Below are 121896 nucleotides of genomic sequence, written 5' to 3'. Positions count from 1 at the left end.
GCAAAAAAAAATTTCAAGCAAGAATTTTGCTAGGACCTTCTGGGAGTGATCTGAGTGGGATGTGAAAACTGAAAACTTGCTGTTATTGACAGAGAGATTTTGAACTGTTTTTGGTCTATAAACCAATTTACAGCATGGTGATGTCACCATGGTAAGCCGAAACTCCGGTGTAGAGTGCAACTAATATCAATCAGCAACTATCAGGAAATACCACTGATAACATTTACACTTTTTACAGTGTTAGTTTCACCAGCTGTACAATAATATACAAAACACATCAAACACAGAATTTTGACAGCATTGGGATTTTAGCAAAGGGTTCCAAACCGGCAGTGACTAAACAGCAACATACAAAAAGGACATGGCAAAATGCTCAACCATGACTTGCTGGCACTCCAATCTGTCCCCTATACATTTGAAATTGATGAGGCACTCCTATCAGTTAAACTGGTACTGCACTCTGACTAACAGATGCAACAAATATAGCCATTTTGAAGGCACGTCTCAAAATATGTAAATGAGCCAGAAACAATAATATCATGCAAAAGTATTGTATTTTGTGGGGTGGAATTACAATATTATTAAAAATACAATTATTTCCCTGTCCACAACATTTTACAGTATTGTGTGTGTGTGTGTGTGTGTGTGTGTGTGTGTGTGTGTGTGTGTGTGTGTGTATGTGTGTGTGTGTGTGTGTGTGTGTGTACCTTCAGTTATTTCCAGCACCTCAGAGAAAGAGTAATGTTGAGCTCTACAAGTAGTGGCATTCATGTCCATCAATCCATTTATGTAGATACTGTCAGTAAACAAACTACTGCTATGAATAGTGTCTGCCTTGATCTCTCCATTTGGCTCTTTCCCGCTCTATTTTTCTCTCCCTGATATAAGTGGCTCAGCGTCGGCAGTGACAGTGTGCAAGCTGATGTCAGATCAGCCTCTAATTGGCCAACTCAATCCCCCATCCCCCCTATTTTCTCCTTCCTCCATTCCTCTCTCTACCTCATCTCTCATCTTGTTCCATTTCCTCTCTCTCTCAATCTTTGTCTCCCTTTGTGTGTCTCTGCTTATATCTTCCGTTGCCTTTCGCTCTCTCTGGACTGACTGACGTGAGTATCGTCCAATCCCTGCAGGGCTGTGTGAGGCGGGGCCACAATAGTGTGGTGGGGAAGGCAGAGCTGGGTGCTGTCGGCCAGCTCCAGGCCGAGATGCTCCATTTGGATCTGATTGACGGGGCCGATGGTTACCGTGACGACAAGGAGTCATCCAAGGAGCTATCTTCCACAGCACCCTTGCCAATAACCGAGGACCCGGCTCTAGTAACCATGGATATATACCGCCCTAAGAGACCCACAACCCTTAACCTTTTCCCCATGGTGCCACACACTCAGGTGAGTCCAAATGAACCCTCCGTTATCCCTTCAGTACTCTTCCTCATCCTTTCGCTGGCTGACTGCACTCACTGTCCCCTTTTATTTCTTTGTTTTTAACCTCTGTTTGTGACAGCTGAGTGAATACTGAGAGCTGGAAGGATGGAAGAATGAAATTATAGATTTATATGTATAAGAATGTGAGGATAAAGCTGAAATTCTTTACTGTATCTAGCCTATATGTGTGTATAAAATCAGTGGGGAAAACCTGTGATGATATCACCCCCAGACACCATGTCTGTTTTTCTCTGTGAGTGTGTTATGCTGGTCAAAACAATGGCTGGGATTGTCAGGAGATAGAGTGTGTTTTTGGTACCCATCTCCTTTTGTGTGTGACAACTGTGTATATGTGTGACTGAGGCTTGTGACTGTGCATCAGTGGTGGTCGGTGCCATTCAATGTCATTCATATTCCATTCCCCCAGCTCAATGTAACATCGATAGGTTTGGCTACTATATTATACAACATTTTTCCCTATAATCTAGCCCAGTGGTTTCCAACCTTTTTTGGGTACAGGTGTGATTACTAGATTAGGTGTAAATTGGACAAAAATTTGGTTTAAAATCAATATTATTTGTCTATGTCATTTAATAGCAAATAATTATGATGTATTACTATAATAACACTCATGTACACTTAACATGCAAGCAGTAAAATTAGATAAAAAAAACAGATAAAGATACATCTAATGGAACAGCGAGTACTGTGAAGTAACAAACATAGGCAAAGACACAATAACATATGCACTATGCACACACGTAAACACAGATTTTGTGTTGTGGATATGTGGTAGTAGAGTAGGGGACTAAGGGCACACACTTAATACAGTGCCTAGAAAAAGTGGTGCGTGCATATGTATTCACCCCCTTTGCTCAAATGCCCCTGAATAAGATCTGGTGCAACCAATTACCTTCAGAAGTCACATAATTAAATTATTCAGCCCCTTTACTTTCAGTGCAGCAAACTCTCTCCAGAAGTTCAGTGAGGATCTCTGAATGGTCCAATGTTGACCTAAATGACTAATGATGATAAATACAATCCACCTGTGTGTAATCAAGTCTCCGTATAAATGCACCTGCACTGTGATAGTCTCAGAGGTCCGTTAAAAGCGCAGAGAGCATCATGAAGAACAAGGAACACACCAGGCAGGTCCGAGATACTGTTGTGAAGAAGTTTAAAGCCGAATTTGGATACAAAAAGATTTCCCAAGCTTTAAACATCCCAAGGAGCACTGTGAAAGCGATAATATTGAAATGGAAGGAGTATCAGACCACTGCAAATCTACCAAGACCTGGCCATCCCTCTAAACTTTCAGCTCATACAAGGAGAAGACTGATCAGAGATGCAGCCAAGAGGCCCATGATCACTCTGGATGAACTGCAGAGATCTACAGCTGAGGTGGGAGACTCTGTCCATAGGACAACAATCAGTCGTATATTGCACAAATCTGGCCTTTATGGAAGAGTGGCAAGAAGAAAGCCATTTCTTAAAGATAACCATAAAAAGTGTAGTTTAAAGTTTGCCACAAGCCACATGGGAGACACACCAAACATGTGGAAGAAGGTGCTCTGGTCAGATGAAACCAAAATTGAACTTTTTGGCAACAATGCAAAACGTTATGTTTGGCGTAAAAGCAACACAGCTCATCACCCTGAACACACCATCCCCACTGTCAAACATGGTGGTGGCAGCATCATGGTTTGGGCCTGCTTTTCTTCAGAAGGGACAGGGAAGATGGTTAAAATTGATGGGAAGATGGATGGAGCCAAATACAGGACCATTCTGGAAGAAAACCTGATGGAGTCTGCAAAAGACCTGAGACTGGGACGAGATTTGTCTTCCAACAAGACAATGATCCAAAACATAAAGCAAAATCTACAATGGAATGGTTCAAAAATAAACATATCCAGGTGTTAGAATGGCCAAGTCAAAGTCCAGACCTGAATCCAATCGAGAATCTGTGGAAAGAACTGAAAACTGCTGTTCACAAATGCTCTCCATCCAACCTCACTGAGCTCGAGCTGTTTTGCAAGGAGTAATGGGAAAAAATTTCAGTCTCTCGATGTGCAAAACTGATAGAGACATACCCCAAGCGACTTACAGCTGTAATCGCAGCAAAAGGCGACGCTACAAAGTATTAACCTTTTGAGGGCATGGCAGATTTACGCCCCCTTTGGAGAAATTGGGTACCCCTAGTAAACTGAAAAAAAAAATATCAAAAATTACTAATATATGCATATAATAATTATTATTGGATAGAAAACACTCTAAAGCTTCTAAAACCGTTGGAATTATGTCTGTAAGTATAGCAGAACTCACAGGGCATGCATTCTTCCAAACTAGTTTTTGTGGTCATGAAAGTTGGAGCAACTTTGACGTCATGGCCCCCACCCTTCCCGACCACTTATGGATCTGGGGACACTTTCCATCTCTTCCACTAGATGTCCTCTTTCTTTAGAGCATTCAATCGTTCAAATCGCGTGAGGATTGGCCCTATGGGAGTGATTTGAGTAAGTGTCGCGAGAAAAAAACCTGTGCGTTAGGGCGCGAATTGGTCACAGCCATTCCTTTGTTCCAGCACTCCTGGGAAGAGCAAACGATGCCCGGTTGAATTGAAATTTGTTTTGTGTGTTAAAAACATCATAAAGCTTGCTTCTGCACTTAGTTTGACCAGTTTAGTCGACATATAATATGTAATTTTGAAGTTTTGATGCGCAACGTTTCCGGACCAGAGGACGTTTTGGGTGCATTTCAGCTGATGTTATTAGCTGTAGCTAATACAAAGACGCAAGACTTGAAACCAAACGATGTATTGGGTAAGTATGAACCCTTCCAGAACATTCTGAACGAAGACCATCGAAGGTAAGGGAATATTTATGCTTAAATCTGTGTTTCTGTTGACTCCAACATTACGTGGAAATGTAGCTTGGAACTGAGCGCTGTCTCAGCATATGGAATAGTGTGCGATTTCTGTAACGTTAAAAATAAATCTAACACAGCGGTTGCATAAAGAAGCAGTGTATCTTTCTAACTATATGTAGAACATGTATATTTAGCCAAAGTTTATGATGTCTATTTACGTTATCTTGCCGAGCTACCTAGATTTCCTGCGGGCATTTTTGAGTAATTTCTGAACATGAGCACATTGTAAATGGACATTTATGGATATATATGGCATATTATTGAAAAAAAAAAAATGTACTGTGTAACATGTCCTATCACTGTCATCTGATGAAGATTTTCAAAAGGTTAGTGAGCGATTTATTTTTTAATCCTGCTTTTATAATTTTATATTTTCTGGGACAAAATGGCTGCCGCTTGTCTTGGTTTCGGTGGTGGTCTAATATAAATGTGTGGTGTGTTTTCGCTGTAAAACATTTAAAAAATCTGACATGCTGGGTAGATGAACAAGGTGTTTATCTTTCATTTGAGCTATTGGACTTGTTAATGTGTGGAGGTTAAATATTTCTAAGAATATTTTTGCGTTCCATGCGCCACGGTTTGAGCTGAACGGGGGGGGGGGGTGTTCCTCTAGAGGAACTCCTGGCATCAACAAGGGGGCTGAATAATTTTGCACGCCCAATTTTTCAGTTTTTGATTTGTTAAATAAGTTTGAAATATCCAATAAATGTCGTTCCACTTCATGATTGTGTCCCACTTGTTGTTGATTCTTCACAAAAAAATACAGTTTTATATCTTTATGTTTGAAGCCTGAAATGTGGCAAAAGGTCGCAAAGTTCAAGGTGGCCGAATACTTTCGCAAGGCACTGTACATACCTGTTCTGAAAGGCCCCAGAGTCTGCAACATCACTAAGCAAGGGGCACCACTAAGCAAGCGGCACCATGAAGAACAAGGAGCTTTCCAAACAGGTCAGGGACAAAGTTGTGGAGAAGTACCGATCAGGGTTGGGTTATAAAAAAAGATCAGAAACTTTGACCATCCCACAGAGCACCATTAAATCCATTAATAAGAAAATGGAAAGAATATGGCACCACAACAAACCTGCCAAGAGAGGGCCGCCCACCAAAACCCCAAGACCAGGCAAGGAAGGCATTAACCTCTTGAAGCTAGGGGGCACTATTTTTATGTTTGGAAAAATAACGTTCCAAATCAAATCAAATGTATTTATATAGCCATCAGCTGATATCTCAAAGTGCTGTACAGAAACCCAGCCTAAAACCCCAAACAGCAAGCAATGCAGGTGTAGAAGCACGGTGGCTAGGAAAAACTCCCTAGAAAGGCCAAAACCTAGGAAGAAACCTAGAGAGGAACCAGGCTATGTGGGGTTTCCAATGTAAATGGCCTATTTCTCTGGACCAGATGCTAGAATATGCATATAGTTGACAGATTAGGATAGAAAACCACTCTAAAGTTTCCAAAACTGTCAAAATATTGTCTGTGAGTATAACAGAACTGAAGTTGCAGGCAAAACCCTGAGAAATCAAATCAGGAATTGGCTTCTATTTTGAAAACTCCATGTTCCATAGCCTCCCATTGCTCCATTTAAAGGGATATCAACCAGATTCATTTTCCTATCGCTTCCTCAAGGTGTCAACAGTCTTCAGACATAGTTTCAGGCTTTTATTTTGAAAAATGAGTCAGAAAGATAACATCGCTTCAGGTGGTCACATGAGTTTTGCTCGCGCAACAGAGTTCGGACACCCATTTCCTTTCCCTCTCCTACTGAACAAGACCGTTGTGGTTGATAAATTATATATTTTAAAAACAACCTGAGGATTGATTATAAAAAACGTTTGACATGTTTCTGTGGACATTACGGATATTATTTGGAATTTGTCTGCGTTGTCGTGACCGCTGTTTCCTGTGGATTTCTAAACATAACGTGCCAAACAAACGGAGGTATTTTGGATATAACAAATAATCTTTATGGAACAAAAGGAAGGTACTCTGTTCAGATGAGACTACAATTGAGCTTTTTGGCCATCAAGGAAAACGCTATGTCTGGTGCAAACACAACACCTCTCATCACCCCAAGAACACCATCCCCACATTGAAGCATGATGTTGTGGGGATGTTTTCATCGGCAGGGACTGGGAAACTGGTCATAATTGAAGGAATGCTGCTAAATACAGGGAAATTCTTGAGGGAAACCTGTTTCAGTCTTCCAGAGATTTGAGACTGGGACAGAGATTCACCTTCCAGCAGGACCCTAAGCATCCTGCTGAAGCAACACTTGAGTGGTTTAAGGGAAACATTTAAATGTCTTGGAATGTCTTAATCAAAGCCCAGATCTCAATCCAATTGAGAATCTGTGGTAAGACATAAAGATTGCTGTACACCAGCGGAACCCATCCAACTTGGAGGAGCTGTAGCAGTTTTACCTTGAAGAATGGGCAAAACTCCCAGTGGCTAGATGTGCCAAGCTTATAGAGACATACCCCAAGATACATGCAAAAGTTGGCTCTACAAAGTATTGACTTTGGTGGGGTAAATAGTTATGCACGATCAAGTTCTGTTTTTGTCTTATGTAGTTTGTTTTACAATAAAAAATATTTTGCATCTTCAAAGTGGTAGGCATGTGTGGTGGTTAATTTCTGCATTACCAAATGAGGAGAAACAAACTTCATACACCGGTCAGAGTTAAGCTTCCGGGTTAGCATTATCATCTCAGTCATCGGCTTCATCAATACTGACGATGTCGTCCCCACAGTACAGTACCAGTCAAACATTTGTACTATTTTCTACATTGTAGAATAATAGTGAAGACATCAAAACTATGAAATAACACATATGGAATCATGTACTAACCAAAAAAGTGTTCAAAATCAAAATAGCCACCTTTGCCTTGATGACAGCTTTGCACACTCTTGGAATTCTCTCAATCAGCTTCACCTGGAATGCTTCTCCAACAGTCTTGAAGGAGTTCCCACATATGCTGAGCACTTGTTGGCTGCTTTTCCTTCAATCTGCGGTCCATCTCGTCCCAAACCATCTCGATTTGGTTGAGGTCGGTGGATTGTGAAGGCCAGGTCATCTGATGCAGCAGATCTCTCCTTCTTGGTAAAATAGCCCTTACAGGTTGTTGGGTCATTGTCCTGTTGAAAAACAAATGATAGTCCCACTAAGCCCAAACCAGATTGGATGGCATATCGCTGCAGAATGCTGTGGTAACCATGTTGTTTAAGTGTGCCTTGAATTCTAAATAAATCTATTAATTATTACTAAACGGCAGTACTGTAGTAGCTATTACTAATGTGTAATGTCTGCTTCCAACTCACACCCTCTGTCACGGTCGTCCTCCTCTTCATCTGAAGAGGAGAGGCGAGATGGATCGGAAGACCAAAATGCGGCGTGGTAAGTGTCCATGGTAAATCTTTAATAAAGAAAATACTGACACTGCATACAAAACAATAAACAAATGACGACCGTGAAGCTAACAAAATAGACCTGTGCTGACACAAGCCACTGACATAGACAATCACCCACAAACAAACAGTGCAACCCAGGCTACCTAAGTATGATTCTCAATCAGAAACAACTAATGACACCTGCCTCTGATTGAGAACCATACTAGGCCGAAAACATAGAAATGCCCCAAAACATAGAAAAACAAACAGACTGCCCACCCAACTCACGCCCTGACCATACTAAATAAATACAAAACAATGGAAATAAAGGTCAGAACGTGACAGTACCCCCCCCCCAAAGGTGCGGACTCCGGCCGCAAAACCTTGACCTATAGGGGAGGGTCTGGGTGGGCGTCTGTCCGCGGTGGCGGCTCTGGCGCGGGACGCGGACTCCACTTCATCATTGTCTTAGTCCGCCTTATTGTCCGCCTCCGTGGCTTCCTCACCATGGCCACCCTACTCAATGACCCCACTGGACAGAGGGGCAGCTCGGGACAGAGGTGGGGCAGCTGCTCGGGACAGCTCGGGACAGAGGTGGGGCAGCTGCTCGGGACAGAGGGACAGCTGCTCGGGACAGAGGGACAGCTGCTCGGGACAGAGGGACAGCTGCTCGGGACAGAGGGGCAGCTGCTCGGAACAGAGGGGCGGCAGCGGCTCTGGGCAGAGGGGCTCCGGCAGCGGCGCCGGACAGGCGGGGGGCTCCGGCAGCGGCGCCTGACAGGCGGGGGGCTCCGGCAGCGGCGCCGGGCAGGCGGGGGGCTCCGGCAGCGGCGCCGGGCAGGCGGGGGGCTCCGGCAGCGGCGCCGGACAGGCGGGAGGCTCCGGCAGCGGCGCCGGACAGGCGGGAGGCTCCGGCAGCGGCGCCGGACAGGCGGGACCACCTGCAGGGAGGAGACAGAGAGACAGCCTGGTGCGTGGGGCTGCCACAGGAACCACCAGGCTGGGGAGACCTTCAGGAGGCTTGGGGTTAAGAGGAGGCACCTGAAAGACCGGGCTGTGGGGGAGCACTGGAGCTCTGGTGCGCAACCTTTGCACCACTTTCCCAGGCTGGATAACCACTCTAGCCCGGACCCTCCGGAGTGCAGGCACAGGTTGAACCGGGCTGTGGGTAAGCACGGGAGATCTAGTGCTTACTACACGCACCTCTCCCTTAGGCTCCATTCCCACCTTCGACCGGCACAAGCGGAGCGCAGGCAGAGGACGCACTGCACCCTCCCAGCGCCCCGGAGACACAGCACGCAGAGCCGGCGCAGGATACCCTGGACCAAAACTGCGTACCGGCGACCAGACCCGCAGAGCAGGCACCATACGCCCTGGCTCGATGCCCGCACTCGCATGACACTCTCGGGGGGCTGTCCTATAGCGCACCGGGCTATGGACACGTACTGGCGACACTGTGCGCTTAACCGCATAACACGGTGCCTGCCCAGTATCGCGCTGCTTATAATAAGCACGAGGAGTGAGCGCAGGTCTGCTACCTGGCTTAGCTCCACCCCTCGTGTGCCCCCCCCCCAAAAAAAAATTTGGGGGCTGTCTCTCGTACCTGTCGCACTGCCGTGCTGCCTCCTCATATCGCCGCCGCTCAGCTTTCGCTGCCTCCAGCTCTGCTTTGGGGCGGCGATATTCCCCAGCCTGTGCCCAGGGTCCCTCTCCGTTCAGTATCTCCTCCCATGTCCAGGAGTCCTGTGATACCGTCCGCTGTTGTTGCTGCTGCTGCTGCTGCTGTCGTCGCTGTTTTCTACCACGCCGCTTGGTCCTTGGTTGGTGGGTGATTCTGTCACGGTCGTCCTCCTCTTCATCTGAAGAGGAGAGGCGAGATGGATCGGAAGACCAAAATGCGGCGTGGTAAGTGTCGATGGTAAATCTTTAATAAAGAAAATACTGACACTGCATACAAAACAATAAACAAATGACGACCGTGAAGCTAACAAAATAGACCTGTGCTGACACAAGCCACTGACATAGACAATCACCCACAAACAAACAGTGCAACCCAGGCTACCTAAGTATGATTCTCAATCAGAAACAACTAATGACACCTGCCTCTGATTGAGAACCATACTAGGCCGAAAACATAGAAATGCCCCAAAACATAGAAAAACAAACATAGACTGCCCACCCAACTCACGCCCTGACCATACTAAATAAATACAAAACAACGGAAATAAAGGTCAGAACGTGACACCCTCAAACACCTAGATCCCCTAAACGCAGCTCACTCTCCAGATCCCAATCACCTGTATTCTAATCACCTGTTCACACACCTGTATGTCATTATCACACACTATTTAGTTCTGTTCTTTGCACCCCATCACTGTGAGGTATTGTTTGCTTTGTGACACACGTCTTTCGGAGCTCTGTTTTTCTCTGTGATGTACTCCTCCTGCGTGTGATAGTTTTTGCCTATTCCCTGCCTGTACTTTAGCCTATTGGATTTCCTGTTATCTACCTGCCTGATCTCCCGGATTACGTTATTAGCCATTTCCCTGCCTGTACTGTTGCCCTTTTGGACCCCCTCTGTATGACCTTCTGCCTGCCCCTGGACGCAGCTACAGTGCCTTGCGAAAGTATTCGGCCCCCTTGAACTTTGCGACCTTTTGCCACATTTCAGCCTTCAAACATAAAGATATAAAACTGTATTTTTTTGTGAAGAATCAACAACAAGTGGGACACAATCATGAAGTGGAACGACATTTATTGGATATTTCAAACTTTTTTAACAAATCAAAAACGTAAAAATTGGGCGTGGAAAATTATTCAGCCCCCTTAAGTTAATACTTTGTAGCGCCACCTTTTGCTGCGATTACAGCTGTAAGTCGCTTGGGGTATGTCTCTATCAGTTTTGCACATCGAGAGACTGAAATTTTTTCCCATTCCTCCTTGCAAAATAGCTCGAGCTCAGTGAGGTTGGATGGAGAGCATTTGTGAACAGCAGTTTTCAGTTCTTTCCACAGATTCTCGATTGGATTCAGTTATGGACTTTGACTTGGCCATTCTAACACCTGGATATGTTTATTTTTGAACCATTCCATTGTAGATTTTGCTTTATGTTTTGGATCATTGTCTTGTTGGAAGACAAATCTCCGTCCCAGTCTCAGGTCTTTTGCAGACGCCATCAGGTTTTCTTCCAGAATGGTCCTGTATTTGGCTCCATCCATCTTCCCATCAATTTTAACCATCTTCCCTGTCCCTGCTGAAGAAAAGCAGGCCCAAACCATGATGCTGCCACCACCATGTTTGACAGTGGGGATGGTGTGTTAAGCTGTGTTGCTTTTACACCAAACATAACGTTTTGCATTGTTGCCAAAAGGTTCCATTTTGGTTTCATCTGAGCAGAGCACCTTCTTCCACATGTTTGGTGTGTCTCCCAGGTGGCTTGTGGCAAACTTTAAACAACACTTTTTATGGATATCTTTAAGAAATGGCTTTCTTCTTGCCACTCTTCCATAAAGGCCAGATTTGTGCAATATACGACTGATTGTTGTCCTATGGACAGAGTCTCCCACCTCAGCTGTAGATCTCTGCAGTTCATCCAGAGTGATCATGGGCCTCTTGGCTGCATCTCTGATCAGTCTTCTCCTTGTATGAGCTGAAAGTTTAGAGGGACGGCCAGGTCTTGGTAGATTTGCAGTGGTCTGATACTCCTTCCATTTCAATATTATCGCTTGCACAGTGCTCCTTGGGATGTTTAAAGCTTGGGAAATCTTTTTGTATCCAAATCCGGCTTTAAACTTTTTAACAACAGTATCTCGGACCTGCCTGGTGTGTTCCTTGTTCTTCATGATGCTCTCTACGCTTTTAACGGACCTCTGAGACTATCACAGTGCAGGTGCATTTATACGGAGACTTGATTACACACAGGTGGATTGTATTTATCATCATTAGTCATTTAGGTCAACATTGGATCATTCAGAGATCCTCAATGAACTTCTGGAGAGAGTTTGCTGCACTGAAAGTAAAGGGGCTGAATAATTTTGCACGCCCAATTTTTCAGTTTTTGATTTGTTAAAAAAGTTTGAAATATCCAATAAATGTCGTTCCACTTCATGATTGTGTCCCACTTGTTGTTGATTCTTCACAAAAAAATACAGTTTATATCTTTATGTTTGAAGCCTGAAATGTGGCAAAAGGTCACAAAGTTCAAGGGGGCCGAATACTTTCGCAAGGCACTGTACCTGCTCCTCCTGTGGTCCTTTGCAATAAACACCTGCTGCGCCCTGAAACCAGCTTTCTGTCGCCCCTCATGTTCAATAGAGGAAGTCAGTTTAGAACAAATTATTATTTACAACAAGATGGAGCTAAAACTGTCCAGTTTAAGTGTTTTTTGCTGCTCATTCTAGTCGCTAGCTGCAGCAAACTGAAAAGAGGAGCAACCCAGGGATTTGTGTGCTTCGGGGACCTTTGACCTCTGATGGCCGAATGATAAAGGACATCTAGCCGCTCGATAGCACCCTTACCTCCCGATCTATAAATTACGTCTCTGTAGTCTAGTATGGGTAGGATGGTCATCTGAACCAGGGTTAGTTTGGCAGCTGGGGTGAAAGTTGAGCGATTACGATAGATGTAACCTTAGCCTGCGGCTTTGATATGTGCGGAGAGAAGGATAGTATACCATCTAGCCATACTCCCAAGTACTTGTATGAGGTGACAACCTCAAGCTCTAAACCCTCAGAAGTAGTAGGGGCATTCTTCTTACCAAACCACATTACCTTTGTTTTGGAGCTATTCAGAACAAGGTTAAGGGCAGAGAAAGCTTGTTGGGACACTAAGAAAGCTTTGTATTGAAATCTAAGAAAGATTAACTATCTTAAATCAAGGCAATATGTGCTTGTTTTTTGTCTGACAAGATAGATATTCTAACCAGACAGTTTTTATGTTGGAGCATTTAACTTGTTTCAAGCTTTTTTGTACTTAATATTCTTAATAAAATAATATAACTTGTTACTGAGATTGTATTACTGGTTCTGAGTAACTTAATGCTCAAAACTAGAATTATCAGAATTATAAAGCTGATCAACACGGACAAGTACAAAACTGCTTTGTCAGAATTTCTTATTTCAAGCATCTTAACCTTTTCATCTCTTCACATATTAAGAACAGATAATGACCAAATGGAATTCACTGTTTTATTGTCAATCTTACACACAGCACAGAAATCATGTAGACAAAATACAGTACAGAACAAAGACAGTACCCTTTTCATATCTGGGGAACACACTATGAGTCATTTGATGGCAGACATACGCCCCCTTTGGAGAGATTGGGTACCCCTAGTAAACTGGAAAAAAAATATGTCAAAAATTGCTAATATATGCAAATAAAAATTATTATTGGATAGAAAACACTCTAAAGATTCTAAAACCGTTGGAATTATGTCTGTAAGTATAGCAGAACTCACAGGGCAGGCATTCTTCCAAACTAGTTTTTGTGGCCATGAAAGTTGGAGCAACTTTGACGTCATGGCCCCCACCCTTCCCAACCAGTTATGATTCTGGGGACACTTTCCATCTCTTCCGCTAGATGTCCTCTTTCATTAGAGCTTTGAATCGTTCAAATCCCGTGAGAATTGACCCTATGGGAGTGAAATTAGTGCGTGCCACGAGAGAATAGGCTGTGCGTATGGGCACGAATTGGTCCCAGCCATTCCTTTGTTCCAGCACTCAAGAGAAGAGCAGACGATGGCCGATTGAATTGAAGTTTGTTTTGCGTGTCTAAAACATCATAAAGCTTGCTTCTGCACTTAGTTTGACCTGTTTAGTCGACATATAATATGTAATTTTGAAGTTTTGATGCGCAACTTTACCGGACCAGAGGACGTTTTTGGTGCATTTCAGCTGATGTTATTAGCAGTAGCTAATACAAAGACGCAAGACTTGAAACCAAACGATGTATTGGGTAAGTATGAAGCCTTCCAGAACATTCTGAACGAAGACCATCGAAGGTAAGGGAATATTTATGCTTAAATCTGTGTTTCTGTTGACTCCAACATTACGTGGAAATGTAGCTTGGAACTGAGCGCTGTCTCAGCATATGGAATAGTGTGCGATTTCTGTAACGTTAAAAATAAATCTAACACAGCGGTTGCATAAAGAAGCAGTGTATCTTTCTAACTATATGTAGAACATGTATATTTAGTCAAAGTTTATGATGTCTATTTACGTTATCTTGCCGCGCTACATAGATTTCCTGCGGGCATTTTTGAGTAATTTCTGAAGGTGAACTCACTGTAAATGGACATTTATGGATATAAATGGCATATTATTGAAAAAAAAAAATATGTACTGTGTAATATGTCATATTACTGTCATCTGATGAAGATTTTCAAAAGGTTAGTGAGCGATTTATTTTTTAATCCTGCGTTTGTTGATTGCATGTTTTGGCTATTGAAATGAGCTGTGTCTGGTGGTGGTTTTACATATATATGTGCTATGTTTTCGCCGTAAAACATTTTAGAAATCTGACTTGCTGGCTAGATGAACAAGGTGTTTATCTTTCATTTGAGCTATTGGACTTGTTAATGTGTGGAGGTTAAATATTTTTAAGAATATTTTTGCGTTCCATGCGCCACCGTTTCAGCTGAACGTGGGAGGGTTGATTCCCAATTGGGAACCAGTATCGTAGACAGGTTAAGGGCAGAGAAAGCTTGTTGGGACACTAAGAAAGCTTTGTATTGAAATCTAAGAAAGATTAACTATCTTAAATCAAGGCAATATGTGCTTGTTTTTTGTCTGACAAGATAGATATTCTAACCAGACAGTTTTTATGTTGGAGCATTTAACTTGTTTCAAGCTTTTTTGTACTTAATATTCTTAATAAAATAATATAACTTGTTACTGAGATTGTATTACTGGTTCTGAGTAACTTAATGCTCAAAACTAGAATTATCAGAATTATAAAGCTGATCAACACGGACAAGTACAAAACTGCTTTGTCAGAATTTCTTATTTCAAGCATCTTAACCTTTTCATCTCTTCACATATTGAGAACAGATAATGACCAAATGGAATTCACTGTTTTATTGTCAATCTTACACACAGCACAGAAATCATGTAGACAAAATACAGTACAGAACAAAGACAGTACCCTTTTCATATCTGGGGAACACACTATGAGTCATTTGAACTGTTGTACAAATACTATTACATCCCCAAGATGGTATTTGACCTATATATAAGTTTGGCTCTTGTTGCTAATTGTGTAGTAATACGCATCCACGAACTCAGTGGCCTGTACAAGGTGTGGGACCTCAACTTGATAAGCAATGACGTATTCAATCAAAGCGTATAGTTTGAAATGGTTGATAATTCCAAACAATAAAGCCTAGAATTATCAAGAAATATGTTTTTGACCAGTCCAAATTCTGGCATATCACCATTCAGTACTTTGGCAAAGTTCATGGACTTCTGAGTTATGTATTTTATTAGACCCAGCCACGTTTCATCTTCTATGCCCTTGCTGATGGAAGGAGGTTTTCACTCAAAATCTCACGATACATGGCCCCATTCATTCTTTCCTTTACATGGATCAGTCGTCCTGGTCCCTTTGCAGAAAAACAGCCCCAAAGCATGATGTTTCCAGCTCCATGCTTCACAGTAGGTATGGTGTTCTTTGGATGCAACTCAGCATTCTTTGTCCTCCAAACACGACGAGCTGAGTTTTTACCAAAAAGTTATATTTTGGTTTCATCTGACCATATGACATTCTCCCAATCTTCTTCTGGATCATCCAAATGCTCTCTAGCAAACTTCAGACGGGCCTGGACATGTACTGGCTTAAGCAGGGGGACACGTCTGGCACTGCAGGATTTGAGTCCCTGGCAGCGTAGTGTGTTACTGATGGTAGGCTTTGTTACTTTGGTCCCAGCTCTCTGCAGGTCAATCACTAGGTCCCCCGATGTGGTTCGGGGATTTTTGCTCACCATTCTTGTGATCATTTTGACCCCACGGGGTGAGATCTTGCGTGGAGCCCCAGATTGAGGGAGATTATCAGTGGTCTTGTATGTCTTCCATTTCCTAATAATTGCTCCCACAGTTGATTTCTTCAAACCAAGCTGCTTACCTATTGCAGATTCAGTCTTCCTAGCCTGGTGCAGTTCTACAATTTTGTTTCTGTTGTCCTTTGACAGCTCTTTGGTCTTGGCCATAGTGGAGTTTCGAGTGTGACTGTTTGAGGTTGTGGACAGGTGTCTTTCATACTGATAACAAGTTCAACCCGGTGCCATTAATACAGGTAACGAGTGGAGGACAGAGGAGCCTCTTAAAGAAGAACTTACAGGTCTGTGAGAGCCAGCAATCTTGCTTGTTTGTAGGTGACCAAATACTTATTTTCCACCATAATTTGCAAATACATTCATAAAAAATCCTACAATGTGATTTTCTGGATTTTTTCTTTCACTTTGTCTGTCATATTTGAAGTCTACCTATGATGAAAATTTTACAGGCCTCTCTCATATTTTTAAGTGGAAGAACTTGCACAATTGGTGGCTGACTAAATTATTTTTTGCCCCACTGCAGGCAGGAGCTGCTTTCAGGAACTAAACTGGCTGCCTGTTGAGGCTAGGGTGTCCCAGATTAGACTAGGTTTGGTTTACAGGAGTATTTATGGTCCTGTGCCCAGATATCTAAGTGATTACTTTCCTCGTGTTAGGGATGCACACAATCACAGCACCAGATCAGGTGTTGCTGATGTGTGTGCTTATACAGGATTAGAAACAATGCTGGGAAAGGTACTTTCCTGTATACTGGAGCCTCATAATGGAATGAGTTGCCTCTGCCAATAAAAACAACGTCCTCTCTGGACATCTTTAAAAAGAAAGTAAAAATATGTTTGATGTCTGCTGTGCCCATATGAATAACCCCTATGATGTAACAGGAATTATTAGATAGATGTTCTTCTTCTATGTTTTTGTTTAATTATTTCACTGCCATACTGTGTTCCATCTTGTCTCAAGAGGACCACAATGGAAATCAGTCCCAGACCTTTTTATGTGTTATCCTCAATGATTTTATGCATGTGCATGTATGGCTTTTCAGTTTTATGTGTGCTTGTTTTTTAAAATGGTCAAATTAATAAACTAAACTAAACAATGCTCTAACCACTAGGCTACCTGCCACCCCACTTGTACTATGTACTTTTATTGTAATTTCAACTGCAATCGAGGTAATTTGGCTATGCTATTTGATCAGTGATAACACAGTAAGCCCTTTCCACTCACAGCCCGTTATCCAGTATCCCGATTGAAAATGGCAGATTTTGTTATTGATAAGGGCATGAATTGGAATGCAGTTAACATGCTATCAAAGCTCAGGTTCTCCGCTTCACAGCGCTGTATAGGTTTTGACTGACAGGCGTTTAAAAATTGAGCAGCGTGCACAAAAAGATGTTCGCTAATTGGGCTACTTTTGCACAGTTGTGGTTGTATGAGTGAGGGGAATGCTGTAAAGCAAGAGGAGTGGATGTGTTCTGAAAGATGAGGATTTTAATAAATAATTTAATAAAAACCACAAACCTGTGAGTCCAAATGTGCACTTCACTTGAATGTACTCATGACTCCATTATATGCGCACCAAAATGACAATATGTTTACCTTTTGAAAGCTTAACTTTATAAAATCTTATTTTCTATCTTGTTGGCAATATAATAACCTGTCAAATGATGCCCACCTGACCCAGACTACAATTTACAAAGGAACGTTTTTGGAATGTATGATAGTGGGAATGCGGGACTGTGTTCCAAACAAAAAAAAATACAAGTGTACTTGCTTCAGATCCTCAATGGTAAAGCTAGGAGAGCAAAAAAAAAGTATATTTCTTTGTTATAAAAGTGCATTTAAATTACTTAGGAACTGTGCACGTTTTGGAGGGGTGTGTAGACCACAGTTAGACCTCCAACTCAAACTGTACATTTTTTATCTTGCACCAACTCCAAAATGTAAATGTATATTCTTATTATGTTACTGAATGTATCCAGAGTATTTTTAGATTTCATTGATTTAGCGTATATGCTTGGAGTCAGGAAGCAGGTGCAGAAGGTGAGTTTAATAAACATGAACAAGTTAGATAAAACAGGAGAAGCGTACTGAATATGAACACCACCAATACTGCCTGATGACTGAGGCTACTGAGGGCTAAATAAAGGGAGAGTAATCAAGGTGATGATGATGAGGACCAGGTGCACATAATGATGGTGCCCGGACCAGTAGTTAGTAGACCGGCCATTTTGAGCGCCTCAGATGGGGAGCGGGAGTACGTTTGACAGTACCCACCCATCCTGACTCGCGGCTCCAGCTGCAGGACGACGCCGGCCAGGAGTACGGCCCTGAGGGCGAGGAGATGGAAATCCCGGAAGATGTTGGGGTCCAAGTCGTCGGTCACCGGGACACAACAGTGCTCCTCTGGACCGTGCCCCTCCCAGTCCACCAGGTACTGAAGCCGACCCCCAGGACCTTGGGAGTCCAATAGTGACCTAGGAGGGAAACATGAAAAGAAGGTGAGATCCAGTAGTTGGTGGGGAGTTGTAACATATATGTTACTTTGTTGACCCTCCAGAGGACCTTGAAGGGCCCCACAAACTGGGGGCTCAGCTTCCAGCAAGACAGGCGGAGCAGGAGGTTCCTTGGTGCAGAGCCAGACACGATCACCAGGGAGGAACATGGGAGCCTCACTGCGGTGGCAATCCACTCATTAATCACCAGCTGGGTATTCTGTGTGCAAGGAGTTTTAAATATTTGTTTTATTTCTGCTGGAGCATCATGTGGGCAGCATTCAAAATTTCCTCTGTGCCAGAACCACTCGTTCCCCTGCAGGGGCTTTGGTCAGGCTCGGGGTCCACGGGGCCAGGACCAGCTAATATCCCAGGACGCACTGGAAGGGAGTGTTTTTTTATTTTTGTTTTGGAGGTGATGTTTGGTCTGGGTGTCAGAACCAGAGCTACCTGGGAGGCCTTAGTCGGTTTGTCAGATTCCCATGCCTCTGCGGGTTCGATGGGTTCCCCTGCCTAAGCTGGCTCGACAGGTTTCCATAGGCTTCCATGCCTCAGCTGGGTTTGATAGGCTCCCATGCCTCAGCAGGGTTCGATATGCTCCCATGCTTCAGCTAGGTGAACAGGTGCCTGAACCTGGGAGGTCTCATCAGGCTCTCACACCTCAGCCGGTTTGTCAGGTTTCTGTGCCTTAGCGGAGGCAACCGGTCTGCTCCTGATCCCTGGGAAGCCAAACGCACGGGGGGGGGGGGGGGGGGTATTGTCACGTGTGCTCTCTCTCCGGCGCTCTAGGCCCCCATGCTCCTGCACCTCAGCTAGATTGACAGGTTCCCGCACCTTAGCATAGGTGACGGTCTGCTCCTGATCATCATCTTGGTCGGCGTCCTGCGGCTCGAGCCACATGTCGGGGAGGGGGTACTGTCACTTGTGCTCCCTCTCTGGCCTCTAGGTCACCAGACTGCTCGTTATGACGCACACCGGTCACCATCGTTACGCGCATTATGACACTCACCAGGACTCCAACACCTCCTTGATTACCTACCCTATATATATATATATATATATATATATATATATATATATACTGCTCAAAAAAATAAAGGGAACACTAAAATAACACATCCTAGATCTGAATGAATGAAATATTCTTATTAAATACTTTTTTCTTTACATAGTTGAATGTGCCGACAACAAAATCACACAAAAATGATCAATGGAAATCAAATTTATCAAAAGGTCTTGATTTGGAGTTACACTCAAAATTAAAGTGGAAAACCACACTACAGGCTGATCCAACTTTGATGTAATGTCCTTAAAACAAGTCCAAATGAGGCTCAGTAGTGTGTGTGGCCTCCATGTGCCTGTATGAGTGCCCTACAACGCCTGGGCATGCTCCTGATGAGGTGGCGGATGGTCTCCTGAGGGATCTCCTCCCAGACCTGGACTAAAGCTTCTGCCAACTCCTGGACAGTCTGTGGTGCAACGTTGGTGGATGGAGCGAGACATGATGTCCCAGATGTGCTCAATTGGATTCAGGTCTGGGGAACGGGCGGACCAGTCCATAGCATCAATGCCTTTCTCTTGCAGGAACTGCTGACTCACTCCAGCCACATGAGGTCTAGCATTGTCTTGCATTAGGAGGAACCCAGGGCCAACCACACCAGCATATGGTCTCACAAGGGGTCTGAGGATCTCATCTCGGTACCTAATGGCAGTCAGGCTACCTCTGGTGAGCACATGGAGGGCTGTGCGGCCCCCCAAAGAAATGCCACCCCACACCATGACTGACCCACCGCCAAACTGGTCATGCTGGAGGATGTTGCAGGCAGCAGAACGTTCTCCATGGCGTCTCCAGACTGTCACGTCTATCACGTGCTCAGTGTGAACCTGCTTTCATCTGTGAAGAGCACAGGGTGCCAGTGGCCAATTTGCCAATCTTGGTGTTCTCTGGCAAATGCCAAACGTCCTGCACGGTGTTGGGCTGTAAGCACAACCCCCACCTGTGGACGTCGGGCCCTCATACCACCCTCATGGAGTCTGTTTCTGACCATTTGAGCAGACACATGCACATTTGTGGCCTGCTGGAGGTCATTTTGCAGGGCTCTGGCAGTGCTCCTCCTGCTCCTCCTTGCACAAAGGCGGAGGTAGCGGTCCTGCTGCTGGGTTGTTGCCCTCCTACGGCCTCCTCCACGTCTCCTAATGTACTGGCCTGTCTCCTGGTAGCGCCTCCATGCTCTGGACACTACGCTGACAGACACAGCAAACCTTCTTGCCACAGCTCGCATTGATGTGCCATCCTGGATGAGCTGCACAGCTGAGCAACTTGTGTGGGTTGTAGACTCCATCTCATGCTACCACTAGAGTGAAAGCACCGCCAGCATTCAAAAGTGACCAAAACATCAGCCAGGAAGCATAGGAACTGAGAAGTGGTCTGTGGTCCCCACCTGCAGAACCACTCCTTTATTGGGGGTGTCTTGCTAAATGCCTATAATTTCCACCTGTTGTCTATTCCATTTGCACAACAGCATGTGAAATGTATTGTCAATCAGTGTTGCTTCCTAAGTGGACAGTTTGATTTCACAGAAGTGTGATTGACTTGGAGTTACATTGTGTTGTTTAAGTGTTCCCTTTATTTTTTGAGCAGTGTATATCTCACTCCCTTTGGTTCCTTACCCAGGCGTCATTGTTTCTGTTTCATGTCTGTGCGTTGTTCATTTTTGTATTGTTTTCATTTATTCCCCCCCTGGACTTGCTTCCCGTTGTTACACGCAGTCTCCTCCATTCCTCTCAATCACCTGACCCATGCCCACACCTGTTCACCTTCACTATTGCCAGGCATCCTACATGTCCGGCTACACACAGATTCCAATAATCTTTCAATATATAGCCATAATGTGACATTTGAAATGTCTATTCCTTTGGAACTTTTGTGAGTAATGTTTATTTTTGTTAATCTATTTCACTGGCTTTGGCAATGTAAACATTATCAAGGCACAAGGTGAGACCCAAATGCAGACACAGGAGGCAGATGGTTGGAGTCTTACAATGTTTATTAAAAACCAGATCAGAGTCCAGGAGGAACAGAGTGGCAGACAGGCTCATGGTCAAGGCAGGCAAAATGGTCAGGCAGGCACATAGTCCAGAAATAGGCAAGGGTCAAAACCAGGAGGACTAGAAAAAGAAGAATGCAAACGGCAGGAGAACTGGGAAAACGCTGGTCGACATGGAAACATACAAGACGAACTGGCACAGAGAGACAGGGATAAATACACTGGGGAAAACAAGTGACACCTGGAGCGGGTGGAGACAATAACGAGGAAAGGTGAAACTGATCAGGGTGTGACAAACATGTTTTCCATGGCAATAAAACCCTTTGAATTGAATTGAGAAAGAGACAAAGTCAGAGACAGAGACATAGACATTCAGAACATTCTACCCCAAACCAGAGAAGTGAGATGAGTGGGGGTTCTGCCTGTATGACAGGGGAGCTGTTGGCCCCCATCCTACAGTATCAGCCCCCAGGCTTCTGAAAACAATCCCCCTCTGTGAATGTGGGTGTGTTTCACAAGCTTGGAAAAGGGACCTACGGGTCCCTTTAAATGCACACCATGGAGCGCAGACAAAATAATCCCTGGTCATTCAACATAATAAAAGCTTTGTGTGTATGAAAGAAAGTGAGTGAGAGAGAGAGAAAGAGATTGTGCACATTGACTTTGTGCATTCAAATCTCACATTTTTCCGTGTCATTCTCTCTCGCGTCATCTCTCCATCTTTTTTTTACCATTCTCTCTTGAATTGTATCTCTTTTTCCAACTCTCAGGACACATTAAACAACAACTCATTTGGTAAGAAGTACAGCTGGCAGGAGAAGGTCTCGCGCACATCCTCCCCCCTCAAAACAGGTGAGCTGCTTACAGGAGACTGCTGGCTCATACCACCAGTTTAATCTTTTAGGGGGTTGCTGATTTAGTAGATATAATTAGGCAACACAGCAATGACTGCAGAATCAACTACTGCCACTAAAACTATATACATATTTCCTATTATCCATTGTAACATTGTCCAACATTTTTTGTGATGACTTTCAGTGGCTCATTAGCGTCAGTGACAGTGACAATGCCAGTGTAGCCTAGGCTAGCCATATTGAACAGTCTGCTGTGGCTAGCAGCCCAGAGCTACTACAGGTCATACATAAAATGGCCTCTATGAACTATATTTAAAACTAGCAGAGTGTGTTGAGTTACAGACTAGCACCGCAGATTCAGATGTTAAAAAGATGAACGATGCTGCACAACTTTTAAGCCTCTATTAGCCTAGCTGTCACTAAATGTATATGGAAAGAAAGGATAACAGAATGAAATAAAAAATGGGTTACTTTTTATTCTTGGAACACATAGGGCTAGTACACACAAACCACTATTTTGAAGTTACATCTGTCTCTCTAATATATAACCGTATCTGCTTTAGGTCCACTAGTCTCAATATGATTGTGTGCTTTATATTGCAGTTTTCTTGATCAGATATCTCTTGAAAATATATTTCTCCATTCCAATGGCACTTCCTGGTAAAATAATGTATATTGGCCAACTACATACATTCTGGGATGCATTTGTCTCCTTATAATGACAATATATGTTGTGTTCATTGCTTCCCACCCCAAGTCATTAGTAATGGTTGTAATTATACATTAATTCATAAAAAGCTTTAAATACATTGCTCTCAAAGTGTGTATTAGTGTCCTCTGATAGCAGTGACAGCATGGTGAATAGCTAGTATCCCTGCAAGGCTAATTGTTTTTGACAGTGGATTATGACATACTAGGTCAATCACATTCTATTTGCTGCCCACTGAATATGATGAGTAATGGGGAATTAGCATGGATCCCAGTGTTACCTAACCAACTAGACATTTCAGAATTTGTGTGTGTTTGTCTGTGCATGTTGATCTGTATGTTATGTGTGTGTTGTCTATGTGTACTGTATGTGAACTGCTGCATATGTTTCCATCTGGGTTTTTATCTATGTGCTCTTGTGTGTGTTTGTGTATTTTGTATGTTAATGTGCACATGTGTGTCTGTGTATGTATGTCTGCATGTTTGCTTGTCTCTGTCTGTGCACCTGCATGTCTGTATGCCTGTATCTTGTTTGAATGTCTGTGTGTCTGCATATGCTTGGGTCTGTGTCTCTCCCCCAGGTGGGCTGACCTCTCCCCATGAGCACAGCTGTCTGAGAGACGAGGACAAGCTGCAGCAGGGAGGTGGGACAGAGACCAAGGACCGGGGCACATCCACTGACGCTCCCTGCAAACACAAACACACCTTTGGACACACCCACAGTTCCACAGCGGGGACACGCTCCAAACTGCAGGAGAAGCCCCCAGCAACCCCGCCTCCCCAAAACTACACACCCGCACCTCTGGGCCCCTTAGGAAATGGCGAGGGGGGTACACACAGAGAGAAGATTCGCTATCACACAGACGTATGCCTAGAACCCACCGAGGAGATCTATCTGACTCCTGTGCACCGTTCCAAGCAGGACCGCCCATTCCTGTCCCAGCAGCCAAAGCACGGACGCATGTCAATCAGCTCTGACACAGAGGGCCCGCCCCCTTACCAGCCTCTGCCCGAGCAGACCAACCTCTGCATTTGTGAGGAGGTCGAGGTGTATGTGCCCCCTCCCTCCTACGCCTCCTGTGTGGAGGCTCTCCTCACCCCTCCCTCTACTGTCCCCCCACGGAACCCCCAGCCTTAACCCTGAACCTCAGCCTGAGGGAAGGAGGAGCAGGGGCGATGGTGAGGGCAGGGGAATGGGTGGAGTATGTAGATGCCGAGGATGAGACATTTGGGGGAGAGGGGGAGGCTGAGGATAAGAGGGTAAGGAATGTGGTAGGCAGGCGGTATTTGGGACGTGGCGGCTGTGGTGCCCCCCCATGGAATTTAATGAGCTCAGAAGCAAATGGTCTGTCTTACGACTCTGTGAAGTACACACTCGTCGTGGACGAGCACGCGCAGCTCGAACTGGTGAGTATGCGGCAGTGTTACCAATGTTACAGCGACGACAGCGACTCTGCGACCGTCTACAACAACTGCATCTCGTCTCCGTATGAGTCGGCCATAGTGGAGGAGTATGAGGAGGAAGAGGAAGAGGAAGAAGAGAAAGAGGACGAGAAGGAGAGAGTGAGAGTGGGAATGGTGAGGAGAGAAGCCACCGCCTGTCTGTCAGAGGACTACACCCCAGAGGCGAACCTGCACTTCTCTAAGAGGTTCCTCAACATCTTCATGAACGGATGGTCACGATCCTCCAGTAGGTACCACCACTGAACCACAAGGACACCATCTTGTGTTCAGACACTGCAGTTTCTTACGATAGGCTTAAAGGGCAACTCCATAATTTTTCAACCTCATTTTCATTATCTCCAGCACAACACCAGTGTCAACATTTGTGAAAATGGCACATTTCTACGTTTTGTAGAAACAAATATAAAGTTCAAAAGTTCTACCCGATGACGCCATCAAAAGTTACAACATTTTAATCCTTAAGAGTCTATTGACTCACTCGTGTGTCAATCTAAGTAACATAATTAAACAAATCTCCATTAAAATCCTTCAGAGATATCTTTTTTCACAGCCTATAATGTTGTCACATCATAGTCAACATAGCTACTAGAACTAACATGTTAGTAAACCTGCTACAATCATACAGTACAGTGTACAATCAGCAGCAAGCAGTTTAGCAGTTACACCTGCGGACCCCGGTGGCAAAAAAATTATAAAACTAAAAGCTTACCTTGTAAGAGTTCCAGTGTTGGATAGCCATAGCCAGCTATCTAATATAGCATCCTTCTCTGTTAGACATGGGTGTTTGAGTAGGCTTAACTAGCTAGCTGCGTTAGACTCTAGCTAAGTAAGTGAAAGAGAAAAACATATCACGAAATATAGCTAGCTCTCTCTCTCTCTCTCTCTCTCTACTCCCTTCATTCTGGAATACATTAATTTGTTCAAAACTGTTCAACTATTGTCTTTCTCTCTCTTTGAGTCAACTACTCAACACATTTCATAGACTGCAGTGCTAGCTAGCTGTAGCTTATGCTTTCAGTACTAGATTAATTATCTGATTATTCGATTGGGTGAACAACATGTCAGTGCATGCTGCAAGAACTAGATTGGAGGTTGTCCTCCGGAAGTTGTCATATTTACGGTGTAAGTCTATGGAAGGGGGTGAGAACCAAGAGTCTCTAGGTTATGTATTGAAGTCAATGTATCCAGAGGAGGACAGAAGCTATCTGCTACACTGTGGTGCTACCCTACAGAGTGCTACTGAGGCTACTGTAGACCTTCATTGCAAAACAGTGTGTATTAATAAATTATTTGGTGACGTGAATATATTTCGTATAGTTTTATCTGAAAAGGATAACTTTTTTCATGCATAAAAATGTGTCTGAAATTCACTGATGAGGAATCCCCTTCCTCCTCAGAGTTTTAGTGGCAGGAGCCTTTTGCATCTGCGGTGGAAGGTGGCAGAACTTCTCAATAAATCTTCTGTAGCTTCCGAACGGTCGGAGTGTCCGTTTTGCTCTACAACATCCACAAGTGTCACGGAACTCGTCTGAATGTAACCCATATAAATGAATGGAAGTATGGCGGTAGTTTTGTGCAAACAAAAATAAGGGGTTAAATATGTGTCCAAAAAACACATATTTCCTGAGCTTTCTTATATCTCCTAGATAAAGGACAGACACTTCAAAATATTTTTTTCCATTTATGAATGTGTTATTCAAGGTGTTTCTATGGGCTATAGTCAATATTTTATAAAATAATTTTGTACGTATTTTTATACCTAAAGGAAGCCCAAAATTCAAAAGCTAAATGATTCATAATATGACCACCTTAAAACAATTCCATGTTAGCTTAGTAGACCCCTGGTGCTGGAGATGATTTTTACTCAGGACACTGTCATTCCTTATATAATATGAATGTATTCAATGAAACGGCTCACTTGAACTTGGATAAATATTTTAGCTTCTGCTCAAAAGATGCAGAGTACAGTATATCTTGTTTGCTTGGTTGCCTCAATAATCACATTTGCCAACACTAGTGATACGCCCCCCAAAAAAGTGCCACAATTTCATAATGGTGTTATCTTTTAGTGTAGGCAAGTCAGTTAAGAACAAATTCATGTTTACAATGACAGCCTTCTGGGGAACAGTGGGTTAACTGACTTGTTCAGGGGCAGGATATGGTAGCCTAGTGGGTTGCAAGTTCAAATCCCCGAGCTGACAAGGTACAAATCTGTCGTTCTGCCCCTGAACAGGCAGTTAACCCACTGTTCCTAGGCTGTCATTGAAAATAAGAATTTGTTCTTCACTGACTTGCCTAAATAAAGGTAAAACAAACATACCCTAGCTTCTGGGCCTGAGTAACAGGCAGTTTACTTTGGGCACGCTTTTCATCCGGAAGTCAAAATACTCCCCCCTACCCAAGAGAGGATAAAGCCCAGAAACACTTTATGTGCACTATGTCATACATCATTTTATCCGCAACAATTCAGTCTGATAGAGACACCTCAGGTGGGAAATCTGTTGCCAATTAGATGGAAGTCTAGCTCATGTCATATATTCAGGGAAGCATTATATTTCAAATAACAGCTGCATTCTGTGCATAAATTAGCCTGAAAATCAGGGATGAATGACAACAATATTGCAAGTCACACAAATGTAAAATTCCCCTTAAAGTCAGCTGACCTGCAGCTCTGGTTCTGCTAAATTTGTGAAATTGTGGATAATTAAATGTTTTCTGCATCAGAACCACCATGAGATCACCATGAATTGAATTTCAGTATATTCAAAAATATGATGCACCCAAATCCTATTTACAGTATTTTTGAATTTAAACTTTTTTTTAGGCAGGGTGCCATTGAGTCCCATTGAGACCAAGGTCTCTTTTAAAAGGGAACTCTGAATGACGAACACATAGGCAATCTAGGCAGCATAGGAAATATACAAAGAAAATACTGAACAAAATCATAAGAAACAACCACATTCCTCAGTGAAGAGGTCCTCAACCAACAATCTGAATTGCCCGAAAGACACCAATGCATCCAATTATGGAATATTCTGAAGATTGTTCCATAAATGAGGAGCAAAGAAACTAAAATCTGTTTTACTTAAATTTGGTTTAAGAAGGAATTTCAGGAGGAATTTCAAGACTGGGACCAGGTATGGTATCTCACATTTCTATAGGTTAGTGAGTTAGGTAATGCTGGAGTTTTTGCAAAACAGAATCAGCCTATGCGTCGTCAGAGGCCCAGCCTACTTGTTGATAGAGAAAACCTAAAACCGCATCTAACAGGATAAATAAAGTGCCAACTGCTTTCATGAAGATGATGTCACCATAGTATAGGACAGCTTCTTAGTTAACTTATTTATATGTTTTTTAAAAGACAACTTAATGCCCAAGCAGGGACACAATCAATGTGGGCACAATCCATGGTACAGATGTTTAAATATTTAGAGTCATTGTTGTGCGCTCTAGAAAACGACATGTACTTTGTTTTTCCCGCATTCAATAATTATTTAAGGTCAATAAGTGTTTTTTGTAAGACAACTCTGTAGGTCAGAGTGCCTGGTACACAGTGGGGGCAATAGAATACACAACAGTATCATCCGCATACAGGAGCAGATTAAAATTTTTCCACAGACAACTCTACATTGTTAATGTTTTCACACCCCTTGACCTTTACACATTCTGTTGTGTTACAGCCTGAATTTAAAATTGATTAAATTAAGATGTTGTGTCACCGATCTACAGAGAATACCTCATAATGTCAGTGTGGAATTTTCTTTGTAGAATTTCCTTTTAAATTATATTTTTTTTTTAAAGCTGACGTCTTAAGTTAATAAGTTTTCAACCCCTTTGTTATGGCAAGCCTAATTAAGTTCAGGAGTAATAATGTGACCCGATTCAGGAAATTAGCGGTATGTTGCAAGTTTTTTGGCAGAAATACCTTCTCGAACATGTGAACTTTCATGTGCCTTAATAACAAACTGGTATGCCAACTGCAAATACAAATAAAGTTGTTAAATTACAAGCCTAGTTGGTTTAGCCAAAGAAAAAGTCCCGATAGCCATGATTGGCTGAGATAATGAGTGGGCTGGACATGCCGAGAGATACGTTTCAGATTGATCTGCGGTGTAGCATCTTGTGTCTATAAAATGAGCTGCTCGTTATACATAGAAAGTCCTTTCTACTGCAGTTTTTCAGAAGATATAACGTTAGCCATGGAGAATTGCAAATATGTTGTTACTGCTCTCAATAACATTGCTGTCCTGAATTCATCAGGCGCTATCGGCAAAGGTCAGTGGGAAGAGGTTGTGAAGGTCTACTTTCTGGAGGACGATCGTGCCATGTTGGCTCTCTCTGGCTCCGAAAATGAATCAGACGATGAGGAAATCCCTGATTTAGGTAAAAACACTTTCATTGAAGAAGACATTGTAGAGTCTTCCGATGACAGTGATGTGGAAGAAATGTCAGTCAACAGTGTTGTCACGGAAGAAGTTGACCGAGTTTTGAAATCATTGGGAACACAACGGGCCAAACAAGCTGTGCAAACTAAACGGAAACGACACAGGGCATTTTATTTAATAAAAGGGGTTATAGTCTGCCATGAAGCTTTCATCCATGTATACGGGTAAGAATCTAGCTACAGTTTCAGATATCAAAATCAAATAAAATAAAATGTTATTTGTCACATACACATGGTTAGTAGATGTTAATGCGAGTGTAGCGAAATGCTTGTGCTTCTAGTTCCGACAATGCAGTAATAACCAACAAGTAATCTAGCTAACAATTCCAAAACTACTACCTCATAGACACAAGTGTAAGGGGATAAAGAATATGTACATAAAGATATATGAATGAGTGATGGTACAGAGCAGCATAGGCAAGATACAGTAGATGGTATTGAGTGCAGTATATACATATGAGATGAGTATGTAAACAAAGTGGCATAGTTAAAGTGGCCAGGGATACATGTATTACATAAGGATGCAGTAGATGATATAGAGTACAGTATATACATATACATATGAGATGAATAATGTAGGGTATGTAAACATTATATTAGGTAGCATTGTTTAAAGTGGCTAGTGATATATTTTACATTTCCCATCAATTCCCATTATTAAAGTGGCTGGAGTTGAGTCAGTGTTTTGGCAGCAGCCACTCAATGTTAGTGGTGGCTGTTTAACAGTCTGATGGCCTTGAGATAGAAGCTGTTTTTCAGTCTCTCGGTCCCAGCTTTGATGCACCTGTACTGACCTCGCCTTCTGGATGATAGCGGGGTGAACAGGCAGTGGCTCGGGTGGTTGTTGTCCTTGATGATCTTTATGGCCTTCCTGTGACATCGGGTGGTGTAGGTGTCCTGCAGGGCAGGTAGTTTGCCCCCGGTGATGTGTTGTGCAGACCTCACTACCCTCTGGAGAGCCTTACGGTTGTGGGTGGAGCAGTTGCCGTACCAGGCGGTGATACAGCCCGACGGGATGCTCTCGATTGTGCATCTGTAGAAGTTTGTGAGTGCTTTTGGTGACAAGCCAAATTTCTTCAGCCTCCTGAGGTTAAAGAGGCGCTGCTGTGCCTTCTTCACAAACTGTCTGTGTGGGTGGACCAATTCAGTTTGTCCGTTATGTGTACGCAGAGGAACTTAAAACTTACTACCCTCTCCACTACTGTCCCGTCGATGTGGATAGGGGGGTGCTCTCTCTGCTGTTTCCTGAAGTTTACAATCATCTCCTTTGTTTTGTTGACGTTGAGTGTGAGGTTATTTTCCTGACACCACACTCCGAGGGCCCTCATTTCCTCCCTGTAGGCCGTCTCGTCGTTGTTGGTAATCAAGCCTACCACTGTAGTGTCGTCCGCAAACTTGATGATTGAGTTGGAGGCGTGCATGGCCATTCAGTCATGGGTGAACAGGGAGTACAGGAGAGGGCTCAGAACTCAAATCAAATCAAATGTATTTATAAAGCCCTTCGTACATCAGCTGATATCTCAAAGTGCTGTACAGAAACCCAGCCTAAAACCCAAACAGCAAGCAATGCAGGTGTAGAAGCACGGTGGCTAGGAAAAACTACCTAGAAAGGCCAAAACCTAGGAAGAAACCTAGAGAGGAACCAGGCTATGTGGGGTGGCCAGTCCTCTTCTGGCTGTGCCGGGTGGAGATTATAACATAACATGGCCAAGATGTTCAAATGTTCATAAATGACCAGCATGGTCGAATAATAATAAGGCAGAACAGTTGAAACTGGAGCAGCAGCACGGTCAGGTGGACTGGGGACAGCAAGGAGTCATCATGTCAGGTAGTCCTGGGGCATGGTCCTAGGGCTCAGGTCAGTTGAAACTGGAGCAGCAGCACGGCCAGGTGGACTGGGGACAGCAAGGAGTCATCATGTCAGGTAGTCCTGGGGCATGGTCCTAGGGCTCAGGTCCTCCGAGAGAGAGAAAGAAAGAGAGAATGAGAGAATTAGAGAACGCACACTTCACACATGACACCGAATAGGGCAGGAGAAGTACTCCAGATATAACAAACTGACCCTAGCCCCCCCGACACATAAACTACTGCAGCATAAATACTGGAGGCTGAGACAGGAGGGGTCAGGAGACACTGTGGCCCCATCCGAGGACACCCCCGGACAGGGCCAAACAGGAAGGATATAACCCCACCCACTTTGCCAAAGCACAGCCCCCACACCACTAGAGGGATATCTTCAACCACCAACTTACCATCCTGAGACAAGGCTGAGCATAGCCCACAAAGACCTCCGCCACGGCACAACCCAAGGGGGGGGGGGGTGGGGCGCCAACCCAGACAGGATGACCACATCAGTGAATCAACCCACTCAGGTGACGCACACCCTCCAGGGACGGCATGAGAGAGCCCCAGTAAGCCAGTGACTCAGCCCCTGTAATAGGGTTAGAGGCAGAGAATCCCAGTGGAAAGAGGGGAACCGGCCAGGCAGAGACAGCAAGGGCGGTTCGTTGCTCCAGAGCCTTTCCGTTCACCTTCCCACTCCTGGGCCAGACTACACTCAATCATATGACCCACTGAAGAGATGAGTCTTCAGTAAAGACTTAAAGGTTGAGACCGAGTTTGCGTCTCTGACATGGGTAGGCAGACCGTTCCATAAAAATTGAGCTCTATAGGAGAAAGCCCTGCCTCCAGCTATTTGCTTAGAAATTCTAGGGACAATTAGGAGGCCTGCGTCTTGTGACCGTAGCGTACGTGTAGGTATGTACGGCAGGACCAAATCAGAGAGATAGGTAGGAGCAAGCCCATGTAATGCTTTGTAGGTTAGCAGTAAAACCTTGAAATCAGCCCTTGCTTTGACAGGAAGCCAGTGTAGAGAGGCTAGCACTGGAGTAAGTGTAGAGAGGCTAGCACCACGCACCCTTGTGGGGCCCCATTGTTGAGGATTAGCGGGGTGGAGATGTGGTTACCTACCCTCACCACCTGGGGGCGGCCCGTCAGGAAGTCCAGTACCCAGTTTCACGGGGCGGGGTCGAGACCCAGGGTCTGGGTCCCCAATTTCGTGGTATCCAATTGTTTTTAGTAGCTACTATCTTGTCTCATCACTACAACTCCCGTACGGGCTCGGGAGAGACGAAGGTTGAAAGTCATGCGTCCTCCGATACCCAACCAAGCCGTACTGCTTCTTAACACAGCGCGCATCCAACCCGGAAGCCAGCCGCACCAATGTGTCGGAGGAAACACCGTGCACCTGGCAACCTTGGTTAGCATGCACTGCGCCCGCCCTGCCACAGGAGTCGCTGGTGCGCGATGAGACAAGGATATCCCTACCGGCCAAGCAATCCCTAACCCGAACGACGCTAGGCCAATTGTGCATCACCCCACGGACGCGGCCGGTGCGTGAACCCAGGGTCTCTGGTGTAGTAGTAGGGAATTTTAAGCACAGATTAAACCACAAAGTTCAGGGAGGTTTTTTAATGCCTCGCAAAGAAGGGATCCGATTATTTAGATGTGTAAAAAACAGACACTGAATATTCCTTTGAGCATGGTGAAGTTATTCATTTCACTTTGGATGGTGTATCAATACAGCTAGTCACTACAAAGATACAGGCATCATTCCTAACTCAGTTGTTGGAGCATGGAAACTGCTCTGGGATTTCACCATGAGGCCAATGGTGATTTTAAAATAGTTGCAGAGTTTAATGACTGTGATAGGAGAAAACTGAGGATGGATTAACAACATTGTAGTTACTCTACAATACTAACCTAAATGACAGAGTAAAAAGAAGGAAGTCTGTACTTACTAAAAATATATGTTTTTTTATTTTACCTTTATTTAACTAGGCAAGTCAGTTAAGAACAAATTCTTATTTTCAATGACGGTCTTGGAACAGTGGGTTAACTGCCTGTTCAGGGGAAGAACGACAGATTTGTACCTTGTCAGCTCGAGGATCCGAGCAACCTTCCGGTTACTAGTCCAACGCTCTAACCACTAGGCTACCCTGCTGCCCCAAAAGATGCACCCTGTTTGCAACAAAGCAGTTAAGTAAATACTGGAAAATGTGGCAAAGAAATTTACTTTTTGTTCTGAATACAAAGCGTTATCTTTGGGGCAAATCCAACACAACACATGACTGAGTACCACTCTTCATATTTTCCAGCCCGGTGGTGGCTGCATCACATTATGGATATGCTTGTCATCAGCAAGAACTAGGGACTTTGTTAGGATAAAAAAAATGGAAAACAGCTATAAGCAGAGGAAAACCTGTTTCATGCTTTCCAACAGACACTGGGAGACAAATTCACCTTTCAGTAACCTTAAACAACAATCTAAAACACAAAGCCAAATCTACACGAGTTCCTTACCAAGACCCCATTGAATGGACCACAATGGCCGAGTTACAGTTTTGAATTAAATCGCCTTAAAACTCTATGGCAAAACTTGAAAATGACTGTCTAGCAATGACCAACAATCAACTTGACAGAGCTTGAAGAATTTTAAAAAGAATAATGGGCAAATATTGCACTATCCAGGTGTGGAAAGCTCTTAGAGACTTAACCAAAAAGATTCACAGCTGCAATTGCCACCAAAGGTGCTTCTACAAAGTATTGACTCAGGGGTGGGAAGACTTACACAACTGTTCAAAAGTTTGGGGTCACTTACAAATGTCCTTGTTTTTGAAAGAAAAGCACAATTTTTTGTCCATTTAAAATAATATCAACATAGATCAGAAATGCAGTGTAGACATTGTTAATGATGTACATGACTATTGTAGCTGGAAACGGCAGATTTTTTAATGGAATATCTACATAGGCGTACAGAGGCCCATTATCAGCAACCATCACTCCTGTGTTCCAATGGTACATTGTGTTAGCTAATCCAAGTTTATTATTTTAAAAGGCTAATTGATCATTAGAAAACCATTTTGCAATTATGTTAGCACAGCTGAAAACTGTTGTTCTCATTAAAGAAGCAGTACAACTGGTCTTTAGACTAGTTGAGTATCTGGAGCATCAGCATTTGTGGGTTTGATTAAATAGTACATGCAAAACACCAGGCTCAACATGAACAGTGAAGAGGCATCTCCGGGATGCAGAGTTCCTCTGTCCAGTGTCTGTGTTTATTTGTCCTTCTCCTTATTTTCTTTTTATTGGCCAGTTTGAGATACATTTGAAGTCGGAAGTTTACATATACCTTAGCCAAATCCATTTAAAACCAGTTTTTTACAATTCCTGACATTTAATCTGAGTAAAAATCCCTGTTTTAGGTCAGTTAGGATCACCACTTTATTTTAGGAATGTGAAAAGTCAGAATAATAGTAGATATTTTATTTCTTTCATCACATTCCCAGTGGGTCAGAAGTTTACATACATTCAATTAGTATTTGGTAGCATTGCCTTTAAATTGTTTAACTTGTGTCAAAAGTTTAGGGTAGGCTTCCACAAGCTTCCCACAATAAGTTGGGTGAATTTAGGCCCATTCCTCCTGACAGAGCTGGAGTAACTGAGTCAGGTCTGTAGGCCTCCTTGCTCGCACACGCTTTTTCAGTTCTGCCCACAAATGTTCTATGGGATTGAGGTCCGGGCTTTGTGATGCCACTCCAATACCTTGACTTTGTTGTCCTTAAGCCATTTTGTCACAACTTCGGAAGTATACTTGGGGTCATTGTTCATTTGGAAGACCCATTTGTGACCAAGCTTTAACTTCCTGACTGATGTCTTGAGATGTTGCTTCAATATATCATAATTTTCAATACCTCATGATGCCATCTATTTTGTGAAGTGCACCAGTTCCTCCTGCAGCAAAGCTCCCCAACAACATGATGCTGCCATCCCTGTGCTCCGTGGTTGAGATGGTGTTCTTCGGCTTGCAATCCTCCCCCTTTTTGCTCCAAACATAACAATGGTCATTATGGCCTAACAGTTCTATTTTTGTTTCATCAGACCAGAGGACATTTCTCCAAAAAGTATGATCTTTGTCCCCATATGCAGTTGCAAACCATAGTCTGGCTTTTTTATGGCTGTTTTGGAGCAGTGGCTTCTTCCTTGCTGAGCGGCCTTTCAGGTTATGTCGATATAGGACGCGTATTGCTGTGGCTATAGATTATTTTGTGCCCGTTTCCCCCAGCGTCTTCACAAGGTCTTTTGCTGTTGTTCTGAGATTGATTTGCACTTGTTGCACTAACGTACGTTCATCTCTAGGAGACTTAACATCTCCCTCTTGAGCGGTATGACGGCTGCGTGAGCCCATGGTGCTCATACTTGCTTGCTATTGTCTGTACAGATGAACATGGTACCTTCAGGCGTTTGGAAATTGCTCCCAAGTATGAACCAGACTTGTGGAGGTCTAAATTTCTTTCCCGAGGTCTTGGCTGATTTCTTTTGATTTTCCCATGATGTCAAGCAAAGAGGCACTGAGTTTGAAGGTAGGCCTTGAAATACTTCCAAGTGTATACCTTCAATTGAAATGTCAATTAGCCTATCAGAAGCTTCTAAAGCCATGACATCATTTTCTGGAATTTGCCAAGCTGTTTAAAGGCACAGTCAACTTAGTGTATGTATACTTCTGACCCGCTGGAATAATCTGTCTGTAAACAATTGTTGAAAAAATTACTTGTGTCATGCACAAAGTAGATGTCCTAACCGACTTGCCAAAACTATAGTTTGTTAAAACCTCTTAAGCTTACCCCCTCCTTTTTCGAACATTCTGTAAAAAATCGCACAACATTTCAGCGTCCTGCTACTCATGCCAGGAATATAGTATATGCATATGATTAGTATGTGTGGATAGAAAACACTCTGAAGTTTCTAAAACTGGTTAAATCACGGCTGTGACTATAACAGAGCGTGTGTTTCATCGAAAAGCGCAAGAAAAACTGGTCACTGAAAGCTGAAAATAATTTCCATGCGCCACTTGCATGATATTGTTTAAAGGACACCAAATTAAATATGGACACGGATGCAATTCCTACAGCTTCCACACGATGTCGCCATTGTCGTCATTTTCCTGAGAGTTATTTCTTGGGAAAAGAAAGGAGGGGGATTCCATTTCTTCCGGTCTCTGACAGGATGTTTTGGAGGAACGTTTTCCGACCATGATTTCAAGACGTGGAGCTATTGAATACACATCGCCCCGTGATCATTTTGATAAATTATAAACGTTTACTAATACCTAAAGTTGGATTACAAAAGTATTTCGAAGTGTTTTGTGAAAGTTTATCGTCAACTTTTTTAATTTAAAAAAATGACGCAGCGTTTTGAAACAACAATTCTGAATTACACAGTTTCCATAGATGGCTATTTTGGGTATATATGGACCGATTTAATCGAAAAAAAGACCCAATAGTGATGTTTATGGGGCATATAGGAGTGCCAAGAAAGAAGCTCGTCAAAGGTAATGAATGTTTTATATTTTATTTCTGCGTTTTTGTGTAGCGCCGGCTACGCTAATTATTTTGTTTACGTCGCCTTCAGGCATTTTGGGGTGTTGCATGCTATCAGATAATAGCTTCTCATGCTTTCGCCGAAAAGCATTTTAAAAATCTGACTTGTTGGCTAGATTCACAACGAGTGTAGCTTTAATTCAATACCCTGCATGTGTATTTTAATGAACGTTTGAGTTTTAACGAGTACATTTAGCATTTAGCGTAGCGCATTTGCATTTCCAGGTGCCTACTTGAGACGTCTGCATCTCAAGTAGGATCAAGAGGTTAACAAGAAATGTATGGAGTGGTTGAAAGATGAGTTTTAATGACTCCAACCTAAGTGTATGTAAACTTCTGACTTTTGCTTTTTTTTTTTGCTTTTTCTTTGCAACTCTATCTAGAAGGCCAGCATCACGGAGTCGCCTCTTCACTGTTGTGTTTTGCGGGTATGATTTAATGAACCTGCCAATTGAGGACTTGTGAGGCATCTGTTTCTCCAACTAGACACTAATGTACTTGTCCTCTTGCTCAGTTGTCAGCCTCAGCCTCCCACTCTTCTTTCTATTCATTGTTTCTGGCCAATTTGAGCCTGTAATAGAACCCACAAATGCTGATGCTCCAGATAATCAACTAGCCTAAAGGCCAGTTTTATTGCTTCTTTAATCAGAACAACATTTTTTCAGCAGTGCTAACATAATTTCAGAAGGGTTTTCTAATGATCAATTAGCCTTCTAAAATTATAAACCTGGATTAGGTAACACAATGTGCCATTGGAACACAGGAGTGATGCTTTCTGATAATGGGCCTCTGTAGATATTTCATTTAAAAAAATGCCATTTCCTGCTACGATAGTCCTTTACAACATTAACAATGTGTACACTGTATTTTTGATCAATGTTGATGTTATTTTAATGGACAATTTTTTTTATTTTCTTTTAGAAACAAGGACATTTCTAAGTGACCCCAAACTTTTGAACAGTAGTGTATGTATTCAACATATTCACTTGATTATTATGGGTTATTATGAGTAGATGGGGAGAAAAACAAATTTCATCCACGCTGTAACACAACAAAATGTGGAATATGTCAAGGGTTATGAATACTTTCTGAAGGCACTGTAGACATTAAGAAATACTGGACCCAGAGTAGAATCTTGCGGGATGCCTTTTATTAAATAAGGGATAAATAAACAAAGTGATTGTTGTAAGTACAGTGTGTATTCTGTTAGGTATACTTTGAAAACAGTACTTCAGAATAAAAAACAAATTCTCTTTTGCTTTTGACTTCTCCAGGTGCAAAGTCATTTGGCTTGTTCTCCTGCTTCATTAATGGGGAGGAGAGGGAACAGAGTCACAGAGCCGTCTACAGGTGAGATATACCTTTATTATCATCATCACATCATTATTGTCTTGGTCACCATCATCGTTGTTGTCAACTGCACTACTGCAAATGAAATTTGGCAGGTATTTATACAAAGTGACTTATTAAGAACATACTTCAGTATATAAACTGAGCAAAAAAATAAACGGCCCTTTTTCAGGACCCTGTTTTTCAAAGATAATTCGTAAAAATCCAAATAACGTCACAGATCTTCATTGTAAAAGGTTTAACTTCTTGCGACTCCAAACCCGTATCCGGGAGCGTAATCATAGCCTCAAGCTCATTAACATAACACAACGTTTCCTATTCATGAAAATCGCAAATGAAATGAAATAAATATATTGAAACACAAGCTTAGCCTTTTGCTAACAACACTGTCATCTCAGATTTTCAAAATATGCTTTTCAACCAAAGCTACACAAGCATTTGTGTAAGAGTATTGATAGCCTAGCATAGCATTAAGCCTAGCATTCAGCAGGCAACATTTTCACAAAAACAAGAAAAGCATTCAAATAAAATCATTTACTTTTGAAGAACTTCGGATGTTTTCAATGAGGAGACTCTGTTAGATAGCAAATGTTCATTTTTTCCCAAAATATTATTTGTGTAGGAGAAATTGCTCCGTTTTGTTCATCACGTTTGGCTAAGGAAAAAAAACAAAAATGCAGTCACTACAACGCCAAACTTTTTTCCAAATTAGCTCCATAATATCGACAGAAACATGGCAAATCATTAGAATCAATCCTCAAGGTGTTTTTCACAATTCTATTCGATGAAAAATAATTCGTGGCAGTCGGTTTCTCATCAGAGGCAAACGAAAAAATACTGCAGCTGGAGATTACGCAATAATTGCGATGGAGGACACCAAGCGACCACCTGGTAGATGTAGTCTCTTATGGTCAATCTTCCAATGATATGCCTACAAATACGTCACAATGCTGCAGACACCTTGGGGAAAACGTGGAAAACGTAAGCTGACTCCTAGCTCCTCCACAGCCATATAAGGAGTCATTGCCATGAGGCGGTTTCAAAAAATGCGGCACTTCCTGATTGGATTTTTATCTGGGTTTTTTCTGTAACATCAGTTTGTGGCACTCACAGACAATATCTTTGCAGTTTTGGAAACGTCAGAGTGTTTTCTTTCCAAAGCTGTCAATTATATGCATAGTCGAGCATCTTTTCGTGACAAAATATCTTGTTTAAAACGGGAACGTTTTTCATCCCAAAATTAAAATAGCGCCCCCTAGTTATAAAAGGTTAAACATGCTTATTCAATGAACCATTAGAAATTAAAATAAAGATGCCTATGGTCCCTGCTTATCTACGTGAATTTGCTTTATGCATGTTGCAAGAAGACTACAGATGTGGCCAGGGCAACACATTTTAATGTCCGTACTGTGAGACGCCTAAGACAGCACTACAGGGAGACAGGACGGACACCTGCACAGGATCAGTACATCCAAACATCACACCTGCGGGACAGGTACAGGATGGCAACAGCAACTGCCCAAGTTACACCAGGAACGCACAATCACTCCATCAGTGCTTAGACTGTCTGCAATAGGGTGAGAGAGGCTGGACTGAGGGCTTGTAGGCCTGTTTACAACAAAAGCAAAAGCAGGTCTTCACCAGACATCACCGGCAACAACGTCGCCTATGGGCACAAACCCACCGTCGCTGGACAAGACAGGACTGGCAAAAAGTGCTCTTCACTGATGAGTCGCGGTTTTGTCTTACCAGGGGTGATGATCGGATTCGTGTTTATCAATCAAGGAATGAGCATTACACCTAGGCCTGTACTCTGGAGTGGGATGGATTTGGAGGTGGAGGGACTGTCATGGTCTGGGGCGGTGTGTCACAGCATCATCGGACTGAGCTTGTTGTCATAGCAGGCTATCTCAACGCTGTGTGTTACAGGGAAGACATCCTCCTCCCTCATGTGGTACCCTTCCTGCAGGCTCATCCTGACATGACCCTCCAGCATGACAATGCCACCAGCCATACTCCTCATTCTGTGAGAGATTTCCTGCAATACATGAATGTCAGTGTTCTGCCATGGCCAGCGAAGAGCCCAGATCTCAATCCCATTGAGCACGTCTGGGACCTGTTGGATCGGAGGGTGAGGTCTAGGGCCAGATACTGACTGTTACTTTTGATTTTGACCCCGCCTTTGTTCAGGGACACATTATTCATTTCTGTTAGTCACATGTCTGTGGAACTTGTTCAGTTTATGTCTCAGTTGTTGAATCTTGTTATGTTCATGCAAATACTTACACATGTTAAGTTTGCTGAAAAGAAACACAGTTGACAGTGCGAGGACATTTATTTTTTTTGCTGAGTATAGCTTATGTGGGAATTGAACCCACAACTACATCCTAGCACTGATTAAACAAAGACCTCTAACGTCATACTTATACAGAGCACTTTGGTAATCCTAACCACTAAAGTAATTGACCGTTTGCACTTCAGCCTTGCTTTGTAGTATTTAGTAAGGTTTCTTGTAAAGTTATCCTCCATGACAAATAGATTTAACAGGCCAAATGAGTCTCTTGGAATCAAGAGCAGAAAAACCTATGGATAGTTGCGTCATTCCACAAATAGGGAATTTTATGTTTTCAGTAGAAATTGTGCACGAATATTGCATCCAATCCGGAAGTGCCCCATATTTTGAAAGCGCTGCATGCCAATGACACCTTATATGGCTGTGAATGGGCTACGAATGAGCTTACGCTTTCTACGTATTCCCCAAGGTGTATTTTTACGCATTTATGTTGAAGAATAGCCGTAAGGGACTACATTGAGCAAGTGGTCACATGATGGCTCCCGCAGAAAATCTTGCGTAAAGTATAGAGGTAGCCATTATTCCAATCGCTTCTAATGAGAAACCAATTGTTCAGGTGGATATATTATCGAATAGATATGTGAAAAACACCTTGAGGATTGATTCTAAACAATGTTTGCCATGTTTCTGTCGATATTATGGAGCTAATTTGGAAAAAAGTTTGGCGTTGTAGTGACCGCATTTTCCGGTCGATTTCTCAGCCAAACATGAAGAACAAATGGAGCTATTTCGCCTACAAAAATAATATTTTTGGAAAAAAGGAACATTTGCTATCTAACTGGGAGTCTCGTGAGTGAAAACATCCGAAGTTCTTCAAAGGTAAATGATTTAATTTGATTGCTTTTCTTATTTTCGTGAAAATGTTGCCTGCTGCTAGCAGGGCATAATGCTATGCTAGGCTGTGATAAACTTACACAAATGCTTGTCTAGCTTTGGCTGTAAAGCATATTTTGAAAATCTGAGATGACAGGGTGATTAACAAAAGGCTAATATATTTCATTGGTGATTTTCATGAATAGGAATATTTTCTTGGGATATTTATGTCCGATGCGTTATGGAAATTAGTGTCAGGCGATGATTACGCTCCCACATGCGAGATGTGGAGTTAGTAGAGGCGAAGAACACTAAACAAACTACCAGCTATCTAGCTCAGAACTGAAGCATTGTCTGTTGACTTGATAGGTTGCACAGAGCCTTTTCTTGCGCCTACAGCAGATTTTTTTTAAATGTGTATTTTACATCAAATTGTTCAATAAATAACTGCATTTAAAACAACTAGAATTGAAATTGTATAGTTTTATACATACTTGTAAAAATACATAGAAAGTGCTAACCATCCAGCTTTGGAGTAGCTAGGAGATATTTATTCCATGCTTTTGAGAGGAGTTGGCTACTGTACCTTGAGACTTCCAGCAATTGTGCTAAGCTAACTATGATCTAATGTCAATTATCTTTAAACTAAGCATTGGGCTAGTATCCAAAAGGTTGCTGGTTTGAATCCCCAAGCCGGCAAGGTGGACAAATCTGGAGTCATAAAATCAATTAAATAAGAATGTTATTTGGCAGGTCACAGATCGGCTCTCTGAAAAATGAGACCCCCAGACCTCTTAAAAGCAAAATATACAATAAAATTTTCAATAAATATTGAGTGTTTGACTGATTTGGACACAGATTTTGCCAAACCAACGGGCTGCTCAATACGCGTCATTTGGTGTATTGTTGGTCTGTGTTCAACAGAGAGGGCAAATACTACAGTGAAATTCATGGAAGTACTACCACAGAAATGTTTCAATTTGGTGATCCTTTTACCATTACTCGTAACTTCATCATACATTTGAACAGTATAAGACAAGTAATCCTTCATGTACTGTCATGCACCCTCTGTTTAGCAAAACAAGGGATTAAAACACGCTTATATTTTGGGTTCTGGTGGCGTATGACAGTTGAACTAAGCTTATGATACAAGTTATATTCTTCAAGAATCAATGTATAATTAATTCAAAAGTTTAAAAAAAATGTATGTAGCAACTGCAGATTACTCCTTTAAGGAAGACACATATTAAACAGTTTGATCATGATGATTAAACCAAATGATTCATGACACATGACACCAAATGACACATGACACAGCAGGAGTATTTCTTAGTTATGGTGTTTGACCACTATGAGCAGTTCAGTTGTATATCTGTATAAGCTGAGTGCACTGTATCTGTTACCAGCCAAAGTACACAGGTGTGGACTTGAATGTTACACAGTTAACAAATTGTCTCTCTAAGCATGAACAGGTTCTAAAATCTGACGTGTTGTTCTGTCTGGTTATTTGCCCCTGTTTCTGTGATGGCTACAGGTTCGTCCCTCGCCATGATGACGAGCTGGAGTTGGAGGTGGATGACCCTCTACTGGTGGAGGTACAAGCAGAGGATTACTGGTACGAAGGCTACAACATGCGTACAGGCACCCGCGGCATCTTCCCTGCTTACTACGCCATAGAGGTCGCCAAGAAGCCAGAGAGCATCAAAGGTTCAGTGCTTTGATCCCTGCTTATTTAGACAGTGCTAAAATGCTAAATGAGTATTTGCAGCACTTTAAAGGGGCCATCTGTAGTTCAAACAATAACAAAGCCAACACCCTGCATTTGATTTGGTAAACAGCTGAGGGATGGGACTGGAGAAATGTAACCACTCATCAGAGCTATGGATGCAAGGACTGACCATTCATGATATCAAAATGATAGCCTCAAAACATGGTAAAAACTATGTAATAGGCTATGTAACTATTTACAATTAAATTGTTTATACACAGTGGAGTAAAACAAGCTGATAGTTTTGAACTAAACTCATGAGAATATGGAAGTAATATTCTTCAAGAATCAATGGGTCTACAGTATATAATTATTTGAAAAGTCTAAAAATGAACGTAACAACTGAAAATTGCCTCTTTAAGGAGAGCAAATATTAAATAGTTTGACCCTCATATAATCAAATGATTCAAGCACATGACATGTAAGTAAAGTCATATTTCTTTGCCATGGTGTGTAACCAATCACAGATTGCCCCTTTAAAGAACACTATTGTGTTGACAGCTCTAAAGGTGAAGATATTGATGCACATTACAGTATTAATGGCATTGAACCAACCTTGTGTAGAGCACTTTAACCCTCCCGTCTGTTCCGGGTCAAATGACTATTTAACATATTTTTTTCAACCATGACCCTTCATCTGCTTACATAAGTATAGGTCTCAAACTAGCAAAACACGTAATGAAACAAATTAAATAAAAATTAAACCCGGTACCGGAAAAGTGACATGATGTCCTGGGTAGATTTTATCCGCAATTTGACCTTGAACTTGGTCTATATACCTATATACACTGCTCAAAAAAATAAAGGGAACACTAAAATAACACATCCTAGATCTGAATGAATGAAATATTCTTATTAAATACTTTTTTCTTTACATAGTTGAATGTGCTGACAACAAAATAACACAAAAATTATCAATGGAAATCAAATGTATTAACCCATGGAGGTCTGGATTTGGAGTCACACTCAAAATTAAAGTGGAAAACCACACTACAGGCTGATCAAACTTTGATGTAATGTCCTTAAAACAAGTCAAAATGAGGCTCAGTAGTGTGTGTGGCCTCTACGTGCCTGTATGACCTCCCTACAACGCCTGGGCATGCTCCTGATGAGGTGGCAGATGGTCTCCTGAGGGATCTCCTCCCAGACCTGGACTAAAGCATCCGCCAACTCCTGGACAGTCAGGCTACCTCTGGCGAGCACATGGAGGGCTGAGCGGCACCCCAAAGAAATGCCGCCCCACACCATAACTGACCCACCGCCAAACCTGTCATGTTGGAGGATGTTGCAGGCAGCAGAACGTTCTCCACGGCGTCTCCAGACTCTGTCACATCTGTCAAGTGCTCTGTGTGAACCTGCTTTCATCTGTGAAGAGCACAGGGCGCCAGTGGCGAATTTGCCAATCTTGGTGTTCTCTGGCAAATGCCAAATGTCCTGCACGGTGTTGGGCTGTAAGCACAACCCCCACCTGTGGACGTCGGACCCTCATACCACCCTCATGGAGTCTGTTTCTGACCGTTTGAGCAGACACATGCACATTTGTGGCCTGCTGGAGGTCATTTTTCAGGGCTCTGGCAGTGCTCCTCCTGCTCCTCCTTGCACAAAGGCGGAGGTAGCGGTTCTGCTGCTGGGTTGTTGCCCTCCTATGGCCTCCTCCACGTCTCCTGTTGTACTGGCATGTCTCCTGGTAGCACCTCCATGCTCTGGACACTACGCTGAAAGACACAGCAAACCTTCTTGCCACAGCTCGCATTGATGTGTCATCCTGGATGAGCTGCACTACCTGAGCCACTTGTGTGGGTTGTAGACTCCGTCTCATGCTACCACTAGAGTGAAAGCACCGCCAGCATTCAAAAGTGACCAAAACATCAGCCAGGAAGCATAGGAACTGAGAAGTGGTCTGTGGTCCCCACCTGCAGAACCACTCCTTTATTGGGGGTGTCTTGCTAATTGCTTATAATTTCCACCTGTTGTCTATTCCATTTGCATGTGACATTTATTGTCAATCAGTGTTGTTTCCTAAGTGGACAGTTTGATTTCGCAGAAGTGTGATTGACTTGGAGTTACATTTTGTTGTTTAAGTGTTGCCTTTATTTTTTGGAGCAGTGTATATAGAGAGGTAGAAACAAACTGCTTACTGCACAGAAATGGTGCAACCATGATGATCACATACAGTAGATATACGTGATCACATATAAATGGGAGTTGACATGTCATTCTCATTGAAAGCAAGTCTGATAAGATGTAGATATGTTCTATGTACAATATGTCTATTCTCCCACTCCATGAGTTACATTTTTGTGTATTTTTACATTCAGTTCTGCACAACAACTTCAAACAGCTGATAATACATTATGTTTGCAGTTCTCACTAAAGTCATGCTCCAATGAGCGCTTCATTAGGTAGATAGCCAGCTAAACTTTTCTTCACGCTAATCCTCCAACAACCAGGCTAGAGATTGAATTTCAGAAGTCTAAAACTGTACGCACAAAAATGATAAGCACAGCATGACAAAAGGTAAGTATGATATTCTCATATACACTACCGGGCAAAAGTTTTAGAGTTCTATTTTGTAAATTGTAGAATAATAGTGAAGACATCAAAACTATGACAACACATATGGAATCATGTAGTAAACAAAAAAGTGTTAAACAAATCTAAATATATTTTATATTTGAGATTCTTCAAATAGCCACCCTTTGCCTTGATGACAGCTTTGTACACTCTTGGCATTCTCTCAACCAGCTTCACCTGGAATGCTTCTCCAACAGTATTGAAGGAGTTACCACATATTCTGCTTTTGCTTCACTCTGCAGTTCGACTCATCCCAAACCATCTCAATTAGGTTGAGGTCGGGTGATTGTGGAGGCCAGGTCATCTGATGCATCACTCCATCCCTCTCCTTCTTGGTAAAATAGCCCTTACACAGCCTGGAGGTTGTTGGGCCATTGTCCTGTTGACAAACAAATGATAGTCCCACTAAGCCCAAAGTAGATGGGATATCGCTGCAGAATGCTGTGGGAGCCATGCTGGTTAAGTGGGCCTTGAATTCTAAGTAAATCACAGACAGTGTCACCAGCAAAGCACCCCCACACCATAACATCTCCTCCTCCATGCTTTACGATGGGAAATACACATGCGGAGACCGTCCGTTCACCCACATCGCGTCTCACAAAGACATGGCGGTTGGAACCAAAATTCTCCAATTTGGACTCCAGACCAAAGTACAAATTTCTACTGGTCTAATCTCCATTTCTCGTGTTTCTTGGACCGAGTCTCTTCTTCATATTGGTGTCCTTTAGTAGTGGTTTCTTTGCAGCAATTCGAACACGAAGGCCTGTTAGTATAATTTAATTATGCCAATGTGCTTTCATCAGTTGAAAGCCCTTAATCTATTTTATGAGAATTTGTAAGATTTCTTGTTTGCATAAAATAGACGCAGACCAGTCTTTAAATAATAGGTAATATAATTTATTCTCGGAGCGCGCTATCACTCAAACACATGCATCAGTTTATATACAGATCATGACGTCATTACACTGCCTTAACCGAATCCCCTCCTCTCGACCGGGACAAAGTGAGGTGAAAAGTTCATTCTAACTTACTAACACACTCCCAGATAACTTTTGACCCCTCAACATTATCGATCACCACTGAACTGACAGTTTTAATTAACAGAAAACCTAGGAATGCACTCACTGTCTTATCTAAAAACCCCAGAGCTAAGTCTCAGTAGGGTCAACCATAGGCTAACGACCTTATGTGTTTACACAGTCCACAACCCATTTGTTCCTGCCTAGTAAGAATGGTGTTCATTAACTTTTTATTAATGTCCTGTCACACAATTCCTTCTTATGAACTCATATTGTCTATTACTTATAAACAGAGTATAAGTTTACCTAGATACAATTATATTTCAAATGGGGATATTGTTTATTCATTTATCCATAATAAATCCATAATAAATTCAACAAGGCCTGATTCACAGTCTCCTCTGAACAGTTGATGTTGAGATGTGTCTGTTACTTGAACTCAGTGAAGCACTTATTTGGGCTGCAATTTATGAGGCTGGTAACTCTAATGAACTTATCCTGGTAACTCTGGGTCTTCCATTCCTGTGGCAGTCCTCATGAGAGCCAGTTTCATCATAGCGCTTGATGGTTTTTGCAATTGCACTTTCAAAGTTATTGACATTTTCTGTATTGACTGACCTTCATGTCTTAAAGTAATGATGGACTGTCGTTTCTCTTTGCTTATTTGAGCTGTTCTTGACATAACATGAACTTTTACCAAATAGGGCTATCTTCTGTATACCACCCCTACCTTGTCACAACACAACTGATTGCCTGAAATGCATTAAGAAGGAAAGAAATTCCACAGATTAACTTTTAAGAAGGCACACCTGTTAATTGAAATGCATTCCAAGTGACTACATCATGAAGCTGGTTGAGAGAATGTCAAGAGTGTACAAAGCTATCATCAAGGCAAAGGGTGTCTATTTGAAGAATCTCAAATATAAAATATATTTTGATTTGTTTGACACTTTTTTGTTTACTACATGATTCCATATGTGTTATTTCATAGTTCTGATGTCTTCACTATTTTTCTACAATGAATGAGTAGGTGTACTGGTACTGTATATATAGATACACGTAGAATTGGATGTATCAAAGCTAAACAGTAACACATAACATGTTTGGAGAGAATAATGAGGTCTCACAAGGTAGATATAGGCTACAATAGTCCTTTGTAGATAGGGCATTTTACATGGAGGTGAACATCCAGGATGAACCAAAATAGACTAAACAGGTAGGACACAGGTGAGTATACTAACACAAATACACATTTGCATACACACACATCCATGCTGACTAGTTTACATGACGATTAAAGAGAGAAATATTAATAGCAATGGGGCTAGCTAACTGCCAAGCTAAACACCATACATTTCAATGGGGTCGGCTAATCCCTTTTTATCTAGCGATCTTTTTAACATCATTAAAGTAATACATGGTGAAATAATGAGAAGTACATGAACACACATTAACAAGGAATAACAAAACCTTTAAACAGGTCAACATTCACAAAGCCTCTGGACCAGACATATTATCAGGACGTGTACTCAAAGCATGTGCAACCGTCAACTGTCTTCCCTGACATTTTCAACCTCTCCCTGACCGAATCTGTAAATACCACCCTGTGGTCTGCTTGACCTACCTGTGCCCAAGGAAGCAAAGGTAACCTGCCTAAATGATGACCGCCCCGTTGCACTTACGTCAGTAGCCATGAAGTGCTATAAAATGCTGGTCAACTTGTTAAGCCTATGGGTTCCCCTACAGGAACTACACCCCCCGTTCAGCTGAAATGGTGGCGCAGGGAATGCAAAAATATTCTTAGAAATATTTAACCTCCACACATTAACAAGTCCAATACCTCAAATGAAAGATAAACACCATGTTCATCTACCCAGCGTGTCAGGTTTTTAAAATGTTTTACGGCGAAAACACAGCATATATTTATGTTAGACCACCACCAAAACTGTTACGGTGCGTGAATGAGGACCCAAAAGCGAATCAACTTAAACAGAGCTTCTTTAATTACCAAACATAGGTAGGCTCAGATGGACCGGCAGATTCCGACAGGACAGGACAAGGTTACAGCAAACATGACGGCAGTCTGGTTCAGGCATGAACGACACAAACAAACAAGAATCCGACAAGGACAGGAGCAGAAACAGAGAGAGATATAGGGACCTAATCAGAGGGAAAAAGGGAACAGGTGGGGAACGGGGTGAATGGGTAGTTAGAGGAGACAAGGGACAGCTGGGGGAAAGCGGGGGAGAAAAGGTAACCTAACACGACCAGCAGAGGGAGACAGGGTGAAGGGAAAGGACAGAGACAAGACAACATGACAGTACATGACAGTACCCCCCCACTCACCGAGCGCCTCCTGGCGCACTCGAGGAGGAAACCTGGCGGCAACGGAGGAAATCATCAATCAGCGCACGGTCCAGCACGTCCCGAGAGGGAACCCAACTCCTCTCCTCAGGACCGTACCCCTCCCAGTCAACTAGGTACTGATGACCACGGCCCCGAGGACGCATGTCCAAGATCTTACGGACCCTGTAGATAGGTGCGCCCTCGACAAGGATGGGGGGGGGGGGGGGAAGACGAGCGGGGGCGCGAAGAACGGGCTTAACACAGGAGACATGGAAGACCGGGTGGACGCGACGAAGATATCGCGGAAGAAGAAGTCGCACTGCGACAGGATTAATGACCTGAGAGATACGGAATGGACCAATGAACCGCGGGGTCAACTTGCGAGAAGCCGTCTTAAGGGGAAGGTTCTGAGTGGAGAGCCAAACTCTCTGACCGCGACAATATCTAGGGCTCTTCGTTCTACGCTTATTAGCAGCTCTCACAGTCTGCGCCCTATAACGGCAAAGTGCAGACCTGACCCTCTTCCAGGTGCGCTCGCAACGTTGGACAAAAGCCTGAGCGGAGGGGACGCTGGACTCGGCGAACTGAGATGAGAACAACGGAGGCTGGTACCCGAGGCTACTCTGAAAAGGAGATAGCCCGGTCGCAGACGAAGGAAGCGAGTTGTGGGCGTATTCTGCCCAGGGGAGCTGTTCTGACCAAGACGCAGGGTTGCGAAAAGAAAGACTGCGTAAGATGCGACCAATAGTCTGATTAGCCCGTTCTGCTTGACCGTTAGACTGGGGGTGAAAGCCGGAAGAGAGACTGACGGAAGCCCCAATCAAACGGCAAAACTCCCTCCAAAATTGAGACGTGAATTGCGGACCTCTGTCCGAAACGACGTCTGACGGAAGGCCATGAATTCTGAAAACATTCTCGATGATGATTTGTGCCGTCTCTTTAGCAGAAGGAAGCTTAGCAAGGGGAATGAAATGAGCCGCCTTAGAGAACCTATCGACAACCGTAAGAATAACAGTCTTCCCCGCTGACGAAGGCAGTCCGGTGACAAAATCTAAGGCGATGTGAGACCACGGTCGAGAGGGAATAGGAAGCGGCCTGAGACGGCCGGCAGGAGGAGAGTTACCGGACTTAGTCTGCGCGCAGACCGAACAAGCAGCCACGAAACGACGCGTGTCATGCTCCCGGGTGGGCCACCAGAAACGCTGGCGAATGGAAGCAAGCGTACCCCGAACGCCAGGGTGGCCGGCTAACTTGGCAGAGTGAGCCCACTGAAGAACGGCCAGACGAGTAGGAACGGGAACGAAAAGAAGGTTCCTAGGACAAGCGCGCGGCGACGGAGTTTGAGTGAGTGCTTGCTTTACCTGCCTCTCAATTCCCCAGACAGTCAACCCGACAACACGCCCCTCAGGGAGAATCCCCTCGGGGTCAGTGGAGGCTACTGAAGAACTGAAGAGACGAGACAAAGCATCAGGCTTGGTGTTCTTAGAGCCCGGACGATAAGAAATCACGAACTCGAAACGAGCGAAAAACAGCGCCCAACGCGCCTGACGCGCATTAAGTCGTTTGGCAGAACGGATGTACTCAAGGTTCCTATGGTCAGTCCAAACGACAAAAGGAACGGTCGCCCCCTCCAACCACTGTCGCCATTCGCCTAGGGCTAACCGGATGGCGAGCAGTTCGCGGTTACCCACATCATAGTTACGTTCCGACGGCGACAGGCGATGAGAAAAATACGCGCATGGGTGGACCTTGTCGTCAGAGAGGGAGCGCTGAGAAAGGATGGCTCCCACTCCCACCTCTGACGCGTCAACCTCGACAACGAACTGTCTAGAGACGTCAGGTGTAACAAGGATAGGAGCGGATGTAAAACGATTCTTGAGGAGATCAAAAGCTCCCTGGGCGGAAACGGACCACTTAAAGCACGTCTTGACAGAAGTAAGGGCTGTGAGAGGAGCTGCCACCTGACCGAAATTACGGATGAAACGACGATAGAAGTTCGCGAAGCCGAGAAAGCGCTGCAGCTCGACGCGTGACTTAGGGACGGGCCAATCAATGACAGCTTGGACCTTAGCGGGGTCCATCTTAATGCCTTCAGCGGAAATAACAGAACCGAGAAATGTGACGGAGGAGGCATGAAAAGTGCACTTCTCAGCCTTCACAAAAAGACAATTCTCTAAAAGGCGCTGGAGGACACGTCGAACGTGCTGAACATGAATCTGGAGTGACGGTGAAAAAATCAGGATATCGTCAAGGTAAACGAAAACAAAGATGTTCAGCATGTCTCTCAGGACATCATTGACTAATGCCTGAAAGACAGCTGGAGCGTTAGCGAGGCCGAAAGGAAGAACCCGGTATTCAAAGTGCCCTAACGGAGTGTTAAACGCCGTCTTCCACTCGTCCCCCTCCCTGATGCGCACGAGATGGTAAGCGTTACGAAGGTCCAACTTAGTGAAAACCCTGGCTCCCTGCAGGATCTCGAAGGCTGAAGACATAAGAGGAAGCGGATAACGATTCTTCACTGTTATGTCATTCAGCCCTCGATAATCTATGCAGGGGCGCAGAGACCCGTCCTTCTTCTTGACAAAAAAAAACCCCGCTCCGGCGGGAGAGGAGGAGGGGACTATGGTACCGGCGTCAAGAGCTACAGACAAATAATCCTCGAGAGCCTTACGTTCGGGAGCCGACAGAGAGTATAGTCTACCCCGGGGGGGGGTGGTTCCCGGAAGGAGATCAATACTACAATCATACGACCGGTGTGGAGGAAGAGAGGTGGCCCTGGACCGACTGAACACCGTGCGCAGATCGTGATATTCCTCCGGCACCCCTGTCAAATCACCAGGCTCCTCCTGTGAAGAAGAGACAGAGGAAACAGGGGGGATAGCAGACATTAAACATTTCACATGACAAGAGACGTTCCAGGAGAGGATAGAATTACTAGACCAATTAATGGAAGGATTATGACAAACTAGCCAGGGATGGCCCAAAACAACAGGTGTAAAAGGTGAACGAAAAATTAAAAAAGAAATGGTTTCACTATGATTACCAGAAACAGTGAGGGTTAAAGGTAGCGTCTCACGCTGAATCCTGGGGAGAGGACTACCATCCAGGGCGAACAAGGCCGTGGGCTCCTTTAACTGTCTGAGAGGAATGTCATGTTCCCGAGCCCAGGTCTCGTCCATAAAACAGCCCTCCGCCCCAGAGTCTATTAAGGCACTGCAGGAAGCTGACGAACCGGTCCAGCGTAGATGGACCGACAAGGTAGTGCAGGATCTTGAAGGAGAGACAGGAGTAGTAGCGCTCACCAGTAGCCCTCCGCTTACTGACGAGCTCTGGCCTTTTACTGGACATGAAGTGACAAAATGACCAGCGGCACCGCAATAGAGACAGAGGCGGTTGGTGATTCTCCGTTCCCTCTCCTTAGTCGAGATGCGGATACCTCCCAGCTGCATGGGCTCAGCACCCGAGCCGGCAGAGGAAGATGGTAGTGATGCGGAGAGGGAGGCGACGGAGAGCGCGAGCTCCTTTCCACGAGCTCGGTGACGAAGATCAACCCGTCGCTCAATGCGAATAGCGAGTTCAATCAAGGAATCCACGCTGGAAGGAACCTCCCGGGAGAGAATCTCATCCTTTACCTCTGCGCGGAAACCCTCCAGAAGACGAGCGAGCAAGGCCGGCTCGTTCCAGCCACTGGAGACAGCAAGAGTGCGAAACTCAATAGAGTAGTCTGTTATGGATCGATTGCCTTGACATAGGGAAGACAGGGCCCTGGAAGCCTCCTCCCCAAAAACAGATCGATCAAAAACCCGTATCATCTCCTCCTTAAAGTCTTGATACTGGTTAGTACACTCAGCCCTTGCCTCCCAGATTGCCGTGCCCCACTCACGAGCCCGTCCAATAAGGAGAGATATGACGTAGGCGACACGAGCAGTGCTCCTGGAGTAAGTGTTGGGCTGGAGAGAAAACACAATATCACACTGGGTGAGGAACGAGCGGCATTCAGTGGGCTCCCCAGAGTAACACGGCGGGTTATTGATTCTGGGCTCCGGAGATTCGAAAGCCCTGGAAGTGGCCGGTGGATCGAGGCGGAGATGGTGAACCTGTTCTGTGAGGTTGGAGACTTGGGTGGCCAGGGTCTCAACGGCATGTCGAGCAGCAGACAATTCCTGCTTGTGTCTGCCTAGCATCGCTCCCTGGATCTCGACGGCTGAGTGGAGAGGATCCGAAGTCGCTGGGTCCATTCTTGGTCGGATTCTTCTGTTACGGTGCGTGAATGAGGACCCAAAAGCGAATCAACTTAAACAGAGCTTCTTTAATTACCAAACATAGGTAGGCTCAGATGGACCGGCAGATTCCGACAGGACAGGACAAGGTTACAGCAAACATGACGGCAGTCTGGTTCAGGCATGAACGACACAAACAAACAAGAATCCGACAAGGACAGGAGCAGAAACAGAGAGAGATATAGGGACCTAATCAGAGGGAAAAAGGGAACAGGTGGGGAACGGGGTGAATGGGTAGTTAGAGGAGACAAGGGACAGCTGGGGGAAAGCGGGGGAGAAAAGGTAACCTAACACGACCAGCAGAGGGAGACAGGGTGAAGGGAAAGGACAGAGACAAGACAACATGACAGTACATGACAAAAACAGAAAAAAATAAAAATAAAATAAAATCACAAAAGCAGGTTTAAACAAAAAATCATTCACTAACCTCTTGAAAATCTTCATCAGATGACAGTCATATGACATGTTACACAGTACATTTATGTTTTGTTCGATAATATGCATTTTATATCCATAAATCTCTGATTACATTGACGCCATGTTCAGAAAATTCTCCAAAATGTCCGGAGGAATTATAGAAAGCTACGCCAGATAACAGAAATACTCATCATAAACTTTGACTAAAGATAAATGTTCTACATATAATTAAAAAGATACACTGGTTCTTAATGCAACCGCTGTGTCACATTTTTTTTTAACGTTACGGAAAAAGCCTACCATGCAATAATCTGAGACAGCGCTCAGACGTAACAATATTTCTCCGCTATGTTGGAGTCAACAGAAATACAAAATTACAACATAAATATTCCCTTACCTTTGATGGTCTTCGATCAGAATGAAGTGCAAGGAGTGCTAGTTCAACAATAAATCGTTTTGTTTCATAATGTTCAATTCTAGTGTCCAAGTAGCAGCATTTGCTACCACTTTCAGCTCAAATGCCCAAAAAATGACTTCTGGTCCAGAATAATTTTGCATCAAAACTTCCAAATTACACATCGACGAAACTGGTCAAACTAAGTATCAATCTTCAGGATGTTATAATCATACATATCGAATATCATTCCAACCGGGCAATCCTAGTTCATCTGGGGCTGACTGGAACAGACGAAGCACTCTAACGCATACGCGCCCTCAAGCACATGAAAATCTTTGCGACACTTACTACTTTTACTTCCCATTAGTTCAAAGTTCACAGCAAATGCTCCATTACACTTTCTACTGAATGAGGACATCTAGTGGAAGACATAGGAAGTGTTTCCAGATCCATAACTTGTTGGGAAGGGAGGGGGCGATGACGTCAAAGTTGCCTGCCCTGTGAGTTCTGCTATACTCACAGACATAATTCAAACGGTTTTAGAAGCTTCAGAGTGTTTTCTATCCAATAATAATAATAATAATAATAACAATAATAATAATATGCATATATTAGCAATTTAGGACAGAGTTTTATGCAGTTCACTATGGGCACGCAATTCATCCAAAGGGGAAATACTGCCACCTATCCTTAACCAGTTTTAACAAGGAATAACAAAACCTTTAAACAGGTCAACATTCACAAAGCCTCTGGACCAGACATATTATCAGGACGTGTACTCAAAGCATGTGCAACCGTCAACTGTCTTCCCTGACATTTTCAACCTCTCCCTGACCGAGTCTGTAAATACCACCCTGTGGTCTGCTTGACCTACCTGTGCCCAAGGAAGCAAAGGTAACCTGCCTGTAAGGGTTTTCCTGTGGTGAAGGAGAGGCGGACCAAAATGCAGCGTGGTGGTTATTCATGTTTTTAATAAAGACGACTGACTATACATGAACAGACTAAACAAAACAAGAAAAGTGAAAACCTAAACAGTCCTATCTGGTGCAAACACAGAGACAGGAACAATCACCCACAAACACACAGTGAAACCCAGGCTACCTACGTATGATTCTCAATCAGAGACAACTAATGACACCTGCCTCTGATTGAGAACCATACTAGGCTGAAACATAGAAATACCCAAATCATAGAAAAACAAACATAGACTGCCCACCCAACTCACGCCCTGACCATACTAAATAAATACAAAACAAAGGAAATAAAGGTCAGAACGTGACACTGCCTAAATGATGACCGCCCCGTTGCACTCGCGTCAGTAGCCATGAAGTGCTATAAAATGCTGGTCATGGCTCAAATCAACAGCATCCTCCCAGACACCCTAGACCCACTTCAATTTGCATACCGCCCCAACAGATCCACAGATGAGGCAATCTTAATCACACTCCACACTGCCCTTTCTCACCTGGACAAAATAATCACTTTTGTGAGAATGCTGTTCATTGACTACAGCTCAGCGTTCAACACCATAGTGCCCACGAAACTCATCACTAAGCTAAGGACTCTGGGACTAAACACCCCCCTCTCCAACTGGATCCTAGACTTCCTGACGGGCCACCCCCAGGTGGTAAGAGTAGGCAACAACACATCTGCCATGCTGATCTTTAACACTGGGGCCCCTTAGGGGTGTGTACTTAGTCCCCTCCTGTATTCCCGGTTCACCCACGACTGCGCGGCCAAACACAACTCCAACACCATTATTAAGTTTGCTGACAACACAACAGTGGTAGGCCTGATCACTGACAACGATGAGACGGCTTATAGGGAGGAGGTCAGATAACTGGCAGTGTGGTGCCAGGACAACAACCTCTCCCTCAATGTGAGCAAGACAAAGGAGATGATCGTGGACTACAGGAAAAGGCGGGCCGAAGAGTCCCCCCATTAACATCAACGGGGCTGTAGTGGAGCGGGTCGAGAGTTTCAAGTTCCTTGGTGTCCACATCACCAACAAACTATCGTGGTCCACACATACCAAGACAGTCGTGACGAGGGCACGACAAAACCGTGTCCCCCTCAGGAGACTGAAAAGATTTGGCATGGGTCCCCAGATCCTCAAAAGGTTCTACAGCTGCATCACTGCCTGCTATGACAACTGCTCGGGCATCTGACCATAAGGTGCTACAGAGGGTAGCGCGAACGGCCCAGTTGTCACGACTTCCACCGAAGGTGGCTCCTCTCCATGTTCGGGCGGTGCTCGGCGGTCGTCGTTGCCGGCCTACTAGCTGCCACCGATCCATTTTTCCTTTTTGTTTGTCTCTGTCTGTTTTGTTTACACCTGTGTCCATTTAGTTGATTTCGGTGGGTTTATTAACCTCCACTGCCTGCTAGTCTTTGTGCAGGATTGTTTGCTGTGGTTACTTTGTTTGGGGTACGTGTTTGCACCACAGGGTTTTCTTTCTCACGGCAGTTGTACCGTTTTGGTATGTGTTTAGGAGTAGAGGTTTCTCCTCCGTGTGTATCATTTATTTCCCTGTATGTGGCGACCTCGTTTGGGTATGTTCCCCCCCATGTTGTTGTTAAGGTGGGACTTCTGAATAAACGATTGTGCCACTGGGACTTCCTTGCTCTCCTGCTCCTGATTCCTGCACCTCCCTCCTTCTAGGAGGCACGTAACACCAGTACATCATTGGGGCCAAGCTTCCTGCCATCCAGGACCTATATAATAGGCAGTGTCAGAGGAAAGCCCATAAAATTGTCAGAAACTCCAGACACACAGCATAGAACGTTTTCTCTGCTATCGCACAGGAAGCGGTACCGGAGCGCCAAGTCTAGGACTAAAAGGCTTCTACCCCAAAGCCATAACAATCAATAAAATCGCCACCAGACATTGAACCCCCCTCCCTTTTGTACACTGCTTCTACTCGCTGTTTATTATCTATGCATAGTCACTTCACCCCTACCTACATGTACAAATTACTTCAACTAACCTGTACCCGCACACACTGACTCGGTACCGGTGCCCCCTGTATATAGCCTCTTATTGTTATTCTTATTGTGTCATTTTTTATTTTTATTTTAGTCTACTTGGTAAATATTTTCTTAACTCTTTTTGAACTGCACTGTTGGTTAAGGGATTGTTAGTAAGCATACACTTGTTGTATTCGGCGCATGTGACAAATGAAGTTTTATTTGATTTGAATATGAATACTTACAGATGTCGAATTATTAGTTACAGGATTGTGAAGGATGGAATGTTGCTTACCTCTAGGATAGTTAAGTGGTTATGAGTTACTATGCTGCAATATACGAAAACAGGTGAGGGTAAATCTTTATGCAGTCCATGACAGTTATTGATGGTACAATTATTCTCTATGTTATATTTTGCTTTTGTCATTAGAAACCATGAAATGGCAGAGCTATTTCTACATATTGCGCCTTTAAATGTACTGTAGCATCCATAGTTTATATATATTTTTTATCTTTCTCTATCTCTCTCTCCCACAGTGAAGAGCAGTGAATGGATAGACAGATACCACATGAAATTCCTGGGCTCGGTCCAAGTGCCCTACCACAAAGGCAATGATGTTCTGTGTGCAGCTATGCAGAAGGTATGGGGAGGTGCTGTGTGTGTGCTTGTGAAAGAAAGAGTGAGAGTGTAGAAAGATTGAGAAGATAGAAAGAGTGTGAGAGAGATGTCAACTGGCACATTACCAATGAAATCCATAATCTTTAACTGAGAGAGAGGAGGAGGAAGAGACAGATATGGATGAAGAGACAGATGGATTGAGTAGGAAGATGGAAAATAATGGGGTGAAAGTGTGAGAGGTAAACAGTATAGTTAGTACATTCTCTATGAAAATAGTATTCTATTACACCATGGTTGGGGTCGGAATTCAGAATTGAATTCAACGCATTCATTTAAAACATCCCTAAGGAAGAAAATTGTAATTTAATTTTAATTAAAGGAAGTAAATTAATTCAAAGCAATTCAAATAAGACATGAGTGTAATTCCTTTGATTCAACCACATAGTTTGATTCTTATACATAGTATTGGTTACAATTTTGTATTTGTGTAGTAATGTGTAGAATAAATAAGCCATTTGAATTCAATTCAAAGTCTGTTTCCTGTGGGGTGTGGGCAATTCAAATTCAATTCAAATTTAAGAATAGAATTCGCAACTCATTTCAGAATTGACCTCAACCCTGTATAACACAAACAAGCATTGACAGTAGAATAATCTTAGATCACAAATTAGAAAGGTTAAGACAGGAAATCATTAAAACATTTTAGAAAAGAAAAGAGGACAGAGGCAGAGGCAGGTTGAAAAGAGGCATCGCTCAAAAGCAACACTACAGCACCAAAAGTATGTGTACACCTGAACGTCGAACATCTCATTCCAAAATCATGGGCATTAATATGGAGTTGGTACCCCCTTGGCTACTATAACAGCCTCCACTCTTCTGGGAAGGCTTTCCACTAGATGCTGGAACATTGCTGTGGGGACTTGCTTTACTTCAGCCACGAGCATTATTCATTTGAATTTATTTAACCTTTATTTAACTAGGCATTAGTGACATCAGGCAGTGATGTTGGGTGATAAGGCCTGGCTTGCAGTCGGCGTTCCAATTCCTCCCAATTGTGTTCGATGGGGTTGAAGTCAGGTCTCTGAAGGCCAGTCAAGTTTTTCCACACCGATCTCGACAAACCATTTCTGTATGGACCTTGCTTTGGGCACAGGGGAATTGTCATGCTGAAAGAGAAAAGTGCCTTCTCCAAACTGTTGCCACAAAGTTGGAAGCACAGAATTGTCTAGAATGTCATTGTATGCTGTAGCGTTAAGATTTCCCTTCACTGGAAACTGTGGGGCCTAGCCTGAACCATGAAAACAGCCCCAGATCATTATTCCTCCTCCACAAAACTTTACAGTTGGCACTATGCATTGGGGCAGGTAGCGTTCTCCTGGGATCCGCCAAACCCAGATTCGTCTGTCGGACTGCCAGATGGTGAAGTGTGATTCATCACTCCAGACAACACGTTTCCACTGCTCCAGAGTCTAAAGGCGACGAGCTTCACGCCACTCCAGCTGATGCTTGGCATTGGTGCCTGGTGATCTTAGGCTTGTGTGTGGCTGCTCAGCCATGGAAACCCATTTGGTGAAGCTCCAGACTAACAGTTGTTGTTCTGGTGTTGCTTCCAGAGGACAGACAATTTTTACACGCTACACACTTCAGCACTCGGCGTTCCCGTTTTGTGAGCTTGTGAGCTACCACTTTGCGGCTGAGCCCTTGTTGCTCCTAGATCTTCCCACTTCACTTACAGTTGACCGGGGCAGCTCTAGTCACTGAGATCTTCAGTAAGGCCATTCTACTGCCAATGTTTGTCTATGGAGATTGACTTTTTGTGTGCTCATTTTTATACACCGGTCAGCAACGGGTGTTGCTCAAATAGTTGAATCCACTAATTTGAAGGGGTGTCCACATGCTTTTGTATATATAGTGTGCATTTCTAGCTGAGATGCCACTATAAGTTTAAGACCAATAACCCACCTCTTTCCCTGTTCATGTTCTAAATGTTCTAAATTCCAATTAATTGAATAAGGGTGCTTTTTTTAACAAATAATTTCAATATCTAAACCGGGATGCTGATGCTGTTTTGATTGTCACCAGATTGCCACCAATAGGAGGATGACAGTGCAGTATAACCCACCTTCATCTTGTATCCTTGAGATCAACATGAAAGGCGTGAAGCTCCTAGTCCAGGACGACTACTATGCCTCTGACAGACTTCCACACTCAAATGCACACACATTGTAAACATCCACGCGCATCTGCACATACACACACACGTGGGTGCACACACGGACACACGGGACAGGTACACAGACAGACATACTCAGATTTATGCACACACTCAACACATGCATTTACATCACACACACACTCACACACACTTCTTAAGGCACACCTTCAGCACATGTTAGAAAGACAGCAGTTTAGTTTGGACCAAAGTACAACTACAAAACTTTGCGTCTGGCTTGCAAGACTAGATACAAAGAGATGTTTTATCCAAACCGCTGACCAGCAAGATCACACTGAGGGAAATATTCCCAGTAAAGAAGGTTGATAACGCCTCAGTGTGGGCACTACAGGGTATTGCAGTCCACACACCTTAATCCAGTTGTATTGTATAGAAGCAAGTGAGAATTTCATCTGGCAACAGCGATGCCCACCTAAACTGAAGTAAAGATATGTAACCATCAGTGGGTTCTTTGTTGACATTAAGGCTATGATTTGCTTTAATAGCTAATCTAATTTGCCAATCAGAAGGTTCACTAGCTACAGCTCCTACAGATGATGTGGTGTAAGCAGATAGCAAATTCCATGAGAAATGCAGTTGTTGACATGGAGGGTGGATACTTTTTACCCCCAACACCTGTTTTTCGGAGCCATAGAATTTGGTCAATGAGGTTTGTACCAAATAATTATGTTGCATTCATATGTAGTGTGCATTGCCTTGGGACATCACAGTCCGTCCCCCCCCCCCCTCCATGGTCCCAGGCGATGCGCTTATTTTGAGCCCAAAATGAAGAAATTCCTTCCAAAATTTAAGGCCTCAAATCCACCACTAGTTTATAATATAGATGTGTGTCTGTCTGTCATCACAGAGTAACCAGTGCAGCCACTTCTTCCAGTTGAAGAATGTTTCCTTCTGTGGCTATCACCCTAAGAACAGCAAGTAAGTACCTGGACCTGGATTAAATTATGCCAGTCACTGTATTCAAATAAAAATGTGCTTTTTGGGAGAGTCATAGCGCAAGCAGTGGAGGAAATGGAGAAAAAATAATCACTCTTCCATTGTAAAATCTGCATTTTACTCCCGGAACCTGGTTCCCTCTGGGGTTTCGCTCCTCTGACCCCTGTACTTTCTTCTTCTTTTTTTACCCATGTGTGGTTTGTATGTTTTCCCCTTAGGTACTTTGGCTTCATCACAAAACACCCAGCTGACCAGAGATTTGCCTGTCATGTGTTTGTGTCTGAAGATTCTACTAAACCCCTGGCAGAGTCTGTTGGGTGAGGTTTGAGGACTTGTTTGTTTCTGGCTTAAAAAATATACATATCACTCTTTTGCTCTTTCTCCCTCTTTTATATTGTCAGAGGTTTCAAGAGGTTCTTAGCCATAGTGGGTAATTACAACCAACACTGAACAATGTCTCAACACGAGGTGTTCTCTCGTTAAACCACCAATATGCGCTAAGTTCACCTGAACAGTTGATCTCAATTGCAACTACTATTGGCCATTATATTATCGCTCCCTAAAGCTAATGTCAGTGTTTAAAGGGAAACTGCACTTTGTAATTTGGCCTCGTTTTTCATCAATGCCCATTAAGAAATGCGGAAGGTGAACAAGAGTTATCTTGGGGGTGTGGTTTGATGTGGGTGTTTCTTGGGTGCAGTAATGAGTACAGCGAGTAAGGTAGCGTTGCTATGGAGAGAACAATGTTTTGAAGTTGTGGACTTCAAAATAAATTGCATTGGTCGCATACACATATTTTGCAGATGTTATCGCGGGTCTAGCGAAATGCTTATGTTCGTAGCTGTAATACCTAGCAGTAATACCTAACAAAACCAAAACAGAAGAAGGAAGGAATTAAGAAATATTATAACGAGCAAGGTCAGAGTCCGGAATATAATTTATATGTACAGTCCGTTCGGAAAGTATTCAGACCCCTTGACTTGTTCCACATTTTGTTACGTTACAGCCTTATTCTAAAATGTATTTAAAAAAAAAAACATCTACACACAGTACCCTATAATTACAAAGCAAAAATAGGTAAAAAAAAAAAAATATATATATATATATATATATATATATATATATATATATATATATATATATATATATATATATATATAATGTTAATGAAAAAATGTAATAGCACATTTACATAAGTACTTTGTTGAAGCACCTTTGGCAACGATTTACAGCCTCGAGTATTCTTGGGTATGGAGCTACAAGCTTGGCACACCTGTATTTGGGTAGTTACTCCATTCTTCTCTGCAAATCCTCTCAAGATCTGTCAGGTTGGATTGGGAGTGTTGCTGCACAGCTATTTTCAGATTTATCCAGAGATGTTCGACCGGGTTCAAGTCCAGGCTCTGGCTGGGCCACTCAAGGACATTCAGAGACATGTCCCGAAGCCACTCCTGCGTTGTCTTGGCTGTGTACTTAGGGTCGTTGTGCTATTGGAAGCTGAACCTTCGCCCCAGTCTAAGGTCCTGTACTATGCTCCGTTCATCTATCCCTCAAACCTGGTACCCTTCTGTGCCTCGACACAATTCTGTTTCAGAGTTCTACAGACAATTCCTTTGACCTCATGGCTTGGTTGTTGCTCTGACATGTACTGTCAACTGTGGGATCTTATATAGACAGGTGTGTGCCTTTCCAAATCATGACCAATCAATTGAATTTACCAGAGCGGGTGGTGTAATCAAGGTGTAGAAACAAGTCTCATAACAATACTTACAGTTTTGGCAAGTCAGTTAGGACATGTACTTTGTGCATGACACAAGTAATTTTTCCAACAATTGTTTACAGAGAGATTATTTCACTTATATTTCACTGTATCAATTCCAGTGGGTCAAAAGTTTACATACACTAAGTTGACTGTGCCTTTAAATATCGTGGAATATTCCCCCAAAATATGTCATGGCATTAGAATCTTCTGATAGGCTAATTGACATCATTTCAATTGTCAATTGGAGGTGTACCCTTGGATGTATTTCAAGGCCTACCTTCAAACACAGTGCCTCTTTGCTTGACATCATGGGAAAATCAAAAGAAATCAGCCAAGACCTGGTTCATCCTTGGGAGCAATTTCCAAACTCCTGAAGGTACCACGTTCATCTGTACAAACAATAGTACGCAAGTATAAACACCATGGGACCACACAACCATCATACCGCTCAAGAAGGAGACGTGTTCTGTCTCCTAGAGATGAATGTACTTTGATGTGAAAAGTGCAAATCAATCCCAGTCCAAAATCGACATAACCCGAAAGGCCGCTCAGGAAGGAAGAAGCCACTGCTTCAAAACCGCAATACAAAAACCAGACTACGGTTTGCAATTGCACATGGGGACAAAGATGGTACTTTTTGGAGAAATGTCCTCTGGTCTGATGAAACAAAAATAGAACTGTTTGACCATATTGACCATCATTATGTTTGGAGGAAAAAGTGGGAGGATTGCAAGCGGACGAACACCATCCCAACCGTGAAACACGGGGGTGGCAGCATCATGTTGTGGGGGTGCTTTGCTGCAAGAGGGACTGGTGCACTTCACAAAATAGATGGCATCATGAGGAATTGAAAATTATGTGGATATACTGAAGCAACATCTCAAGACATCAGTTAAAGCTTGGTCACAAATGGGTCTTCCAAATGGACATTGACCTCAAGCAAATTTGGTTTAAGGACAACAATGTTATGGTATTGGAGTGGCCATTACAAAGGCCTGACCTCAATCTTACAGAAAATTTGTGGGCAGAACTGAGAAAGCGTGTGCGAGCAAGGAGGCCTACAGACCTGACTCAGTTACATCAGCCAATATTTACCCAACTTAAACAATTTAGAGGCAATGCTACCAAATACTAATTGAGTGTATGTACATTTCTGACCCACTGGGAATGTGATGAAATAAATAAAATATGACATTTTTTGACGTTTATGCAAATGTATTGAACATGGAGTACAAAGATATCTTAGTTACATAAGTATTCACACCCTGAGTCAATTCATGTTATAATCACCTTGGGCAGCGATTACAGCTGGGATTCTTTCTCTGTAAGTCTCTAAGGGCTTTGCACACCTAGATATTACAATATTGACCATTATTCTTTTCAAAATTGTTCAAGCTCTGTCAAGTTGTTTGTTGATCATTGCTAGACAACCATTTTCAAGTCTTTTCATCGATTTTCAAGACGTTTTTCAGCCAAAACTGTAGCTCGGCTACTCAGGACAATTCACTGTCTTATTTGTAAGCAACTCCAGTGTATATTTGGCTTTGCCATTTTAGGCTATTGTTGTTGTGCAGGTGAGTGAGGACCCAAAAGCGGTTTAACAAAAATAGAGTCTTTTAATGTAAACACAGGGAAGACATAGATCCTCTTCAGATGTAGATCATGGAAAAATAGACAACCCGCAGAGAGGGCGACAAATGAAACAAAAAGTCCTTCTGATAATTACAAAAGAGCCCCCTTCTTAGCAGCAGAGGAGAATAGCTGGGTTAGCGGCGACAGGCTGCAGGTCTCTCTGGGTAGGCGCGGGTCGTAGAGGAACAGTGGTACCTGATCTCACGTAGCATCAGATGAACTGGACACAGTACAAACGACAAGACAGTTAGCTGAGTACAGGATGCACTTGCCAGGCGGATTCCGACAGGACGGGACAGGACAAGGGTGAAGCAAACGAGACGATAGTTTGTTTCTGGCATGAGAAACTCAAATGAGAATCTGACAAAGAAAGAGGCAGGAACAGAGAGAGAAATAGAGACCTAATCAGAGGGAAAAAGGGAACAGGTGGGAAGAGGGTGAACAAGGTAGTTAGAGGAGATGAGGAACAGCTGGAGGAGGAGAGAAAGAGAAGGTAACCTAATACGACCAGCAGAGGGAGACAGAGTGAAGAGAAAGAACAGGAACAAGACATAACATGACAAGACATGACAGTACCCCCCACTCAACGAGCGCCCCCTGGCGCACTCGAGGAGGAAACCTGGCGGCAACGGAGGAAATCATCGATCAGCGAACGGTCCAGCACGTCCCGAGAGGGAACCCAACTCCTTTCCTCAGGACCGTACCCCTCCCAATCCACTAGGAACTGATGACCACGGCCCCGAGGACGCATGTCCAAAATCTTACGGACCCTGTAGATAGGTGCGCCTTCGACAAGGATGGGGGGGGGGGGGGACGAGCGGGGGCGCGAAGAACGGGTTTAACACAAGAGACATGGAAGACCGGGTGGACGCGACGAAGATATCGCAGGAGAAGAAGTCGCACCGCGACAGGATTAATGATCTGAGAAATACGGAACGGACCAATGAACCGCGGGGTCAACTTGCGAGAAGCTGTCTTAAGGGGAAGGTTTTGAGTGGAGAGCCATACTCTCTGACCGCGACAATATCTAGGACTCTTAGTTCTACGCTTATTAGCGGCTCTCACAGTCTGCGCCCTATAACGGCAAAGTGCAGACCTGACCCCCTTCCAGGTGCGCTCACAACGTTGGACAAAAGCCTGAGCGGAGGGGACGCAGGACTCGGCGAGCTGAGACGAGAACAGCGGAGGTTGGTACCCGAGGCTACTCTGAAAAGGAGATAGACCGGTCGCAGACGAAGGAAGCGAGTTGTGGGCGTATTCTGCCCAGGGGAGCTGTTCTGACCAAGACGCAGGGTTACGAAAAGAAAGGCTGCGTAAGATGCGACCAACAGTCTGATTGGCCCGTTCGGCTTGACCTTTAGACTGAGGGTGGAAGCCGGACGAGAAACTGACGGAAGCCCCAATCAAACGGCAAAACTCCCTCCAAAATTGAGACGTGAACTGCGGGCCCCTGTCCGAAACGACGTCTGACAGAAGGCCATGAATTCTGAAAACATTCTCGATGATGATTTGTGCCGTTTCTTTAGCAGAAGGGAGCTTAGCGAGGGGAATAAAATGAGCCGCCTTAGAGAACCTATCGACAACCGTAAGAATAACTGTCTTCCCCGCTGACGAAGGCAGTCCGGTGATAAAATCTAAGGCGATGTGAGACCACGGTCGAGAGGGAATGGGAAGCGGTCTGAGACAACCGGCAGGAGGGGAGTTCCCGGACTTAGTCTGCGCACAGACCGAACAAGCAGCCACGAAACGACGCATGTCACGTTCCCGAGTGGGCCACCAAAAACGCTGACGAATGGAAGCAAGCGTACCCCGAACGCCGGGGTGGCCGGCTAACTTGGCAGAGTGAGCCCACTGAAGAACGGCCAGACGAGTATGAACGGGAACGAAAAGAAGGTTCCTAGGGCAAGCGCGCGGCGACGGAGTGTGAGTGAGTGCTCGCTTTACCTGCCTCTCAATTCCCCAGACAGTCAACCCGACAACACGCCCCTCAGGGAGAATCCCCTCGGGGTCGGTGTAGACTACTGAAGAACTGAAGAGACGAGATAAAGCATCAGGCTTGGTGTTCTTAGAGCCCCGACGATAAGAAATTACGAACTCGAAACGAGCGAAAAACAGAGCCCAACGAGCCTGACGCGCATTAAGTCGTTTGGCAGAACGGATGTGCTCAAGGTTCCTATGGTCAGTCCAAACGACAAAAGGAACGGTCGCCCCCTCCAACCACTGTAGCCATTCGCCTAGGGCTAAGCGGATGGCGAGCAGTTTGCGGTTTCCCACATCATAGTTACGTTCCGACGGCGACAGGCGATGAGAAAAATACGCGCAAGGGTGGACCTTGTTGTCAGAGAGGGAGCGCTGAGAAAGAATGGCTCCCACGCCCACCTCTGACGCGTCAACCTCGACAACAAACTGTCTAGAGATGTCAGGTGTAACAAGGATAGGTGCGGATGTAAAACGATTCTTGAGAAGATCAAAAGCTTCTTGACAGAAGTAACGGCTGTGAGGGGAGCTGCCACCTGACCGAAATTACGGATGAAACGACGATAGAAATTCGCGAAGCCGAGAAAGCGCTGCAGCTCGACGCGTGATTTAGGAACGGGCCAATTAATGACAGCTTGGACCTTAGCGGGATCCATCTTAATGCCTTCAGCGGAAATGACAGAACCGAGAAATGTGACGGAGGAGGCATGAAAAGTGCACTTCTCAGCCTTCACATAAAGACAATTCTCTAAAAGGCGCTGGAGGACGCGTCGAACGTGCTGAACATGAATCTGGAGTGACGGTGAAAAAATCAGGATATCGTCAATGTAAACGAAAACAAAGATGTTCAGCATGTCTCTCAGGACGTCATTTACTAATGCCTGAAAGACAGCTGGAGCGTTTACGAGGCCGAAAGGAAGAACCCGGTATTCAAAGTGCACTAACGGAGTGTTAAACGCCGTTTTCCACTCGTCCCCCTCCCTGATGCGCACGAGATGGTAAGCGTTACGAAGGTCCAACTTAGTGAAAAACCTGGCTCCCTGCAGGATCTCGAAGGCTGAAGACATAAGAGGGAGCGGATAACGATTCTTAACTGTTATGTCATTCAGCCCTCGATAATCTATGCAGGGGCGCAGGGACCCGTCCTTCTTCTGAACAAAAAAAAACCCCGCTCCGGCGGGAGAGGAGGAGGGGACTATGGTACCGGCGTCGAGAGCTACAGACAAAATAATCTTCGAGAGCCTTACGTTCGGGAGCCGACAGAGAGTATAGTCTACCCCGGGGGGGAGTGGTTCCCGGAAGGAGATCAATACTACAATCATACGACCGGTGCGGAGGAAGAGAGGTGGCCCTGGACCGACTGAACACCGTGCGCAGATCGTGATAATCCTCCGGCACCCCCGTCAAATCACCAGGCTCCTCCTGTGAAGAAGAGACAGAGGAAACAGGAGGGATAGCAGACATTAAACATTTCACATGACAAGAGACATTCCAGGAGAGGATAGAATTACTAGACCAATTAATAGAAGGATTATGACGAACTAGCCAGGGATGGCCCAAAACAACAGGTGTAAAAGGTGAACGAAAAATTAAAAAAGAAATGGTTTCGCTATGATTACCAGAGACAGTGAGGGTTAAAGGTAGCGTTTCACGCTGAATCCTGGGGAGAGAACTACCATCCAAAGCGAACAAGGCCGTGGGATCCCTTAACTGTCTGAGAGGAATGTCATGTTCCCGAGCCCAGGTCTCGTCCATAAAACAGCCCTCCGCCCCAGAGTCTATCAAAGCACTGCAGGAAGCTGACGAACCGGTCCAGCGGAGATGGACCAAAAAGGTAGTGCAGGATCTTGAAGGAGAGACCAGAGTTGTAGCGCTCACCAGTAGCCCTCCTCTTACTGATGAGCTCTGGCTTTTACTGGGCATGAAGTGACAAAATGACCAGCGGAACCGCAATAGAGACAGAGGCGGTTGGTGATTCTCCGTTCCTTCTCCTAAGCCGAGATGCGGATACCCCCCAGCTGCATAGGCTCAGCACCCGAGCCGGGCGGAGGAAGATGGTAGTGATGCGGAGAGGGGGGCAACGGAGAACGCGAGCTCCTTTCCACGAGCTCGGCGACGAAGATCAAACCGTCGCTCTATACGAATAGCGAGTTCAATCAAGGAATCCACGCTGGAAGGAACCTCCCGGGAGAGAATCTCATCCTTAACCTCCGCGCGGAGACCCTCCAGAAAACGGGCGAGCAAAGCCGGCTCGTTCCAGTCACTGGAGGCAGCAAGAGTGCGAAACTCAATAGAGTAATCTGTTATGGATCGATTACCTTGACATAGGGAAGACAGGGCCCTGGAAGCTTCCTCCCCAAAAACAGAACGGTCAAAAACCCGTATCATCTCCTCCTTAAAGTCCTGATACTGGTTAGTACACTCAGCCTTCGCCTCCCAGATTGCCGTGCCCCACTCACGAGCCCGTCCAGTAAGGAGAGATATGACGTAGGCGATACGAGCTGTGCTCCTGGAGTAAGTGTTGGGCTGGAGAGAAAACACAACATCACACTGAGTGAGGAACGAGCGGCATTCAGTGGGCTCCCCAGAGTAACACGGCGGGTTATTGATTCTGGGCTCCGGAGATTCGGAAGCCCTGGAAGTGGCCGGTGGATCGAGGCGGAGATGGTGAATCTGTCTTGTGAGGTCGGAGACTTGGTTGGCCAGGGTCTCAACGGCATGTCGAGCAGCAGACAATTCCTCCTTGTGTCTGCCTAGCATCGCTCCCTGGATCTCGACGGCTGAGTGGAAAGGATCCGGAGTCGCTGGGTCCATCTTGGTCAGATTCTTCTGTTGTGCAGGTGAGTGAGGACCCAAAAGCGGTTTAACAAAAATAGAGTCTTTTAATGTAAACACAGGGAAGACATAGATCCTCTTCAGATGTAGATAATGGAAAAATAGACAATCCGCAGACAGGGCGACAAATGAAACAAAAAGTCCTGATAATTACAAAAGAGCCCCCTTCTTAGCAGCAGAGGAGAATAGCTGGGTTAGCGGCGACAGGCTGCAGGTCTCTCTGGGTAGGCGCGGGTCGTAGAGGAACAGTGGTACCTGATCTCACGTAGCATCAGATGAACTGGACACAGTACAAACGACAAGACAGTTAGCTGAGTACAGGATGCACTTGCCAGGCGGATTCCGACAGGACGGGACAGGACAAGGGTGAAGCAAACGAGACGATAGTTTGTTTCTGGCATGAGAAACTCAAACGAGAATCTGACAAAGAAAGAGGCAGGAACAGAGAGAGAAATAGAGACCTAATCAGAGGGAAAAAGGGAACAGGTGGGAAGAGGGTGAACGAGGTAGTTAGAGGAGATGAGGAACAGCTGGAGGAGGAGAGAAAGAGAAGGTAACCTAATACGACCAGCAGAGGGAGACAGAGTGAAGAGAAAGAACAGGAACAAGACATAACATGACAAGACATGACAATTGTACTGCTGAAAGGTGAATTCATCCCCCAGTGTCTGATGGAGAGCAGTATGAAACAGGTTTTCCTCTAGGATTTTGCCTGTGCTTAGCGCCATTCCGTTTAATTTTTTATCATGAAAAAACACCCCACTCCTTAATGATTACAAGCATACCCATAACATGATGCAGCCACCACTATGCTTGAACATATGGTGAGTGGTACTCAGTACTGTGTTGTATTGGAGCTGCCAAACATAACACTTTGTATTGAAGACAAAACGTGAATTGCTTTGCCCCAATTCTAGCAGTATTACTTTAGTGCCTTCTTGCAAACAGGATGCATGTTTTGGAATATTTTAGCGTCCCACCTCGCCAACAGCCAGTGAAATTGCAGGGCGCCTAATTAAACACAACAGAAATCCCATAAATAAAATTCCTCAAACATAAAAGTATTTTACACCATTTTAAAGATTAACTTCTTGTAAATCCAGCCAATGTGTCCGATTTCAAATAGGCTTTACTGTGAAAGCACACCAAACGATTATGTTAGGTCAGCACCTAGTCACAGAAAACCATAAAGACATTTTCCAGCCAAGGAGAGCCCTCACAAAAGTCAGAAATAGCGGTTAAATTAATCACTAACCTTTGATGATCTTCATCAGATGGCACTCACAGGACTTCATGTTTCACAATAAATGTGTGTTTTGTTCGATATAATTAACCTTTATGTCCATAAACCTCATTTGAAATTGGTGTTTTATGTTCAGAAGTGCATTGTCTCAAACAAACATCCGGTGAAAGTGCAGAGAGCAACATCAAATTACAGAAATACTCAAAATAAACATTGATAAAAGATACAAGTGTTATGCATGGAAATATAGATAAACTTCTCCTTAATGGAACCGCTGTGTCAGATTTCAAAAAGGCTTTACGGCGAAAGCACACCTTGTGATTATGTCAGTTCAGCACCTAACCACAGAGAAACATACCTAGCCAAAGAAAGTGAGGTGTCACAAAAGTCAAAAATAGCAATATAAATATTCACTTTCCTTTGATGATCTTCATCAGTATGCACTCCCAGGAATCCCAGTTCCACAATAAATGTTTGTGTTGTTTGGTAAAGTCCATCATTTATGTCCAAAACCTCCTTTTTGTTTGTGAGTTTAGTTCACAAATCCAAACTCACGAGGCACGGGCAAGTCCAGGCGAAAGTTCAGATGAAAAGTTATATTACAGTTCGTAGAAACATGTCAAACGATGTATATAATCAATCTTTAGGATGTTTTTATCATAAATCTTCAATAATGTTTCAACCGGACAATTCCTTTGTCTTTAGAAATGCAATTGAACCTAGCTAACTCTCACAGACACGCGCGAGACTGAGCTCATGGCACTCTGCCAGACACCTGGTTGAAACAGCTCTCATTCTCTCTCCCTTCACAGTAGAAACCTCAAACAAGGTTCTAAAGACTGTTGACATCTAGTGGAAGCCTTAGGAAGTGCAATATGACCCCATAGACACTGTATATTTGATAGGCAATGACTTGAAAAACTACAACCTCAAATTTCCCACATCCTGGTTGGCTGCCATATGAGGTCTGTTATACTCACAGACATCATTCAAATAATTTTAGAAACTTCAGAGTGTTTTCTATCAAAACCTACTAATAATATGCATATTCTAGCTTTTGGGCCTGAGTAACAGGCAGTTTACTCTGGGCACCTTATTATCCAAGCTATTCAATACTGCCCCCAGTCCCAAAGAAGGTAATTATGTACAGATTTATTTTCCCTCTGTCAATTAGCTAGTATTGTGGAGTAACTACAATGTTGTCGATCCATCCTCAGTTTTCTATCACAGCCATTAAACTTTGTAGCTGTTTTAAAGTCACCATTGGCCTCATGGTGAAATCCATATGCGGTTTCCTTCCTCTCCAGCAACTGAGTTAGGAAGGACGCCTGTATCTTTGTAGTGACTGCCACAATCGCTGGAAGAATAAATGGACCAAGGCCAGCGTACGTAGAGTTCCACATGTTTAAATATTGAAACTCACCAAAACAATACAGAAACAAACAAAACGTGAAGTAATGGTGTGCTCACAGGCACAACACAAAAACAAGATCCCACAAACAACAGGTGTGAAAAGGCTGCCTAAATATGATCCCCAATCAGAGACAACGATAGACAGCAGCCTCTGATTGGGAACCATACCAGGCCAACAAAGAAATAGAAAACATAGATTTCCCACCCTAGTCACACCCTGACCTAAGGTCAGGGAGTGACAGTGACTGGGTGTATTAATGCACAATCCAAAGTGTAATTAATAACTTCACCATGCTCAAAGGGATATTCAATGTCTGCTTTTTTTTTACTAATCTACCAATATGTGCTCTTCTTTGTGAGGCATTGGAAAACCTCCCTGGTCTTTGTGGTTGAATCTGTGTTCTAAATTCATTGCTCGACTAAGATGGATAACTTAGATAACTAGATAACTTTATGTATGGGGTACAAAGATGAGATACTCCTTCAAAAATCATGTTAAACACCATTATTGCACAGAAGTCCATGCAACCTATGTGACTTGTTAAGGACATTTTTTATCCTGTACTTAGGCTTGCCATAACAAAGGGTTTGAATACTTACTGACTTCTTTCAGCTTTAAATGTTTTATTAATTTGTAAAAAAAATTAAAACATTTTCCACTTTGACATCATGGGGTATTTTGTGTAGGCCAGTGACCCAAAATCTAAATTTAATCAATCAGGCAGTAGCATAACATAATATGGAAAATGTCAAGTTGTGTGAATCCTTTCATAAGGCACTGTATTTAGCTAGATATAGTATCATTCCCCTTTTAATATGTGGTATCATAGCTGGCCTGGCTTGCTAACAGCAGAAGTGACCGTGTCGGATCAAATCTATCATATTGTTGAAATGCATTGGAAGTTTGGACCAACTTTATGGAAGCCCATTTTAACTCCTATTTGCCGAGCTAAATGTGCGTGCGTTGCACTTTGACTTGACAGCAAATGTTCACATGATAAGTAAGTAATCCATACCCAACCATACCCAAGTCGTAACAAACTAACTTACAAAACTCAGTTTTGGACAAGACTGCCTTTATAACCAAAATTATCCGATTTACACTTTGTAGTCAATTTTGACACTGTAATTAATGTTTCTAACTCATATCTATGCCACATAAGCCATTTAAACCCAGAGAAGTGTGGTTCTAAGGGGCAGTTGACCTTTAAGTCCTGTTTGCTTCCAACATTTTTCAAGACTATTTAGCCCTTAAACGTAATATCTTTACTCTACACATTTTACTTATGTACAGCTTGTGTTAGATTACTTTTAATTTCAAATGTTTTGTATCCATTAATAGAGACATTTTAATACAGTATGGTCATTTCTTATTAAAATGAGAAAATAAAGTATTCCTGAACTGCCTACATCTAAAATTAGTAACCTAATCAACCCAATCATGATTGAGTTAATATAATCTATATGTGTATTAATTATAGTATAATCAATGTGTCAAATTACAAATTATATTCTGTGGCCCAAACATAGGTATTTATAATGTACTGTCTTGCACATTACTGTACTCTACTCTACTGTACAATAAATTTGAGTATAGTTCAGTACAGTATAGAAAAGTAGAGAAGAGTTCAGTACAGTAGAGTGGAGTTCAGTACAGTCTGTACTCTATTGTACTATACCATATGTTTTTTCTAGAGTATAGTTCAGTGCAGTACAGTACAAAATAGTTCAGGCAGTATAGTTCAGTAGAGTATAGTACAGTAGAGTACGGTACTCAAGTGAACTATACTCTACTCTACTGTAGTGAACTATATTGCATTGTACTCTACTGTACTGAACTATACAGTATCGTACTCTACTGTACAGTAAACTCGAGTAAAGTATAGTTCAGTACAGTACAGGAAAGTAGAGTTCAGTACAGTACAGTAGAGAATAGTTCACTTCAGTACAGTACTGTGCTCTACTTCACTGAACTATACTCTACTCTCCTGAACTTTAAGGTACTGAACTATTTTCTACTGTACTGAACTATACTCTATTTTCCTGTACTGAACTATACACTGCTTGAGTTTACTGTCCTCGAGTTTCTTAAAATTCATTCGGTTTATATTCTAACAATAAATATGTGTTATTAATTACCAGCCTTGCTATTTTCAATGTTCCCAATACTTCATTGGGCCAAGAGTAGAGAACCTAGACGCAGCTGTCTGGCATCTAACTCTTTTGAAACAGTGACAACATGACATCAACTGATCTGCTAGTTAATTTTTGTGGGCTTTTGGTTGCAAGCAAATGTTTTAGCATCCTGTAGGTAGCGTTTTAAGAAATCCAGCTCTAAATTCTGCCTGTTGGTTGCAGTTGGCCCAGTACACCCAGTTTATTAGGTACACCACCCCGTTCACGAAAATGGCTCGCTCCTAGACAGTTAGTCACATGGCTTGCTACATAAAGCAGTCAGACAAGCATTGAGTCATTCAGTTAATGTTCGATTGAATGTTAGAATGGGCAAAACGAGTGACCTAAGCTACCTTGAGCATAGTATGATTGTCGGTGTCAGGCTCGCCGGTTCCAGTATCTCAGAAAAAGCCCTCCTGGGCTTTTTACATACAACAGTGTCCATAGTTTACCGAGAATAATGCGACAAACTAAAAACGTTGATGATAGAGGTCGAAGGAGAATGGCAAGAATCGTTCAAGCTAATATGTGGGCCAAAGGCAAATAACAGCACAGTACAACAGTGGTGTTCAGAACGGCATTTCAGTACACACAATCGTCAGTCCTTGTCACAGATGGGCTATTGCAGCAGACAACCACACCACATCGGGTTCCACTACAATCAGCTAAAAACAAGAAGTGGCACCAGTGGGCACGCGATCACCAACACTGGACAATTGATGCAATGAATGTTGCATCATGCTGTTGCATCATGCTGTGGGCAGTGTCGAGACTTGGCGTAAGTAGCATGAGCCCATGGCCCCATCCTGCCTGGTGTCAACGGTACAGGCTGGTAGCGGTGGTGCAATGGTGTGTGAAATGTTTTCGTGGCACACGTTCGGTCTTTTGATACCAATTGCGCAACGTTTCCATGCCACAAAGAATGAAGGCTGTTCTGGAGGCAAATCAAATCAAATTGTATTCGTCACATACACATGGTTAGCAGATGTTAATGCGAGTGTAGCGAAATGCTTGTGCTTCTAGTTCCGACAATGCAGTAATAACCAACGAGTAATCTAACCTAACAATTTCACAACAGCCACCTTATACACAAAGGGGGCTCCGACCCGGTGCAGGATGGGTGTACCTAATAAACTGACAACTGAGTGTATGCTTCTGTAGAGAGTTGTCATACCTGTCAGATAAGGAACTGAATGATTGAATAACCTTTTTGTTTATCTACCCCCCCCCCCCCCCCTCTGTTCTCCCCTCTTGTCTCTTCTACAGGAAAGCCTTCCAGTTGTACTATAAGGAATTTGTAGATTACTCCTGTCCAACAGTGGATATTTACCTGGAATAGCACCCGCCCCAACTTCCCCCACAACCCTGTACATTACAGATTATCATAACATAAAGTTGCATGACGGAGAAAACATTTCTAACAAATATTAACTAATATATCTGACAAAAATATGGAGAGAGAGAAAGAAGGAGAGGTATTGGTGTCTACTGTTTATCCAAATATGTCAAACAGTATGAAGATTGAACAAATAATTGATCCAAACATAGTGGAGACGTTGAAGAGAGGGTTGCAAAATATGCTAAATGGAGTCACTGATGAGGAAGTTAATGTGCCTATGGTGTCCTCAGGCTGTCCACTCAAAGCACAATGCTCAAATCATAGTGACCTGGACTGGAATAGTCTGAGACTAATCTTTGTCGACTTGAATCCCAGGTAAGAACACTGGTCTTTGTGGACTTGGAGCTTGAATCCCAGGTAGAACACTGAACTTTGTGGACTTGGAGCTTGAATCCCAGGTAGAACACTGAGCTTTGTGGACTTGGAGCTTGAATCCCAGGTAGAACACTGAGCTTTGTGGACTTGGTGAACCCCAGAAAAAACAGTAGTCACTAAGGTAACAGCAAATGGAGGTCAGGGAAAATAAATTAATTAATTAATGAACCTGCCATAAAGATCCTATTAAATTACTAGTATTTGAGTATTCTAATCCCTAATTCTTTGGAATCTCACATTTTGGTGTGATACATTGCGTGAGGGAAACTGATTCTGCATGAGCTAATTGTGCAGTGTGTTTGGAGAGGGTGATAAGGCCTCACTGGAGAGTCCTGTGGGCGAAGGTAACTAATGATCTAGGATCAAATTACCCTACCCCAACCTTTACAATTAAGGGGATGACAAATGATCTGCCAAATTATCAGTGGCTAACTGTTACTTATTTTCCATGTGGTTGCTCCCACTAAAACAAAAACAAGTAAGCATTAGGGTCACACTGTTGACCAGGAATGTGTCTTTAATATGCTGCAAAGCCTTTAATATGCTGCAAAGCCTTTGGTAGTATCTCTGGTACATTGTCAGAGCCTTCAAATATATTCACATTAAGGAATCAAGCAAACATTTAAAAAAAGGAGATTCCTACCAATAAAAGCGCTCACGTTGTTTTCTGTTCGAAAATGTTTCCTTTTGTTTGTGCTGAACATGACCCTAGTTATTATTTTATTTGTGGGAAGACTGATTCTTGATAAATCATTAAGGGTACACTCCTTAATTGAATTACAGTATTGTAATTCCATGATCAGGAACAAAGAGGTGGACCACAGAGTTTCCAGTCAACCGATTTGGCTTGCTTTTAAGGATGTTTTAGCCTTCTAATTTGCAGGAAGGGTCACTGTGGACTGCCTCATAGTTCTTCTCATGCTCAGTTTCAACATGAAATGAGAGTTCATATTGAGAGTTCAGATGGGGTTGCTATTCAGATAACTGGGTATAAGATAAAGACGCTTACTCAAGCTGTTACCCTGGTAACATAAAAGGGAATTACCTCTGACCCTCACAAAAAGGACATGAAAGGTTTGTAGGAAATGTGTAGGAAATGGATGATGGGAGATGTAGTTTTAAAGGAAAGCCTAAGTCTATTACAGAGGTGCTCTGACTAGGAGGTACAAGGCAGTGGGAGACTGGTGTTACAAGTAATGCCTCTTTGAAGGATCATTGTAGTTATTACTATATCATTTAGATATACCACATGGTGTGTTGATAGGAGAGGTTGAAAACAGGCTGTTTTTGCGGAGGAGATATCATGTGTGTGTTGAGATAGTAAGACAAGAGTAAAGTAAGACTAGATCAAGGTTCAACATAATAAGATAGGACCTCACCTCAAAATGGCCAACCCATGGCCAGTTCTTTGTTTCTGGAAACAATGGCCTGGTCTGAAATCAGCCAATCGCTCTTACCCATTTGTTGCTTGTAGATTCTGATGAACCACAATTATACCCTAAGTTCACTGGAAGGCTAGGTGGATCCATCCCAATACTGCTGTCGTGACGTTGTATTAGTTAATGTAACAACTGCTGCTCATCGAATGATTAACGGTTTATAATTGCGTGATTCAATTATTCAGGCAATTATTAACTCATTAACCTGGGGCACCATGGGAAAATTAACTCAAAGAATATCGATTTTACAACAGTCACTAATTAATCAATTTCCTCCAGTCTCATTCTGAACGTCGCATAATCCGGGAATCTGCACACATCCGAGTCCCACCAATGAGTTCGTACCACACCAATTTTAGTTGATTATTTATTTACTAGAAAGCTAAAATGATAATAAAAGATACACATACACAAAACACAGTCTAGGCTATTGATTAGAACTTAGTACAACGGGCCAACACACTCTGATGCGTGTTACCCAAAATGGGGATATGAAAAAGAGCGAAAGGGAGAAAGTACAGAGAGAAATATACATTTGGGTGAATTTGTCAGCTATGCTTATTTTAACCCTAACCTTGCCCCGAACTGCCGCATTGACATCAGTCAGAATATAATGATGTAATTACGTGTTGAAGGTCTCGTTTAGCCTTCTCAATGACGCACTTCTCTGGTTCAACTCTCTGGTTGTCCTCACGATGTCAGTGTCCTTTTTGGCTTAGTGGTCTGATTTCTCACCCTTCTTCTGAAAGGGGTCTTTCAGAAGAAGCTTCTGGCAATAAGAGGGACTGTAAATGGCTTATTTTCCATATGTATTTGGACAGTGAAGCTAAAACATTTTATTTGGCTCTATACTCCAGCATATAGGATTTGAGATCAAATGTTTTATTTGAGGGTATTTTCATACATATCTGTTTTACCATTTATAAATGAAAGCACTTTACATATCTAGTCCCTCACATTTGAAGAAGTCATTTGTGTTTGTTTAAACAAACACAAAAGTGTTTGTTTAAATTCAAGTATAGTGTATTAAAGTAGACAGAAGTGTAGAACTTTGTCCAATATTCCTTGCAATCAATGACTACACCAAGCTTGTGTCTACAAAGTTATTGGATGCATTTGCAGTTCGTTTTGGTTGTGTTTATTGATATTTACTTAATTATTGTAAGTAAGAATAAAATATGTTTCTGAACACTTCTACATTAATTAGAATGCTAACATTATTATGGATAATCATGAATGAATAGTGCATAATAATGAGAGAGAAAGTTATTGGTAATGGTGAGAGGTTTGCCTGTTTTTTGTAGCCTTTGTAAAATTCTCACTCATTATTATTCATGATGAGTGAGAAGGCTGTACCTCCTTATATTCTGAGTATACAAAACATTAGGAACACCTTCCTAATATTGAGTTGTACCCCCTTTTGCCCTCAGAAGAGCCTAAATTCGTTGGGGCATGGACTCTAGAAGGTGTCAAAAGCATTCCACAGGGATGCTGGCCCATGTTGACTCCAATGCTTCCTACAGTTGTGTCAAGTTGGCTGTCCTTTGGGTGGTGGACCATTCTTGATATATATGGGAAATTGTTGAGCGTGAAAAACCCAGCAGCATTGCAGTTCTTGACACACATACACCATTCAAAGGCACTTAAATATGTTGTCTTGCCCATTCACCCTCTGAATGGCAGACATACAGCCATTCTTTAACCTGTCTCCTCCCCTTCATCTACACTGGTTGAAGTGAATTTAACAGGTGATATCAATAAGGGATCATAGTTTTCATGATCTCCATTTTGTTTGGAACAAAGTACAGATTGCTTGAGGGTAAACAAGCTCCAATTGATCTGAAATATGCAACATTTACAGTGAATACAGTTTCAGAGAACTCTTCAATAAATTCAGATGAAGTACACACTCACTATGACCCTTCCGTACCCATTAAGTGAGCATGTGATGCTTCACCTTTCAACAGTGGTGTCATTTGGTCTTCACTGAGGTCCGGAGTAGGGTTGGCCAGGTTTCTCAGCTAGAATGTGTGTGTAACCTTTATTTAACTGGGCAAGTCATTTAAGAACAAATTCTTATTTACAATGACTGGCTACAGGGGAACAGTGGGTTAGCTGCATTGTTCAGGAGCAGAAAAACAGATTTTTACCTTGTAAGCTTGGGGACTCGATCCGGTAACCTTTTGGTTACTGGCCCAAAGCTCTAACCACCTCTAACCACCAGGCTACCTTGCCACCCCAGGGATCAGCTATCACGCCTACTCCTGTTCACTCTCTCTACTAACCACCGGTCTTGGCAACCATCATTACGCACACCTGCTCCCCATCGTTTTGCACACCTGGACTTCAGCATTACACTGATTACTTCCCCTTTATTTAGCCCTCAGTGGCCTCAGTCTTTAGGCAGTATTGGTTTTTGTTCACGTTCAGTATGCTTCTCCTGTTTTGTAATGGAAGCAGTAGAAGTTAACACCATTTTCCAGACGGTTGAGGAACAGGGTAATCTATTCCACCAACACCATGACCAGCTGGCTCTACTGGGTATGATCATGAAGGAGGTCGTCCACATTCTCCACCGCCTCGACACCACCAGTGAGGTTCTCTATACCTCTGATGTAGGGCCTTCCTAAAATGGGTCGTCACAGTAAGCCAGTCCCCCAGCCTACCCAGCCATCCACCCAGGTCAGCGATGCCCGACTGTCCCTTCCGGAGAAGTATGACGGTACTCCATCTCCAGTGCTCCCTTTATTTCGCCTATCAGATGCGATCCCCCACCACCATTTTTTTCCTCTGACCGTTCCCTCAGTTGTCTTTGCCAAGGGAAATTTGATAGCGACCATTTTACAGTTCCTACAACTTCCACAGGATGTCACCAGTCTTTGGAATTGGGTTGAAGTTACTCATTGGTGAAATGAAGAAGAGGCACATCCTGGAACAACGTTACACTGTTGATAGTTACGCAAGAGGGAAAATGGTGCATGTTTTGTTGACTTGCTCTATTGAATACAGATTGCCACGTCTACAATTTGATTGATTATTAACGTTTAAAAATACCTACATTTGTATTACAAAAGTAGTTATTTAATTATTAATATTTTGGCAAAGTTTATAGGCAACTTTTGAAATGTTTTGTAGTGACGTTGTGTTTTGGAAAGCTGTTTTTTTCCGGATCAAACCTGCTTTATAAATGGACATTTTGGGTATACATGGATGGAATTAATTGAAAAAAAGGACCAATTGTGATGTTTACGGGACATATTGGAGTGCCAACAAAGAAGCTCGTCAAAGGTAATGCATGTTTTATATTTTATTTCAGCGTTTTGTGTAGCGCCTGCTACGCTAGTTCTTTTGTTTACAACTAGTTCAGGTGGGTGTATGCTATCAGATATTAGCTTCTCATGCTTTTGCCGAAAAGCATTCTGACATGTTGGCTGGATTCACAACGAGTGTAGCTTTAATTGAGTACCCTGCATGTGTGATTTAATGAAAGTTTGAGTTTTATAGCGTTTTATTTGAATTTGGCGCTCTGCATTTCCCGAGGCTATTGGCCACTTGAGACGTTAGTGTCTCACTATCCCCAAGAAGTTAAAGGGGGTCCACTCTACAGGGTTCCACTCTACAGCGTGCTATCTCTCATAGAGGGGGAGAGCGGGAAGTCAGCTGTTTTATGGTCGGTCATAAAATATGCTGCCCCTATGCTCTGTAGTGTTCGAGATTGGAATGTAAATTGTGGAACATAGAGAGACCCTTGGACATCAAAAGTTTGAATAATTAAACAATGTTTATATGTTTAAGAATGTGGGAGTGGTCTGTGGAAACTTAAGGGACAGTCATGACGAGTGTGTTTCATTTGGTGATCTCATGAGGACTGGAAACACACAACTGTCTCTTAAAGTGTACATTTCCCAGCAGTCAGGTTTCCATCTAAATATTGTAAAATGTATGTGATTTAAACATGAAACTATTTGTGAAAAGATGTAATGTGATGTTAACTTCACTAGGGTAGGGGGCAGCATTCGGTATATTGAATGAAAAGCATGCCCAAAGTAAACTGCCTGCTACTCAGGCCCAGAAGCTAGGATATGCATATAATTGGTAGATTTGGATAGAAAACACTCTAAAGTTTTCAAAACTGTGAGTATAACAGAACTGATTTGGCAGGCGTAAACCTGAGGAAAATCCATCCAGGAAGTAGGATTGTTTCATTTTTGTAGTTTTCTATTGAATGTCTTTACAGTATCCATTGACTTGGGACTCAAATTGCACTTCCTATGCCTTCCACTAGATGTCAACAGTCTTTCAAAATTGTTTCAGGCTTGTATTCTGAAAAATGAGGGAGTAAGACCTCTCTGAATGAGTGGACACTGCAGTGGCCCAGAGCTTTTTCATGCGCACGACCGAGACCGAGATTAATTTTTATAATGATTATTTCTGTTTTTGAATTTGGCGCTCTGCAATTTCACTGGATGTTGGCCAGGTGGGATGCTACTGTCCCACACCCCCTAGTGAGGTTAACCTTCTAAATGAGAAAACATGGGTTTTTATATTAGTTAACCAAATTAGTGGTCATGCCCACGTGAAAATAGACATTATGTTGGCGTCATGGAATCGCTCCTTTTTCCACAGAGTATGAAACCCACTTCCTACATTAAGTCAGAGAACGCCAGAACAGATTCCCTATGTTGGAATGGCTAAAATTCTATAGGCCACGAAGAAAATATAGCTGTAGTTTTGGCTACACGGCTGGAAAAGGTTCAAATCTGAGACTATCAATCTCTTGCAAATCTAGCAAATCCTAGACGTATAATTATTAGTCTGCAGCTTGAAATTACATAAGTCTAGTACGAGAATTCCGACAACCGCCAAAACAACTATTCTATCCGACAACCATGGGTACGCCTGATGTATCCACTATGAACACAACCAGAGACTCTCCAGCAGATGGACCGGATTCCAACAGAGAAGACAACAACGACATACGGGCGTAAATATATACATTGCAATTATTCTCGAATGAGTAGTGAATCCATTTGGTTTTTGCCACTCTTTCTCAGTCCCCATCCCTTTCCTTTGTCTAACAAGCCGTCATATAGGTTACGTCCGCTAGGGACTTTTTCTTTGTATCATGTAGTAACCCAAATATATAATTGAGCCAGTAAATAAATAATTGAGCCAATTTTAATGTGGCTGATTCATGATCATGATATCCAAGGGTTTGCGATATCTAAGGATTTGTTAGACTTCAGTGCGGCTTTTGACATTATCGATCAAATTAAATTACATTTTATTGGTCACATAGACATGGTTAGCAGATGTCATTGCGAGTGTAGCAAAAGGCTTGTGCTTCTAGTTCCGACATTGCAGCAATACCTAATGAGTAATATCTAACACTTCCACAACAAATACCTAATACACACCAATCAAGTAAAGGAATGGAATGGAATAAGAATATATAAATATATATATGAGCAATGACAGAGTGGCATAGGCTAAGATGCATTAGATGGAAGTTAGAATAGTATTCTAACTTCCCAGTCATCTACTGCATCTTGCCTATGCCGTTCTGAACCATCACTCATTCATATATCTTTATGTACATGCTCTTTTTGGAATTGTTAGGTTAGATTACTTGTTGGTTATCACTGCATTGTCGTAACTAGAAGCACAAGCATTTTGCTACACTCGCATTAACATCTGCTAACCATGTCTATGTGACAAATACATTTGATTCGATTTGATACAGTATGAGATAAGTAAGGCAATATATGTATAAATTATTAAAGTGGCAAATAAACTTAGTTCACAAGATTAAACATTTAGGATCTAGGTTGTGAGATGTTGGAAACCAACCAGAAAAACCTTGCTTTAACCAGCAAAACGGAATTAAAGTGGCATCATTAAAGTAACCAAAGCCTCTCTGTGATAGTGATGGCTGTTTAACAGTCTGATGGCCTTGAGATAGAAGGTGTGAGATGTTGTTTTGTATGTTTTTTTTTAACCTTTATTTAACTAGGCAAGTAAGTTAAGAACAAATTCTTATTTTCAATGACGGCCTAGGAACAGTGGGTTAACTGCCTGTTCAGGGGCAGAACGACAGATTTGTACCTTGTCAGCTCGGGGGTTTGAACTTGCAACCTTCCGGTTACTAGTCCAACACTCTAACCACTACCCTGCCGCCCCAAGCTGTCATATACCTTCACCACCTGGGGGCGGCCCGTCAGGAAGTCCAGGCCTCAATTGCACAGGGCAGGGTTGAGACCAAGGGCCTCAAGCTTAATGGTGAGCTTGGAGGGTACTATGGTGTTGAATGCTGAGCTAAAGTCAATGAACAGCATTCTTACATAGGTAGTCCTCTTGTCCAGATGGGATAGGGCAGTGTGTAGTGTGATGGCGATTGCATCGTCTGTGGACCTATTGAGGTGGTAAAAAAAATTGAAGTGGGCATAGGGTGACAGGTAAGGTGGAGGTGATATGATCCTTGACTAGTCTCTCAAAGCATTTCATGATGACAGAAGTTAGTGCTACGGGGCGATAGCCATTTAGTTCAGTTACCCTTGCATTCTTGGACACAGGTACATTGGTGGCCATCTTGAAGCATGTGGGGACAGCAGACTGGGATTGGGATTGATTGAATATGTCTATAAACACACCAGGTAGCTGGTCTGCGCCTGCTCTGAGGACGCGGCTACGGATGCCGTCTGGGCCAGCAGCCTTGCGAGGGTTAACACGTTTAAATGTTTTACTCACATCGGCCACGGAGAAGGAGAGCCCACAGTCCTTGGTAGCGGGCCACACCTTGTTGGCACTGTATTATCCTCAAAGCAGGCAAGGAAGGTGTTTAGTTTGTCTGGAAGCAAGACATCGGTGTGCGTGACGTGGCTGGTTTTCCTTTGTAGTCCGTGATTGTCTGTAGACCCTGCCACATGCATCTTGTGTCTGAGTCGTTGAATTGTGACTCCACTTTGTCTCTATACTGATAGAGCTTGTTTGATTGCCTTGCCATATTCCCAGTCACCTTTCCATGGTTAAATGTGGTGGTTCGCGCTTTCAGTTTTGCGCGAATTCCACCATCTATCCACAGTTTCTGGTTAGTTTAGGTTTTAATAGTCACAGTGGGTACAACATCTCCTGTACAATTCCTTATCAATTCACTCACCGAATCAGCATATACGTCAATATTATTTTCTGAGGCTACCTGGAACTTATTCCAGTCCGCGTGGTCAAAACAATCGTGAAGCGTGGATTCTGGTTGGTCAGACCAGCATTGAATATTCCTTAGCACAGGTACTTCCTGTTTGAGTTTCTGTCCATAGGAAGGGAGGAGCAAAATGGAGTCGTGGTCAGATTTGCCAAAAGAGTGTGGGGGAGGGCATTGTATGCATCGCGGAAGTTAGAGTAACTGTGGTAAAGTGTTTTTCCAGCGTTGATAGAGTTTAGGTAGCCCTGTTCTCAAATTTCCTTAGTTAAAATCCTCAGCTACAACAAATCCAGCCTCAGGATATATTGTTTCCAGTTTGCATTAAGTCCATTGAAGTTCCTTGAGGGCCGTCGTGGTATCGGCTTGAGGGGGGATATACACGGCTGTGACAATAACCGAAGAGAATTATTGATTGTCAGGTGAACAGAAGGACTTGAGTTCCTGTATGTTGTAACAATTACACCTTGAGTCATTTGTCATGAAACATACACCCCACCCTTTTTCTTCCCGGAAAGATGTTAATTCCTGTTGGCGCGACGCAATGAGAATCCAGGTGGCTGTACCGACAGCATATCCTGAGAGAGCCATGTTTCCATGAAACAGAGTATGTTACAACCCCTGATGTCTCTCTGGAAAGCAACCATTTCCCTGTAGGTTGATGTCGCTCTGATATCCCAAAAATTATTCCCAGCTGTATGTAATAACACTTAAGATTTTCTGGGCTAACAATGTAAGAAATAATACAAGGCTGTTGCTGGAAAAACTTATGAATTATGGCTTTACTCCCCTTGCAATATTGTGGATAAAGAGTTACCTGTCTAACAGAACACAGAGGGTGTTCTTTAATGGAAGCCTCTCCAACATAATTCAGGTAGAATCAGGAATCACCCAAGAGCAGCTGCATAGGCCCCTTACTTTTTTCAATCTTTACTAACAACCTGCCACTTTGAGTAAAACCAATGTGTATGCGGATGACTCAACACTATACACTTCAGCTACCACTGCGACTGAAATTACAGCAACACTTAACAAAGAGCTGCAGTTTCAGAATGGGAAGCAAGGAATAAGTTAGTACTAAATATTTCAAAAACTAAAAGCATTGCATTTGGGATAAATCATTCACTAAACCTCAACCACGCAGTCAATCAGGAAAGCAAAGGCCAGCTTTTTCAAGCAGAAATTTGCATCCTGTAGCTCTAACCCCAAAAAAGTTCTGGGACACTGTAAAGTCCATGGAGAACAAGAGCACCTCCTCCCAGCTGCCCACTGCACTGAGGCTAGGTAACATGGTCACCACCGATAAATCCGTGATAATCGAAAATTTCAACAAGCAGTTCTCAACGGCTGGCCATGCCTTCCTCCTGGCTACTACAACCTCGGACCAACAGCTCCGCCCCCCCCCCCCCCTCCCCCGCAGCTACTCGCCCACGCCTCCCCAGCTTCTTCTTCACTCAAATCCAGATAGCAGATGTTCTGAAAGAGTTGCAATTCCTGGACCCATACAAATCAGCTGGGCTTGACAATCTGGACCCTCTATTTCTGAAACTGTCCGCTGCCATTGTCGCAACCCCTATTACCAGCCTGTTCAACCTTTCCTTTGTATCATCTGAGATGCCCAAGGATTGGAAAGCTGCCGCGGTCATCCCCCTCTTCAAAGGGGGAGACACCCTGGACCCAAACTGTTACAGACCTATATCCATCCTGCCCTGCCTATCAAATGTCTTCGAAAGCCAAGTCAATAAACAGATCACTGACCATCTCGAATCCCACCGTACCTTCTCCGCTGTGCAATCCGGTTTCCGAGCTGGTCACGGGTGCACCTCAGCCACGCTCAAGGTACTAAACGATATCATAACCGCCATCGATAAAAGACAGTACTGTGCAGCCGTCTTCATCGACCTGGCCAAGGCTTTCGACTCTGTCAATCACCATATTCTTATCGGCAGACTCAGTAGCCTCGGTTTTTCTAATGACTGCCTTGCCTGGTTCACCAACTACTTTGCAGACAGAGTTCAGTGTGTCAAATCGGAGGGTATGTTGTCCGGTCCTCTGGCAGTCTCTACGGGGGTACCACAGGATTCAATTCTCGAGCCGACTCTTTTCTCTGTATATATCAATGATGTTTCTCATGCTGCGGGCGATTCCCTGATCCACCTCTACACAGACGACACCATTCTGTATACTTCTGGCCCTTCCTTGGACACTGTGCTATCTAACCTCCAAACGAGCTTCAATGCCATGCAACACTCCTTCCGTGGCCTCCAACTGCTCTTAAACGCGAGTAAAACCAAATGCATGCTTTTCAACCGTTCGCTGCCTGCACCCACACGCCCGACTAGCATCACCACCTTGGATGGTTCCGACCTAGAATATGTGGACATCTATAAGTACCTAGTTGTCTGGCTAGACTGCAAACTCTCCTTCCAGACTCATATCAAACATTTCCAATCCAAAATCAAATCTGGAGTCGGCTTTCTATTTCGCAACAAAGCCTCCCTCACTCACGCCGTAAAACTTACCCTAGTAAAACTGACTTTCCTACTGATCCTCGACTTCGGCGATGTCATCTACAAAATAGCTTCCAATACTCTACTCAGCAAACTGGATGCAGTTTATCACAGTGCCATCCGTTTTGTTACTAAAGCACCTTATACCACACACCACTGCGACCTGTATGCTCTAGTCGGCTGGCCCTCGCTACATGTTCGTCGCCAGACCCACTGGATACAGGTCATCTGCAAGTCTATGCTAGGTAAAGCTCCGCCTTATCTCAGTTCACTGGTCACGATGGCAACACCCACCCGTAGCACGCACTCCAGCAGGTGAATCTCACTGATCATCCCTAAAGCAAAAACCTAATTTGGCCGCCTTTCCTTCCAGTTCTCTGCTGCCTGCGACTGGAACGAATTGCAAAAATCTCTGAAGTTCGAGACTTTTATCTCCCTCACCAACTTTACACATCTGCTATCTGAGCAGCTAACTGATCGCTGCAGCTGTACATAGTCCATCGGTACAGTATATTGCCCACCCAATTTACCTACCTCATCCCCATACTGTTTTTATTTTATTTACTTTTCTGCTCTTTTGCACACCAGTATCTCTACCTGCACATGTTCATCTGATCATTTATCGCTCCAGTGTTAATCTGCTAAATTGTAATTATTCACTCCTATGGCCTATTTATTGCCTACCTCCTCATGCCGTTTGCACACAATGTATATAGATTATTTTTTTCTACTATGTTATTGACTTGTTTATTGTTTACTCCATGTGTAACTCTGTTGTTGTCTGTTCACACTGCTATGCTTTATCTTGGCCAGGTCGCAGTTGCAAATGAGAACTTGTTCTCAACTAGCCTACCTGGTTAAAGGTGAGAAAAAAAATGGAGAAAAAAACCCTAAATCTTGTAATGAATAATATGGAAATTGAGCAAGTTTTGTTGACTAAACTGCTTGGAGTAATCCTGTCATGGTCAAAACATATTGATAGCACAGTAGCTAAAATGGGGAGAAATAAAGCGCTGCTCTGCATTCTTAACAGCACAATCAACAAGGCAGGTCCTACAGGCCCTAGTTTTGTCGCACCTGGACTACTGTTCAGTTGTGTGGTCAAGTGCTCAGAACAGGGGAGCACGGCTCGCCCTTGGGTGTACACAGAGCAAACATTCTCTCACATGTCAATCTCTCCTGGCTCAAAGTGGAGGAAGCATTGACTCCATGATTCCTTATATTTTTTGGAGGTATTGAAATGTTGAATGCACTGAGCTGTCTGTTTGAACACCTGGCACACAGCTCAGACACCCATGCCTACCCCTCAAGACATGCCACCAGAGATCTCTTCACAGTCCCCAAGTCCAGAACAGACTATGGGAGGCGCACAGTACTATAGAGAGCCATGACTTCACGGAACTCCATTCCACATCAAGTAACTCATACCAGCAGTAAAATTTGATTTAAAAACAAATAAAATACACCTTATGGAACAGCGGGGACTGTGAAGCAATGCAAACATAGACACATGCATACAAACACAATCTCATACGCATTATACTGTCACGACCTGACCTTAGAGATCCTTTTTATGTCTCTATTTTGGTTTGGTCAGGGCGTGAGTTGGGGTGGGCATTCTATGTTTTTGTGTTCTATTTCTGTGTGTTTGGCCGGGTGTGGTTCTCAATCAGTGGCAGCTATCTATCGTTGTCTCTGATTGAGAACCATACTTAGGTAGCCTGTTTTCCCACTTTTGTTTGTGGGTGGTTATTTTCCGTTTCAGTGTTTTCACCATAGGGGACTGTTTCGGTTTTCCTTTATTCTCTTGTTCGTTTGTTTTCTGTGTTCAGTGTAATAAATATGACAAACACTTACCACGCTGCATATTGGTCCAATATTTCATACTCCTCCTTTACAGAACCACCCACCACAACGGACCAAGCAGCGTGGTAACCAGGAGCAGAGGGTTCTGGACTCCTGGACTTGGGAGGAGATTTTGGACGGTAAGGGACCCTGGGCACAGGCTGGGGAAAATCGCCGCCCCAGGGAAGAGCTGGAGGCAGCTAAAGCCGAGCAGTGGCGATATGAGAAGTTAGCACGGCAGCGCAACAGGCACGAGAGGCAGCCCCAAATATGTATTGGGTGTTGGCACACGAGGAGTGTGGCTAAGTCAGGTAGGAGACCTGAGCCAACTCCCCGTGCTTACGGTGGCGAGAGGTTGACCGGGCAGGCACCGTGTTATGCGGTGAGGCGCACGGTGTCCCCAGTGCGCAGGCATAGCCCGGTGCGCTACATCGCAGCTCCTCGTATCGGCCGGGCTCGATTGGGCATCAAGCCAGGAGTAATGAAGCCGGCTCAGCGCATCAGGTCTCCAGTGCGTTTCCTCAGCCTGGGTTATATGTCACCAGCCCTACGCACGGTGTCCCAGGTTCGCCAGCACAGCCCAGTGCGGTCTGTTCTACCCCGCCGCACTTGCCAAGCTACCGGGAGTATACAGCCAGGACAGGTTGTGCAGCCTCTGTGTTCGAGACCTCCAGTGCGCCTCTACGGTCCGGTCCATCCGGTGCCTCCTCCACGCACCAGGCCTCCTGTGGCAGCCCCACGCACCAGGCTGTCTCTCTGTCTCCTCCCTCCAGGTTCTCCCTCCTGTCCACGCTGCCGGAGTCTCCCGCCTGTCCGGCGTTGCAGGGGTCTCCCGTCTATTTGGGGCCGATGCAAGGGTCCCCAGTCCGAGGTCGGCAGCGAGGGTTGCCGCTCCAAAGGCGCCACCTAAATGGGCCGAGACTAAGGTGGAGTGGGGTCCACGTCCCGTGTCAGAGCCGCCACCGTGGACAGATGCCCACCTAGACCCTCCCCTATGGGTTTTGCAAATAAATTCATTAAAAATCCTACAATGTGATTTTCTGGATTTTTTTTCTCATTTTGTCTGTCATAGTTGAAGTGTACCTATGATGAAAATTACAGGCCTCTCTCATCTTTTTAAGTGGGAGATCTTGCACAATCGGTGGCTGACTAAATACTTTTTTGGCCCAAAGCAGGTTATAATTTTGTGTTTTTATATATATTTGTTATAATATATATAAATACATTGATATTTATATAAAAACAAAATAACCTTTCTGTGAACTGTAGGTGATAACAATTTAAACCTTTCAATTGATGGCCTAAAGCAAACCTTTTTGCAGGCAATTCTGGTAGGCTAATAAAAGTATGTTGTTAAAGCACATTTCACACGCTCATTGCACAAGCTTGTTGGTGCTTCCTTTGGTGCACAAATCATCTAACCACTCTAATTTGAGATGATTTATTCCCTTTTATTTATGAAAAGAAACTAATACGGTCTTTTATTATTTATGATTTATTTCTGATATTTTAGCTTAATTAAATTGATTTATATTATAGTGTTATAGTGTAGTTAGTATAGGTATAGTTCCCCCCCAAAACGTTTATTTTCTTCATTTTACTAGGCAAGTCAGTTGAGAACAAAGTATTACTTACAGCCTACCCCAGCCAAAACCGGAAGACACTGGGTCAATTGTGCACCACCCTAAGAGAATTGGAATTCGCAGCCTGGATTTGAACCAGGTACTGGGACTGTGCTGGGATGCAGTGTCTTAGACCACTGCGCCACTCAGGAGCAGAAAGTAGATATGGGCTACTATGGGTGGGGTAGGCTAAATAATTACAACCAAATAGGCCTAAATAATTGTCAATTAATAATCATATCAATGGATGGAATCAGTGAATGAATGGCTGCAGCAACAATTACAGGGTCTGATAAGGAGCATAACAGATGAGGCCTAAGAGACAACATAACAATTAAGTCGTTCAAACTAGATATTAAGTATGTTTTTTTTTCTTTCTTTTTAACCCTGGACTTCAGGGCTTCTGTAAAATCTGCAGAGAGGAAGATTCATTATTTCAAACTTGTGAGACAACAAAAAAAGTGTGCCACATTTCCATTAAAATGCAATTTTATATTAAAAGATATCACACAACACAGCTTGTTAGTACTGCAGGAAATACATAAGTCTTTTTTATATTTACACATCAAGTGACAACCAAACAAAGAAATCATAAATATCTCTGTTAGTTACCTTTACAACAGTTATATGTGACCAATATTTCATAACATAAAAGAGCATTATTAAATAACAGGCAGCAACCCTATAATTTACAAGGTTTGAAAACACAGTGGTTAAATAATCCAGCAAAACAAAATGTCCTTCTCCAATGAGTAATATTAATACAAGACAAAACAAGCATGAATTCCCTTTGTACAAAATACTCTCTATACAACAAAATCACCACCATATATTTGACAATTTGTCTGCTTAAAATGCATGGTAAAATCTGTACAGTTTAGCAACCTTCGCTGAGTGGGTGGGATTCTGTGTTTGCGTAGTTAATGATTGAAGCATTGGTCAGATTGATGCGTCTGTGATCCAACCATCAGAGACCTCAGGTAAAGTAGCTGCCAAAACCTTCTCTCATTGGCATCAGTGCTATGAAATTCCTGTCTAGCAGCAAATCAGCATTTTGCTGAACTTGAAGTTACTTCAAGATTCAAGGTTTTGAGAACTCAAACTGATATCTGTCCAGTGCAACACTCCAATTCCCACCCTCTGCATTTCCATGACAGATAGAACAGTACAAAACAATGTTCATCTGACACCGTACCCAAACTGGACGCACACGTGCCCCATCGTGCGCAAATTGATTTTGACCCCCAACACCAAACGCGATCACAACACGCAGGTTGGAATATCAAAACGAACTCTGAACAAATTATATTAATTTGGGGACAGGTCAAAAAGCATTAAATATTCATGGCAATTTAGCTAGCTAGCTTGCAGTTGTTAGCTAATTTGTCCTATTTAGCTAGCTTGCTGTTGCTAGCTAATTTGTCCTGGGATATAAACGTGAGTGGTTATTTCACCGGAAATAAACAAGGTCCTCTACACCGACAATTAATCCACACAAGACGGTCAACTGAATCGTTTCTAGTCATCTCTCCTCCTTCCAGTCTTTTTCTTCTTTGCACTTTATATGGCGATTGGCATCAAACTTTCAAAGTATTAGTATTAGTATGAACTCAGTTCATCTTTCAATCACCCACATGGGTATAACCAATGAGGAGATGGCACGTGGGTGTTTGCTTCTATAACCCAATGAGGAGATGGTAGAGGCAGGATTTGCATTGCGTTCAGTGTCACAAATAGAACTGACTTCTATTTTCGAGCTTGGCAACGCAGACTCTCATTGGCGCGCGTGAGCAGTGTGGGTGCAATGACTGAATAACATGTATGTGTGCATTTATTTTGCAACGCTAGCGCAAGCGAAATTAGCAGTGTGGTCAGCATGTAAGGGCTAGATTCACCCGTAATGCTGAATATCCGCTCTACAGTAGAATTGAAAGGCAATGTTCCGACATTCGCAGAGATTGCATTCGTGGTAAACTCTGCATATGCTCAATCGGAAATTACCTTTAAATTTAAATTGTGCTAGAATATGAATCTTCAGCGCTATGGACTGAATCTAGGTCTTAATGTAACATACAGTGCCTTGCGAAAGTATTCGGCCCCCTTGAACTTTGCGACCTTTTGCCACATTTCAGGCTTCAAACATAAAGATATAAAACTGTATTTTTTTGTGAAGACTCAACAACAAGTGGGACACAATCATGAAGTGGAACGACATTTATTGGATATTTCAATTTTTTTTAACAAATCAAAAACTGAAAAATTGGGCGTGCAAAATTATTCAGCCCCCTTAAGTTAATACTTTGTAGCGCCGCCTTTTGCTGCGATTACAGCTGTAAGTCGCTTGGGGTATGTCTCTATCAGTTTTGCACATCGAGAGACTGACATTTTTTCCCATTCCTCCTTGCAAAACAGCTCGAGCTCAGTGAGGTTGGATGGAGAGCATTTGTGAACAGCAGTTTTCAGTTCTTTCCACAGATTCTCGATTGGATTCAGGTCTGGACTTTGACTTGGCCATTCTAACACCTGGATATGTTTATTTTTGAACCATTCCATTGTAGATTTTGCTTTATGTTTTGGATCATTGTCTTGTTGGAAGACAAATCTCCGTCCCAGTCTCAGGTCTTTTGCAGACTCCATCAGGTTTTCTTCCAGAATGGTCCTGTATTTGGCTCCATCCATCTTCCCATCAATTTTAACCATCTTCCCTGTCCCTGCTGAAGAAAAGCAGGCCCAAACCATGATGCTGCCACCACCATGTTTGACAGTGGAGGTGGTGTGTTCAGTGTGATGAGCTGTGTTGCTTTTACGCCAAACATAACGTTTTGCATTGTTGCCAAAAAGTTCAATGTTGGTTTCATCTGACCAGAGCACCTTCTTCCACATGTTTGGTGTGTCTCCCAGGTGGCTTGTGGCAAACTTTAAACTACACTTTTTATGGATATCTTTAAGAAATGGCTTTCTTCTTGCCACTCTTCCATAAAGGCCAGATTTGTGCAATATACGACTGATTGTTGTCCTATGGACAGAGTCTCCCACCTCAGCTGTAGATCTCTGCAGTTCATCCAGAGTGATCATGGGCCTCTTGGCTGCATCTCTGATCAGTCTTCTCCTTGTATGAGCTGAAAGTTTAGAGGGACGGCCAGGTCTTGGTAGATTTGCAGTGGTCTGATACTCCTTCCATTTCAATATTATCGCTTGCACAGTGCTCCTTGGGATGTTTAAAGCTTGGGAAATATTTTTGTATCCAAATCCGGCTTTAAACTTCTTCACAACAGTATCTCAACAGTATCTCGGACCTGCCTGGTGTGTTCCTTGTTCTTCATGATGCTCTCAGCGCTTTTAACGGACCTCTGAGACTATCACAGCGCAGGTGCATTTATACGGAGACTTGATTACACACAGGTGGATTGTATTTATCATCATTAGTCATTTAGGTCAACATTGGATCATTCAGAGATCCTCACTGAACTTCTGGAGAGAGTTTGCTGCACTGAAAGTAAAGGGGCTGAATAATTTTGCACGCCCAATTTTTCAGTTTTTGATTTGTTAAAAAAGTTTGAAATATCCAATAAATGTCGTTCCACTTCATGATTGTGTCCCACTTGTTGTTGATTCTTCACAAAAAAATACAGTTTTATATCTTTATGTTTGAAGCCTGAAATGTGGCAAAAGGTCGCAAAGTTCAAGGGGGCCGAATACTTTCGCAAGGCACTGTACATACACTTCAAACGCATGCCATCAAAAAACGAAGAAAAATAGACAATTAAACAGTATACAATTCCAAGTTTGAGTTGATATAGATGTTAGCTAAGGTTTTATAGGGTTGTCAGCAGTCAAATAAACTTGAGTTTTTGTAAACCTTGTTTACAGTAGCTAGCGATCTACAGATGTTGTTAAATTACACAGTTCGGGTAGCCTCTGTAGTAAAAAAATGCGGTTGGCTAGAGGTGTTAATGTCATATTTCATCACATTTATAGTCCTTGATGTGGATTTCTTTGCAAATTAAGCAAAATTACCACAGATACTCACCAGGTAGGTATGATCAAACAATGGCTGCCCGAAAATATTTTTTTTGTGGTGAAGTTACGTTCCAGGACTTTCGAGAGTGATGATTGGCTGAAAAACATTTGGAACAAGCTAGACTTTTCATTGGTGGGTTTTTGCTCTCTTTCTCCAATTTGGAACAAGCTAAAGCTCTGATTGGAGGAGAGGACTAATGGAACAATATGGGTATTTGGAACATTTGGAACAGAGAAGAATGCGCTGCAAATAGCGCAATGGTTACCAAACTAATCCTCTCATTCGGCCTCAACAACAGAGAACTAGGGAACGCCACTCAACACCGCACCTACGTCTCCAACCTCTACCACACGGCTACCTTAGCCTTCCCCAACGCAGAGATATTTATCCCGCTCATCAACTACTCTCCCAAAATGCCACTTGAGAGAATCAACCTGGACGTCATCAACAGAATTATCAAAAACCACCCACACATCCCTCTCCTACCTACAGCCAAATTCTACACCCTTCAGGACTACCTCCACTGGACTCCCACGACTGCCACAGCCATTTGGAAATGGTGGAAACAACACACCGCATAACACATTACCTCTCTTACCCTGACCAGGGGGAGCAGGCACACACCCACGCTGAAGACAGCACTCCCCTTCCCTACCGAACAGAAGACTAGAAAAATTACATTCCCCCCACTATTTGACCCTCCTCCCAAAAAAAGCAGATTATCTAAAAAGTCAGATAACCCACACACACCTGCTCCTGAAACTAGGGTAAACTCCCTGTTACCACCCTCGATACCCATAGACACAACACCAATTATTAAAGGCTCCGAGGTGATTAACCTATCACGCTCCTTCTCCCCCACGGAACTTAGCCTCCTACGTAGAGGCCTCACCTACATCCCTACCACCAAAAACGGGTACGACACTACAAACAGAAATCAACAACTACAACAAACTCAAAGTGGCTACATTCTTTCACCAGCAGGAACCCCTACCACACGAAACTACAGACCACAGGGACAAACTAGCACGGCTACGCACACCCACAGGTTGGGTACCCCCAATTGCAGACCTACCCCCCCTGATAATAGATATTATGGATAAAGACTGGGATACCTTCAACACCACTGCCTTCTCCCCGGAACCTACCAATAACCTCACGAAGGAGGAAACCACAGCGCTTAAACAACTTAAAAACAACCCCACCATTATCATTAAACCAGCAGATAAAGGCTCAGCTATTGTCATCTTGGCTACCCAACAATATATCCTCGAAGCAGAAAGACAACTCCGAAACACGGCATTCTACCAGCTAATAGAGGGACCCTTCTACCTCCGATCTGCAGCACTCATCAAAAGAGAACTCATACAAATGGAACGGAAGAACCACATCACCTAAAGGCAACGAGACTACCTCACAAGGGATACACCTACTAGGAGCAGGTGCTTCTATCTACTCCCCAAAATCCACAAAGACCCCTCCTCTTGGCCCCTCCCATTTGAAGTCCCTCCGGGGAGACCCATAATCTCAGATTGTGGAAGCGAAACATACGGCATCTCACAATGGTTAGACGTACACCTACGTCCTCTTGCTTCCAAACACAACACCTACCTCAAAGATACTCCCGACTTTCTCAACAAAATCGCCAACACACCAGTCACCACTGATGACCTCTTATTCACAATGGACATCGAGAGCCTCTACACCAACATTGAATTAGGAGCAGGACTAACAGCGGTCAGAGCCCACCTAAAAAAAATACCCCTCACCGGACAGACCAGATGACCACCACCTACGTCTCCTAGAATTGGCACTTACCCGCAACGATTTTGAATTCAACGGCAACACCTACCTCCAAACGAAAGGTGTAGCCATGGGAAAAAGATTTGCACCGGCATATGCGGACATCTACCTAGCGGAAAACACTGTTTACCCACTATGCCCACTCAAACCATTCCGCTTCTACCGATACTTTGACGACATATGGGGCATATGGCAACATGGCATAGCAGAATTTCTACAATTCACCGCTATTCTCAACAGCCACCACCCCTCCATCCACTTGACACACGAACTCCACAGTTCTGAAGTCCACTTCTTGGACACCGTCACCTACAAAGGACCTAACCTCTTCAGGACAGGTAGACTTGATACCAAAATGTACTTCAAGAACACAGACACGCACGCCCTTCTGCATGATACTAGCTTCCTTCCTCCGCACACTAGTAGAGGAATACTAAAATCACAATTTCTGAGGTTCCGCAGGATATGCACCCAACCCAAAGACCTCAATTGCCACGTGCACCCTCTCCAAAGCCCTCATCCAAAACAGAGGATACACCCGCTCGGAGCTGAAAAAAACCAAACACAACACTGGGAGATACACACGCACGGGACTAACCAAAGGAAACCACCGTATCATACCCATCATCACAACCTATAACTCACCCAGTTTCCAAGTGGCTACTCTTATCCAGAAAAGACTCAAGCACAAACAACTACTCCACACACCCATCCTGGCCTTCAAAAGGAACAAAAATCTCAGGGATTCCTTGGTCAGCAGCCACCTCCAAAAATAAACCAGAGTGACGAAACCAGAAACTCTCCGGGATCCTCTAGGTCCTACACCACCTGGACCACCACTGAGGCTTTCAGTACAGCGGAGGAACGCCCAGACATACACTACACCTGCACCTTACACACCCCATACAAAAGATAGGGGGTCATCAAGACCACAAAAACAGACCTCCAATAGCACCATAGAGTTACCATGACCATGGACTCTCAATAAATACTTTCCTTTAGCCACTTTACTAGCACTATAGAATTACCGTGACCATGGACTCTCAATAAATACTTTCCTTTAGCCACTTTACTAGCACTATAGAGTTACCGTGACCACGGACTCTCCAAAAATAATCTTACCTTTAGTTACTTTACTTATATTAACACATTTATTTTTAAAAAGGGATATAAATATATATTCATATATATGTATATCATTTTTATTTCTCAAGTTTCTTGAACTCGGGGTTACCATGACCATGGACCCTTGACGAAAAGAAACTACAAAATATAACCTAAATAACTTATATTACAAACTAATAACCCTCACCAACTCACCATCCTTCCTAAAATACCTCTCTGAAGATACCCACCAGCACCCCCAACAGACGAGAACCTTTTTTCTCCAACTACTCTGGGGACCACGGCTTTGGCGACTCACCCGCAGCGAGTAGACCCTAAGCAATTAGGCCCGACCATACACCAAACAAGAAGACGGGAGGAAATGGTAGAGACCGGACTCCTCCGGGACCCCTCTTGGTCCTGTTGGCAGACCTATCGGCACAACCCTCCCAGCCCCATACAAACAGGAGACTCACGTACCGCGCTGGACGACTATCTACCCCAGATTAGAGCTGGATTGGCAGTATGTCCAGTAGCGCGTGTTTCATCCTAGCGGGTTGGGGCAACTAAAAGTGGGGCTTTCGGGTCGGGCGCTGCGCCTGGAGGCTCGCATCTGCCGCGTAATCCCTGGGGTGCCCAGATTATGTCTGGCGGAGAATTGGATCCCACAAATTTTCACTGGGGGACCCCTTACCCCAGGGACCCCTTAACACCATTTGGTGTTATTGTCTGTAGGTGCTGGATCCACTCCCGTTCTACCCTCTTTCGCTGCCCACAGGTCCAGCCTATATGTGACTGTAACCCTGATATGGTAAGGTGAGTGATGGGGTGCTCCTGGAAGTGGGTTATGAGTAAATTGTAGGTTGATGTGGGCACTTGGCCAATGCAAGTTCAAAACAGACAGTGTGACCCAATTAAAGGCACTTCCGGTTGGCACAGGAAGCTATACGTAAACACATATCTTGCTTGGGGTATTCTCTTACAGAATCCTGAGTTTAAAGTCTTTATGTTAAAAATTGACTGATCTAGACAGGGTTGAATGCAGTCATTTTCACATTTGCAGGTTATGTACATCAAAATACCTTTTGGGTGAATTTAACCACTTCCGGATGCTCCAGGATGCTTAGATTCGACACAGGTAGACCTCATAGTGGTCTGATGGACTGTCATAGAAGACAGGTTCATAAGGCATTCATAACCCACATAGGCTTCAGGTTGAATTTAGAGGTGCAGGCAATGTATTCCTATGGGGAGAGAAGTCAATGCAGTAAACACCTTCTTTTAACTGCTAAGGGTTAATGCCACACGGCCAAGGTTAGGCTTGCACGGATCGGGAGGACCTCAGGAACGTACCTGAGGTCGAATTGTGCTTCTCACCCTAGCAGTTCTCTCACTGTCACCCAAAACAAATGACATTTAGGGCTAGGCTTCATTTTGGGCCTACTTTTCTCATGGTCGCTGCGCTCAGACCGAGCGAGCTACGGGATATCTCGTTGAACTCTGCACGGCCTAGAGATTATGTTTATGCCCTTGCCTGCTCTCTGTGTCTTTCAGCACCACACTTTTTCACTCCATCCTTGCTGTGTGTGTGTGTGAGAGCTTTTCTTTGACATCTGCTGGGGGAAATTACTGATTTACAGTTTAGGAGGGTTACCTAGTCACACATATGAAGTTTTGGAAAGATGTGACTTTTTTAACCCTTCAAAACAGACAGTGTGACCCAATTAAAGGCACTTCCGGTTGGCACAGGAAGCTATAAGTAAACACATGTCTTTATTGACATAGCCACTTACAGAATCCTGAGTTTTAAGTCTTTAAGTTAAGAATTGACTGATCTACACAGGTTTGAATACAGTGATTTTCATAACGACAGGTTATGTGTTTCAAACCACTTTTAGGGTGAGCTAGCTTGATAGTTAATGTTTGCTTTAGTTTGCGCGCCAGCTCTGCAAATTCAGCAGGTGTGTGTGAACGCTTCCAACAATACTAATGACCTGCAGTGGATCAAACCATTGTGAGGCAAAGGGCGGGGGTCGCAATCTTTTGAAACTTAAAAACGCGCTATTAAGTGTCTATAATCAGCATAAGTGCTTTCATTGCGTTCATTCATATTATTGAAATTACATAGATATGTTTACAGTGATATATTGGGGGGGGAAATCATATTTTTCCCAGGATAGGGGGGTCGTGTCCCCCCTGGGATTTCTGCCTATGCACGTGATATCTCCTCACTCACGTGGTTGATTGAAGGACGTGGTTGATTGAAGAACTGATTTGTGTTGATGGCAATTACCATATAAATTCAAAGATGAAGAAGGAGGGATGACTAGAAACGATTCAGTTGACCGTTTTATGTGTGGATTAATTGTCGGAGTAGAGGAATTTGTGTAATTCAGGTAAAAAAATAACGCAATGTTTATATCACAGGACAAATTAGCTAGCGGGTTAACTCGCTAAATTGCCATACATGTTTCATGCTTTTCGGCCTGTCCCCAATTTAATGCCATTGGTCACATATTTTGTTTTGATATTTTAACCTGCGTGTCTTTATCGCGTCTGCAAGCACGCAGCTGGTATGTTTATAATGAACTTTATCTGTCGAAAATGGAAATTGTGAGGTTTGAGGTCTTGTGGTGGCTTACTACTTCGTCCCGCTCCGGGATGGTCTAGCAACCATCGCGTTTTGTCCATTTGGGATCCTGTGTATGCGGTAGATTTTTGTCGTGTTTGCGTCCACTTGGGAAATGGGAGATACGGGTCCGGAAACCTTTTTTTTTTGTTTTTTCTAGTGATTTGTGGACCGCTCGGTGTAATTGTAGGTCTCTTATCCACCTACGTTCCACTGCTTTTTGCCGCCCACTGGTCCACCCAGAACACGACTGTAATCCTGATATATTGAGGTAAGTGATGGGGTGATCCTGGAAATGAGTCACTACTTCTGTGTGTAAATGGGCCCGTTTGATATTGTATAGAATGCTGTTTAAGTCTATTTTCTATTGTATACTGGGTTTCCCCAATGTAGTGTTTTTTGCTAAATGTGCAAGTGATTATATACATATATGACATTTGGAGTGTAGAGTGAAATGAAAGACAACCCCCCCTCTCCAAAAGTTGGGTCTGTGCTGTTGTGAGTTGAAAAGACTTGGATAAATTCATGATGAGAGGGGGTCAACTACCCCCTCTGCTGGGTAATCTAAGAAAGCAACTGGGGGAGGAAAGGGGGGAGTGTACAGGGGGTTGGGGGGAAAAGAAGGGTGTGGTGTGGGTCCAAATTGTGGGTAGAGCCTATTCTAAATTTAGCTGCTCACACCAATTCTTAAAAATGAGGTCTGCTGTGATTGTTGTTCAGTGTATCAGGTCTGTTGTGTGGAATTCATCATGTGGTATCTCCAAGAGAAATGGGCCATGTGTGGTGATGTAACCGTTAATGACTTTGAGGTTCCGTTTTCGATCTGGTGAAAGGAGGTGTGAGTGGTTAATAATGGGGATGTAAATAATTGCATTAGGGAAAAAGTGACTCTTGCTTCCTTGTGCATTGATGCATTCTGTTTGATGTTTTGTATGGGTCATTATCCATATTGTTTATGCCCACTGAGAGAACCACTATGCTGGTGTCTAAATGAACCTCTGTTTTCTCCAGGACCTTTTTGAAATGGTAAAATGTTGCTCCAGGATAACTCTCCACTTGTATGGGTTATGGGTTATGAAATGGAGGGATTCTATTAACATTTGAGTCTCCCAAGACTAGTATTGGTTTATTTCCCTTAAAATTCCAATCTGCCACCTTGCCATTTGGTGTAATACTTAAAGGCCCGTAGATGTCCTCCTAGGATCATAAATTAAACTGAGGTAAGCTCCAAGTTGCCTCTTTTTCTGGGTGGCAGTGCAGAAGTCGATGTGGTGAGAGATTCATTCAACCATAGTGTTGTTAAATATGAACATAAACGCCATATTGTGCATTTAAATGGTTTTATTGTTTTGTTAAAGGAAAGGAAAAACCTAAAAGAGGAAGTGCCAAACTAAAACCAAACAAACCATAAATATATAGAGTATAAATAAATTATGAATAAAAACATGTTCTTCTCCATCCATTTTCCTGTCTGTTAAAACCCATTTTCTAATACAGGCCATTTGGTGTTATTGTCTGTAGGTGCTGGATCCACTCCCGTGCTGCCCACAGGTCCAGAGGCCCACAGGTCCAGCCTATATGTGACTGTAACCCTGATATGGTAAGGTGAGTGATGGGGTGCTCCTGGAAGTGGGTTATGAGTTCCGTTTGTAGGTGTGCCCTTTTAATGTTATACAGGTGTTGTTTGAGTCTGGTTTCTATGGTGTGTTTGGTTTCTCCAATGTATTGTTTATTGCAAAGTGTACATGTAATTATATAAATGGTGTTATGTGTGTTCAATGAATAGGATTCTTGTACTGGTGCTGATGTGTGGCTGTGTATATTTGTAATGAACTTTATCTGTCGAAAATGGAAATTATGAGGTTTGAGTTCTTGTGGTGGCTTACTACTGAATCTTGCTTTGGTGAGGAGGTCCTTTAAGTGTTTGTTCTTTCTAAATGCTGAAATAATTCTGTATGGTTTGAGTGGTATGTAAGTGTGCTGAACTGTAGAGAAGTTGTGTTTGATTGATTGATGTAGGGGTCTAATTCTATGTGAAAATGTGGTTACTAGGGGGATGATAATTGTCTGTTGATTGAGTATTGATGACAAGGGAGAAGAGACAGAGGAAGTGTTCCGGTTTAGTGATTGGTGCAGATCACTTTCCATAGGGGAGTCAGGGTGAGGGAGGGAGATAGGATGAGAACCAGGGTAATGGTACACATTAGGGTTAGGCGTGAGGTTTGGGGAGGGGTCAAGGTTAGGAGTAGGATGATTTGCTGTGGTCTGTGAGTGTTGGATGAATGGGAGGCAGGGCGGCCAATGTGTTTTTAATGGTTCTTAAAAATCGTTTTGAATATCCTCTTCTAAGTGCATTGAATAGTGTATTTATTGCATAATCCAGGTCTTGCTTGCAAGATGATATCCTGTAGAACCGTATAATTTGTGATTTTATTATTCCCTTAAATGTATGTTTAGGATGGTAACTATGTTTATGAAGTAAAGCATGTGTGTCTGTTGGTTTGAAGTAAACTCTAGTGTGTAGTGTTTTCTGTGATTGATTGTTATTACTGAAAAAAACTGTTGTGTCTAAGAAGTTGACTTCTTGCGGATGAATTGTGTATTTAACCTTAATGGATGGATGATGACCGTTGAGAATGTTTATAAAATCTGTGAATAACTGGATGTCGTGGGGCCAGGCTCCTATTATGTCATCTAAAAAGCGGTAATAACAAGTGGGTTGATATGGACACTTGGCCAGTGCCTCTCTCTCCCATTCAGCCATGTATATATTGGCGTAAGCAGGTGCACATTTTTTGCCCATAGCTGTTCCCTCCACCTGCAGGTAATAATGATCATTGAATAAAAAGTCATTGCTAGTCAGGCTGATTTCTAACAGTTGTAATATTTCTTTGTCCGGTCTAGTGTTGTCTGGGTATCTCTTAAAGATATTTCTAATTGCTTGTATTCCTGTTGGTGTATAGGCTATCAATATCCATCGTGAATATGTGTGTATGGGAGGGAACAACTATGGGTCCAATCCTCTCCATGAAGTGGTAGGTGTCCCTGAGAAAGCTGGGGTGCCTTGTGGAGAGAGGGTTGATATGGTGATCTATATATTGTGAAATGTTATAGGATTCACGATTGCAGTCTGAGACAATCGGTCTGCCAGGAGGAACTTCAAAGGGAATTGTCCATGTCTCCGGTTCCTTGTGTACTTTTAACAGTAAGTAGAATAGTCTAGGTCGTGGGGTGTCTGTACCGTTGAGAAAGTCCCGTTGTTTTGCTGTGATGTAGTGTTGGTCGTAGTCTTTTTATTATTGTCCTTAGCTGTGTCTGTGGTTGTATACTGTTTTGTACCCAAGTGATCAGTGTCCAGGGGGCAGCGAAGCTAGACTGGCGAGTATTATCCAGGTTAAGAAAACTGGCTGGCTGTGCAGAAGGTAAAGGCCGCTAGCAGTGGCTAACAATGACTAAATAGCTAGTTAGCTGGTTAGCTTCTGGAGGTTCTTGAATGTGTTCTAAAAATAAAAAATAATAGCGATTCCGTATCACATTGGGTGAGGCAGGTTACCGGAAGGTATAATCAAATTAAAAATCGAAAAGAGATTGAAAGAAAATATTTGGTCCGGTGAGTGGTTGGGACGCTGCGATTCAGACGGTTAGCAGGCCTGTGCTAACAGTTAGTAGGCCGGGGCTGAACAAGGTAGCAGTTAGCGGACCGGGGCTAAACAAGCTAGCAGTTAGCAGGCCGAATTAGCAAGCAAGGAGATAGCAAGGGCTAGAAAGTTAGCCTTTGGGGGACGTCGCGATGGGGTGAGTCTGTTTATGCCTCTTCATGCGGTGACATCGATAGACCTGTCGTGGGTCCGGATATTGTAGCCCAGGAGTATGCTTCGGTGGTAGCACAGGAGCTCTGGCCGGGCTAGCTTCAAGCTAAATGGATGGAAACGCTAGCCAGGAGTTAACATCCGGGGTTGCAGTTAGCTAGTTGTGAAGACCCAGCTGAAAATGTTCCGTTTGCGGTGGGAATCCGGTGGGAATCCGGGGATAAAAAAATAATAATAACAGGTCCGTTATGCTCTGGTTAGAGTCGCGTTGTTCGAACTGGCGAGAGCTTTCCGCGCTGAAGGTTAGCTGAAGACCGCTAGCAATGGTTTGCTGGTAGTTAGCTGTCTAGCTTCAGTTGAGGGGTGCTAGCTAGCTAGCTTGATAGTTAATGTTTGCTTTAGTTTGAGCGCCAGCTCTGCAAATTCAGCAGGTGTGTGTGTGTGTGTGTGTGAACGCTTCCAACAAAACTAATGACCTGCAGTGGATCAAACCATTGTGAGGCAAAGGGCGGGGGTCGCAATCTTTTGAAACTTAAAAACGCGCTATTAAGTGTCTATAATCAGCATAAGTGCTTTCATTGCGTTCATTCATATTATTGAAATTACATAGATATGTTTACAGTGATATATTTGGGGTGGAAATCATATTTTTCCAAGGATAGGGGGGTCGTGTCCCCCCTGGGATTTCTGCCTATGCACGTGATATCTCCTCACTCACGTGGTTGATTGAAGGACGTGGTTGATTGAAGAACTGATTTGTGTTGATGGCAATTACCATATAAATTCAAAGATGAAGAAGGAGGGATGACTAGAAACGATTCAGTTGACCGTTTTATGTATGGATTAATTGTCGGAGTAGAGGAATTTGTGTAATTCAGGTAAAAAAATAACGCAATGTTTATATCACAGGACAAATTAGCTAGCGGGTTAACTCGCTAAATTGCCATACATGTTTCATGCTTTTCGGCCTGTCCCCAATTTAATGCCATTGGTCACATATTTTGTTTTGATATTTTAACCTGCGTGTCTTTATCGCGTCTGCAAGCACGCAGCTGGTATGTTTATAATGAACTTTATCTGTCGAAAATGGAAATTGTGAGGTTTGAGGTCTTGTGGTGGCTTATGGGGGAGGAAAGGGGGGAGAGTACAGGGGGTTGGGGGGAAAAGAAGGGTGTGGTGTGGGTCCAAATTGTGGGTAGAGCCTATTCTAAATTTAGCTGCTCACACCAATTCTTAAAAATGAGGTCTGCTGTGGTTGTTGTCCAGTGTATCAGGTCTGTTGTGTGGAATTCATCATGGGGTATCTCCAAGAGAAATGGGCCATGTGTGGTGATGTAACCGTTAATGACTTTGAGGTTCCGTTTTCGATCTGGTGAAAGGAGGTGTGAGTGGTTAATAATGGGGATGTAAATAATTGCATTAGGGAAAAAGTGACTCTTGCTTCCTTGTGCATTGATGCATTCTGTTTGATGTTTTGTATGGGTCATTATCCATATTGTTTATGCCCACCGAGAGAACCACTATGCATGCTGGTGTCTAAATGAACCTCTGTTTTCTCCAGAACCTTTTTGAAATGGTAAAATGTTGCTCCAGGGTAACTCTCCACTTGTATGGGTTATGAAATGGAGGGATTCTATTAACATTTGAGTCTCCCAAGACTAGTATTGGTTTATTTCCCTTAAAATTCCAATCTGCCACCTTGCCATTTGGTGTAATACTTAAAGGCCCGTAGATGTCCTCCTAGGATCATAAATTAAACTGAGGTAAGCTCCAAGTTGCCTCTTTTTCTGGGTGGCAGTGCAGAAGTCGATGTGGTGAGAGATTCATTCAACCATAGTGTTGTTAAATATGAACATAAACGCCATATTGTGCATTTAAATGGTTTTATTGTTTTGTTAAAGGAAAGGAAAAACCTAAAAGAGGAAGTGCCAAACTAAAACCAAACAAACCATAAATATATAGAGTATAAATAAATTATGAATAAAACCATGTTCTTCTCCATCCATTTTCCTGTCTGTTAAAACCCATTTTCTAATACAGGCCATTTGGTGTTATTGTCTGTAGGTTCTGGATCCACTCCCGTGCTGCCCACAGGTCCAGAGGCCCACAGGTCCAGCCTATATGTGACTGTAACCCTGATATGGTAAGGTGAGTGATGGGGTGCTCCTGGAAGTGGGTTATGAGTTCCGTTTGTAGGTGTGCCCTTTTAATGTTATACAGGTGTTGTTTGAGTCTGGTTTCTATGGTGTGTTTGGTTTCTCCAATGTATTGTTTATTGCAAAGTGTACATGTAATTATATAAATGGTGTTATGTGTGTTCAATGAATAGGATTCTTGTACTGGTGCTGATGTGTGGCTGTGTATATTTGTAATGAACTTTATCTGTCGAAAATGGAAATTATGAGGTTTGAGGTCTTGTGGTGGCTTACTACTGAATCTTGCTTTGGTGAGGAGGTCCTTTAAGTGTTTGTTCTTTCTAAATGCTGAAATAATTCTGTATGGTTTGAGTGGTATGTAAGTGTGCTGAACTGTAGAGAAGTTGTGTTTGATTGATTGATGTAGGGGTCTAATTCTATGTGAAAATGTGGTTACTAGGGGGATGATAATTGTCTGTTGATTGAGTATTGATGACAAGGGAGAAGAGACAGAGGAAGTGTTCCGGTTTAGTGATTGGTGCAGATCACTTTCCATAGGGGAGTCAGGGTGAGGGAGGGAGATAGGATGAGAACCAGGGTAATGGTACACATTAGGGTTAGGCGTGAGGTTTGGGGAGGGGTCAAGGTTAGGAGTAGGATGATTTGCTGTGGTCTGTGAGTGTTGGATGAATGGGAGGCAGGGCGGCCAATGTGTTTTTAATGGTTCTTAAAAATCGTTTTGAATATCCTCTTCTAAGTGCATTGAATAGTGTATTTATTGCATAATCCAGGTCTTGCTTGCAAGATGATATCCTGTAGAACCGTATAATTTGTGATTTTATTATTCCCTTAAATGTATGTTTAGGATGGTAACTGTGTTTATGAAGTAAAGCATGTGTGTCTGTTGGTTTGAAGTAAACTCTAGTGTGTAGTGTTTTCTGTGATTGATTGTTATTACTGAAAAAAACTGTTGTGTCTAAGAAGTTGACTTCTTGCGGATGAATTGTGTATTTAACCTTAATGGATGGATGATGACCGTTGAGAATGTTTATAAAATCTGTGAAATCTGTGATGTCGTGGGGCCAGGCTCCTATTATGTCATCTAAAAAGCGGTAATAACAAGTGGGTTGATATGGACACTTGGCCAGTGCCTCTCTCTCCCATTCAGCCATGTATATATTGGCGTAAGCAGGTGCACATTTTTTGCCCATAGCTGTTCCCTCCACCTGCAGGTAATAATGATCATTGAATAAAAAGTAATTGCTAGTCAGGCTGATTTCTAACAGTTGTAATATTTCTTTGTCCGGTCTAGTGTTGTCTGGGTATCTCTTAAAGATATTTCTAATTGCTTGTATTCCTGTTGCTGTATAGGCTATCAATATCTATCGTGAATATGTGTGTATGGGAGGGAACAACTATGGGTCCAATCCTCTCCATGAAGTGGTAGGTGTCCCTGAGAAAGCTGGGGTGCCTTGTGGAGAGAGGGTTGATATGGTGATCTATATATTGTGAAATGTTATAGGATTCACGATTGCAGTCTGAGACAATCGGTCTGCCAGGAGGAACTTCAAAGGGAATTGTCCATGTCTCCGGTTCCTTGTGTACTTTTAACAGTAAGTAGAATAGTCTAGGTCGTGGGGTGTCTGTACCGTTGAGAAAGTCCCGTTGTTTTGCTGTGATGTAGTGTTGGTCGTAGTCTTTTTATTATTGTCCTTAGCTGTGTCTGTGGTTGTATACTGTTTTGTACCCAAGGGATCAGTGTCCAGGGGGCAGCGAAGCTAGACTGGCGAGTATTATCCAGGTTAAGAAAACTGGCTGGCTGTGCAGAAGGTAAAGGCCGCTAGCAGTGGCTAACAATGACTAAATAGCTAGTTAGCTGGTTAGCTTCTGGAGGTTCTTGAATGTGTTCTAAAAATTAAAAATAATAGCGATTCCGTATCACATTGGGTGAGGCAGGTTACCGGAAGGTATAATCAAATTAAAAATCGAAAAGAGATTGAAAGAAAAAATTTGGTCCGGTGAGTGGTTGGGACGCTGCGATTCAGACGGTTAGCCGGCCTGTGCTAACAGTTAGTAGGCCGGGGCTGAACAAGGTAGCAGTTAGCGGACCGGGGCTAAACAAGCTAGCAGTTAGCAGGCCGAATTAGCAAGCAAGGAGATAGCAAGGGCTAGAAAGTTAGCCTTTGGGGGACGTCGCGATGGGGTGAGTCTGTTTATGCCTCTTCATGCGGTGACATCGTCATCATAGACCTGTCGTGGGTCCGGATATTGTAGCCCAGGAGTATGCTTCGTGGTAGTACAGAAGCTCTGGCCGGGCTAGCTTCAAGCTAAATGGATGGAAACGCTAGCCAGGAGTTAACATCCGGGGTTGCAGTTAGCTAGTTGTGAAGACCCAGCTGAAAATGTTCCGTTTGCGGTGGGAATCCGGTGGGAATCCGGCTATGAAAAAATAATAATAATAGGTCAGTTATGCTCTGGTTAGAGTCGCGTTGTTCGAACTGGCGAGAGCTTTCTGCCCTGAAGGTTAGCTGAAGACCGCTAGCAATGGTTTGCTGGTAGTTAGCTGTCTAGCTTCAGTTGAGGGGTGCTAGCTAGCTAGCTTGATAGATAATGTTTGCTTTAGTTTGCGCGCCAGCTCTGGAAATTCAGCAGGTGTGTGTGTGTGTGTGTGTGTGTGAACGCTTCCAACAAAACTAATGACCTGCAGTGGATCAAACCATTGTGAGGCAAAGGGCGGGGGTCGCAATCTTTTGAAACTTAAAAACGCGCTATTAAGTGTCTATAATCAGCATAAGTGTTTTCATTGCGTTCATTCATATTATTGAAATTACATAGATATGTTTACAGCGATATATTGGGGGGGGAAATCATATTTTTCCCAGGATAGGGGGGTCGTGTCCCCCCTGGGATTTCTGTCTATGCACGTGATATCTCCTCACTCACGTGAATAACTGGATGTCGTGGGGCCAGGCTCCTATTATGTCATCTAAAAAGCGGTAATAACAAGTGGGTTGATATGGACACTTGGCCAGTGCCTCTCTCTCCCATTCAGCCATGTATATATTGGCGTAAGCAGGTGCACATTTTTTGCCCATAGCTGTTCCCTCCACCTGCAGGTAATAATGATCATTGAATAAAAAGCCATTGCTAGTCAGGCTGATTTCTAACAGTTGTAATATTTCTTTGTCCGGTCTAGTGTTGTCTGGGTATCTCTTAAAGATATTTCTAATTGCTTGTATTCCTGTTACTGTATAGGCTATCAATATCTATCGTGAATATGTGTGTATGGGAGGGAACAACTATGGGTCCAATCCTCTCCATGAAGTGGTAGGTGTCCCTGAGAAAGCTGGGGTGCCTTGTGGAGAGAGGGTTGATATGGTGATCTATATATTGTGAAATGTTATAGGATTCACGATTGCAGTCTGAGACAATCGGTCTGCCAGGAGGAACTTCAAAGGGAATTGTCCATGTCTCCGGTTCCTTGTGTACTTTTAACAGTAAGTAGAATAGTCTAGGTCGTGGGGTGTCTGTACCGTTGAGAAAGTCCCGTTGTTTTGCTGTGATGTAGTGTTGGTCGTAGTCTTTTTATTATTGTCCTTAGCTGTGTCTGTGGTTGTATACTGTTTTGTACCCAAGTGATCAGTGTCCAGGGGGCAGCGAAGCTAGACTGGCGAGTATTATCCAGGTTAAGAAAACTGGCTGGCTGTGCAGAAGGTAAAGGCCGCTAGCAGTGGCTAACAATGACTAAATAGCTAGTTAGCTGGTTAGCTTCTGGAGGTTCTTGAATGTGTTCTAAAAATTAAAAATAATAGCGATTCCGTATCACATTGGGTGAGGCAGGTTACCGGAAGGTATAATCAAATTAAAAATCGAAAAGAGATTGAAAGAAAATATTTGGTCCGGTGAGTGGTTGGGACGCTGCGATTCAGACGGTTAGCAGGCCTGTGCTAACAGTTAGTAGGCCGGGGCTGAACAAGGTAGCAGTTAGCGGACCGGGGCTAAACAAGCTAGCAGTTAGCAGGCCGAATTAGCAAGCAAGGAGATAGCAAGGGCTAGAAAGTTAGCCTTTGGGGGACGTCGCGATGGGGTGAGTCTGTTTATGCCTCTTCATGCGGTGACATCGATAGATCTGTCGTGGGTCCGGATATTGTAGCCCAGGAGTATGCTTCGGTGGTAGCACAGGAGCTCTGGCCGGGCTAGCTTCAAGCTAAATGGATGGAAACGCTAGCCAGGAGTTAACATCCGGGGTTGCAGTTAGCTAGTTGTGAAGACCCAGCTGAAAATGTTCCGTTTGCGGTGGGAATCCGGTGGGAATCCGGGGATAAAAAAATAATAATAATAGGTCCGTTATGCTCTGGTTAGAGTCGCGTTGTTCGAACTGGCGAGAGCTTTCCGCGCTGAAGGTTAGCTGAAGACCGCTAGCAATGGTTTGCTGGTAGTTAGCTGTCTAGCTTCAGTTGAGGGGTGCTAGCTAGCTAGCTTGATAGTTAATGTTTGCTTTAGTTTGCGCGCCAGCTCTGCAAATTCAGCAGGTGTGTGTGTGTGTGTGTGTGTGTGTGAACGCTTCCAACAAAACTAATGACCTGCAGTGGATCAAACCATTGTGAGGCAAAGGGCGGGGGTCGCAATCTTTTGAAACTTAAAAACGCGCTATTAAGTGTCTATAATCAGCATAAGTGCTTTCATTGCGTTCATTCATATTATTGAAATTACATAGATATGTTTACAGTGATATATTGGGGTGGGAAATCATATTTTTCCCAGGATAGGGGGGTCGTGTCCCCCCTGGGATTTCTGCCTATGCACGTGATATCTCCTCACTCACGTGGTTGATTGAAGGACGTGGTTGATTGAAGAACTGATTTGTGTTGATGGCAATTACCATATAAATTCAAAGATGAAGAAGGAGGGATGACTAGAAACGATTCAGTTGACCGTTTTATGTGTGGATTAATTGTCGGAGTAGAGGAATTTGTGTAATTCAGGTAAAAAAATAACGCAATGTTTATATCACAGGACAAATTAGCTAGCGGGTTAACTCGCTAAATTGCCATACATGTTTCATGCTTTTCGGCCTGTCCCCAATTTAATGCCATTGGTCACATATTTTGTTTTGATATTTTAACCTGCGTGTCTTTATCGCGTCTGCAAGCACGCAGCTGGTATGTTTAGACACTTCCGGCGCCGACAGAGATGGCCGCCTGGCTTCGCGTTCCTAGGAAACTATGCAGTTTTTTGTTTTTTTACGTGTTATTTCTTACATTAGTACCCCAGGTCATCTTAGGTTTCATTACATACAGTCGAGAAGAACTACTGAATATAAGATCAGCATCAACTCACCATCAGTACGACCAAGAATATGTTTTTCGCGACGCGGATCCTGTGTTCTGCCTTACAAACAGGACAACGGAGTGGATCCTATGCAGCGACCCAAAAAAACGACTCCGAAAGAGAGGGAAACGAGGCGGTCTTCTGGTCAGACTCCGGAGACGGGCACAGCGCGCACCACTCCCTAGCATTCTTCTTGCCAATGTCCAGTCTCTTGACAACAAGGTTGATGAAATCCGAGCAAGGGTAGCATTCCAGAGGGACATCAGAGACTGTAACGTTCTTTGCTTCACGGAAACGTGGCTTACTGGAGAGACGCAATCCGAAGCGGTGCAGCCAACAGGTTTCTCCACGCATCGCGCAGACAGGAAAAAACATCTTTCTGGTAAAAAGAGGGGCGGGGGCGTATGCCTTATGACTAACGTGACATGGTGCGATGAAAGAAACATACAGGAACTCAAATCCTTCTGTTCACCTGATTTAGAATTCCTCACAATCAAATGTAGACCGCATTATCTACCAAGAGAATTCTCTTCGATTATAATCACAGCCGTATATATCCCCCCCCAAGCAGACACATCGATGGCTCTGAACGAACTTTATTTAACTCTCTGCAAACTGGAAACAATTTATCCGGAGGCTGCATTCATTGTAGCTGGGGATTTTAACAAGGCTAATCTGAAAACAAGACTCCCCAAATTTTATCAGCATATCGATTGCGCAACCAGGGGAGGAAAGACCTTGGACCATTGTTACTCTAACTTCCGCGACGCATATAAGGCCCTGCCCCGCCCCCCTTTCGGAAAAGCTGACCACGACTCCATTTTGTTGATCCCTGCCTACAGACAGAAACTAAAACAAGAGGCTCCCACGCTGAGGTCTGTCCAACGCTGGTCCGACCAAGCTGACTCCACACTCCAAGACTGCTTCCATCACGTGGACTGGGAGATGTTTCGTATTGCGTCAGATAACAACATTGACGAATACGCTGATTCGGTGTGCGAGTTCATTAGAACGTGCGTTGAAGATGTCGTTCCCATAGCAACGATTAAAACATTCCCTAACCAGAAACCGTGGATTGATGGCAGCATTCGTGTGAAACTGAAAGCGCGAACCACTGCTTTTAATCAGGGCAAGGTGTCTGGTAACATGACCGAATACAAACAGTGCAGCTATTCCCTCCGCAAGGCTATCAAACAAGCTAAGCGCCAGTACAGAGACAAAGTAGAATCTCAATTCAACGGCTCAGACACAAGAGGCATGTGGCAGGGTCTACAGTCAATCACGGACTACAGGAAGAAACCCAGCCCAGTCACGGACCAGGATGTCTTGCTCCCAGGCAGACTAAATAACTTTTTTGCCCGCTTTGAGGACAATACAGTGCCACTGACACGGCCTGCAACGAAAACATGCGGTCTCTCCTTCACTGCAGCCGAGGTGAGTAAGACATTTAAACGTGTTAACCCTCGCAAGGCTGCAGGCCCAGATGGCATCCCCAGCCGCGCCCTCAGAGCATGCGCAGACCAGCTGGCCGGTGTGTTTACGGACATATTCAATCAATCCCTATACCAGTCTGCTGTTCCCACATGCTTCAAGAGGGCCACCATTGTTCCTGTTCCCAAGAAAGCTAAGGTAACTGAGCTAAATGACTACCGCCCCGTAGCACTCACATCCGTCATCATGAAGTGCTTTGAGAGACTAGTCAAGGACCATATCACCTCCACCCTACCTGACACCCTAGACCCACTCCAATTTGCTTACCGCCCAAATAGGTCCACAGACGATGCAATCTCAACCACACTGCACACTGCCGCCCTAACCCATCTGGACAAGAGGAATACCTATGTGAGAATGCTGTTCATCGACTACAGCTCGGCATTCAACACCATAGTACCCTCCAAGCTCGTCATCAAGCTCGAGACCCTGGGTCTCGACCCCGCCCTGTGCAACTGGGTACTGGACTTCCTGACGGGCCGCCCCCAGGTGGTGAGGGTAGGCAACAACATCTCCTCCCCGCTGATCCTCAACACTGGGGCCCCACAAGGTTGCGTTCTGAGCCCTCTCCTGTACTCCCTGTTCACCCACGACTGCGTGGCCACGCACGCCTCCAACTCAATCATCAAGTTTGCGGACGACACAACAGTGGTAGGCTTGATTACCAACAACGATGAGACGGCCTACAGGGAGGAGGTGAGGGCCCTCGGAGTGTGGTGTCAGGAAAACAACCTCACACTCAACGTCAACAAAACTAAGGAGATGATTGTGGACTTCAGGAAACAGCAGAGGGAACACCCCCCTATCCACATCGATGGAACAGTAGTGGAGAGGGTAGCAAGTTTTAAGTTCCTCGGCATACACATCACAGACAAACTGAATTGGTCCACTCACACAGACAGCATCGTGAAGAAGGCGCAGCAGCGCCTCTTCAACCTCAGGAGGCTGAAGAAATTCGGCTTGTCACCAAAAGCACTCACAAACTTCTACAGATGCACAATCGAGAGCATCCTGGCGGGCTGTATCACCGCCTGGTATGGCAACTGCACCGCCCTCAACCGTAAGGCTCTCCAGAGGGTAGTGAGGTCTGCACAACGCATCACCGGGGGCAAACTACCTGCCCTCCAGGACACCTACACCACCCGATGTCACAGGAAGGCCATAAAGATCATCAAGGACATCAACCACCCGAGCCACTGCCTGTTCACCCCGCTATCATCCAGAAGGCGAGGTCAGTACAGGTGCATCAAAGCTGGGACCGAGAGACTGAAAAACAGCTTCTATCTCAAGGCCATCAGACTGTTAAACAGCCACCACTAACACTGAGTGGCTGCTGCCAACACACTGACACTGACTCAACTCCAGCCACTTTAATAATGGGAATTGATGGGAAATGATGTAAATATATCACTAGCCACTTTAAACAATGCTACCTTATATAAATGTTACTTACCCTACATTATTCATCTCATACGCATACGGATATACTGTACTCTATAGCATCGACGGTATCCTTATGTAATACATGTATCACTAGCCACTTTATACTATACTATGCCACTTTGTTTACATACTCATCTCATTTGTACATACTGTACCCGATACCATCTACTGTATCTTGCCTATGCTGCTCTGTACCATCACTCATTCATATATCCTTATGTACATATTCTTTATCCCCTTACACTGTGTACAAGACAGTAGTTTTGGAATTGTTAGTTAGATTACTTGTTATTACTGCATTGTCGGAACTAGAAGCACAAGCATTTCGCTACACTCGCATTAACATCTGCTAACCATGTGTATGTGACAAATAAAATTTGATTTGATTTGATTTGATTTGATTTGATTTATAATGAACTTTATCTGTCGAAAATGGAAATTGTGAGGTTTGAGGTCTTGTGGTGGCTTATGGGGGAGGAAAGGGGGGAGAGTACAGGGGGTTGGGGGGAAAAGAAGGGTGTGGTGTGGGTCCAAATTGTGGGTAGAGCCTATTCTAAATTTAGCTGCTCACACCAATTCTTAAAAATGAGGTCTGCTGTGGTTGTTGTCCAGTGTATCAGGTCTGTTGTGTGGAATTCATCATGGGGTATCTCCAAGAGAAATGGGCCATGTGTGGTGATGTAACCGTTAATGACTTTGAGGTTCCGTTTTCGATCTGGTGAAAGGAGGTGTGAGTGGTTAATAATGGGGATGTAAATAATTGCATTAGGGAAAAAGTGACTCTTGCTTCCTTGTGCATTGATGCATTCTGTTTGATGTTTTGTATGGGTCATTATCCATATTGTTTATGCCCACCGAGAGAACCACTATGCATGCTGGTGTCTAAATGAACCTCTGTTTTCTCCAGGACCTTTTTGAAATGGTAAAATGTTGCTCCAGGGTAACTCTCCACTTGTATGGGTTATGGGTTATGAAATGGAGGGATTCTATTAACATTTGAGTCTCCCAAGACTAGTATTGGTTTATTTCCCTTAAAATTCCAATCTGCCACCTTGCCATTTGGTGTAATACTTAAAGGCCCGTAGATGTCCTCCTAGGATCATAAATTAAACTGAGGTAAGCTCCAAGTTGCCTCTTTTTCTGGGTGGCAGTGCAGAAGTCGATGTGGTGAGAAATTCATTCAACCATAGTGTTGTTAAATATGAACATAAACGCCATATTGTGCATTTAAATGGTTTTATTGTTTTGTTAAAGGAAAGGAAAAACCTAAAAGAGGAAGTGCCAAACTAAAACCAAACAAACCATAAATATATAATAAATTATGAATAAAACCATGTTCTTCTCCATCCATTTTCCTGTCTGTTAAAACCCATTTTCTAATACAGGCCATTTGGTGTTATTGTCTGTAGGTTCTGGATCCACTCCCGTGCTGCCCACAGGTCCAGAGGCCCACAGGTCCAGCCTATATGTGACTGTAACCCTGATATGGTAAGGTGAGTGATGGGGTGCTCCTGGAAGTGGGTTATGAGTTCCGTTTGTAGGTGTGCCCTTTTAATGTTATACAGGTGTTGTTTGAGTCTGGTTTCTATGGTGTGTTTGGTTTCTCCAATGTATTGTTTATTGCAAAGTGTACATGTATTTATATAAATGGTGTTATGTGTGTTCAATGAATAGGATTCTTGTACTGGTGCTGATGTGTGGCTGTGTATATTTGTAATGAACTTTATCTGTCGAAAATGGAAATTATGAGGTTTGAGGTCTTGTGGTGGCTTACTACTGAATCTTGCTTTGGTGAGGAGGTCCTTTAAGTGTTTGTTCTTTCTAAATGCTGAAATAATTCTGTATGGTTTGAGTGGTATGTAAGTGTGCTGAACTGTAGAGAAGTTGTGTTTGATTGATTGATGTAGGGGTCTAATTCTATGTGAAAATGTGGTTACTAGGGGGATGATAATTGTCTGTTGATTGAGTATTGATGACAAGGGAGAAGAGACAGAGGAAGTGTTCCAGTTTAGTGATTGGTGCAGATCACTTTCCATAGGGGAGTCAGGGTGAGGGAGGGAGATAGGATGAGAACCAGGGTAATGGTACACATTAGGGTTAGGCGTGAGGTTTGGGGAGGGGTCAAGGTTAGGAGTAGGATGATTTGCTGTGGTCTGTGAGTGTTGGATGAATGGGAGGGAGGGCGGCCAATGTGTTTTTAATGGTTCTTAAAAATCGTTTTGAATATCCTCTTCTAAGTGCATTGAATAGTGTATTTATTGCATAATCCAGGTCTTGCTTGCAAGACGATATCCTGTAGAACCGTATAATTTGTGATTTTATTATTCCCTTAAATGTATGTTTAGGATGGTAACTGTGTTTATGAAGTAAAGCATGTGTGTCTGTTGGTTTGAAGTAAACTCTAGTGTGTAGTGTTTTCTGTGATTGATTGTTATTACTGAAAAAAACTGTTGTGTCTAAGAAGTTGACTTCTTGCGGATGAATTGTGTATTTAACCTTAATGGATGGATGATGACCGTTGAGAATGTTTATAAAATCTGTGAATAACTGGATGTCGTGGGGCCAGGCTCCTATTATGTCATCTAAAAAGCGGTAATAACAAGTGGGTTGATATGGACACTTGGCCAGTGCCTCTCTCTCCCATTCAGCCATGTATATATTGGCGTAAGCAGGTGCACATTTTTTGCCCATAGCTGTTCCCTCCACCTGCAGGTAATAATGATCATTGAATAAAAAGTAATTGCTAGTCAGGCTGATTTCTAACAGTTGTAATATTTCTTTGTCCGGTCTAGTGTTGTCTGGGTATCTCTTAAAGATATTTCTAATTGCTTGTATTCCTGTTGCTGTATAGGCTATCAATATCTATCGTGAATATGTGTGTATGGGAGGGAACAACTATGGGTCCAATCCTCTCCATGAAGTGGTAGGTGTCCCTGAGAAAGCTGGGGTGCCTTGTGGAGAGAGGGTTGATATGGTGATCTATATATTGTGAAATGTTATAGGATTCACGATTGCAGTCTGAGACAATCGGTCTGCCAGGAGGAACTTCAAAGGGAATTGTCCATGTCTCCGGTTCCTTGTGTACTTTTAACAGTAAGTAGAATAGTCTAGGTCGTGGGGTGTCTGTACCGTTGAGAAAGTCCCGTTGTTTTGCTGTGATGTAGTGTTGGTCGTAGTCTTTTTATTATTTTCCTTAGCTGTGTCTGTGGTTGTATACTGTTTTGTACCCAAGTGATCAGTGTCCAGGGGGCAGCGAAGCTAGACTGGCGAGTATTATCCAGGTTAAGAAAACTGGCTGGCTGTGCAGAAGGTAAAGGCCGCTAGCAGTGGCTAACAATGACTAAATAGCTAGTTAGCTGGTTAGCTTCTGGAGGTTCTTGAATGTGTTCTAAAAATAAAAAATAATAGCGATTCCGTATCACATTGGGTGAGGCAGGTTACCGGAAGGTATAATCAAATTAAAAATCGAAAAGAGATTGAAAGAAAATATTTGGTCCGGTGAGTGGTTGGGACGCTGCGATTCAGACGGTTAGCAGGCCTGTGCTAACAGTTAGTAGGCCGGGGCTGAACAAGGTAGCAGTTAGCGGACCGGGGCTAAACAAGCTAGCAGTTAGCAGGCCGAATTAGCAAGCAAGGAGATAGCAAGGGCTAGAAAGTTAGCCTTTGGGGGACGTCGCGATGGGGTGAGTCTGTTTATGCCTCTTCATGCGGTGACATCGATAGACCTGTCGTGGGTCCGGATATTGTAGCCCAGGAGTATGCTTCGGTGGTAGTACAGGAGCTCTGGCCGGGCTAGCTTCAAGCTAAATGGATGGAAACGTTAACATCCGGGGTTGCAGTTAGCTAGTTGTGAAGACCCAGCTGAAAATGTTCCGTTTGCGGTGGGAATCCGGTGGGAATCCGGGGATAAAAAAATTATAATAATAGGTCCGTTATGCTCTGGTTAGAGTCGCGTTGTTCGAACTGGCGAGAGCTTTCCGCGCTGAAGGTTAGCTGAAGACCGCTAGCAATGGTTTGCTGGTAGTTAGCTGTCTAGCTTCAGTTGAGGGGTGCTAGCTAGCTAGCTTGATAGATAATGTTTGCTTTAGTTTGCGCGCCAGCTCTGGAAATTCAGCAGGTGTGTGTGTGTGTGTGTGTGAACGCTTCCAACAAAACTAATGACCTGCAGTGGATCAAACCATTGTGAGGCAAAGGGCGGGGGTCGCAATCTTTTGAAACTTAAAAACGCGCTATTAAGTGTCTATAATCAGCATAAGTGCTTTCATTGCGTTCATTCATATTATTGAAATTACATAGATATGTTTACAGTGATATATTGGGGGGGGAAATCATATTTTTCCCAGGATAGGGGGGTCGTGTCCCCCCTGGGATTTCTGCCTATGCACGTGATATCTCCTCACTCACGTGGTTGATTGAAGGACGTGGTTGATTGAAGAACTGATTTGTGTTGATGGCAATTACCATATAAATTCAAAGATGAAGAAGGAGGGATGACTAGAAACGATTCAGTTGACCGTTTTATGTGTGGATTAATTGTCGGAGTAGAGGAATTTGTGTAATTCAGGTAAAAAAATAACGCAATGTTTATATCACAGGACAAATTAGCTAGCGGGTTAACTCGCTAAATTGCCATACATGTTTCATGCTTTTCGGCCTGTCCCCAATTTAATGCCATTGGTCACATATTTTGTTTTGATATTTTAACCTGCGTGTCTTTATCGCGTCTGCAAGCACGCAGCTGGTATGTTTATAATGAACTTTATCTGTCGAAAATTGAAATTGTGAGGTTTGAGGTCTTGTGGTGGCTTATGGGGGAGGAAAGGGGTGAGAGTACAGGGGGTTGGGGGGAAAAGAAGGGTGAGGTGTGGGTCCAAATTGTGGGTAGAGCCTATTCTAAATTTAGCTGCTCACACCAATTCTTAAAAATGAGGTCTGCTGTGGTTGTTGTTCAGTGTATCAGGTCTGTTGTGTGGAATTCATCATGTGGTATCTCCAAGAGAAATGGGCCATGTGTGGTGATGTAACCGTTAATGACTTTGAGGTTCCGTTTTCGATCTGGTGAAAGGAGGTGTGAGTGGTTAATAATGGGGATGTAAATAATTGCATTAGGGAAAAAGTGACTCTTGCTTCCTTGTGCATTGATGCATTCTGTTTGATGTTTTGTATGGGTCATTATCCATATTGTTTATGCCCACCGAGAGAACCACTATGCATGCTGGTGTCTAAATGAACCTCTGTTTTCTCCAGGACCTTTTTGAAATGGTAAAATGTTGCTCCAGGGTAACTCTCCACTTGTATGGGTTATGGGTTATGAAATGGAGGGATTCTATTAACATTTGAGTCTCCCAAGACTAGTATTGGTTTATTTCCCTTAAAATTCCAATCTGCCACCTTGCCATTTGGTGTAATACTTAAAGGCCCGTAGATGTCCTCCTAGGATCATAAATTAAACTGAGGTAAGCTCCAAGTTGCCTCTTTTTCTGGGTGGCAGTGCAGAAGTCGATGTGGTGAGAGATTCATTCAACCATAGTGTTGTTAAATATGAACATAAACGCCATATTGTGCATTTAAATGGTTTTATTGTTTTGTTAAAGGAAAGGAAAAACCTAAAAGAGGAAGTGCCAAACTAAAACCAAACAAACCATAAATATATAGAGTAGAAATAAATTATGAATAAAAACATGTTCTTCTCCATCCATTTTCCTGTCTGTTAAAACCCATTTTCTAATACAGGCCATTTGGTGTTATTGTCTGTAGGTTCTGGATCCACTCCCGTGCTGCCCACAGGTCCAGCCTATATGTGACTGTAACCCTGATATGGTAAGGTGAGTGATGGGGTGCTCCTGGAAGTGGGTTATGAGTTCCGTTTGTAGGTGTGCCCTTTTAATGTTATACAGGTGTTGTTTGAGTCTGGTTTCTATGGTGTGTTTGGTTTCTCCAATGTATTGTTTATTGCAAAGTGTACATGTAATTATATAAATGGTGTTATGTGTGTTCAATGAATATGATTCTTGTACTGGTGCTGATGTGTGGCTGTGTATATTTGTAATGAACTTTATCTGTCGAAAATGGAAATTATGAGGTTTGAGGTCTTGTGGTGGCTTACTACTGAATCTTGCTTTGGTGAGGAGGTCCTTTAAGTGTTTGTTCTTTCTAAATGCTGAAATAATTCTGTATGGTTTGAGTGGTATGTAAGTGTGCTGAACTGTAGAGAAGTTGTGTTTGATTGATTGATGTAGGGGTCTAATTCTATGTGAAAATGTGGTTACTAGGGGGATGATAATTGTCTGTTGATTGAGTATTGATGACAAGGGAGAAGAGACAGAGGAAGTGTTCCGGTTTAGTGATTGGTGCAGATCACTTTCCATAGGGGAGTCAGGGTGAGGGAGGGAGATAGGATGAGAACCAGGGTAATGGTACACATTAGGGTTAGGCGTGAGGTTTGGGGAGGGGTCAAGGTTAGGAGTAGGATGATTTGCTGTGGTCTGTGAGTGTTGGATGAATGGGAGGGAGGGCGGCCAATGTGTTTTTAATGGTTCTTAAAAATCGTTTTGAATATCCTCTTCTAAGTGCATTGAATAGTGTATTTATTGCATAATCCAGGTCTTGCTTGCAAGATGATATCCTGTAGAACCGTATAATTTGTGATTTTATTATTCCCTTAAATGTATGTTTAGGATGGTAACTGTGTTTATGAACTAAAGCATGTGTGTCTGTTGGTTTGAAGTAAACTCTAGTGTGTAGTGTTTTCTGTGATTGATTGTTATTACTGAAAAAAACTGTTGTGTCTAAGAAGTTGACTTCTTGCGGATGAATTGTGTATTTAACCTTAATGGATGGATGATGACCGTTGAGAATGTTTATAAAATCTGTGAATAACTGGATGTCGTGGGGCCAGGCTCCTATTATGTCATCTAAAAAGCGGTAATAACAAGTGGGTTGATATGGACACTTGGCCAGTGCCTCTCTCTCCCATTCAGCCATGTATATATTGGCGTAAGCAGGTGCACATTTTTTGCCCATAGCTGTTCCCTCCACCTGCAGGTAATAATGATCATTGAATAAAAAGTCATTGCTAGTCAGGCTGATTTCTAACAGTTGTAATATTTCTTTGTCCGGTCTAGTGTTGTCTGGGTATCTCTTAAAGATATTTCTAATTGCTTGTATTCCTGTTGCTGTATAGGCTATCAATATCTATCGTGAATATGTGTGTATGGGAGGGAACAACTATGGGTCCAATCCTCTCCATGAAGTGGTAGGTGTCCCTGAGAAAGCTGGGGTGCCTTGTGGAGAGAGGGTTGATATGGTGATCTATATATTGTGAAATGTTATAGGATTCACGATTGCAGTCTGAGACAATCGGTCTGCCAGGAGGAACTTCAAAGGGAATTGTCCATGTCTCCGGTTCCTTGTGTACTTTTAACAGTAAGTAGAATAGTCTAGGTCGTGGGGTGTCTGTACCGTTGAGAAAGTCCTGTTGTTTTGCTGTGATGTAGTGTTGGTCGTAGTCTTTTTATTATTGTCCTTAGCTGTGTCTGTGGTTGTATACTGTTTTGTACCCAAGTGATCAGTGTCCAGGGGGCAGCGAAGCTAGACTGGCGAGTATTATCCAGGTTAAGAAAACTGGCTGGCTGTGCAGAAGGTAAAGGCCGCTAGCAGTGGCTAACAATGACTAAATAGCTAGTTAGCTGGTTAGCTTCTGGAGGTTCTTGAATGTGTTCTAAAAATTAAAAATAATAGCGATTCCGTATCACATTGGGTGAGGCAGGTTACCGGAAGGTATAATCAAATAAAAAATCGAAAAGAGATTGAAAGAAAATATTTGGTCCGGTGAGTGGTTGGGACGCTGCGATTCAGACGGTTAGCAGGCCTGTGCTAACAGTTAGTAGGCCGGGGCTGAACAAGGTAGCAGTTAGCGGACCGGGGCTAAACAAGCTAGCAGTTAGCAGGCCGAATTAGCAAGCAAGGAGATAGCAAGGGCTAGAAAGTTAGCCTTTGGGGGACGTCGCGATGGGGTGAGTCTGTTTATGCCTCTTCATGCGGTGACATCGATAGACCTGTCGTGGGTCCGGATATTGTAGCCCAGGAGTATGCTTCGGTGGTAGCACAGGAGCTCTGGCCGGGCTAGCTTCAAGCTAAATGGATGAAAACGCTAGCCAGGAGTTAACATCCGGGGTTGCAGTTAGCTAGTTGTGAAGACCCAGCTGAAAATGTTCCGTTTGCGGTGGGAATCCGGTGGGAATCCGGGGATAAAAAAATAATAATAATAGGTCCGTTATGCTCTGGTTAGAGTCGCGTTGTTCGAACTGGTGAGAGCTTTCCGCGCTGAAGGTTAGCTGAAGACCGCTAGCAATGGTTTGCTGGTAGTTAGCTGTCTAGCTTCAGTTGAGGGGTGCTAGCTA

At 43.4% G+C, this 121896-nt stretch overlaps 1 pseudogene across 1 annotated transcript; it reads left to right on the top strand.

Annotated features, from left to right (window-relative positions):
* Positions 1-369: 369 nt before the first annotated feature.
* Positions 370-75795, top strand: LOC110506241 (C-Jun-amino-terminal kinase-interacting protein 1-like; annotated as a pseudogene). The gene is made up of 11 exons (XR_016492405.1): positions 370-450; positions 1131-1388; positions 22096-22177; positions 23469-24577; positions 28612-28734; positions 37509-37584; positions 42285-42457; positions 57056-57159; positions 60218-60288; positions 60525-60623; positions 74610-75795. The product of XR_016492405.1 is annotated as a C-Jun-amino-terminal kinase-interacting protein 1-like (transcript).
* Positions 75796-121896: the final 46101 nt, after the last annotated feature.

Source organism: Oncorhynchus mykiss, chromosome 26, assembly GCF_057628025.1.
Source record: "Oncorhynchus mykiss isolate SJ-2025 chromosome 26, ASM5762802v1, whole genome shotgun sequence".
NCBI lineage: Eukaryota > Metazoa > Chordata > Actinopteri > Salmoniformes > Salmonidae > Oncorhynchus > Oncorhynchus mykiss.
Note: the sequence above shows the minus strand (reverse complement) of the source record. Positions and strands in the feature narration are given on the sequence as shown.